This window comes from Centropristis striata, chromosome 5, assembly GCF_030273125.1.
Source record: "Centropristis striata isolate RG_2023a ecotype Rhode Island chromosome 5, C.striata_1.0, whole genome shotgun sequence".
Taxonomy (NCBI): Eukaryota; Metazoa; Chordata; class Actinopteri; order Perciformes; family Serranidae; genus Centropristis; species Centropristis striata.
Genome location: NC_081521.1, coordinates 28344219 through 28488397, shown reverse-complemented (window position 1 = coordinate 28488397; position 144179 = coordinate 28344219). Strand labels below are relative to the sequence as shown.

At 39.1% G+C, this 144179-nt stretch overlaps 2 protein-coding genes across 2 annotated transcripts; one reads left to right on the top strand and one right to left on the bottom strand.

The window, feature by feature from the left end:
- The first annotated feature begins 33323 nt into the window (after positions 1 to 33323).
- On the top strand, positions 33324 to 96886 carry ajap1 (adherens junctions associated protein 1). Its single transcript, XM_059332936.1, has 6 exons — positions 33324 to 34139; positions 64728 to 65485; positions 84894 to 84981; positions 85084 to 85326; positions 89448 to 89580; positions 90446 to 96886. Exons 1-5 carry the CDS (start codon positions 34111 to 34113, stop codon positions 89518 to 89520), a joined length of 1191 nt encoding a protein of 396 aa, XP_059188919.1. The 5' UTR covers positions 33324 to 34110; the 3' UTR covers positions 89521 to 89580; positions 90446 to 96886.
- Positions 96887 to 115758: 18872 nt separating this feature from the next.
- On the bottom strand, positions 115759 to 119399 carry LOC131971024 (uncharacterized). The gene is made up of 4 exons (XM_059332292.1): positions 117464 to 119399; positions 116829 to 116984; positions 116550 to 116642; positions 115759 to 116194 (listed from the first exon to the last, which is right to left on the bottom strand). The coding sequence occupies exons 1-4, from the start codon at positions 118100 to 118102 to the stop codon at positions 115886 to 115888; spliced, it is 1197 nt and encodes a 398-aa protein (XP_059188275.1). The 5' UTR covers positions 118103 to 119399; the 3' UTR covers positions 115759 to 115885.
- Between the last annotated feature and the right edge of the window lie 24780 nt (positions 119400 to 144179).

Genomic DNA, 144179 nt, shown 5'->3' with positions numbered 1-144179 from the left:
CTGTGTGGAGGTGAGAAAGGACCTGGGTATGAACTTCGAGTGCAACACTATAAATGCCTTCCTAGAGAGACAATCTGAAAGTCTGAAAGTTATCCCTGTATACAAATGCTATGGCCTTTATGTCATATACCACGTTTACTATACTGTGTATATCTCTGCATATATTTAAATATATTTATTCATTGATGTTCATACGACTACATGCAACAACCTATTTAACCTATTTAACATGCTAAAATATATTTTCTCCAATGTGCAATATCTGCAAAATGCAAAGTACTTTTCAGGGAAAAAAAATAGGAGTGTGGCCATCCAGATCAGCTATAAACACTTTTTGCTTCGCGACAACGTGATGTGGTTTACATGCTGTGTAAGTTCAGTATCAACTGAAAAATAATTATCTCAAAGAGACCGCAAAGACAGTTTTTATCTGAGTTTCACAATTAAATCAGTTACAGCTATAGACAATAACGGCTTAGAATTAGAATTTTATCCACACCCACAGCTCACTTCTGCATTCTGTGTCCATCTCTCAGTGTATGGGAGACAGCATATCCAATTAAAGCCAAATATAGATGACAAGTGCACCAATGTATCTCGGTGAAACTAAACTAACTAACATGGATAAAAAGCAGCAGGAATCATAGCAGAGGTATGTCTAACTAGTCCAGTATCATCCTTGTTGAGCCTGGCGGCTGGCTTCCTTAAAAATCCTGGCCATTACTTAAAAGATTGGCACTGCCACAGTGTTCTTTTAATATGCTTTTGATCCTGTGGCCCTCAAGAAAGTCTTTACAATTCTAAAAGTGGGCAAATGGTGATGTCTGTCCTCCTGTTAATGAGCGCACCACAGACATTATTCTCTTATGAATATTGCTCTCAGGCTGCCTGACCTGTGCAAAATAATGGCGTGGTACTCAGTCATAGAGTGATGGTAATGAGCGAATTTAATCACAGCTTTCGGCCTTTCACAAAACACGTGATGTAAATTTTAAAATGAGCCGCTGCCATAGCCTTGGAGGAGGCTGAGGACTTTAAGTGGAATACTACCAAAGTGAAATAAACTGGAATCATATTCTGATTGCCTCTGGATGCTCGATCAGTATGTGTAAGTATGACTCCAACAACTCCCCCAGAGCCTGGAAATTTAGAAACAAACCTCTGAGATGTGTCATGAATGAATACAGATTTACATATTGAAAAGCTGAGAGTCAGTCCTTTTTCTGTTTTACTTGCCAGTTTATGCAAATCTAACAACACTTGGTTGAAGGTTAACTTATTTCAGTCAGTACTATTTCAGTTTGTCATGGGGTTATCGTGTTTGTTTGATAACCAACAACCAAGATATAACAACACACCCAACTACTCCCTAGATCTGTATCTATGCATATCTAACAGACACAAACAGTTTACTTCACTCTTGAGCCACTTCAGTGATATTTTGGACATGTCATCACTAGAGGTGACCCTGAATAGTCAACAATTTGATCTAAGGAGTCTGATTCAACTGCTAGTCTCACAGAGTAATTATTGCAGTGGCAGAAAGCATAGTTATGAAACAAAGGATTATTCAATTTGGACTTTATGGGGGTGCTGAATGTCTGACTTTACGGAACTGTAGCTCCCCAGTGGTGGAACGAGTTACCAAACTCGAAAGAAAGAAAAGTGGAATAAATATATACACTAGTGCTCAAAAGAAAATGTCTGTTGTTTTCCATGAAAACAATCTGTTCTATTCATGAAATGAGTTACAAAATGAATCGAAATATAGCAAAGACATTGACAAGGGTAGAAATAATAATTTTGACCTGTACAAATCTCCAACTTTACCTCTAGTTACTCAACCAGCCTGAGGAAGGATCATTTTTATTGCTTATCAAATCAGCACAAAACAGTTTTCAACTGTGCTAACATAATGATCAGGTGTTTTAATGATCAATCAGCCTTTCAACACTATGACATGTTTGCTGACAATATATAATAGATATTTCATCGGAAAATCAGCCGTTTTCAGCTTTAATAGTCATTTACCACATTAACAATGTCTAGACTGTATGTTTGTTATTTTAATTTAATTTTTTAAGTTTCTTTCAGAAATAAGTACATTTCTGACAACTTCTGTGTGTTAGTGCGCCGCTCCTATATATATATATATATATATATATATATATATATATACGCATATATATATATATTCATACACACACACACACACATTTTGAACAACAACAGCAAAGCGTTTGCACATGTATCATAATTGTATTGTTTTTTCTATTTTTTATTGATACATAAAGCTTAAACAGAGGGTCAATGAGAAAAAATATAAATAAAATCAATTCTGGATGGGAAAAACTTGACCAATCAGATTATTATAATGTAATCCAAGTGGATTATTACAACTTCAAGGCTAAAATTGTAATAATCTGGATGCATTCTTTTATATTGTTTTTTATTCACTGCACTCATTTATGTTGTGTAATGAAGTAATCACAAGGTTATACACAAGTAAAAAAGCATTTTCAGCCAATGTGTTTGCTATTAGTCAATAAAACTGTATCAGACACAAATACATATTACAGCTTTTTGCAGTGTATATTGTAAAAACACACAGTGTTACACTGTACTCCTACAGATGTCGATTCTATTCATTAAAGAAACAAAATGAAACCTTTATCTCATAATTTTAACACCAGATCTCGTAATTATAAAGTCAGCAATCAATGCAATTGCAAGATTCAGATTTCATTATTGTGATATATTTTCTCATTCATTATTTTTGAATTTATTTATGACATGATGAAGTTAAAATGAAGCCACAGAAGCCACAATTATGAGATAAGGTCCCTAATTTGGTCTTGGTCCAGTCTGCAGAATGCAGTGTGCTTCTGTACTATGTACACTGAGGAAACAGTAAAAATCATATTGAGCTTTAAGTCAATGCATCATTGATGCACAGAGTTATAAACACGCAACCGAGGTGCTTTTTTGTTAATTGGGCCTTAAATCAAAAGGCTTACAGTGAATAAAGCTACATATATCCAGGGGGCGGGCAAGTACAAGGATTCAACAGCCAACGATAAATAGACGCTATAAAAGTGGCAGAAAAACCGCGAGGCTCTCGCCAATTTGAATGATAGGAGTGACATGAGAACAGGGACACTTGGAGCGCGACGTGACAGTTCACACTTATTTTGCTTCAGAGTGTTGTATTTCAAGATAATTTCCACCTCTCTCTCTCTCCAGCTCATCAGCACATTTGCATATCTGCCTGCTAAAGTTTGGCAGCCACTGACAGCCTTCTAATTCTGTTGTGAAACATCTCTGTCTGAATCAAATGTGTGTTTTCTCCAATGCCGAGCGCTGGCACAACGCACAGTAAGTGGGAGACTCTTATATCACCAAATAACACTGCCATTGACTCATATGCAACATGATCAATACCAGTCAAGCATTCTGAAGATTAAAACAGAACAATGCTGTATTGAGCACAGTGTCTTGTAGGAAGCAGGCTGCGTGCAGGTGGTCAATAGATGAGCTTGTCCTCATTAAGAAAGCAGATTAGAATAAAGAGGCTTGATTTCAGTTCTGACACACAAAAAGAGCAACCCAATATATTCAGTGCAATTATTAAAGGTGTAATTAGTAATATTTACTGGCTCTTTGCACAAAATGGACATCATTTATCAGTGGCTTTTACTTTAAGCTCTGCCAAGGAAGTGTTTTCTGATTATCTCAATTGCTGTCGAGATTTAAAACTTTCTAAACAAGCAGCGCTGGCCCTGGCCTGGAACTGTGTTTATTCTGGAAATGGTCCACAATCTCCGGCCCCCGGAGCCATTCATCCTGTTTGTCTCAGATGCATGGAGACTCAGACAAACAGGTGGACATTAAGCTTTTCAAAGATGGAGGGAGCATCAGACTCCTGTATTTATCTGTTACACAAGTAACCAAAAAAAAAAAGTAAAAATGTAGCTAACATCATTGACATAAGCTGGTTATCTAAAGTTTACTGTTACAGAACTGTATTAACAAGGATTTTACTGTACTAACATACAATGAGACCCTCATGTGTTTTATTGTGCTAGTGTTGCTTTGTTCATGCAGGAATTGAATGTGAAGGTGAAACTTTTTACGCTAGCATGTTAACTTTAGCTTTGACCCCAGCACGTCCTCATGCCTAAACGACTGAAAAAGTTGATTGCAGTAAATAACAGTTGGAGAGTGCCAGCAACAGATGCATGTTTTGGTTAATGATGTCAATTGAAAATAAACTGCTTGGTGAGGCTTAGGAAAATATCATTGTTTGGGTTAAAATAAAGGGGCCGGGTCGCGGGGGCAGCAGGATGGAATGCCTTGCTTTGCTTGCTGCCCCCACGACCTGGCCCGGTATACGTGGATGAAAATGAATAGATGGATGGGTTAAAATAACTTAATTTGTTGCATAACTTAAGTTATGCATGTATCACATAAGTTAAAATCACACGGGACACTGGTGATTTTCTGGTTGAAAGTCTTTTTTTGGTCCATGTTATGGACTTTGTAGCTCTTTCTACTACGCAACTTAATTTCCTCTTTTACTACTGTCATAATTACTTTGGCCACTAGAGGACCTCACCTAACAATAAGTAAAGCCTAAACAGGGAATTCTATCCATCTATTGTGTAAACCGCTGCTGTGGCCCTCCCACAACTCTTGCTCTCCTCTGTCTCTCTCCTCCTCTCAACCCTCCCCTCTATCCTCCCTCGATCGACTCTATTCTACTCTGTTGATCTGTCCTGTAAAACGACATCTACTGCAAGTCTGTCTGTCCTGGGAAGAGGGATCCCTCCTCTGTCGCTCTCCTCTTCTTTTTTCCCTGGTCACTGTGATGGTGAAATGACAGAGGGTGTTGTACCATGTACCAACAAGTTCTCCAACCTAAAAGACAGAAGAGGTCATGTGTCAGTACCACCCAATACGAAAAGTAAGTACGTATAGCGGCTCACGTTACATGACACGTATGTACGGCTCGCGGTGCAGCAGCGCGTTCTAATAATAGCACACGCGCTTTTGTAAAAAAGGTTGCATTTTCTGTGGATTTATGTTGTAAAACCACTGACCTTGGTTTAGGGCAAAAAACTTCCAGGTAAGCCGTTATAAAAGACAGTTAAACAGTATATAAATGTACATAGTACGTAGACAAGTAAATGTCGGAAGTGAAGTAGTTACAATTGTCACATGACTACGCATGTTAAGTCTGTAAAGTGCTTTGAGGCAAATCTGTCATTTGTGATTCCGGGCTACATAAATAAAATTGACTTGACTTGAATTATCTCACTTATACTATGGTAACTTGCAAAAGGAAAAAAAAAGGAAAACCAAGACTTTATATTTTTATACATTTTATACATCAAAGTTTGCAGTTTGTCATAAGCCACAACTTTCACTTTCACCTGAGAGTTGAAATAATACCTGGAACAATAATTACCATCCCATAAGGTTCTTACGCAATGGAAACATTGTTTATAACTGCAGTATGAATTGTATGCATCCCCTGAAGGTTATTAAGGTGTGTATAGTTTAAATGAACTGATTGATGGTCATCACTTGAGTCCTAAATGTTAATGTCTTCTGCAAATAATGACATGCCACTGAAATGTGCCAAATTTGAATATGAAAAAAACACAATACAAAATATTTTCTAGTGGTGCGTTTTGAAATATATTTTGTAACTAATCTAGTGAACTGTGTGGACAGCTTCTCTGCTGTGTTGACTAATTATGTAAATTAAATTTTAGTTCATCAGAAGTTCAGGGAGAGTTGGCAGGGGAGGATGGGATAATTTGAGAAATCATTTCATTTTATCAGTCATTTGCATTTCATTTAAAGTCTTCAACGTGACCCATTCACTTCCCCGTCACTGAGAAAAAAACATGATTCATTCATGATGCCACGAGAATTACCACTGCTCTCAGATCACTCGCGTATTGTTCATCTTCTTATTTGAATGATTTACTAATACAGGCAGGTTTAGCAAAATAATCTGTTTGCATGAATGCTCAGCTAACAACACATTTGTCAACATTGTGTGTACAATGTATGTCATTCTTCATTTTTAACATTAAAAAATCAAAAAAGTGCATTCAGTAGGGTGTAGCGCTTATAGGTGTTAAGAATATCCTGTATAGCATAGCACCTGTCATTTGTCATCTTACAGACAGACCTGATGCAGGAATTCAGACATTATACACATCAGCATTGAGCTGTAGTAATTTCTGCATCCATTTATTGCCATTAAATCATAGCAAAATCTGTGTATTTTGGGTTGCTACTGCTGTTTAGCCGCAGCATAGCCCCGATCAACCTGGACAACAAGTTCTCCGACCTAAACAACAGAAGAGGTCGTATGTCAGCACCACAAATTACGTCACGTATGTGTGTATCGCATTCTAATAAAAATAAAATAGCACACATGTTGCACACTCTCAGTTGTAAAAAAAAAGGTTGCAGCTTCTATGGATTTATGTTATAAAACCACTGACCTAGGTTTAGGGAAAATACTTCCCTGGTGAAGCGTTATAAAAGACAGTTTAAACAGTAAATAAATGTATGTAAATGCCAGAAGTGAAGTTGTTACAAGGGTCACGTGACTGTTACGTAAAAAACGTAAGTTATGTTCAAAAACGTGATTCACGTAACTTAAGTCAAAAATTTTTACTTTTGATTTTGAAAGGGATTGCAAACCCTCCTCTCCTGGGTGAAAGTCTGCCAAACCTCTTGGGTTTCAAGATTTGTTCTCCAGGATGCTTAGGCGAAAAATGGGGCCTGCAACAGACTTGGTTACACTTCTTTTTAGCTTAGCTGATACAGAAAAGCCGTTGCTATGTAACAGAAGCAGCTGTGGATCACAGTGAGGAGTCAGCAGAATGACAGTCAATGAAAAGGGTTTTTTAACATTTTCATTGACTCATTGAGGTTTTTTATTAAGCTGATTGTTGCAACAATTTGAGAAATTAGCAGCAGACAGACACGACCAAAAGCATGATTCCCTTCAGAGATAATTAAGCTACAGGCTAGGTAAAAAAGTGTCAGTAAAACAAAGATACGACACATGTCTGGATTACAAATGCAGTATATTATAATCCAGGGAGTGTTATCGCTGTTTGACCATAGGTTAATTGTGACTGATTGTCCCAAAGATTCACAGCAGGCGATGTTTATTGTTGCTTTGTTTCAGTGACTCCACAGATTCACAATTCATTCATTAAGTACATGTCTGTGCCGTGTCAGCTGACTCTAAATTTAGGTTCAATGTGGCTGTGTAATTTAAACAAATGGTACAAGGCGCCATCAATTGAGCATCATGGGAGCTTGAAAAGTCATGTATTTACTCTAATATTTCACTTTTCTGCTGCACTCAATCAACCGGCTCCCAGCGCAGTGGGAGAAAGAGTGAGTGAGGAAATTGAAGGCAAAGGCTGTTATATGTAAGAATCCCCACACCACACTTCCTGATTTATTTTGTTTGCTCTCCCTCGACTCTTTCCCCTCGCTTACCTCTCCTTTCTCGCTCACTCATTCTCCCTCTCTCAATGTCTTTCTCGCTCTCCCTTCACAATTATCTCTTATAGCCTGTGAGGTGATTAATGGGTTTCATTTGACGTCCTCTCCTACCCTTCGCCGAGCACCAACAAATAAAACCAGGGCCCAACACACAAATTGTCCCTCAGAAGAGCCGTAAAACTGGGGGAAATACGGGGGCTGCAAAGACAATGAAGCAGAGAGATCTGGCCTTTGGAAAGAAAAACATTTGCTGAGGAACGGCCTGGAACGATTTCCTCGGTAGCCTCTCTCCCCAGAGAAATCCCCCTACTGCTAATCTACAGTTATTGCTACTGCCGACGGCAGTCTCCAAATTAAAGAAGGGAGGGGGATAAAAAACACTTAGACCTTATCATCCCTCCTCTACTCGTTGTTATAAACACTTTTTTTTCTGTGTTATAGAGAGGCAATGCAGTTGGCGTTATTTGTCTCGTCATTGGCTTAAAATTTCTTGAATGAGAAAATTTAGAGCTTATTGACTTAAGCTGTTTTCCCACAGTATGGAACGGTTTGACTCCACTGCACTCTTTTTGGTTTTCCATTAGCACTAATGGATAGTGCCTGGAACTTTTTTTTAACCATCGGGTTGAGGCTCAAAGCGAGCTGTGCCAACACTAGAAGGATTAGCCAAGCTACAGTCAATAGTGACTGTGTATGTTTTTAATTCACATGACCCAGTTTAAAAAAAAGTGTCTGGGAACTACACTGGACATGACACAACATGTAGAGGACCAGTCAATAATTTGAGTACACCTTTTCATTCAATGACTTTTTCTTTTTTTTTTAGATTTAGATTTTTTTAATGTAGATTAATATTGAAGACATCAAAACTATGAAAGAACACATATGGAATTATGTAGTAAACACGAAAGTGTTCAGTCAGAATCATGAGCTGATCACCTGGAATGGGGAACCTTGTTAAGAGTTAATTTGTGGAATTTCTTGCCTTTTGTTATGTTTTTGAGAACATTAAAGGTAAATGGTTTTGATAATCCTGTGACATATACATAACAGTATATTTTTTCAAATCAAATTTGGTCTACACATTCACGTCCCACTTGGGATGAATTGAAACCACTTTTGTTATCCTTTGGCTTTTCCTTTAGCGGCATCAACAAATTACATTTTTATTAATCTAATACTTTTGTTAACTATTTCATCAGTCTCAGCTGTACTTTGTATTTAGTGCTGATTAACAAACATTAGCATGCTTACACACCAACCTAAGATACACATTGTCTTTTTGTTCTCATTTTAACGGTAAACTGAACATATTTGTTTAAAACAAATGAACAGGAATGTGAGCATTGTTACCTCTTGAGTCAGTTGAGGCACCTGGCATGCTGGTGTTGTGTGGAAGTCTGTTTTCTGTTAAGGAGTGTTTCCCTCCCATTAAAATAATGTGTTCTGTAGCACCCCCTCCATGGTTGCAGTCAGGGATAAGGTTTGATACAGATTTAGGGAGGGGAAACACGTTTGCCAGGGAAAAAGCCTCCAACACAACAGATACCGGAACTACTGAAGTCAGTTCATATCAATATTTCCCGGATTATTATAATCAAACCCGTACAGATTGCAATGAGGGAAAAAAGTCATGTTTTTCTGTATTTTTATCAAATTACACATTGGGTTTAAGCATCGAAGAAAAAAAAAAAGAAGAAAAGGAGATGGGACTGTAAACTACTTCAGAATATAAAGGTGTGAATTATGAACCTGAAATTGTTCATTTTATAAATCTTATAAGTGAACTTTGAGCTGGCTCTTGTGAAGTAGTACAAAACTTGGTAGATCCTCCCATTTCCATGCTAAACTCAATCGTAATTTATTTTCTTCTTTAAAGCAATGCTACACTGTCACATCCATATAGGATTGGATTGTGGGTGACCTTTGATAAAATGCGGTGAAGTCTACTCTGCACCAGTAGCCGACTCTCCAGAAAGTTTGCAGGAAGTCTGCATGTGGTCACTTAGGGACTTTATGAATAATGTATTTAAATGGCCCTTGGCACTGGGCATCACAAGCAGCCCTCAAGTTCATAAATCAAAGACAAGTCTGAACATTTTGGATTCAAAAGAAGAAGCCCCTGGGAATTTGGGGGTAGCAACAGCCACCACTGTTGACTGCGATCAAATAAAGAAACCCAAAAACATACTTCTTACCCATTATCCTATCCAGCCACATAAGTGCCTCATTTATATTCATATTGAGCCATATTCTTTAAAAGTAGCCTTTCTTCTCCAACATATCTGACAGTTTTATCCCAAACTTGTTCCATAGAAATGCATAAGGTGGGCCTTTCCTTCTCGCTCCAGGCCTTTTTCAGCAGTCTTATCCACGAGGCATGGCGGTAAAATGCCAGCCAATGACATTCAGCTCAGTAAAGGGTACATCAGTCCATCTGCTTTGCAGTTCGCAGCTGTCTGACCACTTACCAAACCCTGTCTGGGCATCATTACCGTATGTTCGCCGTCCTTCCGACAACTGGACCCTATGTGAGACAAATACAAAGGCAGCCCTGAGGTCATCCAGGAGTGGAAGTACCAGAGAGGAAAAGGACAAAACTAATGTTGCCACGTGCTGCGCTCACCCGCTCGCACACTACTGTGGTGATGTAACATGCCATATCACCATCATACATACATACAGCATGACATTTAAGTCATAACCAAAGGCTTTTCATCATTTCGTGTCTTTTTTTCTCTTCTGCGCGGATGATCAAATGTCATTATCATGCATACGAGAGAGCACACAGCCTCCTTAAATTTTTGCAGATATTCAGTCGCCAATTAGCAAATGGTAAAATATAACCCACACACCCGGCCTCAGCAAAGGTATTCAGCAGAAGTGGATCTCCAATCAGCAAAGTGCCGGAGCACACCACAGTGTTTTACATTAACAAGGAAACTAAAGCAATGTCTAAGTAAGGGAAGATATAAATCATTCAAATCACCTGTCTTGAAACCTTGAAGGAATTTATTGCTGAGTGTGGAATGGAAAGGTGGTGGCGGCATCGGTGCAGCGGGGGTGTTTGAGTGAGCTTTACAGGCCTCTCAATAAACATATGAATAATTTTGGGAGAGTCGTTAGAAGCCGCCTGCACTCTTGATCTTAAATCGGATGCATTGAGGATAAATTAAATGCCACATAGAGGGGAATGAGTAAGCGGAGAGAGAAGAAGCTGAACTGAGGCAATATTACAAGGTGATTAAAACAGTGTCTCTGTGAATTGCTACGCTGGGAGGCTGGTGAACAATGAGGAACAGGGGTGTAAAAGAAAAAGGCAGGAGGCTATCTTTTAGGGCTGATTTGTCGAGGAAGCTCTTTTTTTTCAGAATGTGCCGATTTCAGCTTTTACATTTTAGTATTTGTAAAGCGTCGGATAAAAAGTGTTCTACATGCTGGTGGACTCATGCGTCAGCACAATCGTGACTCTAACTGGTTCCTTTGAACATAACACTTTTTAGGCGTTTATCCAAATTCTCCAGCCCCCTTGATAAGTAGTACACTCAGCTTAGTGATGAGTGAAGTGAGTATTAATGCTAAACGGTGCCTTAAAAACTAAGCATGTATTGCTTCTATACAGTATATGCTTGACGATAACAAGTTGCTATTAAGTGCTGTCATTGTTCTGTCAGGGTTCTGATGCTACATACTGAGAGGAAGTACGTTTGGCTCCTGCTTTACACTGGATTAAACTAATCTGATTTGAGCCTGTGATGAATCTTATTGGATTTGTGCAGCAATGCCATAACCCGCTGAGGCAGGGGAGTACTAAAGAGGAAAATAGGTGTGGAGATGAGGGGCAAGACGAGATCAAACAAATAACGACCTTAAATGCCCCCTTTAAAATCCAGAATGACTGAATGTACGTTAAATCTGCATTTACTCATGACAGAACGGGGGCATTAGGACAGAAAAAGCAAATTATTATGTTCGTACAGCAAAATCCTTTGAATTGCAGATGAAAGCAAGTAAAACCTATTAACTGCCTCATAATGCGCTGGTGGCACACAGGCTCTTATCAAAACACACTATTATTCAGTTCCTGGCAGACAATAGTGGTATGGTATGGCTGGATATGTTACAAGGAAGATTGCTGCTTTTGCTTCAAGGGTCCTGTTCTTTGCAAATGTCATATTTGCGTAGCTTGAGAAGAAGAAAGAAAAGTTCATAGCCAGAGTGTCTTTAATCCATTGGCTGGCATTTTTTTATTGCTCAGCAGCGAAGTGATTTACACCATCCCGGTAGTGCAGCCTGAGGAGTAATACCATCAATTTGCCCTAATTCAGTTGCAGTGACAAACCTCTCACACTGGGTAAACCCATTCCCTCTGATCACCTCACTGCTTAAGTGGCCAGCAGTGAAGAATGTGGTTTTGTAGCAAAAAGCCCACTGTCTCAAAGTGGTGTCATGACAACAATTTTTTAAAAATCAGATTAGTGTCAAACCTGAGTGATCCAAAAAACATGCGGTCACAACAATATTTGGTACAAATGGTGGCGCCAATAGACACCCCAAACTATGACATTTTGTAATTTGATACCAGTGAAATTAATTTTGTCCATATTGACATAGAAATGGTAGTTGAGAAAACAAACACATCGGAAAATCTATTTAGTGGCTTTTCTGGAGCTTTAGATTGCAACACATGACCCATCAGCAGTTAGAAGTGGATAAGAACAGGGCAAACTGCTGATGGAGATCATGTGATATGAAAGAAAGCTCAAGAACAGCTACTAAAGAGATGTTGGGTGAGATGGTTCTCTCCAACTCACTATTCAAATTTAACCTTGTTTTAGAAGTTGTTTGACCAAATAAAAAAGTCTGTATTGGGTAAGCTAATGTATCATCATACAACGGTTCATAGGATATCTTACATAGTATTGCTGTGAAAGGTCCTGGGTTCAAATCCCGGACGAGCCCCCAATAGTCATGGTTGGCTCGCAACCGATGACAAATAAAAGGAGGAAAGACAGAGAAGTGTGGAAGTCAGTAAATCAGTGGTGCGAGTGTGTATTGGGAACACTGGGCCCAGGTGTTCCCAATCGTGATGACTAGACCACACCCACTCGCATCTGAAACATTGACAAGTAGAGGTGGGGGAAAAATCGATACAGCATAGTATCGCGATACTTTATGGGGCAATATTATATTGATTAATTGCCGCCAAGTATCGATGTTCCGGCGGGCCATCAGTATTTTCACCATTTTTGTTTTTTTTCAGGAGACCGTAGCGGGATCACTTTCAGGAATATATAGGATACTGGTATCATGTGAAACTAGAAGATCAAAGGAATCGGCACCATGTGTGTCACATCGTGTTGGGAAGTTGTCGAAATAACGCTGCAAAGTTAGGCTTTTTTTTTGTTTCATTCAGAAAATGTTCAGAGCAGTGAAGCTAAAAGTTGAAGGAAGTTTGAGAAAATGCTTGATATCAGTTCAGTTCAGTTTGACTGAATACTTTGACTGTTTGGTCAGTCTGTGGGTTTGACTCTCATTGTGGAGAATAAATAAAATAACAGACTGAAGTGGGATGATTGGACTGAGAATTTTCTCTTCTTTGACAAAACAATTCTTGATAGAATCTAATTTTAAACATTTAAATCGCAATGTATTGTATCGCAAAACTCACCATATTGCAAAATGCTTAAAATATATAAATAATAATATCATATGTTGTGACTCAAGTATCGGGGGAAAAATCGTATCGAGGGGCCTCTGCTGATACCCACCTCTACAGACAAGCAAAACAGCAAACAAGCAACCACAAGGTGGGGTCATCACATATATTTAAAGATGTAATGTGGAATTTCTGGCTCAATACATTACACACAATAAACCTTGCAAAGTCCTCAAAAATGTATAGCGACTTCATAATGAGAACAGCCTGGCCAGTGACCATCTAAGTTATTAAATCATAAAGAAACACTTTCAGAAATAAGAGGATGAAATGTGATTACCATACTGAGCCTCAAAGCAGGGACGAAGCTGTTACAATATGAGTGTTTGTCTATGAGGATGCCCATGTACCTTTTTACATACAAATTGTTCCCACTGCAGCCTTAAAGATCCATTTCTAAGATATGCTTCTACTTTCCTCAATAACTTCTTAAAGCTTTAGTAGCTACAAATGTTGTAGTTCTTAATGTTGGTAATATCTCTCCATAGTCTGGAAAGCCAGTCCTTTATCGGCTTTCCCCCCAGAATGCCAACTACTGGTTCTCTGTGGTCTGTCCACTTCTACTAGCTCCCTCTCTCTCCATAGATATCTCATCCTACTTAATACTAAAGCCAACCATGTGTGATATTGGCTGTGCTGGCTTTCCAATGGCCACGATCCATCCACTGCACTCCAGCAGTATTTTTGCATCACCAATAGTCAGGAAACCGTGCCTGTTCTGGCTCAAATTTTCTTTCAAGAGGGCAGCATTTTTCTACTTGACAGGGGCACATAAGTGACTTGAAATAAATCAAATTACCCTGATGGTCATGCTGGTCATCCCGCTCTGTCTCTCAAGATGAAGGTGATGAGCTCATCTCACTGAGCTGTGTTCTGCCTCATGAAGTTCTATAGGAAAAGCAATCATCCTGCTGTACTTTAATAGAGTCCAACTTCATCTGTGTTTTATTTTCACAGCACAGAATAAACAGCTCTGCACGGTAGTTCAGATCTGGAAATCACACAATAGCATAAACCTACAAGATAATGGTGAATTTAGACCAGCTGTCATGTTCTCTAAGGCAAAATTGATGATTTTGTCAATGGAGTCTGGTGGCTTTAAAGTGAGTACTGTAAAGTCGTTGGAAAGGACTGTCTGATGGAAAGGTAAAGCAGTGAAAATATTTATATATGGTACACTTAAACTCTTTAGGTGTTTCTTTTTTAAATGGCCAAAAATAAGTTTGATGCAGCCACGTCCACAACAATACATATTTCTTTCTTTAGTAACACTAGACTCCTTTGACAAAAACAGTATTTTACCTTGCAGAAGACAGGAGAAGATGGTCCACAGCTGCCTTGATCTGTAAGTAAGGGCGCTTTCACACCTATCTCGTTTGGTCCGGACTTTCGGACTTTTCAGTTTGATCCGAACCTAAATTCCAGGTGTGAAAGGTGCCGCGGACCACGGTCCGGACCAAAGGACCAAAGTTTGGTCCGACCAAAAGAGGTGGTCTCGGTCCGGACCAAACGAACCAAGGTCCGAACCTTTTGCAGTGTGAAAACAACTCTTTTTATAGATCGGACCTTCGTAGCAATGACAGGAAGTTTTTTTCTTCTTCTGCTCTCGAATTACGGTACTTGCGAATACCAAGCACTCTCACGTATTGCTCATTAAGCTGGTTCTGCTGGTAGCAAAAGACCAGCAAAAGTATTTGTTGCGGCGATCTGACTGCGCGCTACGGCGTGTGCGTTGCTTCGCGGCGCGTCTCAGCAGGTGAGCACAATCACTAATCAGCGGCAAGGTAACACAGGACCAAGGACAAACATTTAATTGTGTGCACAACGGAGCTGAGGGCAGCAGCAGAAACCTTCACTGCCACAAGACTGAAATAACGCATGGGAAAAGGACTCAAACGGAGTAAAAGGTGTCTCGCTGGATTCATTTTGTGTAAGCAAGTTAAGGGAGTAACACTGACGTCAGATGCCAGCCGGCCTAACAACGCAGTGTAACCACAACAAAATGAGCCGCGGAAGTACATAGGGAGATGATGTGTCCAGTAGAATTGTCTTGTAAAGTCCGTTCTTCTTTTTGCAGTGTGAAACCAAAACCAACTGGACCAAATGTATACAATGTAACAGAACACGGACCTTGGTCTGGACCTTGGTCCGGACTTTCAGGTGTGAAAGCACCCTAAGTTTGTTTTATTGTGTGACTTTTGGTCATGATTCTGAATTAACGTGGCGTCCACATGTAACCAATGTAAACTCTGTGTTGTGTTTTGTGAAGAATCCACACTTGCTTCTCTGTTCTCATCTGATTTATTCTGGCGAACAAAAAGGGATTATCCTGGTCAGCCACGTAGGACACAGCGCACACACCCAGTCATTCTAATTACAGATGTATAAAAGCAAATTAGCGACCTAGCACGCTATGCTAACTAGCATGACCTAAGCACTTTCGGTACATTACATTAAATTAGATTTTCAGACAGTTTAAATAGCGTCGCTACATTCCATGGGAGCATTTATATAGCTTAACATCAACATTGTATGTAAATTAAATATTATTAAGATAAACAATCAAAATATGATTATGACTGGTTGCAATTTAACCTACCACAGGTACGCTCCTCGTGCACTGACACGGCTAAGTCATATATAAGGGGATACAGAACTGACGCCCACTGACCAATCGAAATACAGAACATCAATAAAACCTTTTGGTATGGTTGATTAAACCATGGCCAGTGGAATCACCAAATAACTCTGTTACACACAGCAGTACATTGCTTAGCTTCTGTGCTGGTCGCTGCTTCCCCCAAATAAGAAATATACCGACTGCCATCAGTAATACACACTGGCTATAAAGATATAGACGCAGCAGCATTACTGTCCAGAAACTTATGTCAGGTCATGTGGGAAAAGGTGCTTGGGAAACCAGCAATATACAAACATACATAATTTTTCCAAATGAATGCTCGGATTTGACTATATAAGGAACATTATGGAGAAGAGTTATATAAAAACCTGGATTTAAAACAAGTTATGGACCCACCCTAAGGATATGTCTTTCTAATATTTTGTTTGATCTTACTTTTTCAACAAAGTGCAATAAAGAATTGAGGCTCAAGTTCCCGATAATGGCTGATGTCATATGGAAGTGTTTCATATCCCTCTAGGTAACATAACATGATCAATGAAACGAGAGACCCTTCTGTCTGAGCTGAATTTGCTCTGGGACTCAGACTTGAGCTTGGAGCTTCGGTGCAGACAGTGCGCTTCCCTTCAGGCTTCTTTTATCTGTTGTCTCTGTACGGCAGCGTTGCCATTTGTTACAACAACTTTTTCCTGCCTAGACACGAGGAAAATGTGCTGCACATGTGTGACCTGGAAAATGGAACAAGGGATTTTTCTTCACTTCCGTCAACGCTATCGCCCAATCAATTAGAGCATTCATCTCTCCACGGTGCAGTTTCTGCTTTTAAAATATGCCCTGTGTATGCCTCTTTTCTGTCAGTGTTATGCCTGTTTCCATAGCAATGACTCCCATGCTCCCACACTCTCTACTTCCAGGTAGGCACTGCCGGGGTGACAATGCTTCACTGAAGAATTTCTCATCATTACAGCTCCTCTGCTAGACTAAAGAGAGATATTCCAGCAGCAAGTCAATTGTCCTTGAGTGTGCTCCAATAAATTTTCATTGATATCTCGTTGGAAGGCTCAGGCGTTAACATTCAACATACCAGAGTGGCTTTAAACTTATATTATACTGTCTCTGTGTGTTAAGCCGAGGAAAAAGGGTCGAAGAAGAGGAAACAGGAAGAGAAATGAGAAATAATCGAGCACTGAATTCCGTTTCTATAAAGAAAAATGCTTTTGTGTCATGTCATCTCAAATTATTTCCTTCTTATATCACAGATTTTAACATAATGCTTAACCGCTGTCATCCTCTGGGCTCGGAAAATACGCTGTTTAGCCAGAATTTAGCCCCCACCGCTAACACAAATTGAACATTTCTTCAAGGTCAGCTCACCCACATTTCACATCACTGCACCTCCCTGCTTCCACCGGCTCTGCTGACGTTGCTCAAATTCTAACTGATTTATCTGGCTGCCTTTGTATGATTCAACAAAATGACAAAATATAAGAGGCAGCGCCGAGCTGGAGCAGGAGAGACGTGCTGCTACATATAACAGCCTCTAAAGCCATGCATTACAACAATAAGCTCTTGATAGGGGTGCTGGCAGCGTGCCTCATTTTTTTGGACAATCATTTTCATTTATGCATGGGAAACGCTTGCAGCCAGAATGCACAGGGATAAGGGTCTTGCAGAAAGTCAATTAGCAAATCGAGCTTGATTTAATGTTCCCTCCACCATCTAATCATGCAAAACACTTGAGCGCTGTGGTGATTTATCACGTGCCAATCTTTCCCACTTCCAGCGAGGACCGCACAGTGTGTGAAATGGATCGAGTCACTTTGTTGTTTCATTTCTTTGCTTATTCCAGGCATATGTCTGTGGCCATCCATAGATGCCAAATGAAAGAACCCCAGTCTGTTTTCTTTGGAGAGCATATGCTCGTGGCTCAAAGACAAAAAATTGTTCAACATTGTGGAGTCAATTTCACAGTCTCCTCCATCTCAACTTTTTTCTTTTTCTTTTTTTTCCACTCATTATCATTTGCTTAATTCCATCCGAGGAGACACCTTGCTCAAATGTTTTGCCTCCGTCATCAAATTTGCAACTCGAAGAGTGTCAGCCTGCACTTGCCGTCTCTCCGGTTGACATGTGAAAAATGTGTGTGACTTCACAGCAGCTGTGTGAAAGCACACAAGAGAGCTCAAAGTAGTGTATCACACAGACAGTAGTTGTTACAGACAGACGGAGCAGGTGAACAGGTACATTTTGTTAGTGTGCAATTGCCCCCCTCCCTCCTCGTTCCACATTCATCTTCAAGCTATCTGTCAAGACATAAACTGCCAGTTCTCTTTCAGGCATCTACTCTTGTGCAACACCATAAAAATAGATTCTGTTTTCCTTTCCACGCCAAATACTACATGTAAACTGAGGTGAATGTGAGTTGAAAATCTGCTACTTGTCTTTGAATTGAGAAGATGTGACATTTCCCTGAAAATAGTTGAGCGGAGCTGGCCAACGGCCCAGTGTGCTGACAGGGAGCCTTTGTCTGTTTCTGTGTGTGTGTGAGTGTGTGTGTGTGTGTGGGCCTGTATTTAATAAGAGACAGAATAAGTGCATGTCCAGCTTGTTGGGGAGTGTCGAGTATCACAGCTCTGGATGGCAGGAGATCAATGGAGGTGGCTCATGCACACACTCTAACAGCCGCCCTGCTCACACTATGTTCATCCTTTTATCTCCTCACTAACAGACCTTGAAGCTAATAATGTCACAGAAATAATGTCAAGTAAATCATCATCAGCCTAAATGCGGACCGACAACTGAGAACATTTTGGGCATTCAATACCGTTTTATTATTTCTCATTTTCTTCTTGAAATATAGTCTGTTATAATCTGAATTTGTAAGAAAATTAGTCATCTTTTCTTCATTACAACTGTGTGTGAAATGGGCTGCGTGGGCATAAAAATAAAATGGTTTAAATCAGACTGCATAAAAATAATGGACGTAGTCAGCGGGACTGCGCCCATTGATTTGGAGACTCTTGTTTCAAATCCTTACAGAATTACATGTAGGCTCTTGCCATGCAACCTGTGCATAGGCGAAATGGATTGCGAGCTGCAAGTGAACTAAGTTATGAGCTAATACCAGCTAACTAGCTTGGTTGAAACATGTCAACCACATGTTGACACGTGTTTAGGCTACCAAAATGTTATAGTTAACTTTCAAGAAGTGGGAACACACTGTGAAAGGGCCCAAAAAACACAAAGTGTGCCATGGCAGCAACCTGTCAATCACAAAGAGACCATAATTTAGTAAATGAACATTATGCTGAATAGAAGAAATTAGCAATTAAAACCATAAACGTATTGAGAATGTTTAGTTAGGCAATAAATCAAGTGAGAACCAGGGTTATTTTGTCATAGATTTCTGTGTAATCAAACTTCTTTTTGCAACAAGTGGAGTCGCCCCCTGCTGGCCATAAGAAAGAATGCAGGTATATGGCACTTCTGCATTGGCTTCACTTTAAGGTCAGGAGGATGCTGGTTTGTTTAAATCAATGCATCAGAGACCGAGATTACCTGACATCTGGATTTTAATATAGTTGTGTAACACATGATGAACACTGGAGAATCAAACCCCTAGAAATAAATATCAGTATAATCTCTATAAACAGATATTTGCATATGGTATACTGGTATCAGATGCGTTCTGTTCTCCATTTGTAGTCTGTTTGTAGTAAAAGAAACATTGACCAGCAAAGTTTGAGGAGGCTATGGTTGACTGCACGTAAACAGTCCAAATTGAAAAGGCAATAAACACAGGTTGACGAAGCTGTCAGCAAATTATTTCAACTCAATGAGTTATTTTTCCACTCCATGCCTTTACCCAAATGTTTTATTTAAAAATAAATAAATAAACTATAGTGTAAGCAACAACCACCATATTACATAAATAAAAAGAAGTTTGTACATGAAATTCCCAGTGCAGCCAAACAAATTTACTGATTGAAGCAGGACCCAAAAACATCTCTCCTCCTTTCCTTACCCTGAACATACTACAGACTTTGATGGGGGACCCAAACAGAGTAGCGGGATCTGAGGGCATGCCCTAAATTTGGTGGCCTCTCGCACTTTCTAATGCCACTATTCCATCTTAATCACTGCATATTTTTTAAATATTGTAAAGGAGAATAAGGATTCTTTTATGTTTTATTTAAGGCGTCATATTTTGACAGTCTTCTTGCAAATTCTGTGGTGGTCTGCTAACACATCCATGTGCTCTTACTTTGAAAGCTACATGTGTTTGATTTATTTTGAAGGCAGGCCTAACATGTTTTTACCATAACGCCTTATGGTGTGTTATATTAACACTGAAAGGAGCTCGGAACAATGTTGACAATTCTGACATTCATGTAGACCTTGAACGCATCATTAACTGCTGGACTGTCTATGAGCACTGCAATGTAAATAGTCTAACTAACGGAACATTAATCCTCTGTTTTACCGGTGATGTTTGTCACTGAAAGTGGGGGGGACGGATCGGGATCACTATGAATCTGAGGGTGACATATTTCCCCCTGTCCCTAGTGCCATCTGCGCGCATGCTGTAGAAGAAGTCTTGGCCCAGATGTCCATCACATTCGAACCCCAGAAACATCAGCTCTTGTCCCCAGAGGCTAAATAGTTGTCAGGCAGATAGCTGATGGTTTCTGATGATTGCTCTTCAGAATTAGATCCAATAAAATTCTCAAAGAGCCAAATCAGTATTTTCATTTAGTTTATGTTGGAAATATACAGGAAGTAAACATGCTCAGGCAGGGGAAGAATTTTATAGGCATGCTCTATGGACCCAAAAATGTGGAAGTGTGCAATGAGCAACAATTTTTATTGGAATAAATGTTGCACCAGCTTTGAAACACAGCATCCAGTTCTCTTAATACATCCATGCTTTTGATTGCCCCTTTGTGCCTGGTAAAAGCCCACATCCTTCAAACTCCAAAGCCCAGTTTGTACCACAAGCTCTCTCTTAAAAACTCTCTCAAAACTGACAAAACTCCTCCACAGAGCTGCTGTAGGCATTTTCCTTTTCAAAGGCTGAGTAGTTCTCCTCATGACTAGTGAATGGATCTTCACTTATAATCAACTTTTCATGATGATTCAGTATCTTCGCCCTGTGCCCACTCTTCTGCTTCTCTCGCTCTCTCTCTTTACCTCGTCTGTGTTGTAATGTGTTTCTCAGACCCTGCTGTACCACACCTGTCCACTACAGATTCACCTGACTGCACTTGTCATCAGCCAGCTTCCTGCACAGCTGTTCCTCATTTGCTCGTTAGCTCCTCAGTAGATCCAGAGTCTCCCACATGCACTGGCCTGATTCTGTGTGTTGTGTAACTAATGTAGCGCTTGAGCTATTCCTGTTTATCATATCAGATTCAATGCCTTCTCATCACCCTGCACCTTGTTTGACCTGTGGACTCCCCCATTGTTACATATGCAAGGCCATTCATTTAATTCGTTATAAATGGGGGGTACACATCATTTGAAACCCCCTTACAATGGAATGCAATCAGCATTACAACATTGTAATTGATTGTACTACATTGTAAGGCATATAATATTTGGCCCGTTTCACAGATAATTTACACAGTGTTACATGTTTAAAGGATAAACCACATTGACACCCCAGCCTTGTCACCTGGGGTGTGCACAGGTCCTACAAAATGTTTATTTAAATGAAAATGGTGGTGCGTTGAAAACCTGTCGTGTACGTAAATGCATTGCATTTTTAATAGGTTGAGGTGATATCCACGTCACTGCGGATTGGGAAACCTATAAAACCCCCAATCCAGTTTCACACCATTTCGAGGAAACACGTCATTTAATCTGGAAACTGTAGCAAAATAGTGCACACTGTTTTCAGACTGAACATACCTCTGGTTTCATGTTTGCAATGTCACAAAAATGGAAGATCTAAAATGCCTTAACTCCAACAAATCAAACAAAGAAATAAGGTGAAATCAATGCAGTAACATATTTTTTTTTATTCTGAAAGGCTGTGTGATATTTTATGAAAATTAATGCAGTTAAATATTGCTGTTCTATTTAACAAAAAGGTCGCCGTTTTAAACCCATGGTTGACGTTGTGAAACACAACTATTTAGATAGGGTAAGGCACCAAAACTAATAATTTAGAAACTAGTTAATTTTAGAAAAAAGATAACATGTTGGGTTAAAATAACCACTACTGTAAGTAACTACATAACCTATTTACCTACGGAATGTAGAACATAATGTAGTTACATACGGAAGTTAACTTACAACTTAATATACATATGTAATTTTAAATTAACAAATCAGACTTTTGGTTTCAAAAGGCACACACACATCTGCCTCCTGGAAAAAAGTAAAATGTTTATTTGACCCATTCATCCACCTCCTTCCTACATTTGTCGCTCTTTATACCACGTCAACTGACCTCCTCCATTGCTCCTGTTGTTATCACTATGGCCAGAAGTTACATGCACATTATAGTGCATTACTTTTCATAGGTATATATACAAACAGTGAATGAGAACAGTCTGTACATGTCTCCATTTAAAAAAACAACAACATAACAACCCTGTCAAGAGAATAAAATGTTGGAATTGTACATTGCTTCAAACCACAGATACGTGGAATTTCCTACATACATACCAAAAGCTTTGACGTAACTTTTATGTGGTTGATGATGTGAATGTTAAACAGAAACATCTTTGTTAGGTTTAGGTAACAAAACGAATTGGTTTTGTTTTGGGAAATATTGTAGTTTGGGTTTAAATAAGTTTGTTTAAGTACGTCTCTCCACTTTATTCTGGGTAATGATATAATTTAATTATAATCTCTGACTTGTTGAATTTGATTGTGTTGGTATTTAAAATCCTCCATACACAAAGAATCAACTGCCCAGTAACACTGTGGGTCCTGTGGTATAAGACAGTTGTAGTTTTAGGTGTATTTGATTTGACCATGTTCACCATTGTACTCTTGACAGGACTGTGGAAGAAAATGAAAATATTCAGTGAATAAGAGCCAAGAGGCATTGCTTAGAGGGAGTAATAAAAGAAAAAAATATTCAACATGAAGTCGTCTCCCTGACTAGACTGTCAGTAAGCTCCATTTAGTCTCTCTTACAGAACAGTGAGTGGGCAGTAGACGATGCAGGTAATACCCTCTGTCAGTTGATGTAACAGTAGAAGTGCCTTCACATTTAAGCACTTGAAAGCTGCTTTCATGTTAAATATCCTTAATTACTAATTAGTTGTAATGCTAACAGACAACTCAGTGTATAAAAAAGTAGACAGATTCTTTGTTTGCTCTGTTCAGCTGAATTTCCTCAGTCATGGCTAAGAGCCAACGCTGATTCCCAAAATGGCTCAAGCTCTCCACTTTGGAGGGCTCAACCCCCCATTAATAATCAAGAGATGAAGAGCTACAGTGCAGGACAGTATGATTGCCTCTATATAAAGCTTCCTGATTCATACAGTAACAGAGATCTAATGTGTGTACTATTGTTTCTTACCAAAACAGGTCTTTTCTGTACAAATGTCACATGTTGAAAAGAAAAAAGAAAAAGCATGATCCCTAGAAAGTTAGGCTGTTCATTGCAGCTGCCACTGAAATGTTCATCCAAATGATGTTGCCATAGTAACACATTAGCTTTCTCAGTCACATGCTCCCCATTTTTTGGTGTAGAGATATAGTGATAATGGCAGGTTTCCATGCTGTGCTGTATAGTTACCTAAGTGAATTTCAAGAGTGTAGAAGCAGGTATTTGTTACCAGTCAATCAGTCTAAGCTAAGGGCTCTTTCATCTGAACAGGCTTAATGTAAACTATGGCTGCTGCCCTGCTTATTATCCCCCTTAAACACTAAAGGTGTGCAGCTCAACACAAATCAATAAGAGATCATTATTCAGCGTGACACCTCCTGCAAAATAATATAGTAAATCAAATTAAATGGAAATGTTGAAAGGTCATCTGTTACACTTGGACCAACTTTCTTTTTTGACGTATTTGTTTTCATCAGCACTTTGGAGAAATCGAGTGGTAAGCATAAATTTCAAAGGAATTATACAAGCCAGCCTCCACTACATACAAACATAATAACACACAATAGACCCACAACAAACCTTTAAGCTCACCTTTTTCTGAAATACAGAAGCTGTAAAATGCATCCTTACACAGAATGCTGATGGTGGTGCAGAGTCCTGTTCTGTGCTGCAGTTTATTTTCTGTGCAACTGCAGGACAGAGTTCAGAACAAATTTCCATATGGAGACATTAAAGTATAATTTATCTTATTGTCAGTCTCAATTTCAACTACCACCCACAAAGGGACCTGTGTTTTACCAGCCAAAACAGTGGTGGAACTAAAAAGGCACTTGGAGAGTGCAGACCTGTGTCGAGCATATCTCACAATGTTAGCAAAAGTGAAATAATTCACGTATCTGCTCCGTGAATTGGATCTGCACCAAAATGTAATGGATTCTTCCTTGTCCCATGCCCTCCCAACATGTTTCATTAAAAAGGGGACAGTAATCCTGAAACACATTCTCCAAACCGACCCCATAGGTTGTTTGAATCCCTAATATGAGCCACAAGAGTGATTCCTAAATTAGTGCCACAACTGGTGGCAGACGATCAACACGTCTTCATACCTAAAAGTCTGGTCTTGATTTTTAGCACATGGTTAATGTTGTGAAATGGTTATGGTTGGTTTAGGCAACAAATTTACCAAGTTACATTTAGGAAAAAGATAGTTTGGCATAAAGCAACTACTGCCAAACGTGATGTAGGTGAAGTTAAATTGCAAACAAAACTTAAATTAACAACATCGCCAGTCAATGTATTTGTTTGACCTAAACATCGTAAGCGGAGTTTATCACTCTTTATACCCTTTATCCTAACTTTTGCCTTGGCTTCCATCATAAATACTACAGCCACTAGAGGGCGCCATCTATCAATCGAATGAGACATGGAACCATTTATTTTGGAGTAGAACAGTCTGTAATCCTGCTGACAAACAAACAGACAGAAAAACTAACTGAGCCCTGGACATAATTTCCTTGTTGGCAGTAATGGAGGTTCTACTATTTAACTTCTCAATGAGGAAATGGCTCCTTTTCTTTATTTTTTATTTGAAAGTTGAACTTGTAGGAAACAAAATGTACCTTCTCAATACTTTCTTTTTTTTTTTTGCTGCCACAGCCTCACCAGTTAATGTTGGCTAATGTTAGCATACTTAAGGTAGATATCACAATGAAATGAGTCATTTTGCTGAATTGACCTATGTCTGTCCTCTATTAGCATTCTCTATTGTGCATAGTAGTTGGTTAAAAGAAAGTCTATTGATCAATATTAATTTTCACTGATGATGCCATGACTTCTAAAAAAAACTTTATATGCAAATCTACCTTAATAGGCACGCGCTCTCCACTTTGGAGGGCATGTTTTTGTCTTTCAACCCTCCACACAACATCTTGAGATTTTCAAGACAAGCACAACTTTTTATTGTGTAAAGAGTTGCTTGCAGAAACACAAACCCCCATAGTAGCTATTTCTTCAGATTTTATGGGGGATTTAGGGAGATACGTCTGCCAGCTGATTGGCTCTGCTTTACCTTTACCATAGCATGAAGGTAAAACCAACAAATCCCAATATTGCAGCCTTTGCAATATATTTTGTCTAAGCTTGTGATTTCAAGTTGAAATTCCCACTAGCAATGACTTTGAAATCTCTCTGTGAGTCTGTGCTTCATAACTTCCGGCAAGGGACCCATCACAGGGGGTAGAATCATTTTGATGTGCTGCGAAAGGATTTGTGGGATATACTGCGTGCAGATATTTCATATATATTTGTCTCTTTTTCTTTAAAAATATATGGGCTGGCTTGCTTTTTCAGAAAGAGTTAAATGCTCAGAAATTACGCCTGTCCATGAAAAATGGGGATTCTCCCTTTAAAGCAGGGGCACTGAACAGAGTGATATTATTAATGTGTAACTAAACCATGTATTAATAGCTGGTTAAATGGGTCTTTGCATACACAAACAGTGTCCATAGCTCCTGTGTAATCAAGCAAAGGCAAACCTGAGAAGCTGCCAAAACACTGGATTAAGTGATTTTTATAATGGAAGCATATGGGCAGACCTGCTATAGTGCTATCACTTGACAAGAATGAACTCAATTACAATAAAATTTTATATTCTTAGTATGCTCAATTAACCCAGTGATGTAACAGTAGACTGCATCGGCTGAAATTTCAAAAGCTTCCTGCTTATTCCCTTTTATTGTTTGTAAAACCAATCTTACAGTAATATCCGGAAAATATAAAAACCTAGTAATAATGTGTCAACATTAAAATTGAATGTACAGCAAATGTGGAACTTTAGTCACAATCTGCGTTTTTTGGTTAAAATAACCAATCATATTTTAGTCACAACAATGCAATGTGGTCATATACTGTACATTACAACGTTACACAGCATAATGGTGGTGCTGCAGCAGCTCTATAACTGGAGACAAGAAAAAATGAGCACTGCTCTAGGAGTGTAATTACATTTTAAACATTTAGACATCTCCTTAATTATGGAGCCATTTGGTAAAGTTTCAATAGCAGCGTCCAGAAGGATGCTCTGAACTGTGTGTTAATGTATGCCTATATATAATGGTAAACACTGTCTCCATTAGGATGTTGAATTTATTATTTGTTTGGTAGTTAGCAAGTGGAAACTTGTAATTCTTCTTCTTCTTGGCAATATTAGATTGAAGGTAAAATTGAGCATCGTAATTAAATTTGTATCCATGAAAGTCACTGTCATAAATAATAAATAACCACATAATTAACTAAACAAATAAAAGGTAGTATTCTTTTCTTTCACCTGACCATACTAATCAGTGGCACAGTCCCTGATCCTTAAAGCTGCACTGATCAATATTGTTATATTAACAATTGATTAAATGACTATTTGTAATGTGATAGATGTCAGTCATACTGGCGGACCCAAAGACAATTATCAGCTGACTCTGATTCCCTCAGTTCCAGAGAGCTTTTTAGTCTCTTTTTTCTCATTGTTTTGATTGAAAGGTCCCCAAACTCTGCTGACATCAACTTTGTTTCCAGCTGTTAAACCCACTACCTGCCCAGCACAAACACACAGAGACAACACTAGTGATTAGCTTTGTGAAAGTCCATCCTCAGCCTATAAATAACCGTATAGGTCACCTGTGCAAGCAGCTTATTGCCATCTAGTGACCTCTAATGGCCAGAGTATTATAATGGGAGCAAAGGAGGAAGTCAAGCGATGTAGTATAAAGAGTAACAAAGTCCACAGAGTGAGGAGGTTAGGGTGAATGGATGGGTTGAACAAACACAGTACTTTGACGAGCCTGGGGTTCATGTCACGTGTGAAACGATGGTCACATCACCACCTCACGTACTAGATCACGTATGCAACTACATCATCATTTTAATCCAAACCTTCAACTTTTCCTCAACCAAGTCAAGTAGTTTTGGTTCCAAAACAAAACCAAGTAGTTCTGTTTCACAACATTAACCACTTTAAAATCAGTGTTTCCCAGTGTTAAATTGAATGGTCATATATGTTGTTTGGCACCTGGTCTCACAGGAATCCGTGAAATAGCCACAGATTCGCTTAACTCAAAATCCGTGGAATAGCCACGGAATAACTCAAATTTCCGTGAAACTGACAGGATTTCGCTACAGTGCAAGTTAATGACAGTCATATCCCGTGGCTATTCCATGGATATTTTTTCCTATTGGTTTGTTCCAAGTCACATGACTTTCAAGGTCCCAGCGGTCAGAACAAAAAACATGGCGGACAGTTCTCTCATTTTTTATGAAAAAAAATCAATATTTTGACTTAGTTTCTGCATAAAAATGGATTTTGATCACATTTCTAGCGAGAAATATATGTTTTATTTTCTAAATATTCACTCAGTGAATGTACATAATCACTTTGTATGTTGGAATAGCCACGGGATATGACTGTCATTAACTTGCATTGTAGCTAAATCCGTGTCAGTTTCGTAGAAATTTGAGTGATTCCGTGGCTATTCCACGGATTTTGAGTTAAGCAAATCCGTGGCTATTTCACAGATTCCTGTGAGACCATGTTGGTTTTTTCACAAAATTGATGACTGATTGAATGCCACACTGCTATATTTTTGAACACACCCCTTTCAACTAACTGCCCAGTGCATATCACGAATGCTGGGTCTTGTTGGTTTTCTGAGAATCTACTGCACCTACTGGTACCTTGTTTGCCATGTAGCAATAAAAAATATACTAAAAACCTGAATTAATCTGGTTAGTCACATTGGACTGCTATTATTTTAAACACTACTGTACATTGTGGAGAAATAAAAAGACTGAAGTGAGATGAATAGACTGAGAATTTTCGCCTATTTAACAAACAATTCTACTGTCATTGGCACCACCTATTCTTTTGTGTCGTGGTGAAGATATGGAGCATCTAGCAGTTAAAGGGCCATACACTATTGAGCCAAAAAAGTGCCAAGCAACTTGCTTGATCACAATCTCCTTTTCTTTTCTTTACTTCCTTCATCAACATCCCCTTTGGTCTCTTCCTCTCTGCCATGATGTCCATTGAAGCTGTTATTCTGTTGCCCATTCAACAGGCTACTCTTCAGACACGACAATGACGACATTCCTTGTCAGCATTCCTCCCACCCCGACCCAGAAAACCTCCTCCTCTCAGTGATCCAAAGCTCCTGTGCTTGTGGCACAAACCAACACCTCTCCAGGGAATCAGAGCTCCCAGTTCTGTCCGCACAGCTAACTGAGCTAGCCAATGGTACAATTAGCAGTAGTCAGCAATTAGCGTTACTTTACCAAAAGTACAACTTTCTGACTATCAGGAAATTCTATAAAGCAGCCGCAGGACATCTGAGGGAAAAAACTGAAAAAAATATGATCCAGTATTTTAAAGATGTTATTTTTAGATAAAATAATTATATAATGTTGCTTTGAAGCACCTTTAAGTCAGAAAAGCCCTCGCAACAACATTCTGACCCATAGGTTACAATAATCACACGTAAGTAATATATTAAATATGGAATAATATTGCTTAAAATAAGGCCATTATCAACCTGAAAATGGATGGATGATAATATGTACTGCCACATATAAATAAATTAGTTATATTATGATACTGTAGCTATGAATGAATCTTGTATTATATTATTATTATTATCATTATTATTATTATTATAATAGATAATTATATCAAAATGTTTCCTGCCTCAGACAGCTGCAGTGAGCATCTCTAACTGTTATGCTGAGGGTTTAAAAGAAAGCCTGGAAGGATAGTTTCATGACAACCTCTGCACTGCAGATATCAGACGGAACTGTTGCCCAACGAGAGCCATGTAAAGTCGCTATATTCGCTGTCTGTAACCCCAGCAAAACCAGAGCCATAAACCCCCTCGGCAGCATCCAATTCACCCTGCACACTTAAACTGTACCCACAACTGCTGTTCAGAATGCCTCAATCCAGCTTAGAAGATACACAGCAATACTCAAATCCCTCTTCCTTTTAATTCCCACTCTCATGGCGGGGTGTTAATGGCTTACACAACAGATGTTTAGTATGCTGCGTTTAGGTCCATGTGAGCAGAAGCCACCCACAGTCTTAGACATGCATGACAACCTGTGACTCTGTCTCTGAGGTAAAAATGAGCCTGTTCACACTGTATCACACGCAGCTTGCATGAAAAAAAACAGTAACAATTGCACGTGAGTACACGCACAAGCATGCAACGTGAGAAGACAACATGCAAAACAGAGTGTGTGGAAGAGAGAGTGTGAAGGGGAGAGATGGAGGAAGTGACAGAGGGAAGGAGTGCAATGACAGCTTCCATCTGCTAGGGAGCAACTGACGGCTTCTCCACATAGAGGTATCCACTTGGATACCAGTATGTATGGATACACATAATGTAGTAATGAGGGTATTTGACAGAAGTGTGCTTTATGGCAACAATTAGTAGGGGAGGAAAGTTGCCTCATCATGTGTGGAGCAGTCAATTTTATAAACAGCTGCAATTCATCTGATTGGGAGGAAAGCGTCAGTGTTCATTACAGTATGCGCTGATCAAGGCAGTCCTGAAGAATTAAAAACCCGACAGTACCACTCCTGATGCAAACATGGGAAGTTTTTGCATGTCTAAAACAAGTCCAAATACAGCGAGCATACACAATTCAACCACTGTAATATTTATTTTTTCTCCCAGGAAAGGCTAGAGCAGTCGCAAAGGCTAAAACAGGTGTGATGTGTTCATCGGTTTGACACTTTGACCCCGAGGTGTACATGAAAGGTTGCCACATTCTCTATTTTTCTCACGCAAGAGTTGATCTTGTCGTAGGTAATATTTTCACCTATCTCACTGTGCGGTCACATCAGCACATTGATTCTAATTTTGCCTCCCGTTGACATCTTGCAGTACAGGTGTTCAAAAAGCCTCTAGGATGACAGTTTAATGCTGTATTCATGTCATGTGGGAATCCACTTTTTTGGATAAGAATGGTAAAGATCTTTGAAGCATCTTCAAGGCTTCAGGCAAAATCTAAATCTGTAAACACTTTCTTCTTTAGCCATCCTAGCGACGTGGCTCTAGGAATGGTGATATTGGTCTGTTGGCCTCTCCAACACTTTTGTCCACACTGAATAACTCTGAATAATTTTTTATGGTTTGCAATTAAATTTAGAACAAAAGTTCATGGTCCCCAGAAGATAATTATTAACCCGGACTCAGACTTTTAATCATGTTAGCACATTTACATCTATCAACTTAATTTATTATAATTTATTGTCACCTGCTTTAATCAAAAGTGTTTTTTGCATGTTTGGCTGCATGGTGGCGTACTCTTGCCTCACAGCAAGAGGGTCGCTGGTTCAATTCCAGCTTGCGGCTCTTCTGTGTGGAGTTTGCATGTTCTCCCTGTGTCAGTGTAGGTTCTCACCGGGTACTCCGGCTTCCTCCCACAGTCCAAAAACATGCACTTAGGTTAAATTGGTAACTCTAAATTGCCCGTAGGTGTCAATGAGAGCGTGATTGTCTGTCTCTACATGTCTATAGTCTGGTGACCTGTCCAGGGTGTACCCGCCTCTCGCCCCAATGTCAGCTGGGATCGGCTCCAGCCCCCCGTGACCCAAGTGTGAATAAGCGGTTAAGAATAATGAATGAATATAGCCTATATACACTACTATTTATTTATTTATATTTTTTTGTTAGTGAATTAAATTTCAATTTGGGGATCAATAAAGTATTTCTGATTCTGAATAACTTTGTCGATCCCCTGACTTTTTCTTACCATTACCCTGAGGTTGAGATTTTTGTTTTTCAGTGAAATATCTCAGCATCTAGTCAAGTCAAGTCAATGATATTTATAAAGCCAAATATCACAAATCCCATATTTGCCTCAAGGGACTTTACAATTTGTACAGTACATGACACCCTCTGTTCTTGCTGACCTCGCCTCAGGTAATGAAACACTCCCCCAACATTGAAGCAACCTCATGAAGAACAACCTACATTATAAAATTCCATCATAGACAATCAGGATGAAAAATAATAATCGTTGCTATTGGATCTCTTAACTTTCCATCTCGCGCCACTATCAGTATGTAAAGATTTGTCCAGTACTTTGGTTGATGTAAATAGACCTTAATAGTGGCAGCCCACTTTTTAATCGGCTCTGGTCCTGGAAGTGAATTTCCTATTAATTTATATGTTCAGAAAATGATTCAAATTCAAACAAACGCTGAAGAAGACATTTTTAGGCAAATGTTACACTTCATTTTTAAAGAACTGAAAGGGTCATGTTTCTATGCTGATTGACAGTTTAGCATGGTAGAGACTTGTCAATCACAAGCTAGCCACCCCCTAAAGCATACCCTGCTTTATTTGACTCTGAATGGGACCATCATTTAAAAAATCAAATCATGCTGTCAAGACTTGAGACTTGTGATTGGGAACATAAAAAATGATTACTGAAGTGATAAATCAAATGAGAACTTGGGGCATTTTCACACGGACTTCTATATAATCCAACTTATTTTTGGAACCAGTGTAGTTGCCCCCTGCTGGTCATTAGAAAGCATGCAGCTTAAAGTCACTTATGAATTGGCTTGAGTGGGAGCCATATTAACTCATTTTAAATAAAGCCTTAATTAATTAAGCCTTTGTAAATATGTTTAGAATCAATGAAATAGCTTGTTAGTTCAATTGCACTATTTATGATGTTTCCTGTAATGTGAATCACGTGATAGCTCTAAACAAATTTAGCCAAATTGCAAAATTCATATGAACAGTCTGACCTGCAAAAAATTAAAATAAATGGGCTGCACCAATTTTCATGGGGACTGTCAATTGTTTTGGGAATAAATTACTTTGAAAACAAATCAACTCAGTGTGGCTTTAAATTACTTGTTTCAGTGATTTTAATTGAATCTTGCTCTGCACATTTTCTGTTATTTATAATAAGTGGCAATACATTTTAAATGCCTTTTATGCAATGGCGTTTCTTTTGTTCTGGCTGGTGATAATGTCTGCAGTATTTTTTGCCAGCATCAATTAGGAGTGGAGGAGTCATACAGGTGCATCTCGATAAATTAGAAATGGAAAAGTAAATTTCCAGTAGCCTAGTTCAAGTCAAATAGCCCCAACCAAGTATTGAGTCATATAGATGGACATACTTTTCAGAGGCCAACATTTCCATATTAAACATACTTTTTAAAAAATTGGTCTTTTGTAATATTCAAATTTTTCGAGAAACTGAATTTTAGGTCTTCATTAAATGTAAGCCATAATCATTATAATTTAAAGAAATTAAATAAATTAAGACATGAAATGTTTCATTCTGTGTGTAGTTTTAATTGAATTACTGACATAAATAAACATATCTATGATATTCTAATTTATTGAGATGCACCTGTATTCTGCTTTATGTTAAATTAATCCAAATTTGACTTTAAGCAAGAGCACAGATCATGCACAAATTGTCAGGAGCGTGGGATGCCAAAAGAAAAGGTTGCATCATTCATTATCAGAATAGTGGTGCTGATTACCAGCTGACGTGACTTGAAGTAATCCTGTATGTTTTCCAAATGTATTTCCAGCAATTTCTATGCATTTTAACTCTTCACTGATATGACAATCCGTGCATACGCTTTACTGGACAGTGCTGCAGCTCGTCTTGCTCGCCTAATCTGGCACCCATGAGTCCATAAGATTGACGTGACGCGAGACACTCCACCCATATGACTTGAGACACTCCAGCACATGACATATTTGGCTTTAAAATGACGTCACGGCAGCGTGGGGCTCAGCAGGCAGGTCGTTCGTCAGTCTGAGAGAAGAGAAGCAGCAGGAGACGGACCAGCCTCCTCTCCTCTCTGAAGACAAACTCTCATTCCCCCTCTCTCCAACTCCTCCGAAACAACTCTCAACCTCCAGGATTCTCCTTCTCCGTCGTCTCCCCTCTTCCTTTTTTCAGTTGCACCTATTTTTTTTCTTTCTTACTTTATCTCTAAGCCCCTCCGCACTGCTCAACACCCCCAGATATGTGAGTAGATAATGAGGACCCCCTGCCAGCGGTGACTTGTCTCCTCCGTGCTTGAGAGAAGCGAACATCTTCCACCATCAATTTTTTTTTGGACGTTTACCTTCCCTTTCAACAATGTAGGAGAAGGTGCGCTGTCATTTTTCAGCGACGACGATGCCAACTACATGCCTTGTTTTCTGCTCTCCGCACCTTACATGTTTGTCTCTACAGTCGGTGGGGGGATATGAAAGATTTCGGTGAAGGCAAAGTTTGAGGGTACCTCTGTCGGTTTCCCGCTCACCTGTCCGCCTGCACGCGCGGACCCCTCTCCCTTTTACCTGAGGGAGGTTATCGCCAAAAGAACAGTTGTCGAACAACTTAACAGAGACCTGACTTGTGTTGTGGTATTTTGAGTGGGATTTGTGAGCGTTTTTTGGAGGAATTTGATGTGCGCAACGTTGGAGGATATGGCTTAAATAATGGTTGCGTTACTGACAGCCGGAGTAAGGTCCGTCACTTGAGTGTTTTCATCAGCTATTGTCGACTTTGGAGGAAACCCATCTAAATGGGAGGATACCTGGAGGACTGAGTCGGATTCGGCAGTCGAGAAAAATGTGGATAAAACGGAGTGTTGCGCGCAGGTAAGACATGAACATTCATTTTTATATTATATCAATCACACTGTAATGTGAAGATGCTCAGGGAAACCGAAAAACGTACATGTTTTTTTTTAATCATGTTTCACATTTGACACCGCTGTTCGACAACATGTCTTAGTTTTTTAATCTACGCCACTGCAAGTTAGGAGAGTCTGCTGGAATTGATAAATGGATTACAGGCTGTGTTTCAGTAGGTGTGTGAAAAAAATACACTAACGTAGGCTTTTGCTGCACCAAAGTTCTTTCAAAAAAACGACTATTTTCCGCTGTAGTGTTGACAACCGAGGCGGTGGCTTTATATGCATATGTTTTCTGATGTTTTAAATTGAAGAATATGACGATGAAAATTTCACATCCTGTACGCTGGGGGTCGCCAACAGTACGGCGCAAACCAACACACATACATTCACAGACACGCGCGCGCGCTCGAAACACACGCGTGTGGATGCACGCGCACACACAGCCTCAAGGTTAGGTCTGTCAGCTCCTCCAAACACATGGACGCGCTGTCATAGAAACATAGTATTAATAAAGTCATTAATTAGTCAGTGACACAAAAAAAGATATATTTTCGCATTTGGAAGTCTAATAAATATGAAAGTAGTGGGTGGATGTGTTGAGAAGCTGGAGGAGAGGATGGCATCTGGATGGAGAGGCACCTCATTCATCCCAACAACATCCACTCATATTAAAATGTTTTCTAGCAGTCATACAACAAAATAATAACTCTCCTTGTTGTCATTACGCATTTTTATACCCCTTAACTGAGTCAGTATGGAGACAAGTGTTCTGACTTTCACTCAGTTTAGGGAGTCTGCAAACAAAAGCTAAAATTGAGCTCATTCATTTGCTGTAAAATGGGTTTAGAGGTAATGACACGCTGTGAAATGAGACCGAACCTGCCAGTGGTGGGATTCTCTTGCCACCTGCTGGATCTCATTCCCACCGGTGGCTCTTAATTCCTGCCCATTTGCAGCCAAGCATTTATTATGCATGACACACACTGTACATCTTAGGGACTGACCTCGCTGGGTAATGGCAGTGCACGCCCGTAGACAGAGCAGTTGTATAAGACGATGAAATAAAAATGTATTCATGTCTCATATCTCAGTATGGATCGGTCAGAGGCACAGAGAAACCAATTTCCATCGTCAGAAATCTCCATCTCGCTTGCTCTTATTATATGGAATGTCAAAATGGGATGTGGGATGAGCGGGAACTGCTGCTATGGACTTGTTATTTGTAGTAAATCACCATGTTCCACATTGTTTGTCATCACAGGCTAGAAGCCTCTATTGTCTGTGATTTTTATTTATTATCAGATAGTGATGGCAATACTGGGATAAAGCCATGCATCCAGTAAGGGATGTGTTTATTAGATTTTTTCATTTGAATAACAAGAAACACATGAAGAAATGGGCAGTGAGCATGTGCAGAGGAAGCTTCTGTACCTGTTGGAACAGACAAAGAACAGACCACCTACAGAAGCTTGATATGTGGGCGTAAATGCAACAGCACTGACTTTAGCAAACCTACAGAGGAGGATTGATGGATAGATTCCTTACTAGATTAAAAGCAAGGATTTTTAAAGACAGCCACTGTAGTTACTCTTTATGTAAGCTGGGCAAACTGTCTCATTAAGACATTGTGTGATTATTCAGTATCATCGTTTAAAGACTGTAGTGGTATGATGATGGTCTCATTTCACAAAATTATGTAAGTCAAATAATCACTCCAAGGAAATTGTCATTAAATAATCAATATGTGCTTAAGATTGCTAATTTCCTTAACAGTGAAATTGAGGATGAATTAATTTTAATAAGATCAATTAATCAAATTATTATATAGTAAAAAATGTCCTACATAACTTCACCACAATCTACATCTTTTTGACGTCAATTTGGTCATAATGTTTATGTCTTGAAATGATTTATTTTGTCTAACCAGCAGTTAAAAAATATTCAGTTTGCAATGATATTTTCAAAAAGAAAAATCATAATTGTGAAGCTGGAATCAACAAGTGAATCACACTTTCGCTTCAGAAATAACTTAAAATAATGGTCAAAATTGTGGTTAATTAATTTTCTGTTGATCGACTCGTGGTGTCAGTACTTGAAATCAGTTTGTTGTTACTGTAGAACACTGTCAACTTTGGAGTAACAAAACTAAGTAAAAATCACCACTAACATTGGAAAATTGCTTTATCTTAATTAAAACACACACCTGTAAAACATTGGCAATAGCAAGAGCTTTGTTTATCGGCTGGGAAAGAGTGTGTAATTAAATTCTTCCTTTAGCATTAACTACCAAAGCATAAAACTATCACTCAGGATGCAAATGGAAAGGAAAAAAAAGTGCCAGTAGGAAGATGCATTACACCAATATGTCTTGTTAGCTTGACTAAAAGCACATGTGGGATTGCCACTTAAACAAGACACTTTTCAGTCAAAGTAATGGCTTTCTGAAACTTTAGTATCTCCAAGAAGATAAATGTAGTTCTCGTAATGGTACAGAATTATAACAAGCTCCAACCAGAGAGTGTCTCACTTGAGGGTTTACCAGCAGGGATTCATCTCTCCTACGTTTGGCATCTCCGGGCTCAATCTTTCATGAACGTCACAGTTTTAGGTTCCCTGTGGTGAGCTCTCAAGGCGCTGAGGTACCGGAGATGCTATCAGGGCCTCGGCTCACTGCAACTGGAAAATATTACCGCTTGAGACACCGGTTGCCTTTCAGGAGGGCATCATTTGTCAGTTTCCACTTTGCCGGCAAGTGGACAGAATTGTTAAGTACAGATGACTGTTCCTACACGCGTCTAGCTTTTTTCCAGCCTGGAAACATTCTTGTAATTAATGGTGATAGGATGATATGTTGAGTAACTGGTGAAAAAAGAGAAGGTGGCTTTTAATGAAATGACGTGTATTTACATTGCTGTTGATCATGTGTTTAGTATTCTGTGGCTTATTGCTGCTTAAAAAACAGTTTTGTATCTGAGTAATAGTCTAATTCTGTTAAATATCGCCGGCTTAATGAAACACAGGGTCCCTAATATATTATACTTTACGCTGAGGTGTTTTCTTTACTGAGAAACAATTGCTCTTGCACAACATAATCAGTCTAAAGCTGCTTAGGGTGTATGACCAGTCGTCGTCCTCACTTGCTCTACCAACAACTCCTGGGCTAAACGTGGCATTACTGTGAGAGGGTCCATCAGATTTTCACATATTCCTGTGATTTAGGTGCCATCTTAATAGCCTCTATGAGGGTTATTAACTGGGCCTCTCTGGAGCGTGATTAACCTAATTTGCAGTGAAATAGGCTGTGTTGCTTCTCTGAGATCCTATCCTCTGGAGATGTGTGTGTGTGTGTGTGTGTGTGTGTCTGCGTGTGTGTGTGTGTGTGTGTGTGTGTGTGTGTGTGTGTGTGTGTGTGTGTGTGTGTGTGTGTGTGTGTGTGTGTGTGTGTGTGTGTGTGTGTGTGTGTGTGTGTGCATGTCGTAAACACCCCATGCTCAGCAGTCTGTTAAATCCAGAAGGACCAGAACAGGTTGTCCCTGTGAAATAGTGGAAGAGACAAAACAGACATGGATGCTGGTTCATCTGAACCATACTGGAAATACAACCAAGAGAGAAAGACAAGAGAAAGAGAGAGAATGAACCATAAATGTCTCATCACTGACTGCCTGGCATAACAATCAGTTGAGAAGAGACCGAGCCAGAATGGGACCATAACCACTGTAAAGTTAATTTCCCCTCCATGACACATAACAGCATAGTGGATGCTTAAAATGAAAGGATTGGAGTTTAAACCAGAAACCAGAAACACTAAAATTCTTGAATAATGCTCTGTTGGCCAAAGTTGTTTATTATAAGTTTGAAATGACGAGGATTTCAAGGCTGTTACTTGTTCTTTTGGACTTGAAAATCCTGTGAAACAGGATTTAGACCATCATGGGACAGTAAATCTCTCCATTAAAAACATACAAAGCTAAATGTTGGACAGAGGTGGGCTAACTGCTTCTTAAGGCATGTTTTGGTGCAGGTTTAACAGATTTATAACTTAAGAAATTGTTAATTTAAACAAATGAATGATGATCATTTGAGCATAGGCCTGAAATGATATCTTCTTTAGTTGGATGATACAAAGTCCCAGAAATAATTGCGATAAACAATATTATTGTCATTTAAGGTCACTATCATAATGATTGTATAATAGCACATAGGGGTGTCCGTGATTAATCAATTATTGGTTAGCATTAATAACTGAAACGATTACAAATTCATGGTCGATAATGCAGGAGAAGATGAACACATGGTGTATGCAGCCGCGCCACTAGGTGGACCCTCTTACTTTTTAAGGAGATTAGGCTACATGGGTGTTTGGTGAGCAGCACCTGAAAGGGCCACACCAACAGTAAAACAAAGACACCTCACTGCCCTCCAACAAAAAAGTTGCAGCGTGCTTCGTTGTACATACTGAGCAGAAAGTTGTAAAAATTCTACAAAGTTGTTTTTTGGCTGCTGTGCACTTTAGTTATCTGAATTGGACACTACCCTGCTTTCAGTATAAATGCATTTTATCGGCAGCAGTAAACAGACAGAAAGGTAGGAGCGGCAGTTGTCCCCGGGACATCGTTCCAGCTGAGCAGCTGGGCTACCATTAGCAACAGTGAACAACACATTAATCAGTCATGTATGTAGCAGGTATGCAGATTATTTTAAATAAAACCAGTCAAGCGGAAGTCCTTGTTCTGTCCAGCGCATCTAACGTCAGTCTGATCTAATCTAAGTCATTATTTTGTGTTACTTAGTTTACTACTTAGTTTATATCAGTTCTTTAAACTCCTACTGTAGAATACAGTGTGTTGAACATCGGTCATGTCAGTGATTAACAGTTTTCTTATTAAAAAATGCCATTCATAATTTATTATGGATTAATAGATAAGAGATTATTAAGACTATCGACCAACGGTTAAAGAAATTTCTCAAAATGTACATCCCTAATTGTACAATATACAAGTACACTTTCAAAGACCAATGAACTTTAAATTATTGAAAATATTAATATTGGATAAAACTAATAAAATAAAATTATTATTGTGACAGGCCTATTTGAGAATTGGGAATCAAGGCTAAATATGGCAAGTATCTGGCTGTATATTGTTCAGTTTACTTTAAACTCACAGATGAGCCATTTGGGACACTGCTCACATACAATGACACTGCTCTCTTCCTAAACTAAAATCCCACCATTCAGATCTCATGACACTCAAGTTCAAATTCCCATCAAAGTGCCAGCAGCCCCTCAGCCTGATTGGGTTTAATGACCAGCTTGTCCAATTTGGGCTACATGAGAAAGTGTGTAGTTTTGTTGCACAGAAGCACATCCATCCCACAGAGTGAAGGAACTAACAGCACAGAGCTCATACTTGATTCATGTAGTGAGCTTTTTCCGGATCAATACTGCCTCTACAAAGGATCAGATTTATCCATCATGGCCCTTCCCCACCAACTGGTCTTCTCTGGGCGCGGTGGGGGCGCCTCTCAGCGGGCCCATTTCCACTAAAATACTTCATAAATGAACAAAATAAAGTCCCCCCCACCTTATTTTGTTTCCAGAGACTTGGTGGTAATTGATGTGGATTGAGACATGGACTGAAATAAAAACAGTGAGGGGCTGAGTTGATTGGAGCATTGTCCTGTTCATCTGATTCTTTTTCTCTCCCCCTTTTTCACCCTGTTCCCATGCTCTTTACGGCCCTGCTTATCTTCCTGAGCATGTGGGTCATGTACTTCGTAGTGGAGGACATTATGCAGCTGGAGTAATTAATGGGATGATACAACACCCTTAGCTGTTGCATCTTAGACCCCCTCAAACCACACACATTCACACCCGACCCCACCCTTTTTGGTTTTTGTTTGTTTTCCTTTTTGAATTATGTTCCTAACTCAGAAATGCAACAATATTTCTTACACTACAACTATAGCAGCAACTTAACCTTACAGACATGGATATGGTGTGTGTATGTGTGTTGCACAGTACCAAAACATTTGGAAGATTTTTGTTGAATATTTTCCTCCCAGAGGCCTGCTGCACAGAAGCAATCCATAAATCTCTGGAACTCTTTGGAGAGCCAACTGTGGTATTTATCTCCCTAATACAGAATATCTACTGAGGAGAGCTTAACTCCTACACCTCACAGCCTGTATTTTTCAAAGCAACACAGCCACATGCAGCTGATATTAGAAAAAACATAACCAACGCATAGAGATAATTCCAGTGCATTTTTCAGGTAAAGATATGATGAGGTGAAATGTATTATAGAAGTCCAGTGGAAGACACGTACTACACTGTAGCACACGGGCAAATCTCCAAAAATAAAAGGTCAAAACAGAAGATTGTGTATCTGCAAAGATGATTCTCCCCGCCAATGTTTTTGACCTCTGGAGGAGTCACCTACTTTGTTTACATGTTCAAAGTATCTCAGGTAATAGTTCATGTTCTGATAAAGGTTATACGTGTTGCTTATAGACCGGAGTTAAATAGGGATTTGTTTTGTGGGGGAGGGCTCTGGGTGGGTGGAGGGATGAAGTGTTTAAACAATACTTCATTTTCTGCATTCTGGTGAATTGTGATGCATCAATCTCTGGCAGAAATGTCTTAAATTATGTAAAATAAAACACAAAGGTGCAATAGATAAGGGTATTGGATGCAGCATTTTTTCCCTCTTCTGCATCAATTTATGGTGGAAATGTCTTGATTTATGTAAAGGGAAGCACAGGTGAAAGCACCACCATTCAAGGTTTCAGAATATAAGGAAATACAGTCACATCCAGTTAAGCTCTCAGGTATTCAGTTTTGCTTTAGAATATGTACTTGAATGCATCATGCCAGGTCAGTGCCAAGTCGTAGTTCTCAGTGGTACAAAGCGATACGGGCAAGTCAAGATATTGTGACGCAGTAAGAAAACAGTGCTCTTGTGTGTTTATGTATCATGCACTGATGTTTGACTGCCATGATGTGCATTGGTTCTTAGAAATATGCCTCATTAACAGTCTCTGGAAGTGTATGACTCAACTTTTTCCCATGGTCTCTGCTGCAGGTAGTGACTCAACCGCCAGTAAATCTATGATGTAGGTACATGAGCAAGGCCATATAGGGCTTTAAAAGTTCTTAGTAAAACTTCAAAATCAGTTCTATATCATACTAGTAGCCAGTGTAGCATTGTGAAGATGAGAGTGATATAGTCAGCTGGCGAGGGGAGATGTCCTTTTGGCTAAACCCCAAAAACAGGGACTTACTCTAATTCAGACATGACAAGATAAAGGCATGGATGACTTTTTTAAGATATGCTTGATTCGTTTATGAGAAGACATACACTTTATCTGTGAAGAGAAATCACATTGTCACAAACATTTCATGGAAAGAGGTAAAAAATATTTTATTCCAACTTTATGGGCGACCGTGTAAATTGCTTGATTTGACGGATTGATCGTCAAAGATCACACTTAAATTGGGGGTGGAATGCTTGATGTAAAAGGTGATATTGTTTGTATGAGTCAAATTAAAACTAAACTTATTTTGTTGTTGATCAGCGGGAGATGTGAGCAGTGCTTGTGAACACCTGGCCAGTCTCAACGCTTATCAAACTCAGCAGCACGTTATTTAGTTGAATCAGTATCTAGGAGGATTTAACATAATCAACAAATTAGAAACACAACAAAGGGGGAATAAGAGATTTTGTTCTTGTGTATCTTGGCAATAGAGTTTGCCACCAAAGAACCATATGTGTGTGTGTGTGTGTGTGTGTGTGTGTGTGTGTGTGTGTGTGTGTGTGTGTGTGTGTGCGTGTGTGTGTGTGTGTGTATATACATATACATGCTGGGTTGTATTTGCCCTGTCGCTTAGTCTGAGAGCTTGAGCACACAGCCCTCTTCAGCTCCAACAAAGGCATTGCATATTCAACAGGCTGCAGATAGAGACTTGGAGGTATCACAGCTCCAACTTGTAGTGGACGGAGGGTTCAGCTTCAGGCTTCAGCTGTAGTGCATGATATGCAAATATTTCTACAAATGCACCTCAAATACAACCAACAACTAGGGGCAAATTGTTGTTTGCTTGAGTATCAGCTGCATGCATGTAAAGTCTGGAGTGAAATGTGCAGCACTTAAGTGTTGTTCCTAAAGCCATAAATCACCCCAACACATTATAATCAGAGGTTAATGATATCATCATTATGTTAGAAAATGTCATGAGTTGGTTTCTAAGAGCAACACTGATAAAGTATTTGGTGATTTTTCTTTCAGACCCTGTTCATACAAGTGATGTATGAGCTTGGTAAATAGTGGCTTATGATTATTTTAACTGTGCTGTACCAAGTATGTAATATATTAAGATGAATTATACCATGGTCATGGTGAATATTGGATTCTGACTGGCTGCAGTGTTGACATGAATTCCTGACAATGGACACAACACATACTAAGTACTTCCAGTGAAACTGTCTGTTCACTGTGTTAAATTAATGCACTGGCTAAATACTGTCAGCCAGTATCTAAAATCAGTAACCATAGCAACAGGGACACAGTCAGAGCCTCCGTTTAAAATTTATTGCAGTTATTTACAAGACTAGGAGTGTAGTCCTTCAGTGGCTTGTCCCCACAGGACGGAGACTGTAACACACAGGCTGGAAGAAGTACACTGGCCCTCTGATCTAGGTGTTAAACTAACTGTCAAATTATACTGTTTGTCAACTGTCTGGCTCAGAGCTGAGCTAAAGGTTCGTCCTGTTTACTGGAGCAGGGAACAGCATTTTCATTGCTTAAGAACCTTAATTGGGATGGTAATGATTGTGTTAGGCATTAGTCAAACCCTCAGGTGTTACCAGGAAAAGTCAGTTATGGCTTTACATTTTTTTGTGTAGATTTTAATTGCAAACATATAAGTTGGAAGAAGTCTTTATTTTGTTGTTGTTGCAAGAGACCATGGCATAAGCAAGATATTGCCAGCTGAAAAGGGACGAACGTTACCTTACTTTACATGCTCTTATCTCTTGTCTACAATGAAAAGAAAAAAAATATCAGGCATTATCCATAACCACTTATGCTAACTAGGGGTCACAGGGGGGCTGAACAAAATATCCTTATAATAAGTAACCAAGAAACATACCATACCATAATAATTACGCATGTACTTATTAAACATTTTTTATTTTATATGGTTATTGAATAATATGACTGCAGATATTATTTGTTTTATTCTATCTACAAACTAAAGACATAAAAAGCTAACAATGAATTGATTACATTTTATTTATAGACACCTTTCTTATCACTCAAGGTCACCGTACAGTGTACACAACAACAAAACAACAAAAAATAACAAATAATAATTGAACAATTTAGTAAACAGAATGGGGATGATATATGATATTTAATATAATATGAATGATTTCATTGTAATATGAATTATACTTTATTGAGGGTGTTGCTGCCATAAATATTCACATTGTGTTCATCGTTATTATTATTGTAAAAAAATATATTATAGCACCTTTAAGCAATTATGAATGGGTTGCAAGGTTGATAACTATATAATGCATTTGATTTGTGTCTGAAGTGCTGCCAAAGTAACATGTAGGCATATAAAAATGGGAATTTAAAAACACATGGTTTGTCTGGTGTGAGCTTTCGGCCCTAAACCTGCAGAATCTGCCACCCCCGTGATCTTCTCTCACAAATAAAAAAGGCTGCTGGAGCCTCATCCCTGAAAAGTGCTCTGCACAATGGGAGAAGAGAGAGTGAAAAAAGTGCCAAGCAAAGGGAAAAAATGAGCAGAACTGGATTAAAATAACAATAGAGCATTTTGGGAATGGTCCATTTTGAGCTGCTGCCACAATATGATACTGTCTGTGAGAATTATGGTGGATAAGAAAGGTGCTGATGTCTACAGAGAAGTCCTAATGCTCTGCATGCCGTACTGTGTGTGTGTGTGTGTGTGAATGTTATTTGAAAGCAATTTTTCCTCCCATACACAGTACCTTATTAACACACATGTAGGCCTGCAGACAACTGTGATGAATTAGGGTAAGTGCTTTCCTTAGAGTGACAATATGTGAAGCACTACTTAAACAGTGTGCTAAAGTTTGCCTTCAGTAACATAACACATTCTTTTGTGCCCAGGACTGTGAGCCAGCTGCCGGTAAAAATGACTTTTAAATAGAATAATGGAAGAAGCCATGTAGCTTCATAATTCATAAATATCCAATATGCAGCCCCATTCATCAAAGTTGCAGAGAGTCCTTTCAGCATTTTGTATACCTTCTGACATTTTCAATTTGCTTTATCATTAACAGTTTATTGAGTTTATTGGACTGGAAAGGCAGCTCTGTCATATTTCTCATATGAAAAACACATTTCTCTGAGAAGTTCAGCTTTTATAATGGCTGTATATTTAATGACAGTTGGGTGTTTCTTTCAAATTGTACGCACGATTACACTCCCCAGTGTGGATTTACTCCCCCGTGTAGATTTTTATTTCCGCATGCAAGTGGAGATGATTCCAGTCAATTTAGGCATTACCTCTCAAGAGACACTTAGATTACATTGTACTGTAGCTCTGATCTTCCTGTCAGCTTTCAGTGATCAATGCATTACAGCGTGGAAGGGTAATGAGGTGGTGAGATCAGGATAACTTTATGTGACACCATAGCGTCAGTTAATACTTCCACTCTGTCCACTTTGAATAACAATTACTTGTAGAGTTGCTACATCAGTATTTATTTGATCCGTGCACCTTCTTTTGTATGAGATAAATATAAGTAATGTCCTCATAACCTGAGAGTTTATGAATAACAATATAAGAGCATATTATCTTTCCATTGTATTTGTTTTATGTTGTACAAAGATAAAAATTCAAATGGCAAGCCCTAAAATGCTCTTTATTAGGACTGTAATGGCTTCATGAATTCAGCTTGAACCGTCATGGTATAGGTGCATGCAGCTGCACACAGACTACATATATGTTTCAACCAGAAGCTTTTAGCTGTATGTGGATTGGCGTGTGAGTCAATCAAATGAAATGTCAGATTTGGAAGACCTGTCTGCCTGGTTCCTGGTCAGCTATATCATCACAAGTCTATGAGTGGAAACACATACAGCACAGGTTAACGCTCATTTGATGGCACCCAGACAGCCTGACCTCTTATCCCCGATGCTTTAAGCAACTTTTAGACAGGCATAATGGGATTCAACAATCACTGAACAACTGGCATTTACATTGGTATCATGTTAAATGTTTTAGTTTTTCATTTTTCAATTCATTTTTATTTTCAAAGCATAAGAGATGTTTTTCAGTTTGATAGCCTGTTGTGACCTGTTGCCTTTCTGTTGAAAGTCTTTGTTGGTGTTCGTACAATGTTATACAGAAGTTTCTGAAATGTTCTTTTGAAAGAGAATTAGTTTATCTTTGACACTTGCCCTACTGTCTGTAAATAAAATGGAATGAATTCCAATGAGGAGAGAGTGCATGCGACTGCTAAAGAAACAGCGTCTATTTTCAGAGTGCTCTGACTTAGTTGAAAATCTGTGACCTTTTTCTGATAGGCTCATTACTATTGCTCTTTTTCCAGTCAGAATCTCATACAAGGAGCTGTTCAGTCCCTCCACTCCTCCGCTCAGGATCGCTTCACATTTAATTCGGATTTTACTCAAATGCTCGATCCAAAAAAGTATATAGTGTGGGCGCGCAATACACATGTGTTCTAGTTCGGGTTTGGGCATGCTTCAAACTCATGGTGTGAGCGATACCGGAGTGATATAGTTGCGTAATGTAGTGGGAGATAAGGCGACACTTTGCTCAGTTCACATGCTCTGGTAAGTTTGTTGTTAGCTTCTTAAGTTAGCTGACAACCTAGCGTTAATGTTGTTGTCATAGAAAAAAAACCTTGTTTATCAGTGCTTCTTTTTATGAGCCATTGCAATGAATCACTCCCCAGCGCTTTTTCTGCCAAGGAAAATTCTACATGGACACGCTCTAATGCATTTGTTGTTTTGTTTCCCCGCTGAACCAAACTCATACCAAACCGTGACTTTGAATTCTGTGTGCAGTTATAACCCTACAGTTTTCATCCAATAGTTGTGAAGACACTCAGAGATCCAAATTCGGATGCAGTGATGAGGTTTGTTACAAATCCAGTAGGTCTTAGCAGAAGTCAGTTCCCCAGGTAAACAGATAAAGAGGATGACAGGTTCTGAAACTTGCTAATATCTGGTAAAAATAAGTAATATCATTATTGTTTTTATGCTATAAATAATCCATCAAGACCTCCAAGTTCGATTCTTAAAATAATGCAGAGCTTTTTTTGTCTCCCCTTCGTGGTTTTATTTGTTTGTTGTTTTCAGTGTGCCTAGAGAACAATGTAAAAGGAGGAGGAACACCTGAGAGACAGGTGTATTAAAGGGAGCAGAATGGTCAGGGAGTGTGTGTGAGTAAGTGTGCTTCTGGAGCTTGCAGAATTGAAGCTCCCACATATTCCCTCACTCCCCTTGAGAGTTTTTCTCTGTGCAAGCTCGGCGCAACATAAGAGCCTCGCTTTGGCTCTATAATCTAAATGTCCCAAAAGTCCCCAGCTCCATCGTCTGCTTTACCCCACACATACACACAGAAAAATGAAGCAGCAGTGTTAAATTTAAACACATAATACATGAATAAATTGAGTTTGTAGGAAGAAATGTATTGTCTTGTGCGCTAAAGGGCCTCCAGTGTATTTCTAAACAATGGAAAAACTGGTGCCCTATTGGTTCCATCATCAAGTTACACACATTATACATGAAAACAATTATTTAAATCAATAATATATATGGTTTTGATTTTCTATTGCAGTATTTTGCTCCTGGGATGCAGCTTGGTGTGTGCTATAAGTGTATGCATAGTTTGCATCATATTTCAGATTAGATCATTGTAAAATCGTGTTACTGATGCCTCTTCAAGTCCAGCGATCACACTCACTGTTATTATAATGTGCTAAAGTTCATAGCAGTCCTCGACATTCTGACTCATAAAAAAGGACATGACGATCCATAATAAACTGTTGTAAAAAATTCATTTTCTGTTGCAATCTTTTCGGCTTTAGAAGCTGCACCATCAGTAAATGTAAGACTGTAGTCAATCTCAATCCCTAAATATTTAAAGCCTTAAAGTCTTTTATCTAATCCCCCATCAATCTCAGTCAATGGCACTACACACTTATTACTCTAAAAGTCAGTCAGCATGTCCTGAGACAGTTTGTTATTCACAGACAGCTCCAAACATGGTCCAAGAAGGGCATGTGTATGGACAGAATTGGTCTACGTTGTTTACAGATTACATTCATATCACGCCCACTTTGCAGATCATATTTTAAGGTTGGGGTTAACGTTTGGGATAGAGCTAAGGACTGGGAGAGGCAACAAAGCACCCTTCAGGTTAAACCCTGGCTTTCAGGTTTACGATGGTGTACACTTAAACTTCTCAGGAGCATATTATGAGTGAGATAACAGATCAACAAGAGTTGATGTGAGAGTAGCGACTCCAGTTCACTTGGCGTCGGTAATGCACCTCTAAACTGGTGTGCCAACCACCATTAAACATTGAATAAGCCGAAACAACAAGAAAGTCTCTCCATTGACTTTGTATTGAAAGGACGGTTCCACCTTGAAAATTCCACCCGCTAGCAAAAATAAGAAAAATGCCCAAAAGCCTCTGTGTGGTATCAACTGCCAAACCTGCTTTTAGGAGGACAAAAGTGGATACAGACATATACAACTTTAGATATCAGAAAGGACAATGGGGAAACTGTGTGATCCTGCAACTCAGTATATTTAATGTTATCCTTTAGACAACCATGGGCTGAAACGCTAACAAAATGTATCATATCATATATCAAAAACATATCATATGATTATTTTAGCACTCTATGTCTACCAGAAAGGACAAGTTGGCTATTAGCAGGCTAATGTTTTTTAGTTAAATGAAATTTATTTTGGGTTCTTGTTAACTTGTTGGTAGTACATTTTACCTCACAACAGCCTTTGACATTTTTTCTGTATTTTGCTAACAGAACGAGATTGTCAAGGAAGCACTTTCTTTCAATACAAAGTAAATGAAGAGCAATGCTTTGCACCCATAAAAATCAAAATGGTTTAAGCTCATACACCGGACTGCAAAAACAGCCAATCGACCCAACTCTAGTTTGAGAACCTCAAAGACTCAGACTAAGTCTGTCATTGCCATTTTTCTCATCAGGCACAACAATTAATGTAAAACAGCTATTTAAGGGCATTTTTTCCACAATTTACAGCACGCTGTGGTTGTGGAAATGAGCCTCGTGCACATGTACCCAGTTCCACAATGATTAAGATTTGTAAAACAGAATCAGGCATACATGCAGGTTTATAATGCTGAGGGAAAGAATACATATCCATATTTATGATTCTGGCCCCAAAAGTGTAATATGGCACCGTTGTGACCCTGGGTGAAAATCAGTCCTTGTGAGTCATGCTTAGAATCTGTCACTCTGTCAAAACTCGAAAGAAGCCAGCGTCTCTGACAGAGCTTGCATGTAACTTTTTCACTTTTTTGCTCTTCAGCAAGGGATTACAACCCTTATATCTGTTCGTCTGCAAAGTATTGTATGACTTTAAACCCGTGTAATAAATCACCAATAACCTCAGTATATATCTTAGCTTGTACAGCTTCTCTTTTACAAAGGGAGCAGTAGTTTGGGTTCAATTGTTTAGAGCTTCCCGTCTTGAGGCGGTCTCAGCTGTACAGTACATCTCTGCTGACCTCGTCTTGAAAACAGTGATTATTCTGGGTCAGACGCTCTTAAAGCTACATGCAGGAATTAATGGAACTGGGAAGGGCAGAGAAGGACTGTTATCTTGCCCTCTTTTTCTCAATATGCTGCAGCAAAAGAAAACCGTTTCCTCACTAATCCCAGAGGGGTCAGAGTCATTTCCATAAGATGTACATTTATGTTTTCTATAAGGCAGCAAAGCAATTACCAGAATATTAGAGGCGTTTCCAATAAGTGAGAGTGATGCAATTATTTACTCTGCGTCAGCGCTGTGGCTCATGTTTTTTAGAGGTCAGTTTAGTCTTTGGGGAGATTAAGTGGCATTTTCAGCTCCCCAAGGCTTCATATGCTTGTGATTTTACAGTGATGCTAATATGGCATGAACCCGCCTCGATTGTTAAAAGCTTAGATCTGTTATCACAGTGTGACAGCGCGTGATGTCATTTATGTACTGTACATTCATCAGTCTCAGATGACCAAGCAGTGATCTGTGGAGCAGAAGATGGATGTGTTCTCTGGACAGCGGAGAGGTGCACTTACTGTAGCCATGGAGAGTTCAACTGGATGTTATTTTCTGGGCTCAGCAATAATATCATGTCAGGTTGTAAAACCTCTCTGAGCTGCTGATGCACCAAAACAAAAGCGTCATCCCGTTGTCATAGACACATACTGAGTGTCAGGAGGATTGGGATGCAATGTCATAGTGACATAAACTAGTATGAGTAAAGGTCTTGATAATAATTCAGTGTTTGTCACTTTTGGTGGAAACATATTGTGATGACGATAAGATAACTTGATGTTATTGTATTAACTGTTGTCTAAGATTATTGTAATTAAAAAGTTTTTATTTCAGATGTGGGAATAGTTTTGTCTGTTGCAATGCACAACAGTGGAACCAGAGTTGTGAATCAGCAGAGGCCCCACGATATGTTTTTATCCCGATACTTGAGTCATGTTACGATATCATTGCGATTTTAAGCTTTTTGCGATATAGTGAGTATTGCGATACAATATATTGCAATTTAACTGTTTATCTGCATTTTGTGTCCACAAAATTAAATTCAATCAAGAATTGTCAAAAAAGATCATCTCTTCATCTCACTTCTGTCTTTTTATTTCTCCACAATGAAAGTCAAACCCACAGACTGACAAACAAAGTATTCAGTCAAACTAAACTTAACTGATATCAAACATGTATGGACGACAACAACTGCAGCATTTTCTTTCCTCAACTTTAAGCTTCACTGCTCTGAATTTTTTTAATTAAACATAAAAAAGCACCATTGTTTCGACAACTTCCTGACAGGACTCTGATGTACATGGTGCCTATAGATTCCTCCGATCTTCCAGTTTCATATGATACCAGTATCTCAAGTATATTCGTAAAAGTGAGCCTGCTATGGCCTCCGAAAAATGGCAAAAATACTGATGACCTGCCAGCCTTCGGAATGCTATATATCAATATTTGGCGGCCATGAATCAATATGTGATATATATAGATATATAGATATATATATATCTATATATATATAGATATATATATATATATGTGATGCAGTAATTGTAGTTTCAATAATCAGACCAGCAACAACTATACCGTGTTCAAAGTCACTAAAATCACCTTTCTTGCATGCTCAGTTTGAACTTAAGCAGATCATCTTGGACTTGTCTACCTGCCTAAATGTATTGAGTTGCTGCCACATGTTTCTATTATATTCGATATTTCCCGATAACTAGCAGTTGACCACATCTACCCAAAAAAGTGGCCGGTGAGTGTATACGTACATATGCCTCTCTCTCTTTCTGTCTCTCCGTCATTGTTGTGATTTGATGAAGCAGTCAAATGCAGCTTGCTTTGCCAGTGGGGTCCAATCTGCACTCCTGTGTGCGCTGCCCTCACAGTGAGTCATTTGAAAGGAGAAGTGTCCTTGTTCCATGGCCTGGATGTTATCGGAGAGTTTTTACCCCCTAGAGGGGTAAGACGGCCACACAGCTCCTTCCCCGTTCTCTTTTTTCTTTCTCCATCTCTGTCGCTCTCTTAGGGTAATGCAAATGCATACTCCTTATCCCCCCATCTCTATTTTAAGAGTCTTCTCCCCAGTGTGAACGGCTCTGCTCGAGGCTGGCAGAATCAGGGAAGGTGGAATGAATGGAAACACATTGTGTGAGCTTTCAACCGGCATTCCCACTGTCTTTCGTGTATTCTCAATCCATAATCCTTTAAACTTGTTCAATGTAGCAACACAGCTACTGGAGCTACTAAATAGTATTCCTCAGAGTGTATAATTTTAAAGAAAGACATAACCATCCCACACATCCCCTGGAGGCTTTTGAGGAAAGCCATGACAGTGTCATGTTTGTGAGACAACTTGGCTATGAATAACTTCTAATACAATAATCCACACAGGCACTGACTGCCAGAATGAATGTTTTCATCCGGAAACATATCTGATTATGCAGACACTGAGGCAAAAGATGATCATCATATTCTTACAGATTTTCCCTCAGTCAATGGTGTTACCAAGAAAAGCAGCTTGGCAAATATGAAATATTGATTTACTGACTGACACTAATGATGTTAAATTGTTATAGTACCAAAAGGCTTGGGTGGTGTACTTTTTTTAAACCGTCACACCTTCCTAACATGCATTGTGGTATTCTGTATCTGACTGTATTTGTGTAAAATAAATTTAAAAAATGACAGTTAGTAATCATCATACTGTAGGGTTTGATTAGGGTTGGGTACCAAACTCTGTACTTTTTTTTTGTGATCAACTTTTTATTGACACCTTTTCAGTAACAGATACATGTGAAATAACAAGCATGACACTCAATGGTGTACAAGAACATAGCACAACAAAACTTACCCCCTCTCCCACCCTCCTCCCCGACAACAACCCACCCTTACCCTCCCACTGTTCCCCCAACATACACTTAACATACAAATCCCAATCCACCAACCTACCCCCACCCCTGCCTGCGGTCTCAGAAACAAAACAAAGCAAACTCTGTACTTCTAAGAGTAGAGATCGAATTATGTCCAAACCAATTCACGTTAAATCAATCGGTACCTGAATGTGCATCTGGTTGAGACAGAAATTACTTTGTCACAGCATGTTAGCTGTGATTGGGGAAAATACAATGCTGAAAGTTCCCTACCTCTTTTACGCTATAATTCATGGTTGCAATAAAGTTTCTGTACTCTTGTGGTGGAGCCAGTGAAAAAAAAGCAAGCGAGACTATGTTGCTCCTGCAACCTCAAGTCAATAGCTAAAGTGTTACACTTTTCAAAACTACACACAGACAACGTTCGTTGCAATATAATGTAAGACAATATAACAACAAGCTAAAAGCACTTGCATGCACACCTTCTCTGAGATTCACAGCAGCCTTCTGATGAAGAACACTTTGCCCCTGGTGACAGACTGAAAGAAGAGGTCATCAGTATCGGTTTGAATGTGAATGATACCCAACCCTAACAACGATACTGCCCAACCTTAATTACTATTATCATCATATAGTGCGCAGGAATCATATTTTAATTGGTATATTTAACAACAAAAGGAAACCCACAGTTAACCATATCTTAACCTGAACAAGGCTATCACTAGTGTAAACACAAGTACTGTCTACAAACTGGAGATGCCCACTAGGTAATCCTTATTGTGCTGAAACCAACAGGAGGATCAGTTTTGTTCACTTTAAGTGTTTGGTTAAGCCCAGAGGCTTCAGCGTCTAAAAGTGGTTATGATACAGCAGTTGAACACAAAAGCATGAATCACAGGTGGAAAAGTGCCTTTTTAGTTTGCTCTTGAAAGGGGTTTTCTTGAAACATTGTAGACAGGAAATCTGCCCCTTTCCTCAAAGGAAATATTTAACTTGACCACTGGCAACTTCCCAACATGTGTGTCCTACCATTTATAAAGTATTTCTAGGATGTCAGCTACAACTAAATACTCCAGTAAAGCTGCAGTATCACTATTTAGCAGACAAAATTACTGAGTTACTGTCTCTATCACGGCTTGTACTGGTGGCAGTGATCTGCAGCAATGAATAGATTCTCAAACTTGTCGGCTCATTACTGTATTTGTTCTTCCTCAGGACATTCATTCCACCTTTGTGGGTATTATCAATGGCTGGACTTTTGTTTAAATTTTATACAAGAAGGATAACCAGATAATATTCATACCAGGGCTCTGTTGCATAATCATCCCTTTACAGAAATTAGTTTAGACAATTAGGTATAGTAAAACAGACTGAACATAAGCGAAAAAGAAGTAAATGATGTTGAAAAGACATCATTTAGTATACCTTTTCCAAAGAGAGTACGGTTGTCTCAGTAGAGAGAATGTACAGCGACCTGATAAGTCCAAGATGATGACAAACATTTTTAGTTAATATGATATAAAACAGAGAAAAGCAGGAAATCTCCATATTTCAGAGGCTGAAAACTTTTTCTTTTGTTGCCATTTTTGTATTAAAAATTACAATCGATCAAGATATTTGGTGATTATTTTTCTGTGATTGACTTATCAATTCGTCAAATAATCACTGTAGCTCTACTCTTATCAATTGCATACTGTTACAAGACAGGAATATATTTTGCATAAAATCTCTCTGAATGAGCGAGAAGAGAAGAATTCATCATAACATAATGGCAAGTATTTTATTATAACACCCTCTCTAGGGATCAAACAAAGAAATGCATTAGTATTTAATGTATGCGTCTGTTCATGTTCTTGCATCAATTTAAACATAATGGTATTCATATTCATCAGTGAAAGAGTTCTTCAAGTAGGACGGTGTTCAGGATGTCTCTGTCAAAAATCAGTGTATGTAAAAAGCATAAAATTGGTTGTGATGGGAAAAACAGGTCACTTGTGCTAAGGCAAAATCGAAGTTACTATTCTAAGAGATTATCATCATGTAATATTTATTGTATATGCTTTATTACAAGAATTTTAGAAAGCATATGCATTTATATTTTTTCTGGATTCCACACAACACGAAACAGGAATTGTCAAAAAGGAAAAGTCAGGCCAGTGAAAAGAAGTTTGTGGTTGAGATGCAGCCCTTGTGTGCACTATATGCCCACAAAGTCTCATTTTAACCTCTTGCTGTGTCTGTTTGGACCCACAAGAGACAACCACCCACTGCAGCTTGAAACTTCATGAACTGTAGCTGGTGAACCTTTTCCCCAATGGATCTTTTTTTTCTTCTTCCAAGTGCCATTTTTAGACATGTGTGGGAGAGACATGGATACCATAGTTCAGTGTGTAAATGCTCTATCAATTGCTAGTGCTACCTTTAATAAAAAAAGGACATGTTATTTTTTGTACTCTGAAATTGTTAACACAAAGCTGAATAGCTGCACCTTTCCCGAGGCAGGAAAACCCCCCACTGCGAGGTTAAATAAAAAAAAAAAAAAAAAAGCAAACCACCATTTCAGTCTAAATCCTGCCTGGGAGATAGTGTCTGCCATCACACCCAGCTTTTCATCAGAGGTGGAGTCACCTTCAACGAGGCACCTTTCAGTGGCTGTGTTGGCGAGAAAATTATGTGTGCTCAGTGGCAGGGCTGTCGAGACCATGCTGATAAAATTCCTATTGATGGCAGCCTGGGGACGCAGGGCGAGGGGATTGAGGAAGGCATGCCTTTTTCACCTCCCTCAGGTGGGAAGACCATCTGCTGAGGCCTCACTTCTACAAAGTCCCAAGAAGTTCTAATTAAGACCTACTTTGCACAAGTGATCACAGTGTGATGATGACACAGGAAGTGGGCCAGAGATACAGTGCAGAACACAATAATTAGGTGAAATATCAGATTAGCTGCAGAGATAATAGTTTTGTTTTACTGGGTCTAACATGACGCAAAGGATGGGTTCAAAGAGTCAGATAATCCTTCATTAGCCCCTTGTATTCTCATGATGATAATTTATATACACTATAAGGAAAGACTCTAAATTTAGACACATATGTACAGTGCTACTTTAATGTTTCTGTACTGTTTTGCCACTTTTTGTTGAGCTTGACTCCTTATGATTAGCAAACCAACGAGGCTCTGTGAAGCTTTTTAAAAAAGCTTCAGAAGAGCCTTTAAAGATGGCCTCATTCACAGAGACTATATCCTGCCCTTTGTTTCTTTGCTTATCTATGCCCCACTGGCACATGGTTTGCAGAATCGCTGCGCATAATAGCCTACACAGCACTCAACTACTTTGATCTTTTCTGGGGGATGAGCAGAATCATCAAACACTGGGCACTGCTTACCTTTTTAAAAAAAACCTTGACATGATGCAAGCCTTAACTATGTCATGAGCTTCTTCTCTTTAAAGACGAAATGGTGACTAACACTGTGTAAAATGTGTCATACTGACAGATTAGATAAGACACTACATTTAGATAATGAGTTGGTCTGTGTTTAGTACTGCCAATCAATATTGAAATTAAGTTACTCTATTCACCAAGATTGTTTTAACTGACATATAGTAAGATTTTTAATAACAAAAGCTGGAAAATATGTGTAACAAAATAATCCCCTGAGATCAGTTCAGTAGCTTTTTTTGTAGTAAGGCTCCGTGAACACCAGCCCAAAACTGGTCACCACCAAGGGCAGACCAAACCAATGCATCAGTGGCTTAAGTGATCATTCTTTCTAATGGCCAGCAGGGGGCGACTCAGCTGGTTTCAGAAAGAAGTCTGATTGTATAGAAATGACTCTACTTCTCGAATGATTTGATTATCTCAGTAAATATTTCCCTAACAGGTTTATAGTCTCTGTCACTAGTTCAAATTTCATTCAAATCATTTTGCAAATTATTGTCCCATTTGAAGTCAAATGGATGGAAGCAGTATTTTTGGCGTCGCTATGTAGTGATTGAAAAGTTGCTACCATCACACAGTGTGCTTTTGTCTTAAAACTTCTTTTTTTAACAAATATCTTTATTAGGTTGTTAATACACAAGAAATTTACATTTTAAAGTAAATAATAATATATAAAATAAAACAATATGAAATGCAAACTGTTCCCCACCAACAAAATAAATAAATACATTTTTTTTTTTAAAAGGGGGAAAAAAGTGTTTTGCACATAGGACGCCTGACAACACCTTGATTCACGTTTTTAGAAAAGGCCTTTGTTTGCTCAGTGATACTAGATATAAAAAAATGTGTCTTAATATTTTGACCATTTCACAGTGTGTTTACAGTTCATGGAAGTTAATTATAATATTTTGTTCGCCTAAAAATGACTTTTTTCAGTGTTCGGTTGTAGGCACTCTTGAATTACAAATGCATCATGCTAACCAAGCTAGCTAGCATTAGCTGATAACTTATTATCCTCTTCCACAGCTTCATCCTATCATCCAAATATGGTAAGTTCTGGCTCCAAAAACCACATGACAACCGCCAAATTGCCAAACTCAAGGCTTCAAAACAGTAGTTCACAAACCAATGGGTGATGTCACAGTGGCTACTCTCACTTTTTTTAAATACAGCTTATAGTCACTGCATCGATTGCGAGTCAATTGTTGGCCAGACAAAGAAAAGCCCATTTACATCCTACACCAAGGAACACATTTGAACAAAGACATAGAAGAGTTACAATCTATACAACCACCTTGACTTCTATTGAAAAGGGTTTTTTGTTTGCAAACCTACAGATTGGTGTTTCTCATTCAGTTTGTGTGTCATGTTGTCCTGGATATATGCCTATATTGCAAGAGGCCTCCAGTGAATGCCTAAATTAGCACTTGCACACATAACATCATATAACATAATACAAGTCATGCTATGGAGTGAATACAACGATGGTACAGTACGAAGTGATAAACAGAAAATAACACTGACTGAACTATGAGTGAACTATGACTAAGATTATGAATAAGGCTTGGGTCATCATGGGATTTTAATAGCAGCTAGGTTTTAACTCTTGACCCGACTTTATACAGAACCAATTCATGCTCTTCTTGGGTTTTCCAGTGCTGGTTGTGCAGATAATCTGTCTGACAAATCAAACATTCACATAACTTCAGTCTGCACAGACACCAGCCATCCTTCAACTGCATAGAGACAGCCTGTTGGTGCCACTGAGGTACATTCAAATCACTTTCTGCATCTCCATATGAGACCCTTGAGCTTATGGAACATATGAAGCATAGGGAGGGGAATGCAATTACTCCATCTGCAGTGCCTTAGTCATTGTACTGCAGAAAAGGAAAACCTTCAGATGTGCTCTGGCTGAAAGAATGGAAAACAATAAATCATAAAACAGTGCAAACCACAGTAGTGCACTTCACATGTCAACAATCTAACGTGGGATGTAGACAACATCCTCTTATGCAAAGCAACCCCTATCTTCAAGGCATAACAGTCTGTGTGAATGGCCTTTTTATTAACCGCTCTCACCTTTTGCTCAAGCATTTGATTCAGGATTATGCTGCAAATCTTTTTCACAGACTTCAAAGGCTGCTCTTCATTCATTTTGGTCTTTTGATGGCATTATGTTGGTTATGTGAGGTTTCCAGTTTCAAGGGCAGGTAAATTGTATTAAGTACTGTGTGCAATGGATTACTCAGTCTAATGTTCTCCCTGTTTGCACAGCAGTGCAGCGTGGGTTTTGAAGAGCAAAGTGACAGGAAATCATAAAAATGTCCGATTTGGTTCCAGCATTAGCGCGACAGACGCTGTGTGCTTTAAGTCTGCTGGCAAAGTCTTCCGTTCTACTTTATAAACCTTATTTTCTGTTTTTTTCTATTTTTTATTTTTTTATGTGCACTTTTTGGCTTGCCTTTTTGGCCATAGGCATGTTGTAAACATCGTTGCAGAATGTTTTTTATTCATGACTAACCCTTTGATGCAATGGAGCTGTAGAAATCGGGGCTTGAGTCATATGCCAATGATATTTAAATAATATGGGAGACCCTAATTATGTGCCGCTGACTGCTGTTCTCAAGCATGAAGATCATGTGTTTAATTTGGAGTGCCCGTCAGGGCCTAATCCTAACCCCCATGACAGTGGCATTTGTAGGAAGCTGCAGAATAAGTTGGAAGTAGATTTGCTGAATATAGTACAGCTTAAACTGGCACCGAGGAGAGCGAGAGAAGTGAAGCTTGGTGAACCCTCCTCCAGCGCTTTTTCGTATTTGGGCTGAGAAGCATAATCCAAATATATTGCTCCGAAATATCACATCTCACATACGCTGTTACATCACTTGCTTTCTGTTGAAATTCTGCTTGAGGTTGATGAAGGACAGCCGAGGATGGGATCACACATAAAGACACACACACAGTCACACACACACCGAAGCGTTCCTCTCAGCACTGCCTATGATTGCTATATGTATCACTGAACATATGGCAGGCATCATGGCCCCTGGATCAATAGGTACAAAAGACAATGAGAAATAACAGCAAACATGGCATACACAAAAAATATTGTGTTTGTGTCTGTATGCAGTTTGATGGTAGAGACTACAGGAGTGTGTGTACGTGCAACGCACAGAGATTTTGTTTTGCCTTGTGTGTCTCTGAGCAGAAGAGCAGGCTGCCTCTTTCATCTGCTGTCTGTCAAGTCCTGGTTAAAATCATCATTCCAGCAAGTCTTTTGCTGACCTTCAAACCCCGACTCCTCCAGGCCAACAGACACGCTAATTAACGGTTCGTTCCATAACTTCACAAAGTAATTTCATTCCCTGTATGTCTGGCTCTAGAATGGACTTGGCATACTGAGATCCAGGACTTGAAAGTTGCCTGTTAGGTCAATGAATCCTGGCTGAATAATGCATATAAAGTAGCTTACAGTCAACTTTAACTTCCCCCAGTCTTCCAATAAACATGTGCATAGGAATGTGCCTTACTCCACCAACGTACCAGTTTTTCAAATTTTCAGCCAAATGTGGTTCTTCCGTGAAAATCCATCTGCCTGTGTGCCCCGCAGCGACTGCATGTACAATCACAATGCTTTGTGATGATAGAAATGTGAGCCAGGGACTGTACGAGCTCAGAATCAGGAGATGTCACAATCTCCACTAAAGGGATTTCCTGCCATATTGTTGAAGCTTAACTATATACCGAAGTTAGTAATGACGACATGATGGAGCATGTGCTTATAAAATAGGACACCAGACACACATTCCCACCAGAAAGCAATCTGGTATGTTCACGCTGTGAATGCTGCTCTTATCTGCCATCTGTGCAGTGTACTTCCAAATTATATTTTCATTATGTGGGATGTCAAAGAATATTAGAGAGTCACTCTTAAATTATGAAACTACTGGTCTTAGAAATGATTGTTTCCAGTTCTTTTTATCTGCAGCATGTGCTGTTATTGCTGGAATTCTATCAATTGGCCCTTCGCTCAGCCTGTTACTGTAACTAGGTACAGCAGGCCTGTCAAAGGTTCAAGGATTTGTCTAAACTGCCAGCATTTAGATGGTAACACTAACAAAGGGAAAATGCAGAAACTGTGTGCATAGTACCTGCAAATGTGACAGCAGCAGGGATAAGGAGGTGTCCCGGCGGTCTGCACATCTGGGTGATGCTGTCGAATGTTCGTTAGCATGTTGGATCTATTTCAGTTCTGCCTTTTCACACTGTAAAAAAAGATAACTAATAACTACTCAATAAAATTGATGCAACAGATTGCACGCAATATTATTAATCAAATCTAACTACGTTACAGGTTGAGTTAATAACAACTTGACAGGAAGTGCCTGTCAATTAAAAACGGACTGATTCTACTGTGTTGGATTCATTCAAAATTCTCTTGATTTAGAATTACATACAGATAAAGATTATATTTATTGTGATCAAAATAAGTCGATTCTATCTCAAACATTTTTATATTAAAGTTACTTAAACAATTGCCTCAAAATCAAGGACGCATTTATATTTAATATGTTTTAACAAATATATTAAGTAAAATGAAATGACTACAGAATAATTTAATACATTGCATTTTTATTTATGCTCGCCAATATGATTGATTTATCTGCTGTCTCATTGTGGTTATCTTAGCTCCCACAGCTCCCCGGGCGCAGTAATGTGCTGCCCACTGCTCCTTGCATGGTGTGTTCACTTGTGTGTAAAAAAGGATGGGTTAAATGCAGAGGTTGAATTTCCCCATTGTGGGATTAATAAAGTAATCTTCTTCTTCTTAGCATATGTTGCTAAAGGTTTCCAATGCATAACTAAACAGAAGTGATAGCTAAAAGTTAGCGTAAAATAAAACAACATATTGACTTCCTGTGGTGTGCTAGAACATTTTTGTTCCTGTACGTTTGTCTTTCATCTGAGTTGTCAAGACATGGAGAGCCGCTGATGCTCAGATTTGACGTCCTCTTTATTTACAAAACTCTGCTGACAAATTAGATTGTGAATGTGTCTCTTGAATGCATATTGTAGGCTTTTGTGTCTACTACTCTTTGATATTTCGGAACACATTATTCCAGAAGTTCTTAAATTTATTTCCTTTAGAATATCTCTGACTGAAATTGTTCCCAGTAGACCAACACCAGCAGAAGGAACTGACAGGATATTAATGTAACTGCTGTGCAATTTTTTGTGCAGTATATTCTACACTCTGGTGCATTATTACTTCATAGTACTGTGCAATATGTACATTTCAACCCTGTGGAATAATGTTCACTACATCCTGTTAACATGTTGTTTATCTCTTCCCACAACATGTGTATATCTTTTTTTTCATTTAAATTACATTTTTATTGTTCATATTTTCTATACTTTTAGATTCTCCCCTTAGGTATTGAAAAATCCTGACCCACACATCACAAGAAGGCATTTAGCGTGAGATGGACAATGAATGTGAAAATTAATTAATAATCAAAATGACAAGTAAGTGCGTGCTACTCGATTTCTAAAAGTAGTCAAATTAATCTGTGTTAATATTCACAAATATGTACTGAAAGATTAAGTGTCTTATTACCAGAAACATTTGATTGACAATTACACCATCTGGTTTGTTACAAGTTGTACCAATTGTGTAATTTAAGTGTCACCTTAATTAATTACCTCACACTGTGTTTGTGCCTATTAATTAACAAATAATTAAACACAAAGCAAGTTTTAAAATTAAGCAGGGCAGACTGTTGCTGCCATTAAAACAAGACTGGAAAAAACAGATGAGAAGAGATTAATCAGATTAGGTGAACAGATGAATGAGAAATCGTATCTGCTCCATGATAAATAGAAAAGAACGGTCTGATTGATCAGGCTTTAAAAACTGATGAAGTTTAGAAATGTCCAACGAAGTAAGTGGATTTATTAGACATCGGGCACTACTGAGCATGCTCTGTGCTGGCCAGCAATTTTAACATTTTTCCGACACATTATTCATCTTTTAATGGTAGGCTACTCAGGACAGTTGGTCTTGATTGATTGTGGTACTAAAATATGTTGGTGCAGCTGTAAAAACCACCATAATTAACATTTTTTATCGCTGCTTACTGTTGGGGAAAACATGCATCAAAGCTCTTCTCTCTGGTGGGTTTAAGCAACACTGACTGAAATGTGGTAGTGAAGACGAGTTAGATCACGCAGCGTAATGCATTCAGATCTAATTCAGTACATTCAGTAATGTAAATTATTTCTTATGAGAAAATGCAGCCAAATCAGTACCCAGCTTGATTTAAACGTCAGTGATTTGCAGTCTTTAATCAGCTGTTTGCTATTCATTCATAAGTAAAGATCTGTTGATAGCTCCACAGAACAGACCTACCCGTCTTGTAGAAACTATATAACCAAGTCAACTACCCAACTCCACAGGATTGACCTCAATTCTGTACTGTTATTCATTTTCTCTCCTCTCAGATAATTGTTGTTGCCATGGCTGCTCTTCAGGCTGCTCTTCAGGCTGCTCTGAACTCTCTCCCATTGTTGTTGCCATGTTTGAGCCCAGCAGGATTAAAAGCAAGGTGCTTAACAAACATGTCCATTAAACATTTATAGCTCTTCTTTTCATCCTGCTCCAGATCATATTAATTATGATGAGTTACACCGCTTTTCCTTATCACATATTACGTTAATGTGGTCTGGAGAGTTAAACTTGAGTCACCTCCATGTTGTTGATTGGGGAAGTGCCAGGATCTCAGTCTGAGGTCACAGCCAAAAACACTCACACGACAAATTATTGCCCATATTTTAAACTGTCAATAATACACTGACCTTGTCATTGCTCTTTAATGACCACATCAGTCACCATTTATGGCTCTATTAAAGTGCCATTCTAAATTATTTATCAGTTAGTGGTTTGCTGGTCCTCTCACAAGTCAAATGAAAGGTGGGGTGAATAATAAAAACATGTTTCAGAAGCACTCCTCATAGTCGTCTAAGTCTATCAAATTTTGACAGAGCATCACTTATGTTGTTAAAGTGTGAAATAGGGATGCTTACCATTAACATTGAACTGATACCGGCACCATTTGTGGTACTTGCACTTCAGTACTGATACCTAACGGTACTTTACTTTCTCTCTTATAAAATATTTTTAATATTTCAACCTGCCTGTCAGTCTGTCACCATGGCATAGGGTAGTACATCAGATGACCGACTTCATCTCAGTGTTATATTGTATTACATTATATTGCAGCGAGCATTGTCTCTGTGGAGTTTTTAAAAGTCTTACCACACTTTAGGCTCGCTATTGTCCTGATTCGTTCTTTCAGTGGATCCGCCGCATGCAAACACATGGGGTGTCTCAACCAGATGCTCTCTCAGGTACCAAAATTAAATGGTAAAATGGTAAATGGAAATTATATAGCCCTTTTATCCAAAGTCAAAATTAGGTGCCGATCAATATGACGTGAATCTGATTTTGGTAGTACCGATGTAATGCGGTCGGAACCCTTAAAAGTACAGAGTTTACCCAACCCACATGCCACATGTCAATAATAATAAGACGCAATTCAAGTTTTACCTTCTAAAAATGTCATACAATGTTTTGTAATTACTCACAAAGGGTAACATCAATCACCGATTGCTGAAAGCAGTCTTGGCCAATAGAGATCAATGATGGGGTCTATTTGAAGCCTACTACTTATCATCATTATTATTATTATCATATTATTGATAAAGTAGTGGCATTTTACTCAAAGAGATTTTATTGCATTTGCAGAAACTAGTGTGTTTCAGCAGAGAAGATGCTGCAGTGGGAAAATAAATTAATGTTACACCTAAATGTTTTAAAGTCCAAATAAATCCACTAACATCCACTAACATCAGAGCTTATCAATACTCCAGTCTTTAATAATTTAGCCCCCAGGCCGGTTTAATACCAGATTTCAGTACTAGTCTCTACCCACAACTCATAATCCCTATGTTATGATCTGCCACTTTACTTACATGACAAGCACCTTTACTGTCAGGCAATTGCATTTTACAAATTCTGCAACAGCCATACCTTTATATTTGTTGATACATCAAAACTGAAAATCACAATTGTTTTTCCATTCCGTGCGAGCAAAGACAATGCCTAGTTTACTGACAGGACAACAGGGAATGAAAGTGGTTGGACAGATTGCGCGTCTGATTAAAATTGACACCTCCAATATTTTAAATCTATGGCAGAGCAGTCATAATCCATCAGTTCATCCATTCAATCTCTACTCTGTCTTTTGTCCCATTTTCTGAAAACTTACATTTAAACACAATAATGTAGATTTGCACGTGACAAGAATCACTTATGACTTATGAATCTTCACATTCCCAACAGAAGTCCAGTTTGTCTTGTCAATTGTCACTACAGTATAGCTAGACAGTAGTTAAAGACTTGTAAAAACACAACTTGGTGATTACATGAGCTGCGAACATCTTTGTGTCGCCTCTGACAGTCGATGAACCCATTCACACTTTTCCATCTATCATCACCTCCCTGATGCTTCCAAAATGAGTCCTCGGTGTGGGCTTAAATTGGCCAAGGACAGCAGAGATGAAAGATAGGCCATAATGAGGTTTCTCCCTTAGGAATCAATGTGTAGCTTTGTCCCAGGGGCCACTGAAGGTTGTCTGTAAAATCAGTCTACTGCAGGGTCCTGGCCTGGACAGCCAGTCTATCTATCACCTTGCCATCTTGTTGATGAGCAGAAGGGAAGTTTATGCAGTAACAAAGGACATTTTTGGACATACTTTGATTTGGAATACATTAGCGCCATAGCAGCACAGGTGAAGATTCCTGTGATATACTTGTCATGCTGTGTCTTCTAATGGCATTGCGTGTTACCTCCCCGATCATTGCACTGCATAATCAAATTGCCCTTTGGGAATCAGATGACTTTGTGTCTGAGGGAGATAATGCAGAATATGATGATCAGCTAAACCAGGCCTGACCTTGTGTGTCGGTGTAATCATCCCTGGATTGATATGAATCTGTAACATCAAGGATAAGTCCTCGCTGCTTTTGACAGCTGAGAGCAAAGAGTGCAAATCCATAATCTTTCACATGTTCTACAACATTTACTTTGTGCCTGACCTTTAGACTGTAATTCAAGAGGCGCTCTGCGAAGCTAATTATTATCGAAGCTTAATTGAGTAGGAGTTTAAGAAGTTGTGGAGTAGAACTTTGCCAAGAGTGCAAATGGAGTTTGAATACAGATGCAAATCTTTACAACAGACCATTAACTTGAAGGTGTGAGACGGAGGAATTTCTATGGCTAGAACATAAAGTAAACTGTGTCAAAATCTGAAGTATTTTCTCTTGTTTACTTTCTCCCTTCTCTGCAGTTCGTCTGCTTTGAGGCCAGGCAGCTGTGTGGGGCACCGGGTGTGGATCCTGCTGGCCATGACCCACCTCACCCTGGACTTCTCCGTGTGCAGTCCCCTCAGTCAGGGTATGGGGGTCAAACTCACGCCTAAATCGGTGCCTCGCTCTCGACCTCGCTGGCAGCCACTCTGGGACACCCCCAACAAGCTTCATTGGAGAACAGTGAGCCCATTGGCCCGTCGACTCCTCAACCCTGTCCCTCCACCCCAAGACAACAGGGCAGGGATTGGGCCAAAAGTCAAAGGACAAAAACATCGGAAGCCAGCGCATAAAGGACAAGCGGCGTGTAAGGAGTGCCGGTTGAGATACTCTCAAATGGAGACAGGTGATTCTTTGGCTGTAATAGCGGGAGCTCCAGTTGCTTTATCCAGCGGGAGCAGAGGAGACACAGTGAGGTTGTTACTTAGAGCCAGGAGGCAGCTCAAATGGGACAGCTATGATAAGTCTCAGGAGGGCCGGACTACCACAGTGGCCGGATTTATCGATTGGGGACCCACAGGGACAGATAGCATAGATGATGACGGCAAACCGGAGCTCAACGTAACTCTGTCCACCAAGGTCTCAACTACCACAGTGGCCACAACCACTAGCACTACAACCAGGCTCTCCCAAAGGACGTTCACTGTGGTGACCACACCAGAGCCCAAGAGCACCACCAAGGCCACTGTCAACTTAGGGGAGACTGTCAAACCACCAAAGCCATATGGGGACACACCAGGTAAGACGCATAAAACCACTCAGCAGCTCATCATCTCGTGTGAACTTTGTGGTTCGTGTGAGTGAGTGAGCTTAAGAAAGTTGCCTTTGTTGGATTTTTTGTTTTCATCACACTTTACAGACTCACCCCATGTTTCCACAACCAAACACTGCTGTGAAGATGTTCACTCAAAGCCAGTCATTTCTAACATTGGGCTTTTGGATTTGTTCTGCAGGTTGTCATTTTTACAAAACAATAGCCTGGTTCACCTTTAACCAGAGACAATTAACAAATTCATGAAATCACTGGGAACCAGAAGGGTGCAGTGAAAAATAATTTGTGTAGTCAGCTCATGATTGTGATACACTCAAAATTGTGAGTGGGATCTGGGGCCAGATGCTTCTTGTGAAAAGAAGCATCTGGCAACATTATGAAATGGGACAGAAATTGGGCTATATTGCTAAAAATAAATCAAATATAAAACAAACTGTGAACTTTTCTCCTACCTGTTTTCTCTAATGATAATGCAAACTCTTTTACCTTTCCACTGCAGCGCATGACTAATGATCCAGAGTAATGATCTACTTTTTTTTAATACAGTATTGCAGCTTGGGAAAATAGCAGCAGATTTACAGACTATGTCCTTGACCACACCGTGGCCAAAGTGCCTGAAATACTGTACATGAGCATATGTGATTTTTATGACAGTCCCCCTGTGCTGTGAACACACAGACCTCCCAGCCAGACATATTAGATTTACCATTTCATTAAGTCCAGGAAGAACACGGCTTTTAAATGGACCATACAGGTAGCCATAAAACATAAGTCATGTTTAACAACTTATGAAGCAAGCACTATGCTAATTGAAGCTTTCCCATTTGGTGCATTAATATAAATGCCATAAAATTAGGCAGCTTACAGCACGAGTGAACGGTGAAAGTCCATGGCTACCTCTTACTCAATTATAATGAAAAATGTCCTAAAACACAGAAGAATGTAAAAATTAGTGTACAGTAGAAGTCTTGCTGATAGAAAATACCCTTCACTGTGAGAAAAAAAACTATTTTAGCTTACTAATGAAGTCAAAAGAAAATTTACCGGGCAGTTCATCTATACTACAAAGACTTGAGTTATGCTGGAGGAATGTGGTCAATATGTTTTGAATTTTGTGAAGCCGTTGTGAGAGGACCTTCTCAACCTTTTAGTTTTTATGGAAGACATGCAGACATTTGAACTTGGAACTGCAATAATATCTTAAGCAAATATGTTATAACATTATCTTAGTATTCAGATAATAAATATCAGGGTTGGAGCCAGATGTATTTTTTTTCCATTTGAGAAAAGCATGATAGTTCCCAAGTGAAAAAAAAATCATCCTGTCGAGCAAACATCCTATTTTGTATTTAGTTGTTCTCCAGCTGTCTGAAAGCATTACACTGCCACTTTAAAAGAGGCAAAAATGACATAACATAGGTAGGGTAGGAATTTGGCATAAACAGAATCGCTAATCTTGAAGCCTATTTTTGTCAGACTATGCTGGGGTACAGTTCAAAGAATGAATGTTAAGCTGACATATCTGCTACATTTGGATCCAGGGGTGAGTGATAAGGCCATGATCTTCTATCATGGGATATATAATATCATAATCATAATATATACACTAGTGCTCAAAAGTCTGGTGTCACCCAGAAAATGTCCGTGTAGTTTTTCATGAAATTAAACTGTTTTATTTATGAAATGAGTTACAAAATGAATCGAAAATAATGTAAAGACATGGACAAGGGCAGAAATAATAATTTTAACCTGTTCAAATCTCCAACTTTACCTCTAGATACCCAACTAGCCTGAGGAAGGATCGTTGTATTGCTTCTCAAATCAGCGCAGAACAGTTTCCAGCTGTGCTAACATAATACTCAGGTGTTTTAATGATCAATCAGCCTTTCAACACTATCAGCGTGAATTAACACAATGTGCCACTGGAACACAGGACAATATATGTTAGATATTTCATTAGAAAATCAGCCGTTTCCAGCTTTAATAGTCATTTACCACATTAACAATGTCTAGACTGTATGGCTGTAATTTGATTTTTAAAAATTGTGATTTTCTTTTAAAAATCAGGACATTTCTAAATCACCCCAAACTTTTGAGCGGTAGTGTATGGTCACAGTACATATCACAGAGTAATAGTTATGTAAATTCAAATAAGAAATGGTTTAAAATAAGCAAACTGTACTACCAAAATTGAAGCTTTAAGGTTTCTGCGACATTATCAAGTGTCACAGGCTTCCAGGTTAACAGGATCCCTCCCCTTCTGTAATCACAACTTAATTCAGTCCAAATAAAGTTATTTACAGGCAGCTGTATTCCCGAGATCACAATACGGTTTAAAATGGTATTTAAAAAATCTCCACTTGTAGACATTTCTACCTTTTGCTCTGTTTATACCATCATATCAATCAACCCTGTCATCACATATCAACCAGGGGAGCGGAAATTACACAAAGTTGAAGTTATTGTAAAAAAGCTTAAAGATTTGGGGCTTTAGTGAAAACATTCGGGGTTGGATCCTCTTCGCACCTGATAAATATAAACAACAAAAGGTACTGAACTCGGACCACAAGAAAACCTGGATCTCATAGCTTTTAGTGCTGTTCATGTTAAAGAAGAGAAACACTGAGCTCTTATGTGGGAACAAAGAGACTATAAAAATAGGTTTTAATATTAGTGCTATGAATATACATTGTACTATGGTGACTGAGGCGTATATAGTGAATGTGAAATGAGATGGCAGTATGTAATCATCTTGTCAGCATTGTTGTGATCTCTTCATTTTCTCTCGATTGGGAGGTGAGCCAAAGACCCCCAGTGATTCAAGATGATGGCTTGATACTGTATCCTGGAGGAAATCAGTCACCACTGTTAACTGAGAGTTGATAAGGATTAAAAAAAGGTCTGATTTTTCTGACTGGGTGCACAGCATTGTATCAATACGCAGACTGTGTCTCATCAGAGTATATGAATAGAATCACTTTTCAAAGCAAAGCCCAGGTGCTTAAGTGCTGCAGAAAACTTTCCTTTTGCCTTCACAACACATTAACCCGTGTCTGCCTCATATTGGCCCCAAGGCAAGACGTAATTACCACACCGACAGCACGGCATTGGATTGCTGATGAAATGAAACTATTACCGAAGGAGAGGTGCTTCGCTTTGTCTCTGCCTCTTACTCTTATCCTCCCTGCTTTATCTTTGAAGATGTTTATGGATACATTGCATTCAATCTAAGTCTGATTAACGCAGAGTTAGACAGGAAAAACACAAATAAGCATCCTAAACAGATGAATCACAGCAAGGTGATAATCAGAGCTCACATAAAAAATTACCTCACCTAGATTTTTATGCTCATGTCTTGTGATTTATTACGGCTTGTATTCAGTTCAATTCCAAAATACTTTGTCCCATATGGGATCATTTAGGGGAAGTGGTTCTGCAAACAACTGAGGCAGGATGACACATTGTACACAGCCCATGCTTATTGGATAGTGTAGAGATACACGAGCAGATCAGAATACAAGAAAACTGTACAAGGAAAGAGAGTTACTAGATTTTCGGTTTTACTGGGTAAAGGATGATTCTTTTTTTTTTTTTTTTTTTAAAGATTATTTTTTTTGGCATTTTACATGCTTTATTGAAAGCGAGAGACAGATAGAAAGGGGGTGACAGAGGGGAGGACATGCGGTAAAGGGAGCTCAGGCCGGATTCGAACCCGGCTCCACCGCAGCGAGGACTGTAGCCTCTATACATGGGGCGCCTGTGTAACCCACTACGCCATCAAGAAAGCATTGGGCCCCATTCATTAATATCATATTCAATTTCTTTTCTTAAGAAAGTCCCAAAGTAAAGTCCAAGTTATTTTCATGAAGGTGTTTTAAAACTGTAGGATTTCTCATGTGTTCTTGTAATGATAAATCCTATTCTGTCATTATAAGGGTTTGGCAGTTGATCCTAGTAAGCTTAGATACACTCCCAGCTAGTCCTCATAAAAGGGTGTTGTGTGTACAGTCACACATACGCATTCGCCCATAAAGTTGGAATAAATACCTATTTCCATGAAATGACTGTGACATTGTGATTTACTCTTGACAGATAAAGTGTATATTTTCTCAGAACTTTATTAATCAATCTCTTCCAAGCATATCACAATGAAATTGAAACCACAATTAACAGAGTATTGTGTCTGAAAACAAAATTATTCCAGCTTCATGGGTGGCCGTGTATATACTGAAAAGAAGAGATAACAGAATTTAGTGAACAATGCCCAAATGGAAGTCTAAATAGGGCGGAGAACCGGATTCCAAAAAAAGTTGTCCACCGACAACTGAAAAAATTCAGTTGTCGGTGATGGTACTTCTGCAGAAAGTGAACACCAAATGAGCATATTTAGGAGCGTCAGTTGTGGATATAAAAAAACACAGGCACAAAAAATAGCCAATGAGATAACCAGGTAGCTCACCTGGTAAAGAGTGGACTGATTTCTTGCTGGCAGGCCCGGGCTCAATTCTATGCTACACTGCAGCATGTCATCCCCTCATCCCTCTCCCCCACATCTTCAGTTGTACTATCCAATAAAGGCAAGTAATAATATTAATATTACAAACAATAATATGGCAAAAATATTTTTGATTTAAATCCCATAATAAAACTGTGCATAGATTCTGTTCTTGCCTAAGAACAAATACCACTAGAGAAAACGTTAATAGTTAGTGAATGAGGCCTAACCTGTCTCACAAGAGTCTCATCCCAGCTCAAGTTCCCTATTAGTAGGTGAACAACCCAACGATTGGTGAATTCTGCCTCACAATGATAGGAGGAGCCGACAAAAAAAAAGAAACAAAAAAGTAAGAGGCCTGCAAAACAACAACTGTATCCTGAAACTTTACAAAACATTCATGAAACTATGACAAGGAAACAAGAATAAGTGCATTCAGTGATAGAGAAAAAATCTTTTACAGCATCATTATGTTATCATGAATGTTGACTGTTTTTAGCATGGCTGCATAACAACACGAATGAGTAATGGTTCGATTGGCTGGAATTGGCTGATTCAGACTTCTCAGTGAAGAGTTAGTTCTGTAAGTTTAGGTGTAAATAGGTTAAATGGTATGGAAGCCCATTTCCAACAATGTGAAGCCAAATTATGTGGGGAATTTTTGAGACCAAAACTGACTTTAGAGCAAAATAATTCACCGATTACCAATCCGGTATAGTAAATTTTTGAGCTGGAATGAAAATTTACCTTTTTTTTATGTGGATTGTGCACTAATATGTCTCTACAAAGCTCAGAGGTTTGTTTCTTAAACCAATAACTTTATTTTTTTTTAAATTAACTAACCAACCAACCAATAACTTTATTAAAAGACTATATTGAACATTATTATACATTATGATATATATAATAAAGAATACATAAAATAAATGGCTAAATAAACACCATTACTGTCCGTTCAGGATACAAGATACTTTCAGGATACCAATAGATGAAGATAATGTCTGTGATAGGCCAAGACCAACTGATAAAATCAACAGCCTGATAAATTAGCCTTATACAGATGTAATAACACAGCTACACTGCAGTTTGATCAATGGAATTTTAATCCGTCTCAAATGAATCTTGCTTGCATGTACACTCAGCTGCTTGAAATTGTTAAGTGTAAGTTATTTTGCACCTCAGGATATCATAGTAGTATGTTAGCTGCATATTAAAATATTGGTGTAAACATTCTTTTTAACAAGCATACATTTTAGTGAGTAAATCAGCTGACATCCAAATTATACATTAAATTCATAACATAAAAAAGCTGCCTCTGCCTCAGTAAGACTTGTGCATTACAGCATGTCATATGTCAGTGCATAAGACAAAGGGCTGCTTTGGCAGTGCTAAAAGAGGTTTTCTGCTTCTTGCTCAAACAGATTCAAACTGTGGCGTGTCAACTTCCATTTAAGGCTGATTTTGAGAGTAGGAGTTAGGCTGCTTTCGCACACACGCACACAGTGTCATGATAATTGAGACGTATTACACTGAAAAATGCATAACCAGTTCAAAGTCTGTATATGCATTATGTATGTTTGCTTTCATGCATGCAGACTTTTGTCCTGGATCTACAGTGTTTTGAGATATAAATGGATTTGGTATACGTCTGGCCCCCGGCTGTTTGCTGGCTACTGCAAGTGGCTTTCTTGCCATTGTTGCGTTTTGTTGTCCTCCAGGGTCATGCTCACTGTGCCAACTTAACCGTGACAACTATCTCAGGTGGATGATGTAAGAGCTACTTATGTCCACGTTCAAGCTTATACAATCAAATAAGAGTGTTTAAATAAAAACAAGCTGCAAAACATGAAGCTCTGTGAGGGCGGAAATCATTAAAACATCTTCCTCTTTAAATGTGTATATTGTATATTGTAATCTGTCACTATTTGATTAGTTCCAATATTCAGAATAGCAGCGCAGATGCGTCACGATCCAGCCTCTCCAACAGAAAGAGCTCAGAGTAAACCTCTGGGAGAAACGCCCCCAGCCAACCCAACATCACTACTAATTGTAATCTAAAAGCGCTGGTGTAGAAATGACAGGTGGCTCATAACATATCTGTATTATGTGTAGAGCTTTGAGAATCAATTACTATTTACAGGGTATCAGCAGGGTCTTAAAAAGTCTTAAAACTGCTAGAATCCAATAATTTGAATTTAAGGCCGTAAAATATCTAAAATTCTCTTAAAATCGCATAAATTGTCTTAAATATGATTTTGAAAGGTCTTAAAAATGGATTTATGTTTTTATTTAAAACAAATGCATAAACTTTATTCTTGCTTTTAAATGTTTCGATTTTTGAGTTCTAAACAAATATTTGTTCTCAATAGAGGGGCTTCTGGTGTTTTAAGTTAAGTTTTTATTCCAATGTGACTTTGCAAGTAATTCCGGGCCTTCGATTTTCCTTCTGGTCTTTTGTACTTTTTTGCCAGTATGGATGTGAAATGGGTCATAAATTGTATTCATTATGGTCTAAAAACGTTTTAAAAACTCTTACATTTGAATTATTGAAACCTCCAGAGACCCTGTATGAGTTATAAAATGGAAAAAAGTGATGAAAATGCGAAATGTATCAAAAAAGAGTTAACCCGGAGAGTTAATCCGGGACAACAAATCCTATGCAGTTCGCAGCAGAAACCATGCTGTACAAATGTGTAATTTCTGCCTGGTTTACTTTTTCTAATAATTTTGTATATTTTTGCATACTGGTCTCCCTAAACAGTCTTGGAATTGCATAAATTGGGTATGTGGAAAGCTGAGACTCTTGTCGATTGCTTGAGAGCCCAATTATTCCGGTGTGATGATGTTATTTCCCATGGTAGATCTCACTTAATCCCACAAACGACCTGTTGTGACCTCTAAGATAATCACACCCTCATGAACCTTTACAACCACAAACTAGAGACCAAGGGCATTCAGAGGGTGTCTGGCTTTTGTAGACGGACAATAAGTGAATTTTTCAGCAGTCAGAAGTGTGAGCCATCCACTTATTGCAGAAAACTCCGAAATGTAAAAGGATTTTTACACAGCATGGGCTTTTCTATGGTATTCCTCAAGGTTGCGGAGTCATAATATAGTATATTATAGAGATTTTTGGCCATTTACATCTTAAGAGGTAAAAAAAAATGATCAATCATATCTGTCTTACAAATGGTATCAACAATGAATGCTGCAACAACTTATGAGACATTATAGAGCATGGGAATGGCTTCATAATAATAACGTCCTATATATATACACTCTAAACTTTCAACACTTAAATAGCCACCTAACACAATGTTGATTACAGGTTCATGATGAGAAAAACACGGTGCAGAGCAGTGTCTCAAATGAATCTTCCGGTTCACAGCTTTCAGATTATGTACACCACTTACATGTGGCGTGAACTGTTGATCTTCTATCTCACCCTAAAGACGCCCTGTTCCCTTAAAAAATAAAAAAAAGGGTATTTGTGGGTCTCTCAGGTTTAAAATTGCTTGCTATCCCACCATTTTTATGTGGGGTTATCAACTGAATATGACCAATTTCTATTTACTTATACAACTAAATTATAATATACAATTCAAGAAAAATAATACTTATAATTTACTTCTCAATTGCGTCAGCCACTGCAGTTTAGGAAATGTAAATATCATTGCTAGTCAGCCTCTCAGAAACTGTGAGATTACAGCTTGCACATTCACCCCTGCATAAATGGTCTGCATGAACTAATTCGCCATGACTCATGAATACTGTAGGCAACCAGCACAAATTCAAGCCATTAGTGTACTTTGTGTCAGCCACGTAAGGCATGTGTGTATCATGACCGTAATCATCTCACACTGTGTGTTTGGGGGTGTGTGCACATCACTGTCAAACATGGATGCAAGTGGTTGTTTGTGGAAGGAGGCAGAGAGAGCAGGGCAGGCAGTGATTGCAAAATGCTAGTGCACACAGAGTCGTCTGAATCTTTCAGTTCCTAAACTTGAATGTGGTCCAGAATCTACTCATCAATATCAAGTGATGATGCATCCTTGACAGCCTGTTGCATCTGTTTCACCATGAAGACAGAAAAAGAAACGGCAAGCTTCAGAGCCCACTGGAACAGTTGCCAAAGTAAAAGAAAATGTCTCCCCATATTAAGTCAGATGGTCCACAGAATACACACACACACTTTGGATTAACAGGCAGAATCCACCATTCAAAATTCATAATATTACCATGTATGTGATGCCAGCTAGGGCCAGTACATCAAATACAGTATGTGTGTTGTGTTTTTTTTTTTGCTGTAACTTAATCCTTTAACACCCTTAGATTTGGACATTTATTTGCTTTTTCAGTGCAGATAAAATATCCTTTTGTCTGGTACAACGATGACACATAATCTGCCATGTGACCTGACTGTCAAGTACTTTGACTGTTTTGTGAATTAGGTCAGCCAGTGTGTTTTGTTTGGGGGGAAAAGGCAACAAACCTACCATCATTGAAGAATAAATTCTTAATTGCTAAACTAACATGATGGAGGATATTTTATTTACCGATACTGCGTGATTAAGCTCCAGCTGGGTTGGAAACATTTTCTGTTTAAAATGAATGTGCGGAGCCTTCAGTCAGTCTGTACGAATGAGCCATGGACATTATATCCAAATGGACACACTCTGTGCTTGGGCCATTCGTGTTTTTTGTTTCTTGTGTGACATTTTGCCAACCACTTTGGTTTGGTTGGAAACCAACTACGTAATGACCCAGAAAGTACATGACAGCTCGCCACAGCTTGTCTGTGCTGCACTTATTGACTGCAGGCTATGTGTCTTTACTCCCACTCACTGTTGGCATTGATAGTGCCCGACAACAAAAGGGACAACACTTTCTGTTATTGTGGAAAATACAACAAGTTCACACCTTTTCCTTGGACAGAGACGTTAATACTGCTTATAATTAGTTAAAAGGCCTTTTGCAAATATTGTTTCCTTCTTTCTGTTTCATTTAAATGGCTAGATTTCTTTTTGCACTTTTTTCATGCATAGTTTTGTGGATGTGTCCTTAATTCTGTAAACGGGCACTGTCCAATGTTAAAAGTAGAATGGCATTCAAAGACCGCACACCTCTGCCAAGGCCAATGGTGCATTCACATACTCCTCAGATGGTCCCATTTCCTGAGTTCGGAAGTTGTGCGTTCGGAAGTGCATTCATGAGCTTTTTTTTAATCGTAATGTGCATGGAAACAACATGGACGCCACAAAAAAAGATGTGTTGTCTTGCTCAGAGGGTTTAAACAACACACTGATATCTGTTTCCAGTATTTGCATGTCAAAAAGTGCAAAGGAAACAGATCAGGTGAGCCACGAAATATAATCTGTAAACAATTTTTTCCAAGTATTCTAACACTACATGAATGCAGCACAAATGTTCTCTCTCACAATGCAATACGAAAGAGAAAATGAATTTGTGCATCTGCCCCATGAATTGGATCCACTCTGAAATGTTATGAATTCTTCCTTGGCCAATGCTACACCCTTCCACCAAGTTTCATGAGAATCAGGCCAGTAGTTTTTTCACAATCAGGCTGACAAACAGACCAACTGCACCAATATACATAACCTCCTCAGAAGATGTAATAGTGATGTGCTTCCACTGCATGGTATGGCATTACTCGACTCACTCACTCTTGGTACCGGGATCTTTTCTCCATTTAATTTCCTGCAGATAGTGGTCCTTAGTGTAGGGGTGATTCTCAGCTGATTGCTGATAGCCCCGCCATGTGAAACTTCAACACAACACTCGCTGAATCCTTTTCTTGGCAGAGAAAGAGAGACAGAGAAATGTCAATGTAGTATTGTAGTTTTGCCATGTTTTAAAACCGGGCGAATGAATAAAAAAACTGCCTTTGCTATTGATGCATTGTAAAAAAAAATCTGTTTAATTTAGGGTAAAAAAAAACTGTCAGCTGTGGTTGCCAGAACTTCCCCGTGAAAAATACAGTGAGCGGGTTTTCTACTGTAATTTTAAATGTAAATATCAGAAATAAAACTGTAATATAGACTGAGTAGTCCCTTTATGTTTAGGGTAATTGTGTCCTTCTGACATTATCATATTTCTCCTTTAATTTTACATGAAAAAACTGTGTTTTCTACAGTTTAAAAGTTTTTTTACTAATGCTTGATTTACGCGTCTACTACGGTGATAATACATTTTTTATATTACGCCCTATTTCTGATGCAATCTGATGTTTTACTGAAATTTCTTCAAACATTTTTTATGGTATTTAGGACATTTTAAATACTAAAGTTTGTGCAGGATGTCTTGTGTCACTGTAGTGAAAATACAAAAAAAGTTTGAGGTACCAGCTACTATCCACAGCTTTTGTCAATGAAAAACCAAAAATGAGGGAATCCAGTTGAGTAGATCCAGCCGCACCATGCAGCGGCGATGCGGCATAACACAACAGGCCACTGGTCATCGTAGTGAGTCGCCATAGAACATCCATCATTGGTGGTTAATGGCTTACATCTAATGTGTTATTTCCTGTGTTGAGACAATGTGACATCAGTGTGCATTCTCAGCATCAGAATGTATCTTGTGCACATCTCAGTCAGTTTGGATGGGAGTTGGTCTGGATGCTGCGGCTTTTAGTGGATGCCTCCTGTTGATAACTGCTCTCACGGCGCTCTGGCTATCCTAGAGGAGGTGGGAGGAGGAGGAGGAGGAGGAGGTGGTGAGAGGGGGCTTATAGCTGTGGTGCCTCCAGATGCTCACTGATTGTTCCCGGTGATTGTGCTGCTGGTAGCTGCGACCCCCCTCTACTCCACGCAGATGGAGCTGTCAGCTCCATTATGGATACGAGATGATTAAAACTGCAGTCAGTAAAGCCACTACTGATAACTTAGGTCTTGTTAGAGCGTCTGAGAGTCACAAGGTTAAATGTTACAGGCTTGTGTCGAGTTAAGGAAAGGAACCATGTGGTCCTGATAGATAATGATGATAATATGACATCCAGTGTAGGAGTCAGCAGGCATTTAAAATAAAAAGATCCATCCGGCACCAACTCACATCACGTTTTCAAGTTTGTGAAGGGGGTGGAGGGTTAAATGAGTGGAGTAAATAAGTAAGTCTACATCCACTGTAGAGCAAAGTGAGCACATGTAAAATGTATGTTAAGTGTCTCAGGAATCTATTTTTAAAGAAGGGAGCTCAGTGAACATTGTAATGCAGCATTTTGACCCGAGCGAGACCTGTAGAGGCGTACAATACAGCCTCTTCAACAGAGAGAGACACACAGAGAGACAGAGAGAAACCACTTTTCCCAACGGTTACCATAGCAATCCAATAAATTTGCCATTACTCTCTGTATTGACTCTCAATAAAGTGGGTAAAAATGAATCTCCTTTTCTCGAGCGTTAAATCTGGACTTAAATGCTGATGCCTGGTGACAGGCGTGCAGAGTCAAACCCCCTTTCCCCTGATTTACAGAAACCGAGCCAAGAGGAGATGAAGGGGCCAGACTGAGCAGATGCTGCTTCACTTTGTGTTTCTCCTCTGCTCAGCTCTTTCTTCATGGCTCAACACATCTGCCTGAAGGAAGAGGAGTGCAGATGTTGACTGAGACTCAGTTTAGGAGAGTGTTTCCGTCAATCAGAAGGGATAGGGCAGAATTTTAATACGACCTGTTTTTTAAACTTTTTTCAGTGTATTTATTTTTGCGATATTTTACTTTTGTTGAAAAATGACAGGACGTTGTTTGACAGGAAACACAGAGAGGATGATAGAGGACTCAGAGCTAAAACAGTACAGGTGCACGGTATGCCTCCCACACCGTTCAGCTGCGAAACAATTCCACTCAGCTTTGTTTGGTAAAAAAATACCTCCTGTCTCCGACTTGAAGGCACGCAGATTTCAGGATGGTTGATTGAAGCTCCCTTAGTAGCAATGCCATTTTACACCCACCTGAAAATTGCAGTCATTTCCATTCATCTGTTGTTAACAGGATGAGCTACCGTGTGTTCTCTAACACAAGCAGGCACACAAGGGAAGTGTATCCTCCTGTAAAAAGATGCCATCATCGAAGCAATACACTTCAGCGACCCCTTTTTTTGGCCATCATAGAATTTGCCATCCGGCTTGACTGAATTATGCAGCGATGCCTTTGACACTGAGAGAAAAGGCATGTAAGAGTAATTGTTTCTGATCTCTCTCTCTTAAACTTTCCCCTCCTCTCTCTCCCCCTCTCTCTCTCTCTGCACCCTCTTCTTCAATAAGTGTTTTAGATTGCTTTGTGACTCAGTGGAAATCAGCCTAGATTGACACTTTGACACCGACGTTAATTGGCAATTCTAACTATCAGCGCACCGCCTTTTGACGGAAGTCTTCCCCCAACCTGTCCTGCTCAGGTGCCTGCTTGTAGGAGAGGCGATCTCGGAAGGGTCATACAGCGCATTAGCGTGTGTTGAATATGCCTGTATGAATGTGCTTTGTGGTGTTTGGGAGAGAGTTGGCTCAACCGCTGTAAGCTGCGACTCTGTTTTACAAATGAGGGGCCTTTCCCACATTTTTCAGGAGCTTTTAAGCCAACACAGCGTGGGTGTAGGCACCATTAGTCCTAAATGGCTCTTTGCAATGGATGCCTGATAGGGCTTACCGCAATGTACAGACACACACACACACACACACACACACACACACATAATTAAAGACTGACAATAGCTACTATTATACATACATGCATAGTGATTAAAACGATTTTTCTCTCCGCGTCATTAGTCCAGTATGGCCTTGTTATGGAACTGTTATCAGAGAAGTAACTGCTTGCAGTTTAGATTTTGCCACTTAATTCAACATGTTAACTACAGATAGAGAAGTGAGGAATTCAGAAAATGTAACTGGTTGCTAAAGATTGAACCGACTTTAGTTGGTAAATGTTCTAGCATGGAACATACTCTATGTCCACAAGTACATGTCCTTCACTAGCACTGTGTTAATAATTTTAGGTTAGGTTAGGTTTGTAGGATAATTTCTGTGGTGACAATTTTGAGTGATATTGTTTTATGTAGGTGAAGGTTTATTCACAAAGTCTGTACGTGTTCAGGCAGGGTAAGAAAATACACCACTGTATTTGTGTAACTTTTCTCTACTTCGAAGTTGTAAATCATGAATGAAAGATGAATACATTCAGGTGCTTCAGTTTTAGGGGCTTGCTCATTTTCAGTTGATGCTTCAATACAACCACGATTAGGAAATACACCTTTATTTAGGACCAGGTTTAAAGATTAATACAGCAACAGTGTAACATATCCTTCAAACACAGCACTAATTACCACTTCACAACTAGAAATATGTGTTGAGTTTAAAATATAATCCACATTTCTCTGACTATGAAGCTATGAGGGTCATGTTGGATCTTAAAGCAGCATTAATACATTTTTGCCACTTGGGGGCAGCAGAACAAGCTGTGAACATGTCTCCAACCTAAACGACAGAATAGACCGTTTGTCGACACCACCAATAACAACACATATGAGCGTCATTATACATACACGTACGGTTTGCGGTTGTAAAAAAGGCTGCAGTCTCTTTTGGATTTAGGTGACAAAACCACTGACCTAGCTTTAGGGCAAAAAACTTCCTGGTAGGGCGTTTAAAGACAGTTTAAACAATAAATACATGTACATAAATGCCGGAAGTGAAGTATTTACGAAGGTGACGTGAGCCAAAAAGTTTCGTAAAAAACGTAAGTTACGTCATTTACTTTTGTTTGCACATGGGACACAAACCCTGTTCTCCTGGGTGAAACTCTGCTGTTTGTTCGACCCATGCACCTCCCCTCCCTCAATCCTCAGGGAAATTAATGGCTCTTTAGCTGCGTGATGCTAACGTTTTCTGCTGTTTGATGCTCACTAGGTAGCATACAGTGGAAGATTTTTAACTAAAACAGCTGCCCACTTCACACCTTCTGGAAATGAGGTTAATGAGAGGAGTGAGACTGAACCATGTGTACAGAAAGGTTGAGGAGCTTAACACTAACACAATAAGGTATATAAAAACACAAAGCTCTGTGGAGCTGATAGAAACTGCAGAATCTGGTTATATTTTGTGGGTTTGACACTTTGAGCAACTCCTCTTACAGTACACATTCTGCTGTGCTGTTTGGCTTTGTTTTAAAGCTGCTATGGTTCAAATTTGTAGTTTTCCTACAAGCCTGGATATAATTTTGTGTGTTGGTCATTTTAAACTGTGCCGGGGCAAAATTTGTATTGAAGATTAATACACATATCTATCATGCATTTGGACTGCAAATGCTTAAATAATGTGATGTTTCAATGGTAAAAACCATATTGAAAGCTACCTCGACCCAAACATCACCTGCTAGGCACATTTATTCATCCCACACTGAGTTTTTGTGTCTAAGCTGGGGTTCTTTTTATTAAAAGTCGGTAGCAAGGAGAGATTTCATTTAACCACCGTGCTTTTTGACATGTTCATCAAACTGTCATTGGCAAGAAGGCAAAAAATCTCATTTATTTCTTGCTGTGAGCATCGATTGGGGCTCAAATCCTGCTGCCACAGAGGTCACAAGCTAGCTGTCCTCTCCTCTCTGTATCCCTCCCTGTCCCTTCCCTTTTTTTCTGTCTCTTTCATTCTCTCTCTGTCTATCTCCCTCTCAGCCTCTCTTTGTTTGGCAGTGATTTGACCAAACAAAACCTAACCGGGTATCTCTAAAGCAAGGTGACTGCCAAAGGTGATTTTTCAACCTGACTGCCAGGACACAACGAGCTTCACACAGCCAATGCCAAACTTCTCTCACACTGGCAGTCCTGGGTGAAAATAGAACTGGCCTCTGCACTCATATTTGTCACCCATGTCATTATCTGCTCGATTATCCCTGCACCCTTAAATGTACTGCCCAGAAAATGAGTTTGTAATGGACTTAATGTTGGTGTTTGTGTTGCTGGACCTCACGTTCTTGGGTTCATTTGTGTCATTAAAGAGCCGTACTAGGAAATTGTACATATTTTGGCTTCAAATGGCAGCCTGAAGGAACTGGTAATGAGCTATTTGGACTTAAATACCCTGAAAACATGCAGCATAGCATCAGTAAACTGCACACAGCATGCTCGTGTTTACCAACTGAGCCAATTGGATTCTTCTGGTATAAAATCCAAGACTGGCGGGGCTGCTAAGCATGCGTGTGTCTTGTTCACTGACATAACATTCGCCAAACAATGGTTGCATGACAGTTGGTATTATACTCAGATGTTACCTTTGCATTGGCAGAGTGGTGTCCATTAGAGGTAGGGACAGGGCACAGCCTAATGCAGTACCATAATGTGATTTAATCAGTGTGTTTTTACAGGACAAATTCACCGAGTGCAGCTTTTAATTTGAAATTTCCTGACTGGGAAGTGCTCTCAGTCACTCGAACATCAATGTAAAATGAAACAATTCTCAGTGGAGACCTCAGCTATTGATCAAGGTCAGGGGCAAGCTCTATTATGCCTGAACTTGGACAGATGTTAATTTATAACCAAACGCTCTCAACTTAACAGCCTTGACGTCAGCCGGAGACGGGCAGATAGGGAGGCGAGGGAGGATAGAGAGAGGATATGAGGGAAATGCAAATGACTCGCCAGATAAGTTAATGTGCCTTTGCGGTGGCAAGGGACTCTGATTGGGAAGGTAAGGCTTCCCTGAGCCAGCCGGAGATATCATTAATCCAAGGTTGACCTGGCCTGCCTTTTGCACGGCCCTGCCCGCAGAAGTTTATTATACAGGAGGAGGCCGTCCGGGCTGCAGGCAGGCAGAGGAGAGGCCGTGTGTTTTTCCAAAATGACGGAGCAGCACTTCCTTTTGAGCCTTCCTAAAGACAAATTGGCTTGGATCAGCAGCTAGGCAGCTGGCTGATGGAGAGGTGAGATGTATAAGGCCCACGTGGGCATTTTCATCATGACGGCTTTTCTTTTTTTGTTTTTTCTCCTCCCCTCCTGCAGCATGTCACCTGCTGCAGTGTGTCATTGTGTCCTAGTTGCTCTCATGCTCTATCACTCACCCACACACACACATACACTAACACACACACACACACACACACACAAGACACTAACCATACAGTACACTTGAATAGGCTCACACTAATCCTCACTTTAGACATGTAGCGCACAGTTTTGTTTGTGGATTACTGTCCTCTGGCAAAAGTGAGAGATCAGCACACACAGGAGTCTTAAGAGTTTAATAGGAACAATGCTTTTGTACTTTGGTCGTTCAGAACAAAGGGAGCAAGGCGAGAACCTTTGTGAGTTCATGTTCAAAAAGACTGAATAATTCCATATTTGAAGAATAATCACAATCGTATGTCATTGCACTCCAAACAGCTTATCAAAACAGTCCTGTACACCGGATACCTGTCACAAACGTGTGGAATCATGATGACTTTGTTTTCATTGCTCTGCTTCGACTTGTGACTTTAGAGAGGACAGTGGGTTTATTTTTGAATCAAACTAGATCAGTGTCCTTAAAAGAGCTTATTCTCTATTGACCAGTGCTTGTAAAATATGGAGGATCCAGTCTGTGCAAGTTGTCATTTTCTCAACCAGCAGTTCTCTGCTGTCCTTCTGATCGCTAGTAATTGGCTTTTAATTTGTCCAACAACGATTTTCTATAATGGGGCAGACAAGTGCAGATCGTGTTTTATGAATTACAGTTGTTTTTTATGCACTTGAAGAGAGCAAAGCTGGTGACCTGTGGAGAAGTCCTGGCTGGAGTTACTATTCCCCACTGTCACATATTATCTGTTCAGATATTATCTGTGGTTCAGATACTTATCTCATTGCTACAGAAATACTGAAAGCAATTAACTTTCTGAGGTTGTAGCATGGTGTCTATGAGTCTTTCAAGCATCATTCAATATGTTTTACATTTGATAAAATGAAAAACTTTTTCACAATTCTCATTCTATCTAATGGCCAGCAGGGGGTGACTCCAAATCTATGGGAAAATGACACTACTTCTCACTTGAGTTTATCAATCAATCAATACTTTATTTATCCCAGTGGGAAAATTCAGTTAGTCTGGTAACTCTGGAAGAATGAGACAGTCTGATGGCTGAAGGAGCGAAGGATCTTTTGAATCTCTCCATCCTGCAACGGGGAGGGAGGAGCCGTCCACTGCTGTTTTTTTGGTCCACAAAGGTTTTGTGTAGCGGATGATCCGGGTATTTCAAGATGGTCTCGATCATCTTGACAGTGCATCTCTCCACCACCTCCTCCAGTGTGTCCAACCTGGCTCCAACCACAGAACCAGCTCTTTAGACCAGTCTGTCCAACTGCCTTGCATCTCTGTGTCTGATGCTGCCTCCCCAGCATATGGTCTCAATCATCAATTTCAAGTGATCTTCAAGACACCATTAGGTTTTATTTTGTAAAGTTTGGTCACATTTAGATTTAAATAGATGATTAAGCAGGATACGCTTTAGGGTTGGGATAGTTTGTCATTGTCAAGGTGCTACCCGATTGTTTTTGTCTTAGAACTTTGACCCTTTCATTGTGTGTTTTCAGTTTATTAAAGTAAATTTTAAGATACTGGTCACCTAGAAATTTCAAGTTTATTTTAAATTATGGATGCATCTTGCTAACCTAGCTATCTACTGAGGTAGCGTTAGCTGACAACATAGAATCCTTGCACAAGCTCCACCCTCCCTCCAGATATGGTCACTTCTGGCTGCAAAAACCAAGATGCCAACAACCAAAATTCCAAACCCTTTAAAACCACAGTCAACAAACCAACAGGTGACGTCATGGTGGCTATGTTCACTCCTTTTTTGCAGTCTTTGGCAGGGGCCAAAACCGGGCCAAAAAGAGAGTAAATACTGATTCAGTCCAACACCAGAGACAGAGACACTACTCTAAATAAAAGATATGTTAACGTTTTTACTAGAGGTGTGAATAGGCAACTGTTTCCTAACGCAGTCAGCACAACATATCGCTGTTTTTGGGGGTGATTATACTTGTCAGATGTTGTGTTTTCAGTTTGTTCTGCTGCCCCCAGGTGGCCAAAAACTCAATTATTGCAGCTTTAAGTAGCTGTAAAAAAAACAACAATCTTTTTTGTTTGATTTACGTAAACATTGATTTCCTACAGCTGTTGGCAAATATATGTTTCTTTATTTTGGTATGAAACAGTTATAAATTCAATGTATAAGTAACACAAACAGTGTCTTAATTTTGACTCTATGAAGCTATTGAGAAAAGCATGAATATTGCTCTATCAAAGCAGCTTTAACACTTGTGTATGTGTATCCAAGTTCCTCTTCCCTACATTAACACGCCTTCCTTTTCGGTGCTACCTGTCAGGACCACCTTTTGATCAGATATTTCATTTGATATACCATATCAAACAATTTGCTCTCACTTAAATGTTTAAATAAAAAGCTTTAGGGCAAAATCTACACAGATACATTGAGGTGATAAAAGGCACACCAGCTCTCAGAGTGTGGGTCTGCAGTTTGAGGATGTATTTTAGAGACTAATGACATCAGAATAATAAGTTTTATAAGTACTTAGAGAAAACTTGGACTTGGTTATCCATTACATTTGGCTGTACTGTAATGGAATAATTCATGTTACTCATAAATTATGAATAGCAATGGATGACAGTGTCATCGACGCTTACTGAAGAGCAAAATTGTTCTGTGTTGTCATACTCTAGTTTTCAAGTGAGGTGTCCTTGATACTTTGCAGAGTGCAGCAGGTTTGTACAGTACAAAAAACAAAAGGTAACTGAAGAGTGTGGCTCTGTGGTATAAGCAACAGGGACCAAACCATTTCCAGCACAAATTTAACCCCCTTCTTTTGTGTTTATTGTCTTTTTTTGCAGGTTTGGCAGTTCACCAGATAATCACAATCACTGTGTCTCTCATTATGGTTATCGCAGCCTTGATCACAACACTCGTCCTTAAAAACTGGTAGGAAAGATTCCTTTACTTGTTTACTTACAGACGTCAGCCATACGGGGTACAAGGTATGATTTTATGTTTGTTTCTTGTCTTTGGTGCGTGTTTTTGTAGCTGTGCGCAGTCGGGAAATGGCCGCCACAATAGCCATCAGCGCAAGATCCACCAGCAGGAAGAAAGCTGCCAAAACCTGACAGACTTCACCCCAGCCCGGGTGCCCAGCAAGGTGGACATATTCACTGCCTACAATGACAGCCTGCAGTGCTCACATGAGTGCGTTCGGACTGCCGTGCCCATCTACACTGATGAGATGATCCAGCAGACGCCTGTCTACAAGACTGCTTACAACGGAAACAGGTACGCCGGCCTAGGGCTGTTTATAGCACAAGGTGGATGCACACTGGAACATTTGTTTAGTCAGGCAGCGCTGGAAATCCACAGCCCCGTAATGCTCTTCCAAAGTGAAGTCTCTGTCCACTGCAGTTACTACCACTGATGTTATTAGAGTCTAATGGCGATATTACGAAACCCCATGCTGAATGGCAGAGCCAAATCAATTTAAACTGGGTTCAGAAATCAATGTCTATTTCTTAATAATAGTGGTTTTATGAGGGGATAAATGCTCAAATAACTTGCTCATTAAATTGTAAAGCATTAAAGGGATGACAAACAGAGAGTGGGAGAGAGTACATTAAAAGGCATGATTGATGACTGCTTTGTCCTACGCCGAGATATCTATTTGTAACAAGATATTTAACTTACCATCAGAACTAAGATGATGCAAATAATTTCTGGAATCCGAGCCCTGCTGTGCACTTACAGAGGTTTCTGATGGTGTGGAATGTCGGCCCACTGAGCCCCATTAATCAGCACCCAGTTACTCAGCCTTGGGAAGCGGGGAGGTGGAATCAGGAGCTAACAGGAGATACATTAGGTTGGGCTGCATTGGACTGGCTAACAACAGCAGCTAATGATTGTGTTTCCATGGTGCAGGGTCATGCTTTACATACAGTTTTCACTAAAGTGGGCAGAGCAAAAGCTAAACATTTGACCCTCCAAGCAAGAGGGAGCATGGAAATGAGAGAGAAGCCATTGTTAAAGTTAAAGTAGCAATCAGAACAGAAAAATGTGTAAACAACTGTGAGATTAATGAGAAAGTTGCTTAAAGAAAGAGTGAGTGCTTGAGTTGAACAAGTATAGGCTTAAATGTTAAGTGTAATAAAGAATGTGAGAAAATTAACTGAGCTGAACAGCCAGAATACACAAACACTCAAGTGTCAGCAACTGGACATAAAGTAATGCACTTACAGCTTCACGTCATGCCAAGCAGCAGGCCGGACAGTAGAGGTGTGAATCAGCAGAGGCCCCAGAATACAATTTTATTCAGACACTTGAGTCACGATACAATAATATTTTAAGCATTTTGCGATATGGTGAGTATTGCGATACAATACATTAGGATTTAACTCTTTAACTGCATTTTGTGTCCACAAAATTAAATTAGAACTAGAATTGTTTGTTAAATAGGTGAAAATTCTCAGTCTATTCATCTCACTTCAGTCTTTTTATTTCTCCACAATGTACAGTAGTGTTCAATATAATAGCAGTCCAATGTGACTACCCAGATTAATCCAGGTTTTAACTGAACTGATATCAAACACGTATGGACGAACAACTGCAGCATGTTCTCAAACTTTCCTCTACTTTAAGCTTCACTGCTCTGAATTTTTTTGAATGAAACATAAAAAAAGTCAAACTTTGCAGCGCTATCCTGACTTACATAATAGCTATAGATTCCTTAGATCTTCTAGTTTCATATGATACCACTATCTCTAAAAATGGCGAAAATACTGACAGCCCACCGGCCGTGGAAACGCTAAACTTCAATACTTGGCAGCCATGAATCGATATAATATTGCCATGCAAAATATTGCGATACTAGGCTGTATGGATTTTTCCCCCACCTCTAATGGACAGCTAGACCAGTGTATCCTGTTTTATTGATAATAGTGGAAGGCCAATTCCAAAGAACTTGACACATTCCGTCTTCAGTGTCCCAACTTCTTTGGAACGGGAGTACATTATGTGTTTTAATGTAACCCGCGTGTGAGAGTGAATTTCAGATTGCTTATTAGAGTAGCAGATCTAGAGTATTCACAATCGGATGATATGAAAATCTAAATTGTCGCCCATCCCTTTCGTTTTCCTTCATCAAAGGCTTGGTTTCCTCACACTCTTCTCCCTGTGCGTGCTGTTGCTCTGAACCACAATTAGCGTCAGTCAGATGTTTGTTTTTCAGCAAAGCCACAGATAAATTGGTTTCCTTTAATGCTGACGACCATCGCCTCATTCCTCGTCCATCTGCCCGACACCTGGCTGAGCGGTGTGCCTCGGCATGCTCAAGCTGCACACAAAATCTAAACCTACCAGAGATTCTCGTTGTTGTTGTGTAATTAGTCAATTTATAGATGTAAGGCACCAGGGGTGGAAAGTCTTTACAGTTCCATTTTCTCTCCAACTGATCTTTGTGACAGCATTTCAAATGGCAGACATATATAAATATATATATTCACACTTTGGCAAGTGAACTTCAACACCCAGGAGTCATGTAATGTGATATCAGCAAACTGCACACAATTCATCCATGTTTACTAGCCCAGCTAATACGTGCTGCTTTAAAGCGAAAGGGAGGCGGAAGATGTAACACTGGTGAGTCATTGGCGTGTTTGCATTTCACTGAATTTAAAACACTTCTCTCTGTGGGTGAAGATGTGTCTCTCTCTCTTTGTGATTGAAACTGACAAGGCAAGTGTGTTTTACATAGAAAACCAGGCATATTTTACCTTAAACTTTCATTTATATGTAGCGTGATAAGAAGCTTGGTGGAGTTTTGGCAGTGTTTACTGTCTGAGTGGATAACAGTAACAGTCATCTAAGCTGCAGGGCCAGCAAAGATGGTCACACTTACTCTGTGTATCCAAACCCTGTAACAGATTCATTATGCTGGCAGTGAGGATAGGATCATTCATCTGGTGTAAATAGTCCAAAGTGCCCGGGTTTATTTATTTAAAGTCACGGACCGGTGGCTACAATTTTAGCAACAACATTGCTGATTAATGTAGATTTTTTTTTTTCAGTGTTTGATTATCTCTGCCAGGGCTCAACACTAACTTTAGTAGGTGGTTTCAAGATTAGCAACCAAGCAACAGCTTTTGGTTGCTGAAACTGAAAATGTGGTTGCCATGTTGGGTTGGGTAATGAAGATACTATGCTGTAATCAAACATCAGCTTTATAATGGAAATGTGATATATAAGAATACAGCAACACAACAACATTCTTTGTAGTTTGTGTTTTAAATAATATGGAATTTTTATCTTCGTTATCTGTTAACATGTCCATTCTCAACTCCTGCGAAACAAAATAATAGTTTTTGCAGATGGTGTCATGTTCTTCACAGATCCCTCAACAAAATAAAAAAACAACAATCTAAATTGTAGTGTAAAGTGCAAATCTCAACAGACACACTCTTAAGTGCAAAATGGAAGTACAAGTACATTTACTTAAGTACAATTTTGAGGTACTTCTACTTGAATATTTCCATTTATTTAACTTTTACTCCACTACATTTTAAAGACAAATATTGTACTTTTAACTCCACGACATTTAGTTGCCAGGTCGAGATTTAACATAAAAATGTGATTAAACATTTTACAAATTAAACCACATAAAAGTATATTAAGTAGTTAAACTTGCCCTACCTTACATAAATGCATCAAAAATAATTTCATGCAATATATAAAACAATCTAAATGTGGTCATTCTGCATATCGAGTACTTTTACTTTTGTAAGTTTTAATTGCAATGATTTGACGTCAGCATGTCAAGAAATAAGAATGTTGCCATTATCCCAATATCCATTTTTATTTTATCATATCAAAAATATAGCGGTATTATCATGAATGACACAATATGGTACACGCCTATTTGCCACTGATGGCAACCAAAAGCCCAGAACTGGTTGCCATGTTCTAAAAATGATTTTCCAGACAAAGAACAATAACTATAAACATAACTATAGTTTAAAAAATGGTTCTAACTCAAGTGGATGGCAGATTCCACACTGCAGCCATAATGACCACAACAGTGGCAAACAACATAGTGGGGATCAAAAATATTTAAAGCTAATATGACATTTATTAAGGAAACACCATAATGCAGAAGTGTCTGTTGTGTTCGTCTGTGTCCAGTGGATCAGTTTATTGATTATTAGAGAATATATGAGTCTTTGTAAAACAATGTTTGTATTCTGAGAAAATCCATCAACATGCCTGTTTAGCAATAATGTCCCTTCAGAATCAATTCAGGTTAAAAGCTATTGACAACCAAAGCTGATAATGCTGATCGGATGAAATATGAATATGTAACTAAACAGACTGCCATCCATGAGTACTAACGCTGTCACCTCTTTATCCGACAGGCCCTCCCCCACTGAAAGACAGCTGATTCCTGTGGCCTTTGTGTCAGAGAAATGGTTTGAGATCTCTTGTTGACGAGCTGAAGGCCTTGTTCACTTCCTGTGGGTGGAAGAGACTTCCTGAATTCATGCTCCGGTGGGTACCGCGCCACGATGTCCCCTTGTAAACCGCCTTCTGAGCCTTAGTCATCTCGATCCCCGTTGCGATGCTGCCCCACTTTGGGAATAGAAGGGAAGTTGGCATATGTTTGTCAGTTGTGACATGATTATGCTCCTTTCATTCTTCTGTGCAGTGATTAAAAAAAGGGTCGAGAAATCCAGTTCGGTGCAGTATCAGAGGTCTTTAGCTGAGATAAGAAACTAATTATGTATATAAGAGTATTAACAAGCTATATGCACACAATTAATGATTTCACTGCTCATATCTGACACGCTTTCATTAATATTTATGTCCACACGAGCGTATCGTTTGGAATAGGAGTGAAGGAGCACTTTCACTTGACTTGTGACATATTTTTACGCATGGTTAATATATGCCAGTATGGCCTGCATTTGAAATTCAAAGCGTGAAAGTTAAACACATGCTCTGGCCCCACAGTGTTGCAGGAAGCCCGGGGGGAGGTGTAACGTCTGCTATTGACCCAGATTTTAAAAGGAATAGATCGCCTGCAGGTATCGTAGTGAGAGGACATCGCCTCGCCGTTGTCTGGACACACATTAGTCTCAGTCCGCTCAGCTCTACGCAGCATGTCCCCGATGCTGCAGCCTCGAAAGATTCCTTATTATTCTAAAGCAAACATAGCGTATTCCTTGGGTTTAAGTTTATGTTACAGTCGGGATTTTCAAATACAGCATTTCTATTTCATCTGCTTAGACAAAGCAGCATTGGATTACATTTTTCAGGCCAGAGCTGGAAACCAATCCCATCTGTGTTACAGTGATTGTTTTATTCTGCGCTGGCTTCATAATGAAGGATAATTGTGATTCTGTTTCTCCTACAGGATCCAACTGGAAACAAGAAAAACACACAAAACAGCTTCTTTTGTAAAATAGTGTTATCACTCTTTGGACACTGATGAAGATATTTATTTTTCTAGAGATGACAAGCAGAGCAGCCACAACGCTGCCACTCCATATTTCCAGGAACGTACAGTCATTTAGATATAGAATATATATAGGTATATTTACAGGATGTGTGGGACAAAACTGTGGACGTCACAGATGTCTCAAGGAAAACATTTGACGTTTGGAAAAAACAAACAAACAAAGGAACCCAAGGAGCTGCTGTGGGTGGAAGATGAACTGTTTTTCTGAACAATGTGCCAATAATGCCACTATGTGCCACAACCTGGATAGAAGGAAGTTTCAACAACAACTGATGGACTAAAACAAAGAGCGCTATATAATCCCTGTATCAACTCCAACTACATTGTTTTACTTTTTGGTTTTTCTTTCTTCTTCTTTTTTTTTTTTAAAGAAATGTGAAAGATAAAAAATGCTACAAATGTATTTGAATATGTTTTTGAAATAGTTTTAAGAAATGTGTTGCAAAAGAGTCTAAAAGATATTTATATGAAGCACTAGTCTATTTAGTTTGGGAAGAGAGAGAAGACGGCGGGGGAAAGATATGCTTTAGGTGATTTTCCAAACATTGTTTCTATAGGGTCCCATTTTAAAAACAGAATAGTTGTGTCTATTTTTTTACACAGTAGAGTCTGCCACAGCCCTAACAGTGGAAGTCCGAAGCACTTGGGATTCAGCACTGTTAATTAAATACTCCCACCTGAGCTCAGATTATAACAAAGAGAACCATCTGAATACACCTGGTGCAAGCCAATCCAACACCCACCCGCTCCAAAGGCTTATTATGTAAGATCTGTACCTGATTTGGCTTAATGGAAAAACAAACAAAAGGTTTTCTGCTGCAACGAAAATCCCACAGCAGCACATTCATGAATTGACTGAGTGAGGGCAGCCTCAACAGACTGCACGGAGCTGGACAGGACATTCATACTGCCTCAGGTCTGTCTAGTTCTCTTGCACACTTTATGTTAGTCTCAGTTTCAGCAGCTGTTTGGGAAAAAATTGTTCGAATTGGTTATGATTTAAATGTCCAACGCTAAAAGGGTGGAATTGATTCAATTTGAGCTTCAAATTCAAATCATTCATGTGATAATTTGCATAAATAGGAAAGAGATTGAAAAATTAATCCCTCCACGGATAGCAAACGATTATCCCCACGCAACTCCCAGATTCACTTTTGATAAATTAGTTTTGAAACCTAAAAAGTCAGAAAGTCAAAAAGAACCAATTTTTTGAATGTGGAACATAAAATGATCCTCCATTTTTTTTCAACTAGAAATGAAGAAGCTGTGAACAAAGTGTCCCTCAGGATCAGAATGATCATGTGTTTGGGAGAAATCCCCTGCTCGGAATGTGTAGAAAGGGGTTAGTAAGCTCTCTCCAGAGCCAGACCTACTCAATACTTGAGGACAATATTTCTAGCATATCAAAATTTCAGCTATCACAGCCAGGAAGTTTGAGGGCTTGTGCACAAATAGATTGTTTTTTAATTTGTGCCAAAGGAAGCAGAGCGAAAATACAGATATGGACTTATGAGAAAGAAGAGTTTAATTTAGTTCTTTCAAAGACCCACAACACTCCGTCAGTGTATTGTTGAAGTAAAGGGGATTATGACAAGCCAATCAGCCGCTGCCAAATTGCTTTAAACTATCTCTTATGTCAAGGTGAGGGAACTCCATGGTCAGGAAGGAAAGCAAAGCTCTCCCGAGAGCTTTCTAGCCCCAATAATTTTATTATCAAGCTCTGAAAGACAGATTACCTTTGTGCTACAAAGCTTTTGAGGAAGCCACCTGTGAATCTACCTTTTATTGTGCTGTGGGTTTGTACAAAGCACAATTCTATAATTGTAAACGTTTTTTTTTTGGCTGCAGACAGCAATATGTACAGATTTAAAAACGGTGGGTTTTATTGCGTGTCAACAGTGGATCTCCAGTAATTCGCTTTTTCGGGCTTGTGCTCAACTTCCTTAATGGATTCAAGCAAACAGGTTGTCCCAGAAGAGATCAGTTTCTGTAAGTGTGAGCCATTCAGGAGGTGCCGAGACGGCCTGGGATAAACACTGTGGTGCAAAAACTCCTGCTTTTGCCCATTCACAACCACTCTCATGAATGACCCATACCAATTCAGCCTCACGTGTGTGTGTCAGGCTGCGGAGTTGCTTCTTTGACATAACATATATTTTTTTGAATGAAGAGTGTTATCTTAATAGAGGGTTAAGAAAAACTTACTGTATATTATACACGTGTAAATGTATTTTCTATATATTTGCTTCTATTTGTGTACAGGTGTGTTCTATTTTTCAGGACCTCTCCCGTTTTTGGGAAGGTTTCAGCTAGGTCGGGGATAGTGTCTTTGTTTACATGTGTAACTACAGTATTTCTTTTAAAACACAAAACTAACCTTGTGCCAAGCTTCCTACCTGCACTTTCAAGCAGTACTTGTATTATATCTTTAGCTAACCAGTATAATACTTCAGTAGACGCTGCAATAGTTCAGAAATTTGGGAGGGGATTTCCAGGTGGAGTGTCTCAAAGTACCGAAGACGTGTTGTGATCATATCTTGGGTTCTGCTGTGTTCATGTTTGGCTGGGAAACCAATGATTTTCTGTTCGCTTCATCACATTAATTAAAAAAAAAAAAAAAAAATACAGTATAAATCCAACAGTAGCTGCCAAGAAACCAACTAAACTTGATCTAGACTGGTTTGCATTCATTTGTCACGAAAATTTGCCACATACTAATTAGCATTTATGAGCATCTGAAAAAATCAGGGAAAGACATTTAAATAAAGGAGGGTGAAAGGAAAGAAATGCCAAGATCAGAGCTACGCACAATGATGTGGGAAGCTGTTTTCATTCATCAAATTTTCCAAAGGATAATTCTGGTTTATTTTAACATATGAGCTAGCTGTTGGTCCGTCATACTGAAAATTATCTATTTGATGTGTTGTCATGAAGAAGAGATATCCAATGACTTTGGTGATCTGTTGACGAGCATGCTAACACACTAAATGAGGATTGTGTATATGGTGAAGATTATAGAGCATTATAAGGGCCACTATGCTCATGGGGGGACTGGTCATTATTCAAATGACCCAATAGTTCAAAAAACCTGCACTGGAGTCTTGTGACTACTGAAGAAGAATTGTTTTTGATGGTGTGACCATGCTTGGTTACAATGTGGTTCGGCTAAGGAACAAAAGGAACTTGGTTGGGGTGAACGACGGATCCCTTCTTTCAACTGTTAGGTCCGTCAGACCAGTGAAACTTTAGAATATGCCGTGTTAGCCAAAGTGACAGCCAGATCAGTTTTGACCATAGTGTATAGACAAAGTAGGTTGCAGAGATCTGTAAACATGGCGACATCGCTAACATGAAGTTCAACGGGGTCAAACACAAGCGCAAAACTGTGTACATACACAACTACGGCAAGCACGGCTAGTCAAAGTTAATCTTTGAAGCAGAGGTGGGACCGAGTTATTGTCTCATGAGTCTCAAAACATTGCCCTCAAGTTCCAAGTCAGGTCCTAAACTTTGGATTTTGAGTCTGCTTTTCACCAAGTTTAAAACCATTTTGACAACATAGTATATCATGATTTGTAATGTATGTTCTTTATGGTTCTCTCCTGCACTACCTGACTGGATGCTGTCAAATTGGTTCAAAAAAAGAGGATTTCAATGTGCTGGGAGTGAACAGTGTTAAGATTTAGGATTTAGTAGATTTATGAAATGAACGGAAATTAGTTACTTTGCGGCACACTTCTTGAAAAATGAGTCATTGGTGTTAAGGTCCAAGTTGAGTTGCAAGTTTTTTGGGGGTATTTTGTTCAGTCGAGTCAAAAGTCATCAAATTTATGACACTCAAGACTTAAGTCGTTGAGTCCAAGTCATGTGACTTGAGTCCACACCTCTGCATTAAAGTCCGTAAACTGTGGTGGATATTTAAAACATTTTACAGACTTTTGTTTACAATCTGACCTGCTTGTGCCTTGTTGGACTTTATCGAAGCAATGTCACTGTGTTCCATTCTTTGTGGCATTTGTGTTTCCGGTGTCCACAATGTTATGTTTACTGACAGCAATGATAGCCAAAATGTGGTAAGAAAATCCAAGTTTGACTAAACCTGAATTATCCTTTCAGCTTACACACTGGAGATTTGTGAGAGCTGCTGCTGAAGCATCATGAACTAGTTCCCTATTACATCCACAACTATAACACAACCATTTGTCTCAAAAGGTACTGTACTGGTTCTGGACCTGATAATTGGTCAATGTGACCCGACAGAAAATGGTTGAAATTTTACCCCATGCTAATAATGATTGTGTGGGTCTGATTTCTCATTCATTGAAACCTACAAAATGAGATGATTGGACTATTGACATTTAGAATTTATTTCGGTTTCATACGGTGGGGAAAAGGGTTTCTAGAGATGGCTTCAGTTCGGAAAGCTTGTTTGCATTGGTAGCATCTCTCATTAAAACCACAGGGAGCTGCCTGCTGACCTTTTTAGACGAGGACAAATATAACTCGCAGCTATGATCGGCTATATATTTGAAAGAGGATATGTGGTGACATGGGCATACATCACCCTTCCTCCTCTTTACCTCTGTCTGAAATCAAACTGATATGTAAGGAAATGCCTTACTGCTTTCTTGCCTTTTCAGTTTATATTTCAGGATAGCTGATGAGCGCTGTGTATTATAGCTAAGAGGGAGGAAAATGACTCCACTCCGCTGGTCAGATTTGATTCAGGAAACATTATCTGAGAGCAATGCAGGCGAAGGAAAGGGGGGATAGGAAGAAAGGGAGGGAGGGAGGTGGGGGCTTGTAGAAAAAGTCTTAAACAGACACCAAAGACTTGACATGCCTTTTTCACAACGTATGAATATTTTGAGGCTCCCGTTTCTGTCTCTCCAGCAGCCCATGAAACCTCTGCTCCCTTCAGCACAAACAAGCTATCAATCAACAAGGGTTTCCCTGTCAACATGAAGGATGTGGCGCACACTCGTTTGCAGGGACTGTGACTCCTGTTTGCATGTCAGACATACAGAGTGGAACTTATTGACATGTGTGAATTAGACGTTGGTTGAACATCTCCAAGGCTGAGGTTTGTTTGCTTTTTTTCAATATCATCGGAAGCTTTCACGAGAGGAGAGGAATCAATGTATCGACTCTTTTTAATCACGGCCTTCGGGTGAGCGCAGAAAGATGTTTCACAGCCTCCGCCGATGCTGACGTGGCAGTGATTTTCATTTAAAATAATGATCGATAGCTGGTTGCTCGGTGAGACTTGGCGGAAAGACGAAAATATTCTATCTGAAAACTTAGAGAAAGTTTATCTTTATAAACCGATATGTATCTTACTGAATCCATTTTTTTTTATCTGTCAGAAAACTGTAGCTCCTCACTCCGCTTCTCCTCATCATACCAGAAAAAAAAATCACGTACTGTGCGCTTACTGTAAAGCAGAGAGGGCTCCGACTCTCCTCTCGGGTCATGTTTTTACTTTTCTATTCACAAGAGCTAAGGCACTGTCACTGTCAGTGCGCATCAATACAGTCAAAGACTTGAACAAAAAAAAGGAAAAGCAACACTTTGTTTGCAACATCTCAATTCTCCCATAATCCCCCTGCTAGATAGAGACTAGCTGCGTGACCCAAATCTGCCGCTGCGGCATCCGATTAGCATAGAGGGCCTCCGAACGGTTTCAGAACAAAGTGTAGGCCTGGATTGAGTGACACGGAGAGAGAAAAATCTAAAATCAGAATGGACGCAAGTGTCCAAAAAAAACAAATCATCCAAACAGTTTCATTTTCTAGGGGTGAGGAAGTTGTATAGGACTTTATTTCCCTTTTTTTTGGGGTGTGGGAGGGTGTTTTCACATGTGGGCACACAGTGGTCTGTTCATCGAAGCTGACTTACAATCACAATCCATATCTACCATGAAGGAATCGAGTTGTGTTGTCGCCATAAAAATGAAGAGTTTGTACTTTGTGACTCTTAAAAACTTTTTATATTTGTGTTTAATATATCAATGAGTACCTCTGTTAACTTTTGTATAAGACCTATGACTATAGTATATACAGACACACATACACACACAACACACCTCCACAAAAGGGACTCCAGTCTGTCTCTGTGACGGCTAAATGTTGTATAACTTTTATTTTGTGTCTTATGAACCACATCTCTTCCTTTTGTAGTTATTGGTAAACGTTTCGATTTCCAGGTGACTTTGATTTGGTTACTCTTGTACTACTAAGCTCTGTATTTGCAAGCACTGTAAATGCGATTCTCATTGGATTCGTCCTCTGTACATTTAGTACTCTGATGTTGCTATTAATAAAATGTAAAACAACACAGGCTTGTGCTATAGGGGAGTTTCTTGGAGCGAGTCCGAGGGAAGGGGGCATCGATCTGGGTGACAACAGCACAAAATAAAAAAGATTTGAATATTAATTCAAACTGGGTTCTGTATGCGTTTGTCAAATCGAATGACATGCTAATTTTAAAGTTACTATGCTCAGTTAGCATTTGAATCAATAAATAATTATCTTGTTAAATTTGATACACTGGTATTATTAGCGCTAATAAATGAGAGCAACACCGAGGAGAGCAGCATTTACACTGGGTCAGGATTATTCACACACCAGTGCAAAGACAATGAAAAGTGTCTTAGATAAAATGATTGCATGGACAGAAAACGTCACCTAACAATAATTTAACTGTAATGTTATCTAGAAGTATTAAACAATTGTGTTTGTCTCATTGGTCTCAGTATGGGGGAATAATGTAAATTTAAAAAGTTGATTGCAAAAAATATATATTATAACCTAAATTTGGGCCTTTCAAATAAAAAATAAATGTTTATTACAGTAGGTCATTTTTGACAAGAAAACACTATCTTTAGATAGATGTGTGATCTTCAGGTACATGACAACAAAAATGATTTGCTTCCAGGGACCTTCTATATTTTTTTCAATCCGACTTCCATTTTCTCATATTTTTGATTCAAGTGACTAAACACTTTAGCGCGTATGTACAGGCAGAAAAATACGACTCACATTTACCTTTACTGTACGTATATGTAAAATGACGTATGTGCTATTTTTTTAGAATATTTCGCTGTATGGTGAGCTGTGAAACGCTCATTTTGACAATGTGTCGTTATGTGTGGTATTAACGGTCCATACTGTTGTTTAGATTTGAGATCTTGTTGGTAAAAACGCTGCAGCTAGCAACTGGCTGCAAGAGCAATTTAACATTAGGTGTGACAACATGATGGAAAGTAATGACACATTTACGGTAAGTAAGAATTAAACCACAAAGTGTATGTTGCAAGAATCGTTCGTGGATATTAGAAATGTATCCCTTATAAAACCTGCTTTAAACATGAGACTCACTCTGTTTTTAAAACCGGTGTCTTCCAAGTAATGAATCTGTAATAATTATCTGCATTAAATACAATTTGTGAGCAGATGGGTGTAGGAGTCTGTCTTATAAAACACAAGACTAACGCAGGATATTAATCACTGTAATGTTATTCAATAAATATCATCAAGGCTATAAGCTGCTGTGCTTCTTTGCCTATGGTTTGCATGGCTCAATTATAGTTATATCACTATATCTCCCAGTTTGACATTAATTTCCTAATTTGTGTCTGGCTATTAGGATTACTCTTCATGGGTCTGAATGTGATCAACTGAGAATCTATCTGAGGTCACTGACACTGGAACATTTATAGAAGTTTTAAAAAGAAATAACTGCAAAACATCTAATAATATGATATCGTGCTGTGCTACTGTCAATATTATGATGGTCGCTGTCGAGTTACTGGCTCAAATGCACTATTTATTTCTTAAATGACAAAAATAACTCTGGCACCATGGTCCATCTGGATAAAAAGCTTCGAAATGAGCAGTGGCATATTTGCAGGGAGAGCCATAAGTGCTGCAATTGCTATTTTTCTACCTGATTAAGGTGTGAAATGTCTTCTCAGCTGGCTTTTCTCTTTATCTAGAGCAGTCAACCATTAATAATAGCATTGATTAAAGCTTTGTGTGCGCAGCCCCTGTTTGTTTAGTATTCGTTTCACAATGGTTTTTGTCAGGCTCGGTGGAGAATCCTGTTTAACTTTGGCTCAAAGTTGCAACCTGATCTCACCAGCTCACAAAAAAGACACTGGCACCTAATATAGTTATTTCATGTTGGGTTATTTCTTCGTTATTGTTCTTATTTGTGACAGATTTTTAGCTTCTCAAGCAGAATTGATCTAGGAGTGGCTATATTGGCCATTTTAATACAGACTGAAATACCTCAAAAACTACTGGATGGTTTGCCATTCTTTCTCAAGACTTTCATGGTCCCAAGAGGATTAATCCTACTGACTTTGTTGATCCCTCCAATTTCTCCCAGACACCACTATAATGTTAACATTTATGGTTTAGCTTGAAATGTTTTGACAACAGCCTATCATGAAATTTAATACAAATTAATTATCCCCACAGGATGATCCATGACGACCTCTTAGATTTCCTGACTTTTCATCTAGCACAATCATCTGATCAAATTTTTAATTCATCCAGTACTTTGTTTTATGACAAATACATTAAAAATCACAACATACAGCTGTACTTTATATTCAGTGTGAATTAGGAAATGCTAGCATGCTAAAACACCAAACTAAGATGATAAACATGACTAACATAATAACCTGCTAAACATCAGCATGATGACCTTGTAATGAGTATATTAGCATGCTGATGTTCAAAAGTAAGAGCCAAGAGCAGGCCTAATCACATCCTTACTACTGAACTACCGGATGAATTTGCCATAAGACTTTTATTCAGACATTCATGGTCCTCAGAGGATTAATCCTACTGACTTTGGTAATCCCTCAAATGCCCCCCAGACAACACCATGTATGGTTTAGCTTGAAATGTCTTGACAACAGACTAGCATGAAATTTGATACAGATTTGTTATCCCCACAGGATGATCCATGATGACCCCTTAAATTCCCTGACTTTTCAGCTAGCAGCATCATCTGATCTAAATCGGTCCTGTACTTTGGTTTATGATAAAAACACAACAAATATAACATCAACTTCAGCTGTACTCCAGTCAGTGCAAATTATCAAATGCTAGCATGCTAACACACCAAACTAAGATGATAAACATGACCAATATAATAACCTGCTTAACATCAGCATGATTACCTTATAACTTTGGTATACGCATGCTGACACTCAAAAGAGCAGGCCTAATCACAGCTTTTATTTAGACATTCATGTTCCCCAGAGGATGAATCCCACTGACTTGAACATTTCCTCCACTTTTCCCCAGGCATCACCATAAGGTTGACACATTCACAGTGACATATCATGACAACTTGAATGGATTGATGTTGAAATTTAGTATAGATATGTAAGATACCCAGAGGATTTATTATTCCCGTGACTTTCATCTGATGCCACCATCATGTCAAAGTCTACTACTTTTGTTTATGAGTAAATGTCAAAACGAATGACTTTCCTATTAGTGTGCTGTAGTTTAGTGCTAATTAAGAAATGTTGGCATGTGTAGTCATATAGCTTGGGCAGCTAGCAGTATTGTTTAGCCCAGGTATGACATTTCTGATAACATTGTATTCATCAAAGTAAATACTGAGATGTGGGAACACGGTAATGTTGCTGCTGAGGAGTCAGACAGGCCAAAACACTTTGTATTTTGGTGATGTTCAGTTACAAGCAGTCAAAGCTAACAAGAACTGTTTAATTGATGCACTTTCAGACAGTTTTATGTGAAAAGTACCATGTAAAAGAGGTGGAGGAGTTTCCCAGTACATGGCCTTCTTGCTTTGAAGTATTAATATTTAATTTCAACTCAACAATAACTTGTTCTGCAAGAATGATGCAGGGTTATTGTGTTTTGACCTGGAAATTCAACATTTTTTTACCTTTATGCCAATTGCTGTAATTTTAAAGAGCTGAAACAGCTGACGGCTATTTCCCCAAGTTTTAGCAAAATGCTATAACAACAAACAAATGGATGGAGATAATTCCTAACTCCTTACACTTACACACGCACACACACTCACACACTCAGCTAATTCCATTGATGAGACAATAAATGTTAATTTCCCCAAGCAGCCGGTTAGTGTTTTTCCATTTAACAACCTATCTTTTGATCAGAGGCATCTCTCTCATCCTCTCGTGCCTTCCCCCTCTGTCTCTGGGTTGTCGTATTCTTTCTGTCTCGCCCTCGCTTTCCCTCTCATGCTGTCTGGGTGTTTTTGGGATCACCTGGAGATACAGTTCTCCTCTCCTGTTTGACGAATCGGCATGGGCAGAATGAGTCCTCCTCTGTGCTCCCTAAAGCCAGGCTCTGTCCTCGGGGAGACCTGGCAGGGTGCATTAGCATGAGGCCAGTTGGATCGGTCCGCACTGACTGTGACAGGCCTGGAGCCCCCCCTTCGCTCCTCATACATTAAATAGAATTATGCAGCCCTGCCTGCACAGACGGGCCCGATCAATGGGGTGGACGACACATGCCAACAGCTGCCAGGGAGATACTTTAGTGCGGTGAGATTAATCCCTGCTGCGAACCTGCACCCATCAAAGACTCTGCCACCACTAAGTTCAGACAGCGCAGTCAAAGTTGATTAGCTCCTTGGTTGTCTGGTGCTGAGTGGAGGGACCTTGTCTGACTGGCAGCTAAAACAGGTGTGGGCGGGGCTGAGAAGACTAAATAAAGTCCTGTTTCTCTCATGAAATTGTACAGCCATTGTGGAGGTGATTGTTTGTTTCTATCCAGGTCTATGGATTGTTAGTGCTTCTCCACAATAGAATCCCTTTCCAAAAAGTTCTGCTGCTTCCATGTGCACTGGAAAAGCAGTGATAGTTTTCTTGTTTTGTCATCCTTTTTGTCAGGGAGCATCAGCAGCTCTACCAGTTAATTTGGGCAGCATGTGAAAAAGACTCAAACACATAGCCTCCTCACACTTCTTCCTCTGATCACAGCTGATCAGGATTATCCCCAGAGCACTCTCAATCAACCCCGGAGGTTCAGTTAATGCCTTAACCCAAAGTAATAGCTGGAGTGCCGAAGAACCAGAGGATTAAATCGGACATATCTTGCTGTAATTGTCCTTTTCTAGCAGAACGTTATGCAGGGTCCCAAAATTTGACTGCCTGGTAAGCTTGCAGAATTGGTACAATCCAGGTTTTACAATTGGGTTAGCTGCAGCATAGTGTGTGTTCTTCTGAGACTGTCGTCTCCCCCCAAAAAAGCTTAATGGGTTGTTTCTACAAGCAGCTCATTATGACAAGGTGGCAACTAAGCAAACCCAGAAGTGCCTTCAGCCTGTAATCTCTGGTCCTATCTATCTCAATACAAGACACAATACGTGGCAAGATTATAGTCTCAATTACTTGTTTCAAGTCTTCTTCAAGACAATATGATGTTAATTGTGTAAATAACGGTCCCATTTAGAAAAAAATAGATGAGTGTATGATTTGGGGTGTGGCCACCTTTTATTGACAGGTTGCTAACATGGCAAGCCATCATCAGGAGAGAAGCAAAACAATGTGTATCCATGCCACTGTCTACGCTCAAACAGCCATGAACTTGTTTGTCGTTGTCCATGTATTCGTCCCAGAACTTCGACTTAATTTCATGAAAGTTTATTTGAACATTTTGTTCATTTAAAAATGTCTCGTTCAGCGTTCAGTTTTACTAAAGACACTCCAAGGAGTCGGCTGTTCATTTTTTCGGGTAAGTAAAGTGCATTTTGTTTTGGCGTTAACAGTTTATTTTAAGATACACTCGTCCTTGCCCCTCCCCAGTCCAAATATGGTCTCTCTCAGTTTCAAAAAACAAAGATGGCAACAGACATAAAACAAGGTGGCCACAGCCATTGCTTCAAACGGTCAGCCCACAATCCTTTAGGTGACGTCACTGTGACTACGTCCATTATTTACATACAGTCCATTATTATGACCGATATTTATTGTTTTTTTAAAGGTGAAGCCCTCTCGTGGCCAGAGTAATTATGACAGGTATTTTTGATCCATGGAGGTTTTATCACAATTTAAAGTGTATGGGAACTTCTGCTAAGCACCAGCAGGAGAATCACTACTGCAGGTATTTAGTAGTGAACATACCCCCTGGATGTAAACCTGGAAGTAAAGACCTTTTTTGTTGTATGCACAGGCACTAAATTACTGGAGTAAATAGGTGCCACCTTTGGGTCCAGTATCCAGTTCATGTAACACACCCCTACATTACTGCATGGTGGATGTATGGGTCAACAAACAAATACAGGGCGTTGACCAAGGAAACAGCTACATTTGTCCCATGTAAATCAAGCGAGTTATTTCAAGTTACTTAACAACATAACTAACGGGGCGTTCCCGGTGGCACACCTGGTAGAGCGCGTACCACAGAGGCCCAGTCCTCGTAAGCGGGCGGCCTGGGTTCGAATCCGGCTCGGAGCCCTTTCCCGCATGTCTTCCCCTCTGTTTCCCCCTTTCACTCTCAATCTCTCCTGTCAATAAAGCTACAAAATGCCCCAAAAAATATATTAACAACATAACTAACTATATGCAGCGTTCTATGTGTGTAATTAAGTCACATACTTGGAAGAAAGATGAACTAACCAAGTTCTGGAGCCTAAATGTAACCAAACTGCAACCCTTCCTCAACGTTAACCATGTGCTTTAAACAGTGACTGTTACATGGGACTGTTGGGATCGGAAACTAAAATCATATTTTGTACTTCACTATCAATACAATTAATAAAAAAAACGACCAGACAATCAATAACTAGCTTATCTACTAAGCTGAGAAAGAGCTGATCAGTGTTGCATCAGCATCATCCTGCGTCCATTTACAACCAATGTGGAATGGGGCTGAAGGTTGTTTGGTATGTAGCGCATTGATTAACACCTTAACAAGTGGAACAGCAACAAATCTGCCTCAAAGCTGTAAAGCTCACAAGCAACAGCTTTCCCATGCAGTGAGGAGAAGGTGACACAAAGTTTAAACCTTTGGTTCTTGAGCACATAATCACCCACCCTGCCTCCAGTTAAATACATTTATGCACTACTAATTTGCATTGCCAACATTATTTCTGCTAGGTTTATGCTCACTGGAAATGTTATTTCTAAAACACAACATAAAGAAAATAGGAGGGGAGCCATCAGCTGCAGAAAAGTGAGAAAAATTGATTATGATAAATAGTGACTGTCCACTCAAGAAAAACCAGAGCATAACTTGTTTCAGCAAAATACCCCAGAATTACATACGTTCAAGCTCAGGCTACAAGGTCCATCACAGAGACACAATGTCCACATAAGATGGTTGGATGGGTCAATAAGACAGTAGACACTGTTCATTTTCTGTTTCCTACTGACAGTCAACACAGGTTCCATTTAACTATGAAGGTTGCAACCTAATCTCAACGACGTGGTTGTTCCTCTTTACCATGATGACAAAAGTCCCCTAACTTTTACCATGTTATTATATTACCCCAAACCTAGATTTTTTTCTAACCCTAACCAAAATGTTTTGTGCCTAAACCTAACCAAATCTTAGCAAAAGAGGAGTACATTTTATTTGTGAAAAGGCGTCATCCAATGTTATCTCTACCCCAAAGTTTGCATTTGAAAAAGTTGATTCCTTTCCGATTGTCAAGTAGAACTAAGTGCATATGTTTTGCAAAAAATTGCGGAACTGACAGAGAAATGACTGGATATGTCAGCACCTTCTAGAATTTCAGTATGACGATCTGCATTTAGATGCGGTTCATAGGTTTGGATGGTTGAGCATACAAAACATGGGACATTGACAGATCTGGGCTCACATCCTGTGTCCTATGTGTTGTTAGATTTTGACCACATAAACACTTTTCAGAATAAACATTTGTCACATTCGACAGGTCTGGTTTTAGAGCATTTCAAAAATGGGGACCACATGTGATTTCAGGGGAACCAAATATACATTGGGCTCACTGAATTCACAAGAGTCTCAGTTTCCAGTCATACCAGATTTCTGAAGACTGTTTAGTGGCCCTAGTATGCAGAAATATTAACATAACAATATCAACATTAAGTGGATATGTTTAGAGATTTGTGGATACCCAATAACCCCAGCCAGATCTTGTAGTTTCATATAATACCAGTATATTCACTGTACCATTCAAACTCCTACTGCAGTCTCTGAAAGACTGGTTTAGGGGGGGTCCAGGATCAATAGAACCCATTTAGAGCAAAAACCTGTAAACAACTGATCAGCCAGAGCAGCTAATATGCATTGGCTGCAAAGTACTAGTATGATTTATACCGCAACTATTCAAAGTCGGCTTTGTATTTTCTGGTTTCATGAAATGCAGAGAAGGTGACACGGGCAAACTGAAATCCAAGCTTTAAAATTCTCCTTGAAAAACCCAGAGGTGACATGACAGTCACTACTTTCATCTCTTCCTAAAATCTGTGATTAGAAGTTAATCCTCCAACTGAGACCAAAAAGATATTTTATAGCCCTGATAATGAGCTAAAAAAGGACAAGGAGCACCAGAATATTACACAGCGCTTTTGGTCAAATGCCACGCAGTAAAAACACACTCATCCTTAGCGCCTCCAGAAATGCATTGTTAAATCTGCAAATGGCAAAACATTTTCGGGTGACAGACTAACTTATTATGTCACTTAGAGGAGCTGTGAGATGCCAAAGGGGTGAGAGAGACCAGAGAGAGGGAGGGAGAGAGAGAGAGAGAAAGAGAGAGAGAGAGAGAGGCGTGCACAGATTTGGGAGTTAGGACTTTCACCATTCCTTCAAGAAATTTGAAACCTGAGGCTGCCCCAGGAAAGCATAAAAATGACAATTTAATTCCTCCTGCAACCGGCAGAAACTCTGCAAAACAAGTTGTAACCCGGAGACTGGAGTCGCCAGAGGTGATTTGTGATGATGTCATCTTGCTAAAATAGCTCCTCATTAGCACCTCTGAAGCAGGTCATATGATTAATCGTCAGCAAAGATTTACAATCCAATTAGAGAGTGTCTGGGTGTGGAACAAATGACTCACCTTTGAGGGAAACACATCAATGAACAGACCCAAATGGGCTTTTTTTGGGGGGGTAATTTTTGTGCCTCGGGGCTGATTGATGCTGAAGTGGACTGGGCGATGTCTCCGGGATGATGCTTGTCACATCCAGAGGCCATCGCTCACCACGCTGGGTGGCCTGTCATCGAAGAAACATGGCAAGCCAGTAGATTCCCAGTTTATTCTTGACATCAAACGCTTTGTTGAAGTGATTTTACATTACATTCTGTCAAAGAACAGCAACAAAAAAAATTGGGTCTCAGTGAGTTTGTGATGGTGCGTGCACGGCATGTGCCTGCGAAAGCATTTCTGTGGGAATGACTAATTTAGCAGCAAGCGCTTCTCCGCTCTCCAGCCTTGCCTGAAGTTTTAATCCCCACATTTGCATGGCTAAACATAGATCAGCCTCCACACATCCACACTGGATATCGACTCAAGGAATATAAATGCTTGTTTTGACTGCACGTTGAAAAATGTTGATTAAACATGCATGAGCTTGCTCCTTTTCCTGTCTCTACGGCCGCCTCTTAAACACTACCTGTATATGATACGGCTGCACAATATATGCACGTTCCTCGAGTGAAGAGAAACAACTTGAGATTTTATTTTATTTTTTCCCTTGTTGGGGCCAAGCCACTCTGTGTTCCAAAGAGTGATTCAATTCCTTGCAAATGGGCTTCTCCAAGAGCTTCTTTGCTGAGTTTAAGGAGAGAGCTCACAGATGCGGAACGGATGCAATAACCGCCGACTCGCTGGCTGATAGAATAGCTTTATCACACACTACTTGCACTGTTGAGCTGCCGTACAGTATCTTCCTGCTATTTCTCACACACACAGAAACGTACAAAGCACTAAATAAGTGACGTGATATACATGAGAATGAAAATGCTTTTAGTTTTGTTGCAAAAAGTATTGATTTCTAGTTGATTAAGCAGGAATAAAGTTGTGTGTGTGTTATGTGGCTGGTAATAGTAGCTGACACTGAACACATCTCAGCAGCTGCCCGGGCCTCCTGTTTGGCAGAGCTTCTTATCTGAAGGTGCCTCTGCTTTTGGCTGTGAATGTGTCTTCAGCTGCTGGAGAAATAACCAGAGTTACTTGTCAAATAAATACATGTATGGATCAATAAATGTTTGTCTTTTTTGTCATAAGACAAAAACATGCATGGTTTAACAAAAGACAAGCCACTCAAGCTGCCCATGAGTTGTAAAGTTTGTTAAATGCAGCAGAGTTCAGACAGATGGAAACCAAACAGGGTTCATGGTCAGCTGTAATGTTAACTCAGTTGCTACGGATATGAATGGCTCAGATGTGGACACACCTGCTCACTGATGTTCATGGATATCAATAATCAGTTGTGTCAAAAAAATGTTTACTCAAATGGGTTTGAGGCCTCAGTTTCAGGTGGTGTTGCATATTGCATGGCCCTCTTTTATATACAATGTACATTTATGACGGTTTAATTCAGAGGTGTTTTATCGTACTCTTAGTCCTCCTAGATCATTTTAGAAGATAGAGAGATTAACAGATAAATATGTACGGAAGCCCTAAAATCTTGTGTTCCATTGTCAAGTGTGATCTGAAATGATGTCCTTTCTTTATGACTTAAAGTGAAAAGAAAGGTTCTGCCGGGTAAGTTTTTTCAAATCTTTTTCATCTGTGAAACAGGTGCAGCTAAAATAAGTTTTCTGTGGATAATTGTTCTAATTAAATGTGTTTTTTCATGTGTGAAACAGGTGGGGAGGTGGGAGAAGTGTCAAAATTTGTTAATTTACCAAAACACAACGTATGAACCTTGTGTTTAGAGTGCATAGAGAAATTAAAACTCACCTGGGAGAAAATATAAATCCTTTTTATCCTATTTAAAACATAGTATTGTAACCTGTTGTGGGCAAAATTATTATTATAACAACAAACAAAATCCCTGAATAAATTTCGAAAAATAAATACATTTGCCACTTTAATTTCAGAGAATAAAGAGATTAAATCTAGTTAATTCTGATTTTTTTTTCTCTGAATATTGCCCCCCCCAACCCTAACCCCCCCGACTGTGTACTTAATTTACTTTTTTAATCCGATTTTAGTTTTATATGTTTAAACATGAATATATTTTCTTTCTACTTAAAAAAATAATAAGCAAAATATGGCAATATTTAATATTCTGTTTTATTTATGTTTTACACAACGTCCCAACTTTTTTGGAATTGGATGGATAGATAGATGTTGTGATAGCTGCTGTTAGCCTCCAGCTCTTTTGTGAATATGGCCTCAGACCTTTAAGTTTGTACAGTGCTCTGAAGGTCCTTTCTGAAGTGGTCTAAACAGCATAAATAATACTCTGCTTGCGTAAATGCAGACTGATGTTCAATACTACTTTAAAAATGTTGACCCTGCTCTGAGTCTAAACTGAGATTTAGAAGTGGTCTTAACAGCCCACAGACTTAACAGATAAGATTCACTGACACTCAGAAGAGGTTTAACAAAGATGACAGGACCTTGTTCTGAATGGCCATGAACATTCAGGAGTGGATAGGCTCAACATCCACATATTAAACCTGTATTTATGTCCAAAAACACCTGTTCCATCCATGTGACGGTGAGATCCAACAAAAAACATAGAAACCTCCAGTTTTAGATTTTAAAGGCTGAAAGTCTTTTTTTACTATTATTCATCAAGACAAACTTCTTTTCACCATACCTGCTGTTTCCCCACATATCATACACAAAGATAAATCTTTATTTTCTCAACTGAACGAGAGCTGCAGCTTGACTCAGAATTGCTCTGACTACTTCATCATCTCCGACACCCCCCCAACCCTCCCCACTGAGCCTGTTGTCCCACCTCAGTCAGGTTCAGTCATGGTCATAGTGAGTCACCAAAATACCAAAAGAGCACAGGGAGAAAGTGAGATTTTGTCAGGCTGTGCTGTACAAGAATGCCACTTTTTATCACACTTGGCAGATGCAAAGCCTCAGCATGCATCATACGTGCAACAACTTCATCTTCACATGTGTGCGGGTGACCTATTACACAAAATCAGTCAGATGTGATGGTGGTGCAAAGATTGGCCTTTAGTCATCAAGAGTGAATATCTGAAATCCCAGCTAGGGACCCCTACAGGCTGAAAGGCTCATTATAATAAATAACAGCAACAAATAGGATGCAACAAACAACATGTGACCAGAATATCCACAGTAACAGTGGACCCTGAATGTCCAAAACTGATTTCACATAAGAAAATAATGATGATGAAAAATAATGAATAAAAGGGACAAAATGAAATAAAACATTCAAAGGTCAAACAAAGCTGCATGGACTGAAGAGCTTTCTAATGATACATATAACATAACGACATAAATAAATAACTTCCCTTGAACTAAACTTTAAGAACCTATCTCAATTAAGCACTAGTATTCTTCCTCTGGCTATCATGATTACTCTACTGAAAAATATTTAGGAAGAAAATTAATTGTGTGAGCCATGTCTGCTTCTGTATTGGAATTATGTAAAAGTTGCAGTATGTGATTCTGGAGTCTAATTCTCAGGTAAAAAGCCCATAAGAATGGGCGAGTACGGGCCTGCTCCACCTGCTGGTAGGTTGAGAAGGTTGTTATCAGCCCATTCCATTTCCGCTTGCTGAAAAACGGCTATGTTTAGTTAAAAGGCTGCAGTTTCCTTATGATTACGCTATGGAACTACAAAATTGTTTCTGGTTAGCCGTTACGGGACGACATGAATACAAGAAGGGACATAGTTACATTGGTTATGTAAATATGTGATGCACAGACGCTAATTGGCGTTACTTCAAATAACATTAGGCACGTTTCCATTAGGTATTTTTCCCTCTAGTGAGTTGCTATGGGTGTGGCTTGGGAGAGAGGATCCGCCCAAGATCCACCCAACTTCACCGGTTAGCGGCTCAGAAAGTACCTGCCCTGGGTAGGTACTTTTCTTAGCCTCTACTAACTAGTCGATGCTGATTGGATCGGTTGAGGCGGGATATGACGTGAGTAGAACTCGACACAACCACAACAGCGCCATTTTTAAAAGAAATATGCAGAGCAGACTAAGATGAGAGAAGCGAGAACAAGAAACCAAAGAAGAGAAGACAATGGACAAAGGAAAAAAGAAAGACCGCCGACAAGTGGGTTGACTGTGAGGTCTGTTGTCAATGTCGCGTCACTGAAGTCACGGTCAAAAAATTGTTGTTGAATAAGAACCACATTAGTGTCCCAGAACTATTTACGTCACATTCGAACTCCATTGGTTAGCCGCTACAAAAGTACCTGTACGAGAAAAGAGGCCGAGGGGAACTAACTACTGGGCGTAGCCAAAACACTCAGCCACTTTCCAAAAAGTACTCAAAAAGTACTCAGTGGCAACACACCTTTTGTGGACTTTTGTTTTGACATGGGACACCAACCCCAGCCATGTGGGTGAAAATCCTGGTTTGTTTGATCCATCCTCTCTCCCACCCACCCTAAGAACGATTTTTCGTGCTTTATACTCCGTTTCCTTGTCTCTCCCTTCACTCTACAGTCTGTAAAGTCTCTTCCCCCATGGCGTCGTTCATAATTACTTACAGTCAGTAGGGGACGTCGTTAATTTAGCTGCCTATTGAATGGTCTGTGATGACCTACTGGCAGGTGGAGCAGCCCCATACTTGCCCATACTTATGGGCTGATAACGGCCGGTCAATCGCCTGATAACATTCGAATAGGGTGCATGGTCGCAGTATTGTGAACATCAGGCTGTTGTCATTCACTGTTAGTAGTTATACCTACAAAATGTAATGCACTGAACACTGAAAAATGTAATTGTTGCGGCAAGCTGGACTTTGACGCTACTTTAAGAGTCTTCCACCATCCCAAGATGAAGGGCAAAATACAGTTTCAACAACAAATCTGTAGAGTCTAAGTTGACCAGGAGACTGTGTGTCTACATGAAGTAACACTGAGAATATCATAGAAAATAAAATCGAAAAAAGGCAATACAGAATGGGGAAAAAAACAGCAGAACTTCCCACTTAAAGAGACTCTATAGAGGTATCATGTAATGATCATTGTCCTCAAACCGTCTCATTAGTCGAACAGCACAAAGAGCCCAGAAATGGACCCAGTCTTGTTCATCATGGTAGGAGGTTTATAAATGCCAGTTGAACAATGCAATCAGCTGTTTTCAGCTGTTGTCGCCCAAAGCAACATCCGATATGGCTGCCAGGCAGTGTGCTTTGTCACCTGCACAAAGTGCATAAACATGACATGCAGCATGCAGTAAGGTTTGTCTTTCTTTAGCACACACTGTAGCAGGCAGATTAGTGTAAATACACTGTAACAAATGTGTAGTTTGAAGACAATCGCTTTGTCATACACTGCTACCTGTTCATGTTGTTAGCGAGTAGCAGCAACTCATGGGAACATAGGGAAGTCTCCTCTTGAGGATATTGATTTTTCTCCCTGTGAATGTTAAATGTTTATTAAAAGAGTTCAGCAGCGGCAGGAGAGGCGGGGTGCCCACAGGCTATATCCTCTTCCCTCACTGCTCCCCTCACTCTCTCTCCCCCACCACCATCACTTCATTCTCTCCCTTTGAGCGAACACAGATTGACTTCAGGACAGCCCAGATCCGCCTTTTCCTATCTATCTCCAGGAGCACACTGCCTCGCTATCGTCATCGCCCTGATGTCCACTCTCCTTTCGTCCACACAGAACTTTGATTACCTTTTCTCAGCCCAGTGGCTCTGAATGGCTGGACCCAGCAGGTCAGGAGTCCAACTAACAATACAGGGGAATGGGGGGGAAATAGTGGCGACAGAGAGAGCTCCTGCTAGATTCACTGTTCGCCATCTGCGACTTGTTTTCTTTCAGCTGATGGAAGATGACTTCTTTCTCTCTGGCTGAGTTCTCTTTCAGCCAGGCGGGATGAGATCAAAGAGGCAGGAGTGACAGCGAGAGTGTAACTCACTTTTGGATTGGACTTAAGAGTTTATACAGCACCTACTTAAACACTTTTTTTTATTTTCTCTGTCATTATTGAAGCAGACAGGCAAGGGCAACTGCAGACCATTTCATTTTTTTATTGTCTCTAGATTCATCCACAAGTTGAAAAAAACTTACATTTAAGCATCCATCAGGAGTACCCAGAATATACTGTTTATTCTAGTTTAAATTTTCTTACAGTACCATAAATGCGGTCTCATAGGGATCGATTTAAAATCAACAAACCATCTTCTTATATAACAAACTCTACAAGTATTTAATTTCAAAATAAAAGTACAAACTTGACCCTAGTTTCAACTGAAGGGGGGTAAACGAGATCAAAGCCAGTTCTGATGTTAATATTTTAGAGAGAGCGGAGAAGAGAAATTGCACTTTGCTAGGAGCCGTAAGCTTTTCTGTCGGTTTTGTTCATTGTAACGTTTGCTTCTCATCCTGGGGGATGATAGAATTAAGCAAACTCAACTTACACACTTTGATGCAACAAATCCTTAACATTGCATGTGTGTGTGCATAAGCTTTATGAGACTACGGGAGGCATTAAGTGGATGTTGAGGATCCATGTAAAGATGCAAATAAGTGCCTTCAGATCAAATTAAAATGTTTTAATGATCAATAATCCTGACGCTTTATATAGATAAGTATATCATGCAGTCAATAGAGAAAAGAAGATGCATCATTTTCTCTGTCAGTCTGCTGCGCGTCTCCACTGGAACTATTTCACCATGTATCATGTTCCATTATGAAATTAATTTGCTCCGTCTGACATATTCCCATCCAGATGCTAATTGCCTGCAGGCAACAGATGAGGTGGCACACTGTGATTATAATCACAGATAAGTTGGAGATTTTCATATTTTGCAGACAGTGTCCCGCCAGCTTGACCTTTCAGCTGTTTTCATGGGACTACCCTGTTTATGATCAATACAGCTGCTGCCCTGCTGAGGATTGGGCCCTGTGCTCAGAATCCTGTTTTTCTCAAACGACCTCCTTCTTCTGATGTAAGTACAGCATCATCATCATCATCATCCTCATCATCATCATCATCGTGAGACTTTTAGTGCTGCTTGATGTGTGTTAGGAGGCTCTGCTTTTCAAGCATTTCCATTTTTTTATTTATTGTTTTGCCCATATATGAGAGTCCACACATACTGTATTGTGTAGGGCTGTACCATATAGATTGAACATTAGGCCACACTAATTAGTAATTATCAGTATTATTATATTTGAAGAATTAGATTCAGAGGTGCCTGCAGAGGATTGTTTCAAACTTGTGTGATTCATGAGCATTGTAAAGTCAAAAAGTCAAAATCTATTCAAACAAGACAAATTCACATATTCTGTTTCAATCTAAATGTTTTGGCACTTAACCTTTCACCCCAATAACAGCGGTATAGGTTGTCTGTGATAGTAGTTTATTATGACTCATTTACAATTGTTGTGAGATGGTGAACTCCAGTAGCAAATGATGGGAGCCAAGAAGGAAGTCAGGTGATATAGTATAAAGACCGACAATGTCTTCACAGGGTAAAGTTGGGGTACATGGACAGGTCAAATAAATACCAGGCAGCAACTTCCCAGTCTGAGAAGTGAAGCAAATCCAGAAGTGCCTTCAATGTGCATTCTTTTAAAAATCCAACAGGGATCGCCAATGGTGGTTGAAAAAGAACTCCGGTCCTATCTATCTCAATACAAAATGAGACAAATTCTCACTTGATTTATTACCTCAGAAAAAAATACTGAGGCAAGATTATGGTCTCAATCGCTAGTTTCAAGTCTTCTTCAATACAATATTATGTTAAATGTGTAAAAAATGGTCCCATTTAGAAGAAAATAGATGATAACGAAGCCTATGATTTGGGGCATGGCTACTTTTGATTGACAGGTCGCTAACTCCGCCAGCTGTCAGTCAGGATAGAAGCAAAACAACGCTTAGCCATGGCAATGTGTACATCTAAATAGCTGTGAACCTGTTTGTCGTTATCTGTGTTTTCATCTGAGAACTTCGACCCTTTCACCATTTGTTTTCAGCTCATTTTGGTTATTTGAAAATGTCTTGTGGGTGTTCAATTTATCGGTTATGTAGTGAGTGTTAAGAGGTTTTTATTAGATACACCCGTCCTCACCTCTCCAATCCAAATATGGTCTCTCTAAATTTCAAAAAACAAAGATGATGATACACGTTAAGCAAGATGGCGACAGCTGTAACACTGAACTCGCGGAGCCCACAAACCAACTGGTGACATCAGTGACTATCCATTATTTATATACAGTCTATGATAAAATCATGACTTTGACCCTGGAGGCTGTTGTTGCTGTCCCACACTCAAAAAAAAAAAAAGTTGGATTTACTTAAAAATGTTGTTTCAAGTGGTTCCACGTAACTTTGTTAAGTAGATGTTAATAAACCTGTTTTCATACCACTTACTCAATATATTGAAGTATACTGTACAACAGTGACTTAAGTGACTTCAACTTAACTGGGTTACTTTCTTTTTATGCATGAAGTCTAAATTAAACTTATTTCATATGGTTAAGTTCAGCGAATGAACTGGATATACATTACTGCAATACATGGTTATTGAGTCAGAGTAACTTGATGTGGTTAAGTTAGTCTTAATTGAGTTTAATTTGTTCAATTAAAATGATAAAAATAGAAAAAAGCTGTTAACAGAGGGGGAAATAATCACAACTTTTCTCCAAACAGCACTTTTATTAACCACTCAAAGCAGCCTGTTATACAAAAACACTTTTGAACACTTGGCATAAAAATGCTTGTACTTGCACATGTATGATTTTAACATAACATTGTAAAGTGCCATTTTTTAATTTCAATAAACATATTGCAAATAAATTCAAACTCTTAGCTCCAGCCATGGCAAGGGCTATGCCTCTTGGGCAGGGGTCACATGAGGTTGCCAGAATCTTTTAGGGCTGAGAGAGGCAGTTTATAACAACTGAAACTGCTGTACATGTAATTTGACAATCATAACACAATGACACATAATCATGCCACAGAAAAATCATGACAAGAAGAACGCTCAAACAATCTTTACATCAGCAACAAGCAGTATTTGGTCCCTGGTCAATAGTTTGAAACCACTGCTTTAGAGTCCCATTTGAAACTTCTACCTTTCAGGCACAACAGTAACAGTAAGAAAATACAAAAAATGTTAACAGCAAGTCAAAACTATAGCTGAAGTAGTCAAAATAACAAAACCATTTCAGCGCAATAATCCGTGTATCGTTCGTTCCTTCCATTTTCAATTGGTAATCAAAATCAAATATTGAAAAATTGGTTCTTTTGTCATCCATTATAAAATAAAATAAAAAATGCTTGTTTTTTCATATTTCAATCTTTGGCTCAGATCAAAAATAGGAAATGGAAAAACGGGAACCAGGACTGAATTTGATTTTAATATTTAATTAGTCTGGTTTACTTCACCAGGAAGTTTGACTGTGGTCCAGTGAGACGCCATTCGCTTCTCCGTAGTCAAACCAGCCGCCCCTACATAATGTAGTGACCCGTATTGTGATATTTATGGTAAATTCATTGAAACTGCTCAAAGCGAGCTGACATGAAGGATAAACACTTTACGGTCATTCTTTCTCACCTTTTTTCAGTATAAAACTCTTACCAGCAGAGAGGAGATGAAGTGTTAGCTTTACATGAACACACGTCAAATAATTAAATTGTGTCGGGCCGAAAATGTATTTGTTGTGTCGACGTGCGGTTTTCAGTTTTCAGAATAAAGTGTTACACAACCTGGCCAAAAACCAGATAAATATGGAAATAAAAATTAATTGCATGGTATTCACCGAACTGTTCACTGTGGTGTGTTCATGTAAAGCTAACACTTCATCTCCTCTCTGCTCAGCTCGCTCTGAGCAATTTCAATGAATTTACCATAAATATCACAATATGGGTCACTACATTATGTACTGGTTTGACTACTGAGAAGCGAATGACGTCTCACTGGACCACAGTCAAACTTCCTGGTCACGTTAACTAGACCAATTTAATATTAAAATCAAATTCAGTCCTGGTGCCCGTTTTTCCATTTCCTATTTTTGATCTGAGCCTAAGATTGAAATATGAAAAAAACAAGCATTTTGTTCGTTTTTTGTGTTATAATAAAAAAAACTGTACATTTTTTATTATTTGATTTTTGATTGCCAATTGAAAATGGAAAGAACGAATGATACACGGATTTGTAATAAATAGCCTCCAGGTCACAACACTGTCACAGCTTCATGCATTCATTCCAGCAGTTTGTTTTTGAGTACCTGGATTTTGGTTGAAAGCCTGTGTGTATCAAGCTCCATCAGGATCTTTTGAATGAATTCAAACGTGTACCTGAGGTCAGTTGGATAGCTCAGGTTCAGGTCGTAGATGGTACCGAACAGTAAGGCACAAGCAGTGGCGACATCTTTGATTTCAGAGAGCACCTGTACACCTTCAACGATGATGCCCACATCTTCTGGAAGTTCTGCACTTGGATGTTTTATCACATAGATGCCGATGACCGTCTGGTCCAATTCTCTCTGGGTTTCATCAGGTGTCTCACTCTAAAAATCAGACAAAAAAGAACATAATTTAATAAAAAAAATCTCCCACTGAAAGCACATTCACATGAAATTTGCACCATTTTAATAGAGGGTATGCACAGGACGTCACGGTACTCAGAAGTCCTTCACCACGTTGAGGGATGTTTGATTTGCCACTCAGTCCGAATAAAAGGAGCGTTGCCGAGCGAAACGTGACGTAAACGCACACCCTCTATATTCACCTTGATAACTGACTCCACTAGTAAGTGAAGTCAGTTAAATAAAAATAGGTACATAAAAACATTTATGAGAGCATATTTAGCGCTGTGTTCAATGTTGAATGAAAAATCACTTTAAAACAACTGATAACACATACTCCGTATTCCTTCACTAGCTCTTTGGGGTCTTCATTGAGATACAAAGCTACTGCTTGGAGGCTGCAAGCTCTCCTTGTTTCGATGGAGTCGTTCTGGAAACACAACAAGAAATACACTGTATAAACAAGTCACTGACATCAGATATCAGTTGGCCAGCCGGTCTTCATGCAGAGGTCACTCAGACATTCATAAAATAGTTAACTACAGGTGCACTTGCCAGTAAGCAACAAGGGCAGAGCAAATAAAAGTGTGAGTGTCGCAGGTAATTATACACACACCTGGTCAATAACAGCAATAATGTCTGTTATTCTGCGACCTGCTGCTCCTCCTTTCTTTCGGAGCACTCTAGTCAACTTGTCATAGTAGTGGTCCAGCTGCGACATAAACTTTGGGATGAGTGGGATGGTGGTTATCCGCATGAACTCAGCGCTTACCTAGGTACATGTTTCAACAAGACAAAAAACACAAAGTACAGAAGATTAACACACAACTTAAAATTTACAAATATATAATTCGAAACAGGTTTAGGTACTTTATGCAGAATCTAGCTTTAAAGTTTACTCAGAACTAGGCAATAAGTACAAAATCAAATGTCAAAAATATTTTTGACCAATTACCAGAAATATTAAAGTTGTGATACTTCTTTAAGGAACTCTAAAACTCTAGATTTGGGTTAGGTTTGCATGAGATGGTCCTGTCCCCTCAAGCAGGGGCTCTAAGGATGAATTAATCCCCTCTCATATCTTCTCCTGATTAGTGACAAATGAGCAAGAATTTGAAAAGAAAACCTACACACAGACCTATCTTAATTGTTACAAATAAAATTATACTTAAACCTAAACTATACCACATAGGCCATTTCTGTACATGAAACAAAGACAATTTACTTTTGACCTGCAAATTCAAGACTTGCCTCATGTTCTGTAAAAAGAGCCGGCCATCTACTTTTGAATTCTGCGATGAAGGGCATGCTTTGAACCACTTCATACCGCCGATGAGCAAAGGTTTTCTCCATTTTCTCTTTTATCACCTGATGGTTGTTCCTTTTCTTGATCTCAGATAGCAGTTCCATGCGTTCCTTCTCAAGACTCTCTCTGTCTTGCCTCTCTGCCTTTGACAGCTGCATCTCAACTTCATAGGAGAACGGAGGAACAGGGAAGCTGCGTGGCCAGCCTTGGCTTCTTAGTGACGAGGTTGGAGATGAGGTTGAAGTGGTTGACTCAGAGGATGAAAGTATGTCAGTGTCTGCAGAGGAATCATCCATCCCCTGAAAAGGTGTGAATGGCATATGACTGGGTGCCTGTGTTGACTGCTCACTTGGTACAATCACTTTTACTGTTCCTTTGTCTTGGATATCTGTTGTTGAAGTAAGGTTCATAAACTGGTCAAAATCATTGTCCATGTACTGCAGTCTGAACTCTCCTTCAATTCCACACTGTTTTTGAATCTCAAATTTAAGACTGTCCACAGAGTCCGGGATTCCAGAGGTCAAAGTGAGCTTCACACAGTTATCTGCTCCAAGGACAATCAGAAGCTTTGCTGGAGTAGACATCGTGCGTACCTTTAAATCAGACTCCTACTCTGAAAGAGAAAGAAAATTAGTATAAAACAGAGCAGAGCACCACTACAAACAGGTTATTGTGACATCTTTACAAAGTAGGCTAAGTCATAAGAGTAAGTAAACCAAGTTTGTTACCCTGTGTTGCACTATATGAATAAAAAATAAAAGGCTTTGTTCTGTCTCCACTACTGTCCAACTAAATCAACCAAGAGCTAAAAGGTTTCATTAAACACTGATCAGGTAGATCTTTCTCAACCCTTGCAATTTCTAAATTAAAATGTATTTCAAATACACACAATTCACTTTATATATAAGACAACTTTTAAACTGTGAGATTTGATTTTTCACTTTGACAGAGGTATGCCAAGCTACACGAGATTCTAACCAGTATCAAAAGAACCAGTGGATGTACAGAGGAGAAAAAAAGGTATCTAAACATATTGTGTAAGTTTGTGTTAGTCAGAAAAACTACTACTACTTTATTACCTGAAGAATGTATGTATCTTTTCAAAGTAACCATCCGGAGAGTGCCAACTTTGTAATCACAGAGGGGGTAACGATCCACAAGTTGACTCAGTTCAATCACACAAACATCCCTTGGAGAAGGATCCAACTCGAAGGATCTGTAGTGTTCTCTGTACCATGAGCTTAATTTTTTTACTATGAAGGCAAGCCCATCTTTTAAAACACACATCTGCACAATTTCGGCAAAGTCTGGCAGTCCACCAACAAATCCATGCACTATTATCATGCCACTTCTGAAGTTGATGCCATCAGCAGATACATTCTGTGCTAGATTAACAACAGTAAGATCAGATGCTAATTTCAGTTCTATAGTCTTAGATAAATGTTGTTCTTTTGTTTCAGTTTCTATATCACTATCAGAATCAACATCACACTCCCCACTATGAGCTGAATTACCAATGTCACCTTCTGCTAAATGTTCTGCTTCACTAGTGTTTACAATACCTACTTTAAAATCTTGAAGAGAATATGGAGTGTGTTTTCTATTTCTGTGGGACTTGAAAGTACCATAAATATTTGTCTGGAAACAGCAGCCCTGAAACATACAATTCACCGTTTCATGGCTCTTGAGATGGTTATATATGTGACTAAAATACTCTTGTGCTGATCCTATGCAGGTGCTTGTACACAACTGACAGTTAAATGTAGCTGAAGTAACACATTTTTCAACACTTTGATTAATATGTGACCTGCTTAAATGACTATGAAGAGCATTCCAAGTTTTGAATACACACGGACAATCAGAATAAGTGCATGGGTATGGGTACCTGTGGCCAAAATTGCCATGAGCTAACCTGTAGTGTTTTAGTAGATGGACTCTTGTTGATACAGTTGTCCCACAGTCTTTACAAGACCACATTCATATCTGTTGAAAAAAAGAAAGTGATATTAGAATCGATCACATATTTTCCAACGTGCATGCCCCTGCGGGAGAAAAATTTGTAAATTTTTAAGTAAAATGCATCAATGTTGTGCACTTTGAGAGTAAAAATGAGAGCAAACACATCACATTAGATTTTCAAAGTCAGGAGATATGTGTTTAGCAACAGGAAGTAATTAGATCATTACTCACAGTTTAGCTTGTTGTGATCAAAGCAACATTAATTGTAAGATAATGTTAGCTCGCGGCTACCAAACGGCATATGCAACAGTGTGTTTGGACCTTGGTAAACCAGCTCGGTATATTCAGTGAGGGTGAATGCGCCTCATGTCTTGGAGGAGGACGGGGAGGGGGGTCGGTGTTTAGACTGACTGGCGGGTCACAGACACTCTGCTGAGCAACGGCAACACAACGCAGTGGAACTTTATATACATTTATATAAGTGTAAATGTACTTTAAGTAGCTTGAAATGTGACGTTAGCGCAGCAGATTAGACTAGCGGGCCGCCACAGTCCTTGTAATTAATGGGAAATTGCATGTGCGTTGGCGCATCGGGGCAGAACTCCGCTGCGCGCAATACAGAGAGCAGACGAGAAATGTAGGCTACTCACCAACCATGAGGGGACAAAAATGACATGATAAATAAGCTAAATAACACAAGGCTAGTTAGTTTGTTCGATAAAAGGACAAGATATAGACCTGTGCTATAGGAAAGGTTACCTTAAATGGCTTCTCTTAATAAAATAAACTTGATCTTCAAGGAGGGGGGGGCGGGGGGGGGGGCTAATATAGTGGTAGGGGATACACTAAGAATAATTGATTTGCAAACTGCCTAGATGCAGCCACAGTTGCCGTTTTCACACATACTAGTATACAGTAATATATATATATGTGTATGTACACAGAGCTGCTCATATTGCTTAATAAAGAAGCCGCTCGCTTTCGACTGTAGCCGCGCTAACGACGCTAACGACGCTAACGGCGCTAACGGCGCTAACGGAGCTAAATGGTAAACCGATGTGGTAAATTAGCCTATTGGTGCCATGACTTACTTGCAGTAAAATGCCGTGACTTACTGGCAGGAAAAATGTTTTTACTTACCTCTATTTGGAGGATGGCTGTGGATGTGTCCAGGGTGTGTTTCTCCATGTGCAATCAACAGGATAATGGCGGATGTAATAAAAACTCGCGTGATTTTGAACGAGATTAGAGGGGATGAGTGGTGTCCTCAAAGGGACAAACTAGCTACTACTGCTTTCGGTTTTATTTAATTTTTACATGACAGAGTTGAGTAGGGGTAACCTAACACAGCCAAGTAAACCTGACATTGCATATTTTTGCTTTCAACCAATACAACTAACTTAAGTTAACATTAAAAACTTGTGGTTCTTGAGTAATTCAAACATAATACTATGTTTTATAGCTAACAACAGTGAGATTTCCTTTTTTTGAGTGCATGTGCAATCAAAAATAAATGTTGAGTTATTTCAGGTTAACCATCAGTTAAGTTACATGGTTATGTTACATGATGTCCTGTTATATCACCAACGTAACGTCATATACTTGTTTAAACCCAAACCATGATTTTTCCATAAACCTAACCTAGTAGTTCAGGTACCTAAATCTAACCAAGTAGTTCTGGTACCTAAATCTAACCAAGTACTTCTGGTAGCTAAATCTAACCAAGTAGTTCTGGTACCTAAACCTAACCAACTACTTCTATTCACAATGGTAAAATCGTGATCGTTTAACAATGTCTCCCAAGATGCGACCCTGCAACTGTTTTCCAACGTTAAATAAAACAATCATATATGTGGTTTAAGGAGTAATTGGCAAACAATCTATTCAGACGTTCAGGTATGAGGATGTGTTACTTGTACAGTTTTGCAACTACAAAAACCACAGAGCTCAATAGTATTCAAGAAGCACATCATCACAACAGTGTGCGACATCAGCACATTGTTGACACATGACAGGAGCTGTTGTAAAAGTACATCATGATTGCTGTTTTGAATATGTTATTAATGTCGATAAACTAAAAAAACACCCTTCATAACACATAACCTCCAGCAACGGGACATGAACACTGGTCCAGTTCAAACTGTAACAAAATACAGTTACTCACATAAGTTAGTCACATTAGTAATCCCATGACTTGCTTCCATTACTCCCCATCCCCATCAGAAAGTGGGCGATGATTAAGTTTATAGGTACAAGAGCATAATTTTCCTGTTCTGAAGCTGTGATAAAATATAATAAGCTGTAGTGACTCACTGTCCTCAATAATAGCCCATTATTTTTTGAATGACGAGTAAAAGAGAATAAATAGTTTTAATTGGTGCAGTGAGTTCAACTTCTAAAAGAACACGAGTAACACTTGACATGACACAAAGTCTCTTTCTGTCATGGTGGAGCTTTTAGCGAAAATGATGAGGATCGAGGAACCAATCAGTGCTCTGTTTCATTTCATGATGAGCTCATAATGGGAGCTTCATTAAGACAGACAGAACGCATGGACTACAGTAGACACACTGAGAGCTCCAGTGTCACTATAGTTGGAAAGTTTGAGCTTTCAAAGTCATTTCAGTAGGTTTCATCAGTGGCAGCTGGTGAGAACATTAATTGCCAATCAGTTGATCGTAGCAGTTTGCCGAGGTTAAGACCATCTCATCTACTTAATGTCATCCACTGCCTCTCCCTCCTCACATTGATCGAATGTTGTTTAATTACCAGCCGACTGTAGAGACTCAATGAACTATTAAATAACTTAATGATCTGGCACTTTCCCCCCCAATAGTTTGGATCCAGTGAAGCGTCTCTCTGCACATATTACACAAATGACTACCGGCGGTAGGTGGATCACCCTCATACTCGCTCCTGTATTCACACCAAACACATTGTAATTTAGTTGCTGTGAAGCACAGAGGCTATGTAAGCACCTCAGAGATAATAAACACTACAGAGAAAATTGTTATCCCAGATTTGCTCTTTTAAAGTGCTTTAAAAACACATAGAAGTAATTTATTTCTGCAGTGTTGACTGCATCCCCAGAGTGCTGTATCACCTGATTGAACAGAAACGTTGCAGGCTTTATGGATTTGTGATGAGATGACTGCCGTCGAGGCCCGTCGTGACCCACTGTGTCAACACTTACAGCTACTGTTTCAAGCCACCGCTACCTGCTTTTTCTTAACAGCTTAAGTGGAAAAGTTGTGGATTATTAAAGGCGGCTAAAAGGCAGCTGTAGTAAGTTGGTGCCACTGGAGAGATGTCAACCCAATCCGCTTGGAACCTGGAGAGTTTACATGGTATGCAGCACAGCAGCTGCCCTCCTGCCTGCCTGCATCACCATGTACAGTCACTCAATGCAAATGCATGAACATCTCACCATAAATCATTCAAACATCTCTCTGATCTCACACTGGACTGAAAGGGAATACAGAATGCACACATGTATTTAAAAGACCACACTGGCCATTTCCCATATCACATTAAATACAAGTTGTGCATAATGACCACTGCTCATTTCACAGCAATTAAAAGCTCTTTTTTGGTTTGTAAAAAACAAATGACCTTTGACCTTTTCATTGAAGTCATATTTGCAGATCACTGCTTCTGAGTTGGATTTTCTGTGTGCCAATTATGTGAATGTGCTTCTTTTTGACGCTATTTTAAACGAAACAATCTGCAGTATATTATTGCACACATATTCAAATCATGAAGCAGACTGAAACTAATTCAATTATATACAATTTATACCAATTATGTGAGTAAGTTTTATTGTTTAATGGAATAAGTTTTATTAATCTCCTGCTCATATAGTATCCCTAACTGGTCCTTTTGTTAAAGGAATTTTTTGGGGAAAATGTTTGGAAACATGCTTAGTCACTTTCCTTGATTTAGATAAGAAGATTGATAACACCTGTGTAGACATTACATGGAGCCATCAGCTTGCTAATTTAGCTTAGCACAGACTGTAAGCAGGAGGAAACAAGTTAGTAGTTTTGTCCCAAGCTAACAAAATGTGCGAACAGTATAAGCCCCTCTGAAGCTCATTGCTACTCAGTCATTAGCCTATTAACAATAACGTCATGGTTACCTGGCAACTGGTGTAGTCCCAATTAAAAGCAATAATATGTTAATTACTGTAGTGAAATTAAGCGGTCTGTTAGATTTGGATCGGACGGAGCCAGACTAGCTGTTTCCCCCTGTTTTCAGTTTTTGTGCTAAGCTAAGCTAGCCGGCTGCTGGTGAAAGAAAATCCATATTTATAAAGTGGTTAGTCATCTAATGCCAATTCCCACTCGTAAATAGCTCATATACGTTCTATTGTGAAATCCCCACTGACTCAGTTTTCCGTCACGTTTACTGAAGTGTTTTCTGCATAGACAACTGTTTAAATATTCCGCTGTATATGTGTTTTGAGCTTATTAACCCCAAGTTAATTGATCCATCAGGGCTCCCGGTCTGTCTATAAACTTAACTCTGCAGCAGTCTGGCTAAACTGACTTTAGCAGGCTGACTGACAGCAGGAATTTACAGAAATGACTAATTGACTTAGTTTTCAGGTCAGCTTCATTAGAATAAATCAACATTTTTTGTATATATTGATTGATTGATTTTATTTCTCCAGCCACTGTTGTGAGTGAGGGTAATCTGCTTGTGGGGAAACAGGAACACAGGCAGACTAGCAGCATTGATCAATAAACATAGACAAGGTTAATAAGTTCAAAACACATATACAGTGAGGTTTTGTGTGATTTAAACAGCTGTCTATGCAAAAAAAAACTTTCACTAAATGCAACAAATAAAGACTTGACGTGTAAAAAAAAAAAAACGGGGCCCCGTGAGACGCGCATCTTACGCCCTCAGTGGGGATTGATACATTTCATAGTAGGGAATCCTATTTGATCCAAGTGACGGACGTAAAAACGCGTTCAGTGGGGTTGGATTTAACCCTCAGCCTATAAGTCTATTTCCCAAGACATGAAAACATTTTCCGCAAAGTATAAAAAAATATTGTACAACCTACTCTATTCAGTTTTGTAAAAACATTAGATTGTGATTATTATGCTGAAAGATTTAAATAATTTCTACATAACCATGTTTTCAACTGTAATCATAATTATAGCAACATGTCTCTCTTGATGCCTCCAAAGAACGGACTCATATCTGAAATAAGTTCATAAACTGTATGGGGTTTTACCTTCAAAAGTCTTGATCCAGCTAACTATTCCTTAATGTAGCTTTAAAGTATAAAGTAAGTATCAAATGTTGCTTGCATTGACTGAGCACCAAAGGGACAAGGACTACAGATCACAAAGCTTGGTGTAAAATAGCTGTTGACACTTAGGTGCCAGTCTTTTGGATGCTGTCTAAATATGTTTGTCCTGTCCGTCCTAAAGTCCACAGAGACGGAGAAGGTGAGTCATCCATCCTCAGCCCTTTCCTCGGTGCTGTGGCGCCGCCTGACCATCCATCCCTTCTCTCTGCACCGTAGAAAAGCCATCCATTCATCCTCACTATGCTTCAGCATGACCACCCATCCATCTTCAGCAGGTTGCAACAAAACATTAGCATCAATGCACCATACATCTTTGCTGTGTTTAGAATACAAAGCAGCATGTAAAGTTTCCAAGTGAGTTGAGAAGAATATCACCTCGCTTCCATCAATTATATTTCAAGAGATAAATATGATGGAGAATGATGATGATTATGTTGCTCTTTAAAGTTGTGGAAACCTGGAGAAAATTGTGAAAGGTGTCTCAAACTAACTTTTACAGCTTTTTAGTGGCAGAGATAGATAGCTGTCTGAGGTTGGGAAACTGTTAAAGAACTCGTGCCCTGGGCAGTATTTCCTGGAGCTCCACCTTCGCACTGCAGTTTGAGATTTAGGATCTACAGCAGTGTTCAAAATAATAGTAGTCAAATGTGACTAACCAGATTAATCCAGGTTTTTAGTATATTTGTTATGGCTATATGGCAAACAAGGTACCAGTAGGTGCAGTAGATTCTCAGAAAACCAACAAGACCCAGGATTCGTGATATGCACGCTCTTAAGGCTGTGCAATTGGGCAAATTAGTTGAAAGGGGTGTGTTCAAAAAATAGCAGTGTGGCATTCAATTAGTGAGGTCATCAATTTTGTGAAAAAACAGGTGTGAATCAGGTGGCCTCTATTTAAGGATGAAGCCAGCACTTGTTGAACATGCATTTCTCTTTGAAAGCCTGAGGAAAATGGGTCGTTCAAGACATTGTTCAGAAGAACAGCGTACTTTGATTAAAAAGTTGATTGGAGAGGGGAAAACTTATAAAGAGGTGCAAACAATTATAGGCTGTTCAGCTAAATTGATCTCCAATGCTTTAAAATGGAGAGCAAAACCAGAGACACGTGGCAGAAAACGGAAGACAACCATCAAAATGGATGGAAGAATAACCAGAATGTTAAAGGCTCAGCCAATGATCAGCTCCAGGATGAACAAAGACAGTCTGGAGTTACCTGTAAGTGCTGTGACAGTTAGAAGACGTCTGTGTGAAGTTAATCTATTTACAAGAATCCCCCGCAAAGTCCCTCTGTTAAAAAAAAGGCATGTGCAGAAGAGGTTACAATTTGCCAAAAAACACATCAACTGGCCTAAAGAGAAATGGAGGAACATTTTGTGGACTGATGAGAGTAAAATTGTTCTTTTTGGGTCCAAAGGCCGCAGACAGTTTGTGAGACGAGCCCCAAACTCTGAATTCAAGCCACAGTAAAGTGAAGACAGTGAAGCATGGTGGTGCTAGCATCATGATATGGGCATGTTTCTCCTACTATGGTGTTGGGTCTATTTATCACATACCAGGGATCATGGATCAGTTTGCATATGTCAAAATACTTGAAGAGGTCGTGTTGCCTTAAGCTGAAGAGGACATGCCCTTGAAATGGGTGTTTCAACAAGACGATGACCCCAAACACACTAGTAAACCAGCAAAATCTTGGTTCCAAACCAACAACATTGATGTTATGGAGTGGCCAGCCCAATCCCCAGACCTTAATCCAATTGAGAACTTGTGGGGTGAATTGTGGAATGTTGTTAAATAATCTTGGAGTGGAGTAATAGCTGAAAGGTGCCACAGGATGGTAGACTCCATGCCACACAGATGTGAAGCAGTTAATATTAGTTTAGTGATTCACAGGATTGCTAAACATCACTTTTATCCTCTCAGATGTGTGTTTACATAAGCTTTTATGTGCAGAAACCCATCCTGCAAACTGCAGCTGTGTTGTCCCACTAGCAGCTCTGTAATAACAGACTTTGCATCTGTAAAGTAGAGCAGATGTAGTTATTACACACTGACAGAATATTCAACACTGTGTTACAAAAAGGAAAATAAGAGGAGAAAAATTAAATATTACCTTTAATGCTTGCAGCAGTGACATCCCTTATTGATATTGCTAATTACCCCATAGAAGCCATAATATGTTAGTGGTGAAATAAGACAAAGTACATTTTCTCAATACTTGAATACTTGAATACTACCTTTATACTTCTACTCCACTACATTTTTTAGGCATATTACATATTACATTCATTACTTTTCTATATTTAGCTGCCAACTTTAGTCACTAGTTACTGTCCAGGTCTAGCTATAACATGAAAAATATGTAATCAATTTAAAAATGATTACGCATTCAAATATTTCAGTAATATATTTGGAATATATTTACAAAAATTTGAGTGAGGCAATTTTGCATAATGAGTACTTTTTAATTTTGATACTTTAAATACATTTTGATGCTTTGTACTTTTTGAATGCAGGACTTTTATTTGTAGTGAGGTCATTTTGGAATTAGTACCTTTACTTAAGTAAGGGATCTGGATACTTTTTCCACCGCTGGATAGTGGAAATACGTCCACTCAGAGAAGGTGGACATTAAAACCTGCTCCATTTGAACTGATGTAAGTATATATAAAAACTGAGGGACGGTGGTGGGGAGTTATGGCTGTTTTATCTCAAGTCTGACATTTACAGAGTGTGATGAAAAACCTGGTCGATTGGGAGGGATGTAGGCCTGATCCAGGACCATGAAGTTACAGCGAACTGGGACATTTAAGTCACTCAAGGGTTCATAAAATTAATTACAGGAAAAGTGTTGAAAAGATCTCCCTAGATGATAAGATATATCAATGTAATATACATAAATGAGAGTTTAATCAGGAGCGCTGCTGCATTGTATTGTCAGGCCACCAGTGCTGCAGCTGAGCGGCTCTTTAGTCAGCAAGAGAGGAAATAATCCTGTGCCTTTTTTATTTTAAATATGTATTTCAATGGAAGAGACCTCTGAGTCAGAGTAAATCATGTTATTTGTTACTTCACACCCACCTGCTAGCTTTATGTCTCTATTTACAATACTGTCTGGTCGGTCCAGACTATTGGATTTATTGCCATGACATCTTGTATGGCCCCAAAGGATGATCCGGATATACTTTTTTCTTAAGCACCACTTTTTGGTTTTTTATATCTTTTATCAAATATCTTTAGAACTATTGAATGGATTGTCATGACATTTGGTACAGATATATATGGCTCCCAGGTGATATCTCCTAATGACTTTGGTAATCCCTTAACTTTTCCTCGAGCACCATCATCAGGTTCACATTTGTGGTTTTGAGTGAAATCTCTCAACAACTATTAAATGGATTGCCAAGAAATGTTCTATCTTCCTTGCAGAATGATTCCAAAAAACTTTAATAGTATCTATACTTTTCCTCTTGCACCATCATCAGGTCAAAATTTCTGACCAAACACTGTACATTGTGATTAGTGATACTTGGCAAATGTTAGCATGCTAACATGCTAAATTAACATGGTGAATATGGTAAAGATTCCACATATCTGCATACTGTCATCTTCACTGTAGCATGCAGGTGTTAGCTTTTAGCTCAAAGCACTGCTCTGCTGAGTTGTTCATGATCATGTGGTTACAACCTACATTGATGTTTTTTGTTAGGAGGTGACCTCTAGTGGCCATTTTAAATATGACGGGAGCAAAGAAGGGATTGAGGCAATGTATAAAAATGGACAAACTCTGTATAGGGTGGGTATGTTAAGCAAACAGAGCAGTAGAAAACTGTTCATGTCCCATTTTACACCAAAAGTCTATGCTTTTATCTTAATTTAACTTGTACGTAAATGAACTCCCATACGTAAATATGTCAAATTCCATTGTAAGTTCAGCCACGTTCTTTGTCTCGTACGTAACTGCTTCAAGTAGGTATTTCAACTAGGGCCGGGACTTTAACGCCTTAATTAAGATGAATTAATTACCCAAAAATCAACGTGTTAAAAAAATGGAAGCATTTTAATCGCACTTATTTTTGCACTGCGGAGCATTTCTCACTTAATGAGTTTCAGGCAGACCGATTATACTGGAGCACCAACTAGCGTTCATGAGTTCAGACAACAACAAACCACAGTGAACATGAACGAAGAAGCTGATGAGACCGCTTTGGTTGGCCCCGTGGATGGGAAATTTTGTTACAAAAAACGGATGGAAGAGTCGATAAGAGCATGGTTGTGCTCAAGCTATGCAACAAGGAATTCGCATATCACCGCAGCACATCGAGCCTCAAGTATCACCTGAATGCAAAACATATAGCAGCTGTGGTAGCTAGCGTGGACTAGCAAAAATGGCTAAAATTGCTCTGGCCTGTTGGACTTGAACAAAAAATAAACAATATTTTTGTTGCTTAAGCTTATGTATTCAGTCATTATTCAATCGTATACTAAAAATCCATGTGAAAAAAATTACTTGTCACTGTTCTCAGGTCAAATATTTATATGCGATTAAAATGTGCTTCATTTCCATTAATTAATTACAAAGCCTCTAATTAATTAGATTAATTTTTTTAATCGAGTCCCGGCCCTAATTTCAACCTAAACCCTGATCCTTTTTCCAAACTTTAAGAAGTAGTTTTGGCACCTAAACCTTACCAAGTGGTAACATGACAGACTCTTTGTTGAGGTATATGAAAAATCAATGAGGTAAACATAATTTGGAAACCGACATTCTGTTTATGTGTAAGAGCCTCCAGATAATTTCCTTATGTGATATATCAATAAGTGAAACTCTGCACAAATTGTAAAAGTTATGATTATTATTGCTGAAAGTTTTGATTTAGTGTTGAAGAAAGTGTTGAAAGAAAAGGCTGCTTTTTCTCTGAAGTGAAAAATTTGAACTAGGTCACTCAAAGCGGGAAGGGTTGGTGGCAAAATGACCATGCAGCTTGATGAAGAACACTTGAAATCACCCCAGGGAGAAGGACCATCAGGTGCATGTACTGGGAATTTATTCTACGGATTTGTTTACTAGCCTGTAGACCGACAGGCAAAGAGCCAAAATCACGCAGTTTGTACATCAGAGATGTGAACAAATTGCTTGAAGGAAGAAAAGCATCTTTGTTTTTGTCCTAGATTACTAAAATGTCTCTCCTTTGAATAGCCTCATTCTCAGCTTTTATGTTACCTTGACTTAGAGTGTTTCTCCTGTAGCCAGGGCTGTCAATTTGCCCGACAAGACGAGACAAGACCTTTTGCCACCGAGTGACATGAGCAGGTTCAAGCAATTTGGAACTTGCATCAGGTACCTTGGTGGATAAAAGTTTGGGCTTACCAAAGCAACATTTTCCCCCGACATCATTCCCTGAAGGTTTTTTTGGTAGTACCTGCATATCCTCCCTCTTCCCCCTCTTCCCCTGACTCCCAGCCTTTTGCTATTGTAATGCAGGCAGGGAGAGTAGAAAGTATTGAAAGCCTTGTTTTCAGCAGCTGCTGTGTGTGTGTCTCTGTTGAGTTTTTCCTAATTACCTCCCAAAGGAGCCCTACTGCTGTCAGACAGAAAGAGAGGAGGGAGAGAGGGAGAGAGGGAGCGAGCTAGAAAGACAATGTAGGGGATAGGATGGAAAGAAAGACAGAATGTCGACGGGAACAGGAAGACAGCAATACACAAAGAAAACAGAGCGAGCGCAGGGAAATAAAGAAGAGGCAAAAAAGAAGAAGCTTGCATGCGATTTTCCATTTAGCCTCAGTCTGCCGTGTTGACTGTCATTTTAGCTCTGGGAAACAGGTAGAACGCCTCCATCTCCGGTACGGGATTTTTAAAAATGCATGGAGTCACAGACATATCCACAGGCTAAGCGCTAAAAAGCTGTAGAAAGGACTGCATGAGGCCCTTATCTTCTCTGAGTGCTGCTTTCACATCCTATTTAGTGTACACTCACCTAAAGCGAGACTAGCAAGAACGGCTGATGCTGTGGCCACAAGTGGAAACTACACTGATATGGCACTTTGAATTTCTCTTCATTACCCATCAGCCCTGAGTGTCCAGATTCATCTTTTGTCATTTGAGAGAATTTGACTGCTGGACAGTGCTGTATTTACGACCTGTGTACAAGATCACATAGCATAAGAGTCAGCTCAATGTTCAGTTCATGCAGGTTAAAATGAACTATTATGTTCACTTCTTCAATTTGAAACAACTCAATATGTTGTTTCAAATTCATTGCTGATGTGGCTGCAGATGTTCATGTTTGTTTTTTTAGACACAAGACACAATTTCCATAAAAATGTATGTTTTTTTAATTGCAATCTGTACTGTTATGTTCTTGCCTGGGTATACCCATACTGCCTTGCGCACTTGATTTCATTTTCAAACCTGCATGCAGTCTGGAAACTAAGGCCATTTCTTAGCCCTGTTTTAGGGATCCAATCACAGAACGGGGAGGGACGGCAAGACGATGACTCCTCGACAGATGGAAGCTTGTAGTTTTCTTACAGATCCAACATGGCTGCAGCAGACGCAAAGCTCTCTCTTTCGATCTAGCTGTAGACAGCGTTTTAAATAGTTTAGAGCGAAAGTTGATTTTAAAAGAAGAACAACGTTTGACTTTACACTCCTGTTTCACCACGAAAAAGGATGTTTTAGCCTTGCTTCCGACAGGATTTGGCAAAAGCCTAATCTACCAACTCGCCCCGCTACCGCTCGCTGCTGTAACGCCGGTGATCTCTCAGCGAGCCGGGGGACAGCGGAGCCGCTGAGAGACCCGCAGCAGCTCGTCTACTGACCATAAAATCAGTGGATGTGTGTGGCTGAATGACATGAGGGGGAATAAGGCGTAAAAATAAATAATCTTGCAGAAATCGAGAACTGGAGAAGCAAAGCAGCAAGCAACACTCTCTCACAGACACACACACACACACAGACACACACACACCAACACTGCCGGTAGACGGTGAGCAGCCAGAGTCAGAACATGCTGCAGAAAAATATTGCAGAAGCAGAATTGAGCATTTTAGTCTCAAAGTAGAGATGGGCTAGTCTGGCTATGTAAACATCAAATTCTGTCGCTCTACATACGTCATCTGGTATAACTGATACGATTGGCTAAGAGCTACGTACAGACGCTTTTGATAGACATTCGTAGCGCCCAATAAATGGCTCTGGAGGATCGTAAACCACGCCTCCTCAACGGAGAAATTAATTGCTCGTGTCCAGACTAGATTTAATTTGTGATATAGTCTGCCGTTAGCCAGGCTAGTTATGTTCATAAACGTCCTTCAAATATTCATAAACTGGCTTCGGCAGTACCGGTGATTAAATGAGTGACCATGTTAATTGGTGCCTTTTAGCAGAATGCATCTGTGTTTGTCCATAGTAACTTAGATCAGTGGTTGGTGTTGATAATTAACGCAGATGATGATATATTTAGAAACTGGAAAGTAACATTAAAGGCTTTTACAAGAACATCCACATGTTCTGTTCATGTTTTTAACAGCTGTAAGGAACCACAGCGCATTCAGCTAAATTTCCAGTTAACGAGGTCACTCATTAACTGTAATATTGGCCATTATTTTGATAAGAGAAAACTATATGAGGGAACCACAGTTTGGTGGTGAAACTAATTGGACACAACACATGCAAGGCCATGTCCGTAATAATGAATCATTTTTACCATTAATATGAAATAAACAACCGAGACAACACACTACAGTTGCCATGAACAGGGAAATTATCTATAGGGACCAACATCCCTTTAATAGTAGCAGGCAGTAAACATGTTTATTTCTGCTTTCAAGACGCTTGACTATACCTCACCAAGTATGCCTTTAGCTGCAAAACTGTATGCATTTAACGGTTTGTAAGAGTATATTGTGGTATTTCTTCTATAAGCATACATATTACACATGCTACATTTAGCTTAACCATATGACAATCTGTCATCAAAGTAACTGAAAGGGACCTTCAAGGAAACTAAACTTTAAGGAAAGTTTTGTTTTAGAAGGATCCTGAAGCTTCCAATATATCCAATGTAACAAACTCAACAGCAGGAAAAACAGAAGGCACATCTTACATCTGACAATCAAAATCTATCATTTCAAAAACAAAAAAACATTTTTTTGTCGACAGGTATTTCACATCAAGCCTTTGAATTGACCTTACATGATGTTTTTATCTTTTCTTTAATCTTTTTTTTTTCACAATAAAAATACAAAGGAGTATTCCAGTAGCATAGTTCTAATAAGGGAGGATGCTTTAATGTCCAGTGGATTGTTTCATTTTGACACTCATAATATTCTGAGAGTGTTGGAGTGACAATAAAAAACAAAGCAAACACTGTCTCTGTGCTACAGTAGCAATTTTAATATGAAAGTAACCATGTTTCTCATGATCGGAACACATTTTAACCCACTTATTCTTTCATGTGCTCACCAAAAACCAGGTTACTGGAGTAACCAGGTCAAGAATGTAGATCTCAGTGGGGGGAATTGAGGCCACTCAAGAAGAGACTCCACACTGTAGACAAAGAGCTGTATTTTGGGTTATTTTATGGTAATGCAGACACATTTTTACATTCCGCTTTGTTTCATTATCATTGGATCAGCTCCAGGTTTCATTATTATCTCCCCCGTTTCATGACCGGGAGCTAAAAACAACACGCTAAAAATGACCAAGAGTTCATGTTGTTGGCTGTTATAAGCAGCTCTTTCTTCCCTGAAAAACAATACAGGATTTGGTCGTGGAGTTTGGCACACACACTGCAGACTCACACAGGATTAAAATCACAAAGCCTCTCCTGTTATCACAAATCAGAGGATATCCCAGGTAACATCGGCCCTGAGTAAATAGGCTCCTCAGAGGGCTATATTAAAGCACATTCCCACTGTGTCAGACTTAACATGGTGGCCGTGAAAGCGAAGTGCTATCACTGAAGGGAGTAATGTGTAAATTATATTTGAGGTTGAGGAGGGATTTCTTTGCTCGAAAGTCAGAGATCATTTTTGCTGACAAGGGAAAAAATCCTTATCACTTGCTGGAGGCAGGGTTCTAGCTCAGATTTGTAATCTGTTTTACAGAGTCATTTACTGATAATGTATCGCACATGTAAAATTAAGCTCTTTAAAGTTACAGTTTATTTCCCCAGACGCACTGCTGTTTAGAGTTGTTTTAACGTAGCTGTCCATGGTGCTGAAAATATACAGTAAGTTGATTCAAGCATCTGCCAGCCTACATATAAAGAATAAAAACGTCACTATAGGAGAAGTGTATCTGGTTAATTATCACATTGAGTACATGCTGAATATATTGCCTCCAGCGTGATGCCTTGTGTGTATTACACAATCTTATTATATCTAGCAGTGATGGTTCTTGGAAGCTTCCCCAAGGAGACGTACTGTCAGTGAATGCAGGTGCTGTCACTTTGTCATCAGTGTAACATTCCCATATACAGCTTCTGCTAGGAGATGGAAGGGAATAAAATGCATACGTGCAGCAAAATAAAGAAGGAAAAGTCAAGGAAACTGAAAAAAAGAATGCAATTTAAAAAGAAATTCTCCAACAAGTCATTCAAACCACACGACCACATAGGTCATCTGTTTCTACCCTAAAATACAACGAACAGGAGCATTTTCAAAATAAAAGCCCCAACCACATATAGTTGGAATAATTTTGTTTCCAGGCACAATCCTCTGTTAATTGTGGTTTCATTTTCATTGTGATATGTTTGGAAGAGATTGATTAATAAACACTATATATGTCAAGAGTAAATCACATCATACATACATCACATAATTTCATGTAAAGAGGTAAAAAATATTTTATTCCAACTTTATGGACAACCATGTAATTGTCCTCATACCTAATATGTTGTGACAATGTGACAAACGTGCCGTTTGGTTAGGCAACACTGTTTGCTTAAGGTTCGTAAAGCTAGTACATGGCTAGGCAAAGCAAATATAGTTAAAAAAGCAAAATGAATGGACACAAATACCAGAAGTGAGCTAGTTACGCACAGTCATGGAAAAAATTTAAGAGCTGATATCTAGCTATTTTCCATGGTTTTCTTGATAATGATTTTGGGTTTTTTCAAGAAAACCATGGAAAATGGCTAGATATCAGTTCTTAAATTAAACTCTTATGAGCTATTCTTGTTGTTTTCATTATATGTATCTAAACAAATGCACCTTTAGTTGTACCAGGCATTAAAATGAACAACATTTTTAAGAAAACAAGGGTGGTCTAATAATTTTTTGATGATGACTGTAGTTAAAAAAAGCAAAATAAATGGACATAAATACCAGAAGTGAGCTAGTTACGTAGGTAAAGAAAAGCATAACATGTTCGTCTACTGTTAAGTGGACCTTGTCCATCCAAATGAATTGCAAATATTTACCAAATTGTAAAATGAATGCTTGTTTCCATCCATTACTGTTATGCAAAAGTGGGATTTAATTCATTGAGATAAGCATTAAGTAGCACCAATTTTCCAGTCGTAAAACATTGTTTACCATTACAGATGAAGAACAAGGTGATGTAATTAAAAGAGCGCCACTCGAATCCCAAATGGTTAAAAACAAGGTGGAAATATTACATTTATGTTTGTTTATTTATTTTACCTTGCACCACTTGAATTAGCAAGTACAAACCCCCGAGTACCCTAACGCAACTAGTCTTTGTATTTCACATCTTTTATAATTATTATGGCCACAAGGGGGTACCACTATCTACAAACAAAAATATTCAGCGTTTTAAGCTGCTGTACAAAAAGAGATGTTTTTGGGGGGACAGTCTCAAAATCTCTTAAGTGCTAGTGTTTCTTTTCCTCACAGTAAGCAGTCAAACTGTCCTGGCCTCAGGCCTTTTCACAACAGGCAATTTGACCTGTTATAGTGAGAAAAGCACAGGTGTTACTAACAATATCTATCAAGTGTCCCAGTAAACCATGACAGTGTGACAACATGCACAAAACCAGAGCTTCGAAACTGAAGCAGCTAAATGGAATCCAGCCTTTGTTCATTGTATGATTTACACCTGTAAATTTGTGCATATAGGTGTTAATACCAAGTTAGTGAATCTGGAAGGCTAAACATGCCACCCAAACAACACCAGCAGCATCTGAAACTGATTTGCTTCACTGGATTTAGGTGTAAAACGAAATTATTGTACAAAAGCTATGATGTTTGGAATAATGGAAGACATTCTGTACTACTTGTTGTAGTTGTGACCTTAAAGCTCTGGTACACAGCGCTTGCAGACATGAGCTGAAGACAAAATTTACCCTCAGGGCTTTACGAATGTGGAAAGTGTAATTTCTGCTCTACTGCACAGATATTATTGCCTCCTAAAATATCTTTACATTTATGTTTATAATAGAAATTCCAGTGTCTGTTGGAAAGTAACAGCATATTAATATTTGGGGTAATACGTATTCAGGTGTTGCATACTTAGGGTGCTGCTGTTATAAAGCAGATAAGAGGAGCTGATTTGATTGGCAGTTACTGAAGTCCTGTCTTGAATGGCTGACATTCATCCTGCTCCAGCCACTTTGTAAAGTTTTTACAAAGATACCACTTGGCCTGTATTTGTCAAGCATCTCAATCTCTCTTTGGAATTACGCAGAAAGAAAACCTTGGACTGCTCCTACATTAGAATAGGACTTGAGAGTGATTAATAAAGCTCAGTTTCAGCAAAGAAAGAAAAGTTACTCTAGGAGAGAGTATGATGTTGTGATGTTTTAACAACCCGCCCTCTGCAGCAAAATGGTTGCTCATTAAGTGCTCATAACATATATATATATATATATATATATATATATATATATACACACATATATATATACATTATGAGCAACCAATTTCCATGAATTGGATTGGGGCCATTTAAGGTTAACACATCTGTGCTTCACTCACTCTCTCTACTCTCAGTCACTGCTCATCCTAATACAGACGGATTGATTAGAACAAGGATGTCAATACTGTTGACAGTTCACCATCTTGCCATAAATAAATTAAAGCTATTCATACAGACATACTAATTAGGTGGCCAAATTCTGATCAAATACTGTTTAAAAAGAAATTAAAGGACATCAATGTAAACTGTCCATTGATCCATTTTATCCTGCTTACATCCTGGATTGGTATGAGGGGCATAAAAGGAAGGCATAGGTGGGTTTGGAACTCATTATCACCTATATATCATATCACTACAGATTTGATCACTGTCTCTAAGCCATAAATATAAGACAAGACAAGACAAGACAAGACAAGACAAGACAAGACAAGACAAGACAAGACAAGACAAGACAAGATAATATAAGATAATATATAACTTTATTTATCCCACAGTGGGAAATTTAGTTGTCACAGCAGCTCAAGAATATAAAAAAATAAGACATATACATACATTTTATACACATTATATACATACATTTCTGCTATTTGCCATTTATCATTAATGTACATATTTTTTGTGTTTGTCTGTTTTCCTGTAAGTACTTTGCATTTTACAGATATCGCACATAGGAGAAAATGTGTAGTTAAATAAGTTGTTGCATGTATTAGTATGAACATCAATGAATAAATATATTTAAATATAAACAAACAAACAAACAAACAAACAAACAAATAAATAAATAAATAAATATGTCATTATTCACCATGTAGATATGAGGCAAATACTATAAAATTTAAAGTCAATCCTTATTGAAATCAGTGAAAGTTGTTACACCAAACATACAACCTAAGACTTGGATTTATGATAGTGTTTACGAGCAGCTAGTGGGGCTTCCCGCTGCAGGAATACTCAGTTATTGTATGGACGAATCCAAGGTGGATTTCTCCTTTGTGGATTTACTCATGGAAATGAAATGGGATCGGGCAGAGGTATTTATTTATTAATATATCAAGCGAGGGGCATTACCTCAGTGGCATATTATTTTCTCTTCTCCCAGTGCCCCCTCCCCTCGACAGGCGGCATTAGTAAATGTGTGCTGACAGCAGAGGTTACCTTGAGCAGGCCGCTGGACCTGGGGGCTGTATGTCTTCATTTACCCCAGTATCTGCAGATGCCAGGGAAAAGGGAAAGTTATTTTCTGTGTCTGGCCCGCGGGGAAAACTGAGGCTAACGATCTTGGCCATGTTGATTGTTACCTTGCTCCGAGAATAGCACTTTACTTTTAGGAGCAAGCAGGAAAGGATGAGAAGGGATGGGTGGGTGTGTCTATGTGTGTGTGAGCATCGTGAAGGCAGAGGTGAGGGTTGGGGTGAAGGTGTTGTTCTAGTCGCTGGCTGGACACACACATGCACAGCAGGGAGCTTTGAACTCAGGCACCCAGAAAAGTCAGGTGTGTGGTGTGATTATACTGAACCTATGTTTCCACACATTAATCATCTGGATTATTTAGGTCAACCTTGTTGCAAAACACCTTCCATACTGTTCAGTGCCCGGCATTATGAGACTACAGTTTATTGTAGAAAGAGCCGTCTAAGTGTAACCTAGTCTAATTCAAGATTCCAGATACCTTTTATTGTCACTACACAGAGTACAGCGACATTTGAAGCAGTCCTGATGGAGCAATCACACGTATCATCATGTATAAAAGATAAACCAATATAAACTTAACCTAAATTGCTTCCAAAGATAAATACATCTATAATGTAACTGAAAATGTTGACCTATGATACAAATTATAGATACCAGGAATGTTCTTTCTAAAACCAAAACCCCAAAAGCAAATGTGATAAGAGGAAAATGGTGTGTTAATATGCGTAACGTAACGTAACATAACGTAACGTAACGTAACGTAACGTAACGTAACGTAGCGTAACGTAACGTAACGTAACATAACGTAATGTAACGTAACGTAATGTAAACTACATTAGCTTAACCAATGACGCTAACTAGCTTAGTACAAACCTGAATATTACTTTCAATGCCAATTAATGTAAATAATAATAATAAAGCCATGCTTACAACTAGCATACTGACTCTGTGTACTGTAGTTAGCTTAATTAGCAAGTAGCTAGGGCTATTAACATTTGTCAGTTGTTGTTTCAGATCCCAAAATAGATACTTATTAGCTAGAAATGAGGAGCCTGCTTTGTTTAGGGCTTGTCTCAAAAGTTTGGCAGATATCATAGGATACAATGTATTGTTTTTTGGCACAGGGTACTTGTATCACTTGGATTTACCAACTACTATCTGGTTAATTTGTGTTGTTGTCATAGCATACGGCGGTGAACCGTATGCTATGGCTAAAACGTTAGCTAGCTAGCTTTTGGGTAACAATGGCCTTCTCTTAGAGACAGCTAGCAACAAACTACCATGTCTTGATGATTATTGTCATATTTAATCCGACCAAAATGTATTTTGTCATAGCTTAAAGTTTTATTATATTTTGACTTTCAACGCATTCGGTATTAAACTTAGAGGCCTTAGGGTCTTAATGTAATTTGTGCTTGTTAAATGTAAGTGTTGGATGGATGGATGGTAGACAGACAGACAGATAGATCGATAGATCGATAGATCGATAGATAGATATGGAAGCATCAAGCTCCTAATCAAATCCTTGACATTGTCCCTTGTTTGATGCTTGACACATCGTCCTTATCTGCTTTGAACAGAGTGTGCCCTCTAGCTCTTTCTTTTTTATTATAATGGAATAGATAAAGAGCATATATGGACAGCAGGGAGCAGGAGTCTTAGCCACAGAGCCAAAATGAAGGGTTATTACAGTTAAATACAGGCTGACACTCTGTCGGCTAATCCTCGGGGCGGCCATTACGGAGAAAACTAATAGGCACATCAGTAATCAGGGCCAAATTCATTGTCTTATCTCGGCCTGAAAAGCACCTCTAGATAGCACTATAACAATCACTGTAAGAGGATCTCTCTCAATATGTAGTCGGAAGTAGACTTTATAATTGGTTCCTGAGATTTCATAAAGTTAATAAACTCAACCATTCACTTTGGTGATGGTGGTAAAAAGTTGAAATAATTTTGTCAAGACTGTACATTCCTTATGACTTTTAGAGTATCAATGGTTGAAATTATTACGCGTAAAGTGTAAGGGGTTGCTCTTAATGACAAAAACTAACACAGAATAAACACTTGACGATTAATTTCCTCTCAACTCTACACATTTCTTTTAGCCTATTTTATCTCGGCCCACATCTTCACTGTTTTGATTCACTCTTACAGCTCTCTTCAACTTTGTTTTAGGTCACATAATGCAGCTTTTCTGATAACCTATGATATTCAGGTTGGTGGAAACCAAAACAAATCTAAAAGTATTTCATTTGTATTATGTTGGTAACTTGTTATTTGACAAGGCCCTTTCATGTTTTTAATTATTAAACATTTTTCCCAGTTTGGTGTACATCTTGACTGGTCAGAGTCCTGGCCTCAACCATGTGTATTCCAACTCTGGAAGAACTGGAACTGTGAGTCAGTTCTTATCACCCAGCATCAGTGCCCGACCTCACTAATGCTCTGAATGGGAGTAAATCCCTGCAGTCAGCTTCCAGAATCTTGTGAAAAGCCCTCCCAGAGGTGTGGAAGCTGTTGGAGCAGCATATTAATGCTAAATAAGGGTGTAATATCCAGGTGTCTAAATATCTATGGCCATATAGAGCATGTTAGAGAAAGAAAGGAAACACATTGCAAATACAGCCAATCTGTGTCTAATAAAGCACTAGATACAACATTAAACTCCTTTTGCCAAAGATGCTGGTCAGTCATGAAAATGTAAGAGCCCTGGGCTAATTGTATTGACATCTGAGGAATGTCTATAAAATGTCAAGGGGGTAAACACTACGCATTTTCATTAAATGTTCAAAGGAGAAAATATATAAACAAAATTGGAGAGCATACATCATTCCAACCTACCTTGTTGCACTGCTGTTAGCGTACTCAATTCATTGAATTGAGTTTAGTTTTAATTTGCATCCTAATTTGACCCTGGCACCTCTGACTAAAGCTCAGGGTGCTTTATTGCTCCCCACTTTGTAATCATTCAGTTATTCATGAGTACTCAGAATACCAATAGTCTTATTCCTCCAGCTGCTGAGACGTGGATTTCAGACGTAGCTATTGTTCACAGGCTCAAAGTGCGTGGGTGTTGAAATTTGATACCACCCTTGTTCTTTTGAAAACCAGCACAAAAAACAAAGATAAAACTGCCAGTTTTGCCACTGCGCTGACAGATGAACCGCTCAAGTGTTCTGAAATACAGAATATGATGAGTGGATAACAAGTTAAAAAAATATGTCAAAGTCAAAGTCAACATCTGTAATTTCTGAGCACCATATATTATACATTGTCGTGTGTAAAAGCTTTAGTAGTAGTAGTAGTAGATAGTTACTTTTTCTGTACTTTCACTCAACTTTAACACTGACCTACATTCCTCAGAATGCCCTTTGGCAAACCCCAGAGAGTGTGCTTGAATGAATAATTTGTATTGTAGGCAGTGGATGCAACAGTGCTGCTGGACTTTTTCCAGTCCAAAAAGCAAGAGTCACCCTCCCAATCAATATGCAACCTGTCAGGATGTTTTATTGTATTCTGGTCTATTTTGGCAACTGTTGGCGGGGAAACGGGAAGCTATAGTATAGTATCTCCCATAATGTGTGAGCATTAAACATCAACTCAAACACAATTACTAGATGGATTGCCATGACGTTTTGTACTGATATTCATGGTTCCTAGAGGATGAATCCTAACTAAATCATATGGATACCAGCAGGTCAAAGTTTTATTCTTATCCTGTGAATTATCTCAACATTTACTTGATAGGAAAAAACATAGGAATACAATTTTTGCACAGACATTCATGGTTGCAACATTATGTATTCTGAGCATAGCCAGAACGATGATATTTGGACTAGTTCTACATTTGCAGTGCGCGCCTGTTTTCAAACACCAAGGGCCGTTGTGGGGCGTCAAACTTTAAACTAAAGCAGTGGCAATGTGCAGTGCAAAGTTTGCAGTGACTGTAGGAGACCCCCTAATGGGGCCCAGCTTGACTCCACTCAGTCCATGCAAGTGGCCTGCATGATTCTATCTAAACAAACAAACTTAATGGCAACAAGCCCTCAAAGAAAATGAAGAGGAGTTATCCATCCGAGAGTGAAAAAAAGAGGAAGAGGAGAAAAAAGCAACACAGTGTTAAGTGGAGAAGATAGAAACTATATGAAAAAAACAAATAACTAAATTCTGCTAGTCTAGCTTTAACTGTGGGGGAGAGACACTGGAATAACTTTAACATAACTTCAACTACACTGCGTATCACATTATTTTTACATTATCTTTAACAACTGGAGCTGAGTCGACAGTGGCTGGCTGGCTGACTGACAGCTAAACTGATTAACTCAATAGTTTTCATGTCGGCTTCATCGCAAGAATTGGTGTGATTTAAACAGCTGTGGGATTGCCGTTAAATATTCCTGTAACACATTGCCCACAAAATCGCATTGACCAAATGCGATCAGTCATTTAGTCTTGTCAGTGAAATGTCTCAGCAACGATATCATGGGTTGTCATAAGATTTGGCAGAAAGATTCATGTTGAACTGAACAGTTATTCCAATATATTGGTTAATAACCAAATGCCTGCATAATGCACTAATGACATACCCATCAGACTGAGCTCTGCTAATAGCCTCCAAAGACAAAGAAAAGCTTAGGCTGTATGTGTTCTTGTCTCAGGTCTCATTCCTGACCGTTATGCTAGCCTATGACAATAAAGAGTTTGCAGTTTACGGATCTTCAGGTGGCTGATGAATGCATACTATTGCATTTAGAGTGGTGCGGACTGGTTCTAATAACAGCCTGGTGGATGCAACTGATCTATGAATTATTATTAAACAGACAGAAGGAGTCATATTAGCTGTAACTGCTGCATTTGGAATCCTTCATTCATTGATTATTCGCTTATCCGAACTCGGGCTGGGAGGTCTGGAGCTGATCCCAGGTCGCCAGACTATCGCAGGGCTGACACATAGAGACAGACAACCATTCACTCCTACAGGCAATTTTACACCAATTAAACCTAAGCTGCATGTTTTTGGACTGTGGGATGATCCGAAGAGAGCTGCAGATAAAAATCTTATGTGAAATACGTTTGACTAGGATGACAAAATATAAAAAATGGCTTTGGCTAGACTAGGTTGACAGAAATGACTAAAAAATTAACAGTTTTCACTGAATACATTCATCCTAAAAAGCTTTTCAGTTGAAAAACTAACAAAGATAGTTGACATTTGCCAGAAGATAAACTTGTTTTGGTGACCTTTACTACGGGATTAGAACACTGACATAAATCGTGCATCTCTGTTCCCTCAAGCAATATTGAAGCCTGCAAGGAGAAAACATGTTTTGGGTATGCAGAGTCCGCTCGCAAAACTTTTCTTTGCTCTGCGCAAGTGTGTTTTTTAGTGGGTGGTCTGTAAGGGGGCAGGCCTGGGGGGATATGCCAATCACCATAGTACCGAAATACGTTGTGCGTATGCAAAATGTTTGCAATATGTCACACAGATGTTTCCTCCATCGTTGACATTAATCTGATAAAACGCTCTGATCATTTTTTGTAACTTTGATCCTTTTGCACACATAGACTGTACATTTTTTATTTTAGTAAAACTGTTGTTCATGTTGTAGATGTAATTCTTTGTCCCTGGAAATTATAAACGTAATTTATTAAATTATTTTAAAAAATCCTACACTAAATGCTTGAGCATTCATGATATAAGCTATTGCCTACATTAACTGATATGTTTTGTAACTTGGATCCTATATTCATCGTGTTTAGTTTGGTAAATGTCCGTATTGAATACATCGAGATATTGACAGAAATATTACTTCAAAAAGCATAGGCTTTTCACCTTTTTTCAGCATTCAAATTGCGTGATATTTTTGTCGGCATGTGAGTAATATAAATGCCTGGTTATCAATCAATCAGACTTTATATATATAGCACTTTTCATACAAGAAAAATGTAACACAAAGTGCTTCACATAAAAAAGGAGAAAATAATAATAATAATAAGAAGAAGAAGAAGAAGAAGAAAAAGAAGAAGAAGAAGAAGAAGAAGAAGAAGAAAACAACATAGAAACAAGCAAACACCCTCTGCCCATCCTCAACCCTCCATCTCTGACCCTCCATCCCATTAAAAACAAAGCACAAACTGAGGAAGCGCCATCTCAACGTCGAGCAGTGAGGAAACACTGGAGGCAGGTTAGAAATTAATTAGATAAAATAAATAAAAATAAAGTAAGGTAAGTTAAAATAAAATAAAATAAAATAAAATACAATACAATACAATAAAAAAACTAAAGTAAATAATAACAAGAAAA

Bases quoted from the DNA above. Each gene is read 5' to 3' on its own strand.
- ajap1 (XM_059332936.1), top strand. From the start codon at position 34,111: ATGTGGATAAAACGGAGTGTTGCGCGCAG. The intron at 65,486-84,893 runs GTAAGACGCATA...CTTTTTTTGCAG, and splicing joins GCCATATGGGGACACACCAG to GTTTGGCAGTTCACCAGATA. The intron at 85,327-89,447 runs GTACGCCGGCCT...TTTATCCGACAG, and splicing joins ACTGCTTACAACGGAAACAG to GCCCTCCCCCACTGAAAGAC.
- LOC131971024 (XM_059332292.1), bottom strand. From the start codon at position 118,102: ATGTCTACTCCAGCAAAGCTTCTGATTGTCCTTGGAGCAGATAACTGT. The intron at 116,643-116,828 runs GTGTGTGTATAA...TTGTGTTTCCAG, and splicing joins TTATTGCTGTTATTGACCAG to AACGACTCCATCGAAACAAG. The intron at 116,195-116,549 runs GTATGTGTTATC...TCTGATTTTTAG, and splicing joins AGCTAGTGAAGGAATACGGA to AGTGAGACACCTGATGAAAC.